The sequence below is a fragment of the Mus musculus genome, chromosome 3, assembly GCF_000001635.26.
Source record: "Mus musculus strain C57BL/6J chromosome 3, GRCm38.p6 C57BL/6J".
NCBI lineage: Eukaryota > Metazoa > Chordata > Mammalia > Rodentia > Muridae > Mus > Mus musculus.
This window is the reverse complement of record NC_000069.6, coordinates 31053322-31165781: the sequence shown is the minus strand read 5'-3', so window position 1 is coordinate 31165781 and position 112460 is coordinate 31053322. Positions and strand designations below refer to the sequence as shown.

The window sequence follows — 112460 nt, the reverse complement described above, 5'->3', positions numbered from 1 at the left end:
GGACCAGCTCTCCAGAGCACAGGCTCCCTGCTCCCTGCTGTTTAGGTAGACAGTATATACTGACCGCACCTTGTTTGAGGTATGCTTCGGGGACAGGGGAAAGGAGCACCATCTCCACATGAATAAAGATTTGCTACAACTGCTCCAGGCTAATGGAACTCTGACTACAGCAGATAAAATTAAACTGAATTCCTCTTAGGATTACAGAGACAGAACCTGCTGTTTACTGCTGGGCTAATCAGCCCAGTGGCCTCTAGCCTGCAGGTACTCGGATCTTGCAATATGGCTGATCCAACTGAGATGTGCTGGAAGTAAGAAACATACCAGAGCCCACAATTTGAATACCAAGAGAACATTGTGGGAAAGCTGATAGCTCTGTACATACTGAAATGAGAATTATTTGGAGGGACTACATTCAATAAAATACATTAAAATTCATTTCACTTGTTTATTTTAGTTTTGTTTTTATTGTGGCTATCAGAAGTTTTCAAGGTTCAGACATGGTTTGCATTGTGCTTGTAACTTGGCTCTCATGGCTGCACATTTACCCGTGACACAGGGGCAAGAAAGTCACATTAAGGAATCTAGAGGACAACTAGGCTACACTTTATGATTATACGCTATCGCCATGGTATAGTGAATAAAATATAACTTTTTAGCCAGTCAGAACAATCCAAAGTCATGTGTAGTCTCTCACTCTCTTGCTCTGTGGTGTGTGTGTGTGTGTGTGTGTGTGTGTGTGTGTGTGTGTGTGTGGTGTGTGAGCCTGTCTGTCTGCCCGTGTCTGTGTGTTTCTGTGTGTCTGTCTCCATATCTGTGAGTCTGTGTGTGTATCTCTGGGGGCAGGGCAGAGTGTGAACCAGAGGTTAAAGTGTGACATCTTTGCCAACTACTTTTTTTGTTGTTTGTTTGTTTGTTTGTTTGTTTGTTTGTTTTGTTTCATTCTGTTTTTGAGACTGGATCTCTCTATGTAGCCCTGGCTGTCCTAAAACTCACTTTACAGACCAAGCAGGACTCACAGAGATTCCCTCTGACTCTGTCTCCCAAGTTATGGGATTAAAGATGTGAACCCTCATGTGGGGTTCATTATCTTACTTTTGAAACAAGGTTTCTCATTGAATCTGGAGTTTTCCACCTGTCTAGACTCCCCAAAGATCCTCCAAACTACACATAACACACACACTTGTGTGTGTGTGTGTGTGTGTGTGTGTGTGTGTGTGTGTGTGTGCACGAGCACAGAAAGAGAGAGGATGTGTGCACTGGGATTACCAACTTTGGAGCTGGTGAAACTTGAACTCAGATCTGAGTGCTTAAGCACTAAGCACTTTCCCCACTGAGCCAGCTCATCAGCCCCTTACGGTTTGTTCTTTGCACAATGATCAGAAATTAATTTGTTGAGTTCTTTTTTAAAAAAATCAGACAAATACTCTGAATTCAACAGAAGACTAAAGAGCAGCTTTGGAGACAGTTTGTTATTTTATTGCACAGATTTTACCTGAACAAATGCACCGGACGGAGCTTGCAGTATCCAGAGTCTTAGACACTGACAGACCATTGGTGTTTACACCCATGAAGCCAAACTTAACAGTACAACTTATGTTAAACAATACTGCTTCATGGTCTCTAACAGAATGGAGACAGAAATAGAAGGGGAGAAAAGATTTTTAAATGTGTTAATTTGAAGCATATGCAACCATAGGATTAAAAACTATAGCATACAAACCTGGAAACCGTGGGCAGTCAGTTAAAGTTATAATCTTCGTACTATTATTTATTGCATATTAACGTCTGCTTGGTTCATTTCCTTCATATTGGTGAATTGAGAATTTTCAGGAAACCCGTGGTTATAAAAATGATCAATCTTGAAAAAGTACGTACAGAAAAATGTAAAATCGCAAACTAAAAAAAAAAAGACACCCAACCCCTCAACTTATAAAAGAGAAGCTTCCCGTGGAGGGAAAGCTCTGAGTTCCCCTCCCACCCGTGTTCCCAATCTATCCATTTCTATCTCTTATATATAAGTGACCTTGAAACTAAGCCGAAAGGGAGAAGAGAGCTGTCTCTATAAGGCTTCCACTGTCGTTGGTAACCCTTTGAAAAGCATCTTTTATTTCTTTCCCAATCCACACCCAAGTCAGCAATGTTCCCAAGACATTTGAATTTAAGAGAGAAACAAAATATTTTTTTAATCAACAACAATGGAATGCCCGAGGAAAGAGCAAACAGCCACAGCCCGCAACTCCAGGAGAAAACTATGTGGGCATTAACTGAGCTAGAGCTTTCTTTTAAGGCAGCCAAGAAGTGGTGGGTGGGTGGGTGGGGTGTTACGACTTCAAAATGCCGGGGCAGGATACTTTCTAGAACTTTGGCTTTAGTGCCTGGCAGGGAAGTGGGCTTCTCCCCACTGTGGCGAGCAAACCCAGGGCCCAGGCCCAGCATTTACAGCACCTCGGCGGGCAGTGGAGCAGCCCTCTTAGACATGGGCACTCTTGGCATGCGTTGGCGAGCTGGAACCAGAAGAGTAATAGAAACGGTTTTCTCCAAATGACTGTGCATCCCCGGAGCAGCAGACGATGACACAGCCACCCACCAGGCACATCACAGCACCGATCCAACCTGCGTACAGCGAGTAGCCAAAGCTCACGATGGTGATCTCGCGGTGGGCACATACAGGAAACCAGATGGTGGCGACAATGGCGCAGAGAGCTGGGGAGACAGGGAGAGAGGGTGACTGGACACACTTATCACACATCAAGTGCACAGGGCAGGCGGGTCTACTCATGACACATCCCTTCCAATCAGAAACGCCAAAACAGAACACAGCTCCTTTGGCAACCTCTGCTCTAAGAATGCACTGACAGCCTTGTGGCCAGTAGCTGCTTCTTGTTTTGTCCACAGATCGCAGAAACAAACACCCTTGTAAAGACTTAATATGATCGTTTATGCCCAAACCCATCTATTTCTTTTCACTTATACATCGTGTTACTTTTTGTTCCTGTTCCATTTGTGTGTGTTTTGTTGCTGTTGTTTTGTGGGTTTTCAGGTCAAGACATCATATAGCGCAGGCTAGCTATGCTGTGTAGCCAAGGATAACCTTAACCTTTATTCCCTGAGTTCTGGGATTTCAGGCATGAGGTGGCACAACCAGTTTATGAGGTACTAGGGATGGACCCCCGTGGCTTGCTAGGCGCACTCTAGTAACTGACCCTTATCTCCAGATCTCTACAGTTACAATTCTATTATTATACTTACCTAATCACTAGACATTATGCATATTAGATTTACACATCTATTCCCCATCCCACACTCAGTTCTCTGAAGGCAGAGGCCATGGCTTATTTATGTCTAGAAACTCAATGTTCAGCTCAGCACCATCCCTGGCTAAATGACTGAATGATCAATCAAGCTCTTCAAAACTAAGAAACAAGACGGCTTCCCTCTCAGCTTTCTATCCCTCATTCTTGAGGGACTCCATCCACATTACAAAGGCCTGGACCAGCTACTCCTTGTCTTGCCAGAGCAAGCCTTGCTAGGTGATGAGAGAACCAGGCAAGGGTCTGAGTTTGTGTGGTGCCGTTCATAATCACACAACACCAACACACAAATGAACAGTCCTTGAGGTAAAAATAGTTCATCTATTCATGGTTTTTAAGTTTTGACTATGTGAGTATGTGTATCAAAGAGCACACACGCCACAGAGTATGTGTGGAGGTCAGAGGACACTCTCAGGAGTTCACCACGTGACTTCCAAGGATTGAACTCAAATCATCTGTCTTAGAGACTGTCTTTACTTCCTCAGCTGCCTCACTTGTCCAGATTTCTTTTTTCAAGGAAAAAAAAAAACCAAACTTAAACTGGCTCTAAGTAGGATAGCAACAAGCTGCACAGGGCCATTCCCCTATGCCATGGGGCTCCTGAGATCGACAATCTGAACTTTTTAATTTTAATTATTCTCATTCAAATGGCCGAATGTGTCTAATGACTGTTTCATAGGATGACAAAACTCAAAGCAACCCCCACGGTTCCCTTTAGTATCCTCTGATTTCTCCCAGACACAGCAGGACGAGATTTTAGTAAAAACTTTTAACTTGAGATGGTTAGAATTGCTAGACCGGAAACTAATCAGAACAACAGGATTTCCAGCCAGTATGCTAAAAGCCACGGACAAATTCAAGACAGAACACCGCAGCAATTGCCACCTGGAGTGCCCTTGTCACTTTCAATGCGTCAAGCTGTTGAACTTACAGTATCTGCCCAAGAAGAAGAAATGCAATCTTCCTTTAACATCAACTGTAAACTAAGGGTCAAATCTTACCCACGTTGAAAGACTTGAAAGGTCTCATCCAATTGCTGTGTAGCCTTCAACAGTTTTTATTAACAATGGACTGAGTAAGCACCCCACCCCCACCCCAGTGAGCACCATGTAAATACAGAGTAAAAAGAGGGCATTCCAACCCCAGGCAGAGGGCAGGGGCAAGAGATCGGGATTGGAGGGGGGGTTGTTCTGAATTGACCAAATTGATTTTCTTTTTGTTTTGTTTTGGAACAAGGCCTTGTGTGTCCCAGGCTGGCCTGAAACTTATCTCATGAAGAGAAAAACTTTTCCTCTATAGGGACAGTTTACAGAGATTCTTTTCTAGAATGTTTCAGCACAAGAAAATTGCTATGGGTTTCCCATGACAAGAAGCAATACAGCAGAGACTCCTAACCCCCAAAAGTAGGCATTCACTCTGCTGTGGGCAAACCCAGCAATCAGCAAGAGCTTTTCAATGCCCAGGCACACTGAGAGGAACAGGGTAAGGACTGAGACAGTGGGATAGGGAGAGAAAGTCCTGTTCCCTGAGAGTTGATTTGGGCCAATGCAACCAGTCCATCCCACAAAAAGCTAACTGATTTCAAAACACTTCATGGTTCAAATTAAGTGTTACTCTTTGGAACTAGAATACACATGCATACTCATGAGTATGAGCACACACCCACGCAAGCACTTAAAACATCCCCCACCCTTGTGAAAACTAAGAACAGTCAGATTAGGTTTAGATTTTATACAGCAAGACCAAAAATGGTCTCCAGTCCCCTTGGCTTTCCTTTATTTCCTAAGCATACACAAAACAGCTAGGAAGCATCAGGCTCCGTGCTCTAAGAGCTCCAAGGGCTCCACTGATTCTGCATCTGTTAGCAATGCTGTTGGGTTTACTGTATACATAGTGTTGTAGTATACAAATTACTAGGAGAAGGGGAAATGCCTGTATAACTATAAAATGACTGCATAGGATTGGATGCATAAGTGAGTGGGCAAATAAAAGACGGATGGACGGATGGATGGATGGGACAGACAGATGAATGAGAGGTAGTCTCATTTTTGGCTCTACTTTCCCCCTCCCTACACCCCATTCATAAATTTTAATGTGACTGTAGCAGACTGAGAGTCACACACTCACAGTTTACCTAATTAAAATCTCTCCTCTCTCATAATCCATGCGAAACATGGAGAAGGAGCACCGGGAGCTCTTTCCTTCCTGGCAATGAGTGAACTCCGAATGGAATTCCTGTGGTACTCAAAGTCAAACCACATCAAAACAGCTGAGAAACGATAGGCCACCACAGACTATGAGAGGAACTAGAGGCCGATGCACCGTGACATCTGCCTGAACTCAGGAGGAAAAACGTTTCGACACAAACAAAGGAAGATATGCTCCATTTCGGCAGTGGTTTTCGGGGAGAGGGGGTGCTGATTGACTGTGAGGTTAGAAAATTCAGGTCAAATCACTGAAAAATATGGACCAGTGACCACTGAAAAATTGCAATCACTGTTGGCTTTCTCAAGGACTTCTTACAGATTTGTTTCTATTTGTGTACCTACCTACATCCCCCCCAAGCCCTGTCCCAAAAAAGCCGTTCGAAATGGCCCTGAGGGGGGGGGCGGGGGGAATAAACGGTTTTTTTTTTTTTTTAATATTTGTTTATTTATTATATGTAAGTACACTGTAGCTGTCCTCAGACACTCCAGAAGAGGGAGTCAGATCTTGTTAAGGATGGTTGTGAGCCACCATGTGGTTGCTGGGATTTGAACTCCTGACCTTCGGAAGAGCAGTCGGGTGCTCTTACCCACTGAGCCATCTCACCAGCCCGAATAAACGGTTTTTATAAGAAGTTACCAATAAGTTAAAGAAGGAAAGATGAGCAACCGAATATTCTACCTTCTTTATTTTATATCAGAATTTATTTTAAATTAAGTCTCTAAAACAAGACATTAATTTTTTGCTCTGAAACTTCTTACTCCTTCAGGAGATGTCATCCCTACCTGCACAGGAAGGAGCAGAATTCTGTAGTCTGTTTAGGGGATGAGACAGGGGACTAAAGGAGGGGGAGGAAGAAACAGAGAAGACACACACACACACACAAGTAAAACCCCTTCCTCATTAAAGATTTAAAAAGTTTGCCTCTAGTGTGGACAATTTTCAAATAATGCAATACAGTGTATTACTTAGTTGTCAGGATATTTCTTTGCCAAAAGTTAGTGATCTATTGTAACTATATGCAGAAATTAAGTAAATGAGATCCACACAACCTCTTAACTATAGACACTTATTAGGTATCAACTAAAAAAAAAAAAAAAAATAGCAAAAGAAAAATAATGTGGGCTGAGGAGTTTCGTGTTCAGTGGGTAAGAGCTTGCATTGCGCAAGCGTGAGGACCTCAGTGCAAATCCCCAACACCCACACAAAAGTCTGAGCAGAGCCACTGTGCCTGTAACCCTAGACCTGTAGGGAGAAGACGCTCAGTGGAGTCTTCTGGCTCCCGACTGCCGACCTAGACCTAGACCTAGCTCCAGGTTGAGTGAAATCTGTCTCAGGGGAATAAGGCAGAAAGAGCAAAACATCTGAGGTCCTTCTCCTCCTTGTACTCTGTCAGGCTCACAACACAGCTCGCGCGCGCGCGCACACGCACACGCACACACACACACACACACGCACACGCACACGCACACGCACACGCATTCACTCACACACAAAGAATAAAAGACATGGTGAAGTTAAATAAAAGGAATGCGCTGTGTCTGATTTTTTAGGTAACAAATGAGAGGAAAACAGAAGGAAAAAGCCAACAGATGAAGGAAATCCTCAGACACTGGGGTCTCTTCTTTCCTCATGTGTGCTTGTGTTTTCAAGCTGCATCCTATGCTAGGCACCAAAGCGACTTTTTAAAGCACCGTTAAATTACTTCAGTTTTTTGAGCCGGGCGTGGTGGTGCATGCCTTTAATCCCAGCACTTGGGAGGCAGAGGCAAGCAGATTTCTGAGTTTGAGTTCCAGGACAGCCAAGGCTACACAGAGAAACCCTGTCTCGAAAAACCAAAAAAAAAAAAAAAAAATTACTTGAGTTTGTCTGATTATATTCTCCTTGAGATGCGGAGATAGTCACCAGAAACATCTAAGGCCTTGGCGGTGGGGGGCGGGAAAATTGCTAGGGGATGATCACGCGGAGAAGCTAAGCAGAGCTGCGCTGCACTAGTTTGAGGGCTACGTACGTACGTACGTACTACGTAGTAGGGGAGGGGGTAAAAGACCGACTGATGCTTCTCGGTGAGTTGTGGGATCATATTTATTTGCTGTTCTTTTCCCATTTGAAGCTAGAAAAGCTTGGGTTTTTCTTTCCTCGCCTGTCGTTTTTCTAAAGCACTGACGTAAGAAAGCAGCCGTCCGGGGATATGCCCCTCTCACGAGGGTAATCGCCAGGAAAACCTAGCATTTATAACTCCCGTCAAGTCAATGGAATATTGGAGTGTGTTATTTTCCTGGCCAGCGTCCAACGCTGACATTGTTCCTGTTTTTACTCCGCGTATCATCAACTACTTTTCCCCATAGCAGTCTAAAACAAGCCTCGTGGTTATCTGGTGAATTAGTTTTATTCTTATTTATTGTCTGTGTATGCGTTGCTGGGGATTGAAGCTAGTTCCCTAGTCACGCTACATTATTATGTCTGTATCCAGATACTTATTAATATGTTTTCAAAAAACAATCCCAGAATTCAGAGCCAGGAAGAGTTCACACAGCAGTTAGGGTCTCTGCTTATGGGCAGGGTTGCCACCATACTTAAAGGCCACGCCCTCGTTCCATACACAGGATTCCCTTCCCTGTGGCAGATCTGTGACTATGACAAGCAGTTCATCTCACCTTTGCCCCTACCCTTATTTCTAGCACACTTCACCATCAACCCAAACGATGACAACCAAAACGACTTTTTCCACCATAAATAAAGCCACTGGCCCAGATGTTTAGAGGAAAGAAATTCCCTGGGGTGGTCAAGTCCTATTTCCTCCTGCCCACTCCCTGAGAGACATCTGGGTGAATGGCTTTCCACTGTGAAGCAAGGGGAAAATGAACTGAATCAGATCAAGGACTCAGGGTCCCTTCATGATGGGACAAGTGGACATCTTGTGTGGACACCCATATCCTGATTTCTGTGTTGGGAATACTTCCATTAAGCCAGGATGCAGGTGATACTGTGTTATCACGCCTCTCCTCTCCAGCTCTATGTGAAGACGTGACCCTCTCAGAACTCAAACATGACTAGGTTGGCCCTCTATTTCCTCTAGCCAACAACAACCATAATCATGGCAAGGGTGACCTACTATGTGCCAGATGCCATACTAAATATTTCCCATACTTCATTGCACTGTTCTTACTAGGCTGTGAAGGAAGCATGATTGTTAGAGACAGTACCTGCTCCCTGGACATACTTGAGAGCAGTGGGGTCCTGATTCAGTACAGTCTGTTTGGTTCCAACTGACAAGATGGGATGCTAGGGCCCAGCGCCTGGTGCCCTGGAAATTGACAGAGTGGGATCCACTCCGACCTCCCTTATCTGGGGCCATCTGCTGCTCCTTTTTTTTTTAATATTTTTTATTATTACGTATTTTCCTCAATTACATTTAGAATGCTATCCCAAAAGTCCCCCATACCCTTCCCCCCCCCCCACTTCCCTACCCACCCATTCCCATTTTTTTTTTTTTTTTTTTTTTTTGGCCCTGGCATTCCCCTGTACTGGGGCATATAAAGTTTGCGTGTCCAATGGGCCTCTCTTTCCAGTGATGGCCGACTAGGCCATCTTTTGATACATATGCAGCTAGAGTCAAGAGCTCTGGGGTACTGGTTAGTTCATAATGTTGCACCTACAGGGTTGCAGATCTCTTTAGCTCCTTCATCTGCTGCTCCTTGAACAATGCAGAATCAAGCTTCTACTCCCTCCCACTCAGACTTAAGAAGATGGGGCTGGCCAGCAAGCAAGCTTCCTTTTAAGCCTTCAGAAACACAGAGGTGTTCAGGACCAGGGAGAACTGATTCATGCTCAGTTTCCATATCGTGCCGTTTGCTCAGTAGCCATGTCTCAGCAGTGACCCCTGGGACTGACATGGCCTAGAGCCCAGAGAGTGGAGAGTGGAAGAAAGAAACCCAGAGCTGCACACAAAGGGAGCCTTCACACACTGGCTTCTCCCACCCATCCCTGATGGTGGCAAGCAAGGATCTTATGGCTGGGGGGGATGGGGGGGGAGTGAGAAGACCTGAAGGAAATCAGCAGGTGACACTCTTGAGACAACAGAACTCCAGAGCCAGCTCCACACAGTCAAAGCAGCAGGAAACCCAAAGGCAAGCGGAGACCTGCTGAGAAATAAATCTGCCTGCAGTCAAAATGTGAAGTGAGAACCGGACTGCAAATCCCGTTCTGGTGACAAGATGCCACTGTACAGCTTATTAGGGTCAGATTTCTTTTCTCCCACAGATTGGATGGAGACAGACAAACGGACTGACAGATGCACACCCTCTCTCCAGCCCCACCTCGTCTTCCTCAGCTATCAAGCCGTCTTCCTATACCAAGCCACCTTAAAAACACAAAGCAAAACTTGGGCTAAGATGGCTCGGTGGGTAAAGGTCTCACTGCCAAGGCGGCAGCCTGAGTTCATTCTCCAGGCAGAAAGTGAGAACCAGCTGTCCTCCATGTGTGTGCACACATACACATAACAGATGTTTAAAAAACACAAGCAAACAAGCAAATAGTAGCAAGACAAAGAAAATCAACCAGGTGTGATGGTGCATGCCTTTAATCCCAGCACTCGGGAAGCAAAGGCAGGTGAATCGCTGAGTTCAAGGCTAGCCTGGTCTACAGAGCAAGTTCCAGGACAGCCAGAGCTACATAGAGAAACCCTGTCTCAAAAAAGAAGAAGAAGAAGAAGAAGAAGAAGAAGAAGAAGAGGAGGAGGAGGAGGAGGAGGAGGAGGAGGAGGAGGAGGAGGAGGAGGAGGAGGAGGAGGAGGAGAGAGGAGAGGAGGGAGGGAGGGAGGGAGGGAGGGAGGGAGGGAGGGAGGGAGGGAGGGAGGGAGGGAGGGAGGGAGGAAGGTCTAGCTCTCTCCATGTTGCCATAGCTGCCCTCTACTTCTCTTCCCTTCTCTCTCTCTCTGCCTTTCTTCAATAAATGCCTTCAAACCAAAAAGAAAAAAAAAAGAAAGTTCTATTAATCTGGTTTCAAACCACACATTGCTTCCTCCACCATCCCCAAAATAAACAAAGCAAAGCAAGCCGCACACCTGCATCCCTGCAAGCATCTGTCCACTTCAGCTGTCCCTCTCCCTCCACGGCTTGTCTGCAGTCACTTTAACATATTGTCCCTCTTCTGGAGCTCTCATACGAAAGGTCAGAGGAATTTTTTTTAAAAAAACAAGGTCTTATATATCCCGGGTTAGCCTCATTAGCCAAGAAGATGAACTTCTGATCTTCCTGCCTTTCCTTTGCAAGGGCTGGGATTATACATGTGCTTTGTCTGGCTAGCATTTATTTTTGCAGTACAGGAGACCAGACCCACAGCAGGGAGTTAATTCAAGTCCCTGTGTACAAGTATGATCAGCAACACTGAATGAACACACACTTCCTCAGCCTTGATTGTTCTGCCCTACAACCCATGGCCTTCTCCTCACCTCTGACCCCTGGATTCCTGTGCTCTGGGACACACCTGCAGTGTGACTTAGGTGCCTTCCTCCCTGTTCACTGCATGGGAGCCTTTTTAAGGTGACCACAGACCATATCCCAGAGTGTCTATACACACCAAATCCAGCATTCCTTTTCCCCAGCAGGGACCCCATTGCCTACCACAGTGCCTGCAATACTTGATTAATGAACACTTACTGAACAAAGCCTTGATCCATCACCTACTGGTCTACCACCCTCCATACCTCTCCTTTATGTTCCTCTTTTCCTGTCCTCTCATTATATACCCATGAGGCTCTCATTTCCTCTTGCAATGAGAATCACCCACCTCGCCCCCCCCCCCCCCCGCAGAGCTCCCTAAAACTATCCTCCCTGACCTGGTCCCCAGGAACCTCCAGTTCAATTGACTTGCTATGAAGTCTAAATACAAGTCGTTCAAATCCGATTCTACTCTGAAGCCTGCTCAGAGAGCCACCCTGCAACCCTCTTCCTCCAGGGTCCCCCGGGTTGTCATTTTCTTATTAACCTATGGGCTCCTTTCACAGATGTAGATAGAGTCCCATCTAAACTTCCTCTGGAATATGATCTAAAGGGATACAAATGTGGCTTTCTGTCGCCAGTGGGTTCTCTTGAGTTCTTTGCACATTTCTCTTGAAGTAGCAACAGCAAGATCTGAGATTCTTCACATTCACTGGAGTTGGGATGCCAAGAAGAAAGCTTACCCAGCAGAATAAGGAGCACCCCAGCCAGCTGGGCTCGCCTGTACTTGGCCACTCCAGGCTCGTGGCCCATTCGGATGCAGGGGAGAACTGTCAACAGCAGCAAGATGGCGGGCAGGCCCAGAACGGAGGCAGCAATCATGAGGGCTCTACAAGCCTGCACGTAGCCTGGGAACAAGAGAGCAGAGAGGGTGAGTTAGACTGGGGGAGGGGGAGCGTGGTGGAGAGAGAGGTCCTCCTACTCCTGAGTCCCACCTCTCGGGAATTCAACACCACCTTCCTTCTTCTTCTTCTTGTCCCCTCTTGAGACTTCAAATTTGATAAATATTATCCAAGATCACCCCACACCTTCCACTTAGGGAGGGTGCTAGAAAGACAGAACCTGGATGAAGACACAGACACCAGGCCACGGTGGAGCAGCCATGCACTCGCTTGCATTACTGTAACACATTGTTGAAGATCATCTAGAAGTTCAACAAGGTCACCTGTGATGCTGGGTTGCTGACTCCAGTCTACCGTGGCCTGATTTGCCTGTGCAATGTTAGCAGGTCGGTTACCTACTGTATCTCACTCGCGTTATCTACAGAGTGATGATAATAATAATGACCCCACACGACTGCCTAACAGTTCTCCTGACAATTAAGCTCACAATTCAAAGGGTCCATAAAAAGATTTCTGTGCTAAGTACTGAAAAGATTGGTAGAGAATAGGACTAGCATTATTGCTCTGTACCAGTGTGATAGGTTGTTTTTTCAGGACAGAAACTTACCATAGTCAAGGCAATTCTCCTGCCTCAGCCTCTCCAGGGCTGGGATTATAAGCACAAGGCGCCACACTCAACCTAGTGTGGTATCACTACTTCAGCATACTACGTGACTTTATCCTCAGTTCACACTTGGTGTGAATATGCGAGCCCTGAACTACTACACTGTAAGCTCAGACTAAGACTTCACCTCTCTCCCTCCTCCCCAGAGGCTGCTGTCCTCCTGACTCCCATCCCCTCAGCTGACCAAGTTTCATTTCCTGCTTCATTCATTAATGGTGCTTGGGTGTGTTTCTCCACAGGTCTATCAATGCTTAAAAGGTGTATCTCTAACTCTGGAGATTCCAGTAGAGTAGATGCCTGTCTTGGTCTTCATGCCCCCACAGTAGACGGCATAACTATCAATGAAGGAAGTGAGTTGAAAGAGAAATGCAGAAATGTCAAAAATTCTAAGTGAGACCACATGAAGATGCAGATTATAATACGCACAACTTCCTGTAAAATGAAGATGAGCAGATACCAGGGAAATGTCACAGATTTAAATTCACTGTTTTACTCTTACATTATTTATTGTTTCTCATCGGAACACTCTCCTCGCTTAAAAAAAAAATAGAATGACCGCTGTCCATCTGTTTCATTTGCTCAGGCAGAGTTAGGGTTGTGGCCCGAGGAGGGCTGAGTTAAGGGCAAGGCCAAGAACTGACCCTAGCGCTTTCCCATATACCAGGGCCCCCATGTTGCATCCAGCCAACCTCCCTTGTGTGCCAACACGCAGCATCAACACTGCCCCTTAAGGTGTGTCACCTGGGCTCTCTTCCAACCACTTCCCATCTCATCTTAAGAATGAAATAACATATCAGATATCACAGACTTGTGGACCCCAGGAGCCTCAGCCCAGCCCTCCCTCGCAGCTGGGAGGAGAGCCAGGGCCCACACAAAGGCAGCAGTCAACACAGACTGATGCTCTGAAGTTTATGGCACAAGGCTGTCCACGTGCTACAGTACCAAGGCCACCTCTAGAAATCAGAAGATGGAGACAGAAGGGTGCCCCTCCCCCACACGATGGGTAAGGTCGGGAACACAGAACAAAAAGCTTCTCCACAAAAATATACTCCCTGCCCCCAGCGTGGCCTGTGTGTTCTGAAAACAAACCATTTGGCACCGAATGCTCAGGGAATTTCAGGGGAAGGAAACAAAAATGATTTTATGCATCAGTTAGAAATCTCTACAGCCATGCCCAGCTGTTAGTAGAAAAACGACATTTGTCCTTCCTAGACCACCTCCTACTTCAAAGCGGGACTTAATTCCTTGACTCACTGGCTCCCATAAGCAATCCTGAAAGATAACTGGTTAGCTTGGCTTAAATTCTTTAAAGAAAATTTACTAGGGTTTCTTGAGGTTAGCAATTTGTCTCAGATAACCCAGACTGTTGAGAGCTGGAGTCTAACCCAGGTCTACCAAAGCCAGTGTTAACTAAAGCTGAGTCCACACCAGGGTTCCCTAATGTTTGTTCTTCTGAATGTCCAAGTGGAAGGTGTGACATGCAGCGTGTGGTATACTATGTGGTAGAGGCAAGGTGTGGACCAGGAGAGAATGCAAAGAGAATTTAAAATATAACGTGGGAGGGGAGATATTGCTCAGACTGTAGAGAGCTCACCTAACATAAACAAAGCCCTGGCTTCGTTTCCTACTTCTGCATCCTGGGATAAAGCTGAGTCAGCAGTGAGTGAGCTGTGAGGAGGGAGGTGAGTTCCAAATGTCCTGTCTGTAAAAGAGAGGGCACCTAAGGCTCTAAAAGGGGGTACAGAGTCTCTGAAAACCCCAATGCGCTCTCGGGAGAAGGCACAAATTTAGCTCCTCTCGAGACCTTAGGGCCTGGCTATGCCCTTAAATATATACATGACCCAGACAAGGCCAGAGGGAGTTAGGCCACCTCACCTAGGTGACAGTGAAGCCAAAGGGGGTGACAGATTTCTAGCAGAAATCCACAAGTGGTGCTCACAACCACCCAAGTCATCCAACTGGCTACAGGTTTCAAAACTGTTTCCAAAAACTTTCCCATGACACCCAAAGATGCTCCCTCCCAAACTCCCTCACCCTGGGTTTCCAAGGCTGCCCGACATTCCCGACCCCACCACCACCACCACCACGACCACCCCACCCCACCCCACTCTGTGACCCTAGGCATTGAGTGTGTCTCCCTGGTGGAGTTTCCTCCCCGCAGGGTACTTGTTCTTCCCAATAGCTAGCAGCCTGCTGAGCAGAACTGGAGAAGGGTGTCACCCTGGCAGAGAGAGGGTGGGAAGCACAGTCACTGCAGGAATCCCAGGGGCAAACGGTAGGTAAAGATGGTGACAAGTCAGATAAGCAGGCCCTGAACTGAGAGAACCAACTGAGACTCACTAATCCGGGCAGTCCAGAGACTCCTCGAATGTGAACGGAACCTCATCCGGGTGACTCCGGAGTGCCATGCAGTCTAAGAAGCTCAGCTCAGCCTACACCTATTTGAAATTGCCCTTTGTTCTCTTCTCCTCGGGCCTATAGACAGCTCTAATCGGAAGCCCACTGGAGATGGCACAGTGGGGGTGGGGGGAGGACTGGAGTGTCTCTTTGGTCGATTAGCTTGGGTACCTGGGATGATGAAATCATGGGGAATTAACAATAGTGTATATGATTTCCCACCATGTGTATATGATTTGATTCATGAAATTCTCAAAGCCATTGATTGACCAGTGTTACCTTTATCATCTCATGTTCAGATAAAGAAACTGAGGCTGACAGGTGGCTCTTTAGGACTAATTCTCCTACAGGGTTGGATTGGAGATGTCAAAAATGTATCATCCAGAGGTCTCTGAGTCTCCAAACTTCTGAGAGCCCTGTCTAAAATCCCCAATTCTAGCCCAACCTGCCTCTGGAAGCTGCTTGCAAACTTGGAGTCCTTACCTGGAAGGATGAGGATGTCCACCAGGGGTTTGCAGTGGTAGAGACCAGTGGCCATGACGCAGTCAGCCCACAGGCCCTTGGAGCCCAGTTCGTCCATTTTTCGGCAGGTGGGGATGGTGTAGCTGCAGGTCACCACCCAGTCATTGGTGGACGTTGTGACGATGATGCCAATCCAACCCACGAAGCTCGTGACGAAACCCACCACCTGAAGGCAAGTGGCTACCATGGTGGCCGCAGCGACGTCCACGCAGCTCGACTCACACGGATTGTGCCCCCTGTGTCGTCCTGGACAGAGCCTTCCCTAGGCTTGCCCTCTTGGCCCTCGCGAGCCGCTGGCTCCGGGCTACTCGAGATGGGGAGAGAGCGGCTGCAAGCACTGCTGCGACAGCGTGCAGCGGGGACAGGTGCGCCTGGAGGGGACTGCAGCGCTGCTGGGCAGCGCGTCCCCGCCCCCTCTTTAAACTCCGGGGCCCGGGCTGGCAAGCGCCAATCCGCGACAGCCCCCGAGACGAGCCGGCCAATCGCAAGCCAGGCTTCGGTGCGGGTGTAGAAGGGAGCAGGGGCTGAGGAGGGGCAGCAGGCTGCCCCACGGCTGGTGACACACGGTCAGCGCTGGGAATTAAATTAATCCCATCCCGATAGGGACCCGCAGAGTGAAGGGGGCGCGTCCAGCTCCTGTTGGGTTTGTTAAGCGTAGTCTCACTCCTAGAGAAGTAGTCTCTCTCTCTCTCTCTCTATGTCTCCCTCCTAAACTTCTACCAACTCTCCGACCGCTCCCTCTTCTCTGCTGTGGACACTTCCAAGGGCACCTAGTACATTTTCCTATGCCCCTAAGGAACAGAGGGGACACATTCAGCACTCCGATGTTGCCATAAGAAAAGACCGGGGAGAGGGCTTAGATAGCTTAGTAAGTGAGGGCCCTTACTGCGCTGGCACACGAGAGAGCCTCAATCCCAATGCCCAGCACCCAGTACAAAGCCTGCCATGGTGCTTACTAAGTCCGTAACCCGGTGCTGTTAGACTGATACGGAAGGACCTCTGAGTTTGCTAGCTGCCATTCTAGAGCCAGGTTCAGTGCCATTCTGTGGCTCGAGGAAATAAGGTAGATGGGGATAGAGCAGGACACGGGACATCCTCCTAGTGCACACGTGTGTACACAGACACACACCCCACACACACCGCCACACATAAACACACACATACACACTTCGCAAGAAACAAATAACACAATAAAGATGGTGCCAGCAGAATTAACTCTGGTCACAATAATGGTGACGATTACTCACTGTTATTAATACTTGATAAGTGCATGTGTTCTTATACCACAGCTTACTGAATTGTCCACACTTTGCAGTGGGGACAACTGTCAATTCTACACAGAAGAAACAGCCCCCCAAAGGACAAGCTCCTGAAGTTCACACAGCTAGGAAGGAGACTCCGTGGGCCCCGCTCATTCCTGTCCCTGACCTTTCCTGAGAATCCATCCTGGTTATCACTTTCTGAATGTTCCTAAAGGGCTTGGTGTTCCATTTGTGATACATTAAAAGCCAGGCATTCTGCCCAGATCACTGTAAATAAGTTAGCTTCTGTTCTCCACCGAGAAAACCGATAGCCCAGATTGAGTGGGAAGCAGAAGCTATCAGCAAAGGCTACCAGGCAGCCCCCTTCTCTACACGCATTCAGATAAGGCTCATTCTGTGCCCTTGGGCGGAGGGAGGCACTGGGGATGAACCCACGGACTTGAGCAAGCCAGACAATGCTCTACCATTGAGCTACAGCTTCGGACTTGTGCAATTTTAAGTCAAGAAAAGGATTGCTTATCTTACTGTATGGCTTGATCTAGTCACCTGGGCCTCTTCCCCCTCTCCTCTTATTCTATTTAAAATGGTGGCAGATTTCAGCAAATGGACATTTTGCTCATCATCCTGTTGAGCTTGCTGCAGTTATCCCCATGATGGATGGGGTCATACATGCCACCAACTCTTCAAGCCAAGACTGCCCTTGATCAAGGAGACTAGTGGGATATCTATGTGGCTGGTGGGTTGGTCTTGGAGTGGGCTGTCTCTCAGTCTATGTGACTGGTGGGTTGGCCTTGCACTGGGCTGGCTCAGCCTATGTGACTGGTGGGTTGGTCTTGGAGTGAGAATGGCAAACACTTTATTACTGTTACTGTGGCCTATGGGGGATAACTCCTGCAATGTGTTTGACGCAGGCCTGGTGCTGTTGATTGACAAGTTAGTCGCTATTTGAGCTACCCAGACCAGCCTGCATAGTCCAAGGCCTGGCTCCACTACTACTGCCTACGGGATCAAAACATTTCACATTGCTTTTTAAAAGAATAAGTATGTTTGTATCCGACCCCTGAGAATTCCGTGTGTCTTTTACTACATTATTTACCTACTTTGTGTGCATATGTGTGCATGGCACACGCATAGAGGTCAGAGGACAGCTGCAGAAGTCAGTGTTCTTCCACCGAGTGGGTCCCAGGGACCACAGGCAGGACTTCAGGCTGATGGCAGTGCCTTTCCCTGTGAGCCTTCACGTCGGTTTTATGTAATGTTTCTCGGTTCCCTGTCATTTGTAAAGTGGGATGAACACGGAGCCTACCGTATAGTTCTTTTTATGGGTATCTGAGTCACTATACATACCGAGCTGAAAGCAATGTCTGCAACAAATCCTCAAGAAACCTGGACACTAGATTACGATGTGAAGCTCAGAATTCTTGTTCTTGCAGTCTCCTTTTGCTCTCGCAGGGTGAGGGCTTATGCAAACTATTTTATGGAAATATAGCTCCTCTTCGAAGGAACCATCAAGTCTACGGAGTATTTCATCATAAAGTCTACTCATCTGGATGTTGACGGATATTCCCTTTAATATCCAAAACTAGCTTTGTGCTAAGGACAATATAAACTATAAAACCCTGAGCTCCATCAATTCACTGCAAAACTAGCTATGAAACTTATATTCTTAGAACTCTTACATTCTTAGAGTTAATGTTCTCCACATGACAGCTCACTCAATCAGAGTTAAGTAATGGCTTGCCCACCCATGGGTCTCATGAATGCATGCACATGCATACACACACACACACACACACACACACACACACACACACACATTTGTAAAGTCAGATTTCAGAACTTTGGCACGAAGTAATAAAATGACTTAACTAAGCTGTCAAATTTTTTGTCTTGGAAGGAGACACCCAGGGAACACATTCCTTCTAGATCTGTTCCCTTGCCCATGTGACTCTCATGATCTCCACTTGGAAACAAGAAGAGTGAATTTCCCACCAGGGGTATTGTGAAGACAAAGGTAACATAAATCACATACAAATGGAAGGTGCATGTAAGAGACAAGACACTGAATAATTAAGTTATTGTTATCATCTTCTATGACAGACACACAAAATGACACCTGAGGGAGGCCAGCAGAGATACAATCTAGCTGAATAAGTTAGCCAGGAGCAAAAAGGTTATCCAGTTCAAAGGAGCCCAGGCAGCCACGGAAGTACAGAGCATGGGCCACAGAGGCTGAGGACACAGTCCCATGGCCAGGGGCTCTGGGTTCTGGGTAAAGCCCACCAGCTCTCTTGTGGTTTTGTTTTCTTTTTTCTGACTTTTTTTTTTGACATCGGGATTCTCCCACATTCCTTGCTGTGACAGCATCACAAGTGTCCCCAGTGATCATGATCTGACTTCCCACATAATGCAGTAAATGAGAAAGCCCCACACAATCTCAGGCCCCGCTCCAGTGTGACAATGAGTCCAACCACACCCAGACAGTGTCGCCAGTGGTTCCCAGTCAGTCCCAGGTCCTTTCCTTTTCTCTCAGAAACTCTGCCATGTCACCTCTCCACGTCCCCACAGTATGACGCAGAACTAGAAAGTTCTAGAGGAGAACTGAGTTTCTATCTTCTGGCCTTAAACCCAATATCATATTCCATATGAATTTGTTTTTATTCTTACTGTAAGATATTTGAAAAGATCGCTTCTCGGCCTTTTGGCTAAGATCAAGTGAAGATATTTGAAAAGAAAGGCTTAGGGGGGCAGTTAGTGTATTCACAGATATGTGAAGAAAGAAACATCTGTGTTAAATGTTATCCTACCATTTACACTTGAAATTAGCCAGCCAAACTAGAGGCCATTCAGTTCGGGCGGCTTGTGACTGACTCAATGCCAGAGATTTTGCTGGCATCTAACGGAGCACATGGAGAACGATGGGCGAATCAGTGTGCTCTTAGCGCCCTCTAGTGACTGTCATTGTATAGATAGAAACGCACTGAGACAGCCTGAGGCTGGATTGACCTCAACTTCCCACGAGCCAAACTGGTGACAGACTTAACTAAAATTTGCATTTTTCTGTAACACTTTTTTTTTCATTCGTTAAAAATATACATCTTTTTAGGAAACCAAATATATGAAAGCACAAGGTGTCTAGGAACCCACTTCTCTAAGACCACAAATCAAGTTCCTTCTGCATGGGGTAGGTATATACATGACGTGAGTGGGATCACATGACTGTGGGGGTGTGGCACATGTAGACGCCAGAGGACAGCATCGAGTGTTGCTCCTTGGCCACCATTCACCTTCTGGTTTTCTGTTTTCTTTTCTCACAGGCCTGCAAGTTCAACCAGTAAGCTAGCCTTGTTGGCCCGTTAGCTCCAGGGACTGTCTGTCTCTGCATCTGACCTCGTGGAGCTGGAGTTATGGGTGACTGTGAGCTGCCTGATATGGGTGCTGTACTTCTCTTTGGTGCTGTACTTCTCTTTTTTTTAAGATTTATTTATTATATGTAAGTACACTGTAGCTGTCTTCAGACATGCCAGAAGAGAGCATCAGATTTCGTTACGGATGGCTGTGAGCCACCATGTGGTTGCTGGGATTTGAACTTGGGACCTTTGGAAGAGCAGCCAGCGCTCTTAACCACTGAGCCATCTCACCAGCCCGCTATACTTCTCTTAACCATCGAGCCATTTCCTCAGTCCCAGGTCAGCCTTTTTTTTTTTTTTTTTTTTTAAACAGGTCTGGAGGATCAAACACAGGCCCTCTTGCGTGAAAGTATCTATTAGCCGGGCGTGGTGGCGCATGCCTTTAATCCCAGCACTTGGGAGGCAGAGGCAGGCGGATTTCTGAGTTCGAGGCCAGCCTGGTCTACAAAGTGAGTTTCAGGACAGCCAGGGCTATACAGAGAAACCCTATCTCCAAAAAACAAAAACAAAAAAAAAGAAAGAAAAGAAAAAAGAAAGTATCTATTAACTAAGGCAATTCCACAGGCCACTGAGTACCTTTAATAGGATCTATTTTTCTTTATATTTTTTTCTTTTGTTGGGTATTTTCTTTATTTACATTTCAAATGTTATCCCCTTTCCAGGTCTCCCTTCCGGAATCCCCATCCCCTCCCCCTGCCTCTCCACCCCCCACCCCCCACCCACCCACCTATTCCTGCCTTCCAGCCCTGGTATTCCACTATATTGGGGCATCGAACCTGCTCAAACCCAAGGGCTGCTTCTCCCACTTATATCCAACAAGGCCATCCTCTGCCACATATGCAGCAGGAGTCATGGGTCCCTCAACTCTTTGGTTGGTGGTCCAGTCCCTAAGAACTCTGGGGGGTCTGGCCGGTTGACACTGTTGCTCCCCCCATGGGGCTGCAAACTCCCGCAGCTCTTTAGTTCCTTCTCCAACTCCTCCATCGGGAACCCTATGCTCAGTCTAATGGTTGGCTGAGTCAACCTCTGTATTTGTCAGGCTCTGGCAGAGCCTCTCAGGAGACAGCTACATAAGGCTCCCTTCAGCGAGCACTGACCTACATCCGCAATAGTGTCCGGGTTTGGTGTCTGTATATGTGATGGATCCCCAGGTGGGGCAGTCTCTGGATGGCCTTTCCTTCTGTCTCTGCTCCACACTTTGTCTGCATATTTCCTGTGAGTATTTTGTTTCCCCTTCTAAGAAGCACTGAAGTGTCCACACTTTGGTTTTCCTTCTTCTTGAGCTTCATGTGGTCTGTGAATTGTATCTTGGGTATTTTGAACTTTTGGTCTAATATCCACTTATCAGTGAATGCATACCACGTGTGTTCTGTTGTGACTGGGTTACCTCACTCAGGATATTTTCAAGTTCCATCTGTTTGCCTAAGAATTTCATAAATTCATTGTTTTTAATAGTTGAATAGTACTCCATTGTGTAAATGTATCACATTTTCTGTATCCATTCCCCTGTTGAAGGACATCTGGGTTCTTTCCAGCTCCTGACTATTATAAATAAAGCTGCTATGAACATAGTGGAGCATGGGTTCTTATTACATGTTGGAACATCTTCTGGGTATATGCCCAGCAGTGGTATAGCTGGGTCTTCAGGTAGTACTATGTCCAATTTTCTGAGGAACTGCCAGACTGATTTCCAGAGTGGTTGTACAAGCTTGCAATCCCACCAACAATGGAGGAGTGTTCCTCTTTCTCCACATCCTCGCCAGCATCTGCTGTCACCTGAATTTTTGACCTTAGTCATTCTGACTGGAGTGAAGTGGAATCTCAGGGTTGTTTTGATTTGCATTTCCCTGATGACTAAGGACGTTGAACATTTCTTTAGGTGCTTCTCAGCCATTCAGTATCCCTCAGTTGAGAATCCTCTGTTTAGCTCTGTTTCCCATTTTTCACAGGGTTGTTTGATTCTCGGGAGTCTAACTTCTTGAGTTCTTTGTTTATATTGGATATTAGCCCTCTATGGGATGTAGGATTGGGAAAGATCTTTCCCCAATCTGTTGGTTGCTGTTTTGTCTTATTGACAATGTCCTTTGCCTTACAGAAGCTTTGCAATTTTATGAGGTCCCATTTGTCGATTCTTGATCTTAGCACCTAAGCCATTGGTGTTCTATTAAGGAAAATTCCCTCTGTGCCCATGTGCTCAAGGCTCTTCCCCACTTTCTTTTCAATTAGTTCCAGTGTATAATAGGATCTATTTTTAAACAACAAATTTCTCTGGTGGATTTAAAATATTTGATATTGCAAAAACTTCACATACACCCTCTTTTAGAATTATGGAAGTAAAAATTCATGATGTAAGCAAGTGTCTCAAAAAAAAAAAAAAAACTTAAAAAAGACTGCTGAGCTGTGATGGCGCACACCTTTAATCCCAGTACCTGGGAGGCAGAGGCAGGCAGATCTTTATGAATTCAAGGCCAGCCTAGTTTATAGAGTGAGTTCCAGGACAGCCAGGGCTACACAGGAAAACCCTGTCTCAATTCCCTACCCCACAAAAAGGACTTAAAATAAGTTAAATGGGGTCTGGAGAGATGGCTCTGTGGTTAAGAGCACTGAATGCTCTTCCAGAGGTCCTGAGTTCAATTCCCAGAAACCACATGGTGGCTCACAGCCATCTGTAATGGGATCTGATGCCCTCTTCTGGTGTGTGTGAAGTCAGCTACAGTGTGCTTATATACATAAAATAAATAAATCATATATATATATATATATGTATATATTATAAATCCTGAACTCATGGTGCATGTAACTTATTATATATATATAATTTATATATATATAAATAATATAATATATATATATAATATAATATAATAATATAATATATATATAATATATAATAATAATAATAATAATAATTATATATATATAATATATATTATATATTATATATATAATATTATAATATATATAATATATATATAATATAATTTATATATATATAAATAATATAATATATATATATAATATAATATAATAATATAATATATATATATAATATATAATAATAATAATAATAATATAATATATATAATATAATATAATATAATAATATATATATATTATATATATATATAATTTATATATATATAAATTATATATATATAATAAGTTACATGCCACCATGAGTTCAGGATTTTGTCTGGGGGGGGGGGGGGATTCCCCTGAAACCTGAGATGGTGGCACAGGCCACCTATGAGGACACTAAATAGTACATACTGATCAAATAGCACTAAAAATTAGAAAAAGAGAGAAAGACATTGCCAAAACTCCGATGTTCCAGGTCCCGTTAGGAAAGGAAGACACGGGGCTGGTGAGATGGCTCAGTGGGTAGGAGCACCCGACTGCTCTTCCGAAGGTCCTAAGTTCAAATCCCAGCAACCACATGGTGGCTCACAACCACCGTAATGAGATCTGATGCCCTCTTCTGGTGTGTCTGAAGACAGCTACAGTGTACTGATATATAATAAATAAATAAATCTTTAAAAAAAAAAAAAAGAAAAAAAAGGAAAGGAAGACACTGTGTGCAGACATGGGACAGAATCAGTGCTGCCTTAGGGAGTGGGTATATGGCAGACTCCAACCCTCTGTGGTCCCGGTCACTCACCTGCTGTCCTGAGACAGAGAGAGCTTTCCAACAGAAGACACATTGATACTGTTCACCATTTACTCAGAACCCTTTGCTTATTTGGGGATGACAATGGCTTCTTCTGTAAACCTATCGGCAGAGTGAGTTCCACATACTGCTCTATCTAGAACTTGACCTCTGCACCTGCAGCCTTGGACACCAGGTAGACCTGAGTATCAACTGGCACAAGCCCAGGAATGTGCGACTAGTCCTGGCAACACAGCAAGATTCAGTCTCAAAATAAGTAAACAAACAATTTTTATACCAGCTATTTAGCTACCAGAACATATTTAAAGCCTCATTTCTGGGCCTTCAGCTTCAGTGAAACCATTTCTTCAAACGCCTTCATTGTCATTTTTTTTAGGTTTTATCATGCACGAGCACAATGCATTTTTATCATACTTACCGCTCCTTCTGTCAATTCCTCCCATGTTCCCCCAATAGCTTCCTCCCAGATTCATGCCATCTTCTATACACGCCTGTATTCTCGTAAGTATAGGGCTAACTACTTGGGCATGGACCATTGACCAGGGGATTTGTCCCTAGAGAAACTGATAACAATAAAGTATGTGAGTCCTGGGTAGAAAAATGAGAAAACAATCCAAAAAGTCCCACCGTTAGGTCCCATAGCTAAAGGCAGTAAGAACAAGGATTGTCCTTAGCTCCACAGAACACTGGTACAATGGCCAGTTGGTCAAGTTTTAAACCTTTTACTGAAAACATATGTGTTATAGCGTGACCAAAGCATCACATGCTCCGGGGAGTTCACTCCGTGCGTGATTTAGAAAGAATACACTCTGAGAGCTGGCCCCAGCGTGAGAGCACTTACGGCTCTTGCAGGGCACCTGAGTTCTGTTCCCAGCATCATTATCAGGGAACTCACAACCTCCTGTAACCCAGCTCTGGGGAAGTTTAATGCTCCTGCCCACGTGTGCACACATCCATGGGCACACATAACTTAAAACAAAAACAAGTCTTTGGAAACAAGAAATTCTGTTATTAATACTACATAGCTGTTCTGTTTTTAAAGAATAGGAAGAGGGGCTTTTGATGGCTTTTTCTGTATCTTCTTTGCTTTGCTTTTTTCCAGGATTGAGTCTCCTTATGTAAGCCAGGCTGGCTTCTAACTGGCAATCCTCCTTTCTCAGACTCTCTATACTAGGACTCCAGGCATGGCCCATCATGTCTGTAACTTCTTCCTTCTGTTTCTTACGCAAACCATTATTCTACTTTAATAGGTTATCTTGAGTGCTTGGGCACCAAGAACCAAGGAGACATTACTGCAGGGTTATTAGAAACCTGTCATGAACACCACCTCCAAAACAAGACAATTAAGAAGTAGATGAGGGCTGGAGAGATGGCTCAGTGGTTAAGAGCACCGTCTGCTTTTCCAAAGGTCCTGAGTTCAAATCCCAGCAACCACATGGTGGTTCACAACCATCCGTGATGAGATCTGGTGCCCTCTTCTGGGGTGTCTGAAGACAGCTACAGTGTACTTACATATGATAAATAAATAAATCTTTTTTTAAAAAGGAGATGAATTAAAAAGAAGAAGTGGATACTAGGCCTGCAAGATGGTACAGCAGGTAAGGACACACACTGCCAAACCTGATGACCCGAGTTTGATCATGGGGCCCATAAAATAGAAGGAGAGAACCAACCCAAGAGAGCTGTTCCCTCATCACAACACATGGGGGTGTGCATGTATGTGCATGTGTGTCTGTGTGTGTATGTATGTGCATGTGTCTGCGTGAGTGTGTATGTATGTGCATGTGTGTTTGTGTGTTTGTGTTAGTGTATATGTATGTGTGTTAGTGTGTATGTATGTGTTAGTGTGTCTGTGTGCATGTTAGTGTGTATGTATGTGCATGTGTCTGTGTGTGTATGTGTGAGTGTGTATATATGTATATGTGTATCTGTGTGCATGTTAGTGTGTATGTATGTGCATGTGTCTGTGTGTGTATGTGTTAGTGTGTATGTATGTATATGTGTATCTGTGTGTATGTTAGTGTGTATGTATGTGCATGTGTGTCTGTGTGTATGTATGTGCATGTGTATCTGTGTGTGTTAGTATGTGTGTATGTATGTGCATGTGTGTTGTGTGTATGTTAGTGTGTATGTATGTGCATGTGTGTGTGTGTATGTGCATGTGTGTCTGTGTGTGTTAGTGTGTATGTATGTGCATGTGTGTCTGTGTGTGTCTGCATATGTGTGTATGTATGTGTATCTCTGTGTGTATGTGTGTGTGTGCGAACATGAAGTAGATAATATGTAAAACCATAGTGGGTGATCAATAAGTACTAGTTCAACAAAAGGTTAGTTGGTTGGTTCTAAATTTGTTACTAAAAATGGGCACTGTTTTTTTCCTTGTTCCCCACTTCCCTTTTCGCTACAGCCCCAAAATTGGGCACTTTTTTATGTGACACAACAGAAATTTAAAATATTTCATTACCCACTACAAAATCAGAGTTTGAAATGAAAGCACCTTATTGCTCCAACTACAAGAAAGGGTCTTCACTTTGATTTTTGGACACAGGATTTCTTTGTGTAGCCTTGACTGTCCCGGAACTCGATCCAGGCTAGCCACAAAATCAGAGATCCACCTCCCTCTGCTTTGCAAGTGCTTAAGTTAAAGGCATGCACCACCAAGCCTGGCTGAGAAAAAGACCTTTAAACAGCCAAGATAGCTCTCTGTGAAGATTTTACACGCCAAGCTTAATTCCACAGAAGAAAAATCCTTGCAAAACTTAAGTTGGCCACTAGAGGGCGCTCATAGACTCCCATTGCTACTAGTTAAAAACGACTTTAAAATAACTTAGGCAGCCAGGACAGCCAGGGCTACACAGAGAAACCCTGTCTCGAAAAAAAATAAAATAAAATAACTTAGGCAAAGAAGTGTTAACAAAATATTACCAGCTTCCCTGGCAAACTCTTCTCCAGAGTAGTTGGACAAGCTAGAGCCAAAAGATTTAAAATACACATATTTTTTGACCCAACTTCTGTAACATTATCTAAGAAATTTGTAAAAAAAAAAAAAAAAAAAAAAAAATCAGTTAATGGGTTTTGTGATTTACATCTCAATAAAGGGTCAATTAAGAACTAGATATGTTGAGAGGAGGGCATAGGGAGTTCTCGGAGGGGAAACCAGGAAAGGGGATAACATTTGAAATGTAAATAAAGAATATATCCAATAAAAAAACACTAGATATGTTGTAAAATATCCTCTTATTTTTATTTTAAGTGTATTTGTGTACGTCTTATGTTCATGTATGCACAGATGTGTGCAGGTGCCCAAGGAGGCCAGAAGAGGGCACCAGAGTTCCGGAACTAGAGCTACAGGAACTTGTAGCCTCCTGACCTGAATGCAAGGAACTGAACCCTGCTGCCTGAAACAGCAGCAGCCGCTCTTCCCCACTGAGCTATCTCAGCCCACACTATCATATTCAAAGTGCACACTACTAAAAATAATTTCAATACATCTGTACAATCGGGGACTTTTTAAAATCCATCGACACATATTCGGAGAATACATACTACAATTTAACAAATAGTTCCTTTGAGCAGTGAGATTAGGGTGTTTTGTTCTCTTGCTGCTACTGCCATTGTTGCTGCTGCTGCTGGGTTTTGTTGTTGTTGTCGTTGTTTGTTTGTTTGTTTTGTTTCGTTTCATTGGTTTTTCCAAACGGGGTTTCTCCGGGTAGCCCTGCCGGTCCAGTAACTCACTCTGTCAAATAGGCTGACCTTGAACTCAGAGACCTGCCTGCCTCTTTCTCCTTGGGAAGCAGACCGTTGGGATTAAAGGCATGCACCACCACTGCCAGGTTCTTTTGGGCTTCTTAGACATTTGCTAATAAGAAACATAAGGTGTCTTGATAAATAGGAAATTCTCTTAATATTTAAGTGTGAGATACTTTAATCATTTGTAAATGTCTGTGGACTGATGAGATGGCTCCATGGGCAAAGATACTCATCACCGTGCCTCATTCCTGGATGCATAATGGTAAAAGGAGAGAATTGATTCTCATAGAGTATCCCTTGGCTTCCACACACATGTTATCACACACACCATATACACATACACACTACACACACACTATCTGTACACACATATATACACACACATGGACTATACATACACACACATACATATCACTTACACACACCATATACACATACACACTATATATACACACACATAGACTACATACACACATGTACACACACACCATATACACATCACACACACATTCATACACACAATGTTCAATGTTTGTTAGCATGTAAGTCTAGGAGAGACTCATACCCTCAGATGTCATGCAGCCATCATTCCCCTCCCCAGCTAGGGATGGACCCTAGATGGTTAGACATAGAAGCAAGTTGTCTGCTGCTGGGCTATCTTCCCAGCCCAACAGTCACCCCTACTGCGTTACAGTCTTCCTCCATAATAGGGTAGACATGGTTCAAAACTGGAGGATGGGGCTGGAGACACGGCTCAGCAGTGAAGAACACTTGCTGCCCTTGCTGAGTTCAGATCCCAGCACCCAAGTCCAGCAGCTCACACCTGCCTATAACCCCAGCTACAGGAATCCCACACCATAGACACTGAAATGGAGTACACATACTCACACACAGAAACACGCAACTAAAAGTAAAATAGGACTTAAAAAAAAATACTGGGCTGGTGAGATGGCTCAGTGGGTAAGAGCACCCAACTGCTCTTCCAAAGGACCGGAGTTCAAATCCCAGCAACCACATGGTGGCTCACAACCATCTGTAATGGGATCTGACTCCCTCTTCTGGAGTGTCTGAAGACAGCTACAGTGTACTTACATATAATAAACAAACAAACAAACAAACAAACAAACTAAGGATATGCAGAACATAGTGGCACATACGTTTAATCCCAGAGCTCTGAAGACAGGGTGAATTTGAGACCAGCCAAAGCTATACAATAAGATCTTGTCTCAAAACAAAACAACAACGGTAAAAACAAAAACAAAAAACCTAAGGAAACAAGATTCCCAGAAGGCCTTCATGACACAACATTGCAAACAATTCAGTTGTGCAGACCCCTCTCCCAGCCAACACCCATCAGACCTCTTGGGTCACTCTGTACCAAGGCTGTCACCCAGCAGACCTCTTGGGTCACTCCACACCAAGGCTGTCATCCAGCTAAACTGTTGGGCCACTCCTCACCAAGGTTGCTGCCCAGCTGACCTCTTGGGTGTCACCCAGCCGACCTCTTGGGTCACACCTCACCAAGGCTGCCACCCAGCCGACCTCTTGGGTCACTCCTCACCAAGGCTGCCACCCAGCCGACCTCTTGGGTCACTCCTCACCAAGGCTGCCACCCAGCCGACCTCTTGGGTCACACCTCACCAAGGCTGTCACCTAGCCGACCTCTTGGGTCACACCTCACCAAGGCTGTCACCCAGCCGACCTCTTGGGTCACTCCACACCAAGGCTGTCACCCAGCCGACCTCTTGGGTCACTCCTCACCAAGGCTGTCACCCAGCCGACCTCTTGGGTCACTCCTCACCAAGGCTGTCACCCAGCTGACCTCTTGGGTCACACCTCACCAAGGCTGTCACCCAGCCGACCTCTTGGGTCACACCTCACCAAGGCTGTCACACAGCCGACCTCCTGGGTCACTCCTCACCAAGGCTGTAACCCAGCTGACCTCTTGGGTCACTCCACACCAAGGCTGCCACCCAGCTGACCTCTTGGATCACTCCTCACCAAGGCTGCCACCCAGCCGACCTCTTAGGTCACTCCTCACCAAGGCTGCCAAGCTTCTTCAGTGCTGCATTCTTAGCTCTCTGCCATGCAGGGAATGGATTTTCCCGTTAGTTCCGCCATTTAAGACCCAAGACTCTCCTACAAAATGGCCTTCCTGCTTCTTCCTAATGAGTTCTAAAGTGTTAACCATAGAGCCTTGTAAATTCTCCTACCAAAACATGTCGTCCAGGCTGGGGGATGGTTCAGTGGATGAAATTTTGCTGTCCAAGCATGAGAACCCGTGTTCAGATCTTAGCACCCATGCAAAAAGTTAACAGATTCTGGGGGATTGATAGCCAGCCAGTCTAGTCTAAACAGGTTCCATGAGAAACTACCTTATCTCAAACACAAGGGAGAGAGAGAGAGAGAGGCAGCCAGCATCTGCCTCTGGCCTCCATATATACAAGTATGAGCAAACACACCCCACAAACATACACTATGCATGTACTCATACACATATGCACATACACACACACATACAGAGTTTTAGTTCTTTGTTGGACAACATGAGATGTTTTCATTGAAAGTGTAATGCTGTATGTGGCCCACAAGCCCCTACCCTATCCTCACACAGCAACTTCTGTCTAGATCCATCCATCACTCACAGGTTCCTCTCCTTTCCCATCTTTGAGGTTGGGGGCGGGGTGTGAAGTGACCACGCGTATTGAATCTTACTGACTCTCCCATCTTTGAAAGCTCAGTTCCTCTTGATGGAGAAGCTTCCAGCCTCTCTGCTGAGACACCCCTGTGTGCTGCTGCCCTGTGTAGACCTGAGCTGTAGCTTCCAGCCTCTCTGCTGAGACACCCCTGTGTGCTGCTGCCCTGTGTAGACCTGAGCGGTTGAGCTCATCCACGGGGCTTTGTTCAGGTGTCTGGGAGTTCCCAAAAGACAGAGGCCTGTCTGACTCATTCCTGTCTCTAAGTCACGGTGTGGATGTCAGACCAAAGCAAAGCAATCGTTGTTGTCTGAATTAAATCCAGGCCTTTGCATGTCCCCAACAGAAATTTCCAGCTTTAATGTGTAAGCTTACCATGGTCTCTTTAAGGGGTTGGGGGAGACTTGAAGGTTCTTTCTCATAGCAAGAAACCTCTGTAATATCTGTCTCTTAACATTTGGTCCTGTGTGTCCCTTTCTCTCACCATTCCAGAGTTAGTGTCACCAGCAGCATAATAAAATGAGCACCTATCACTTGAGAGACAAGGTTACCAAGCAAGGCTTTGTTAAACAGGGCAGCCGAGGTCAAAATGGTGGAGTAGGAAGCTGTAGACACGTTTCCCCACAGGAACGAGGAAACAAACAAAAACGTGCCAAGGCCAGCACTTTCTGCGAAATGGGGAAAACTGTGCAGCAGCTGTGCAAACACGATTACGCAGCTGGGGTGGGAAACACCACCTTCAAAATGACAGGGAAGTCCTGAAGAATTTTCACATTGGGCCCATCCCTCTGCCCAGAATGGAAGCCAGAATCCAGTTCCCTCTTTCAAACCAGAGCAGGAACAGACCTTTGAAATGTATTGAGAATGGTTGTTTCGATCTTACACCTGATACTTAGACAGTAATTCTGTTCGTGGGCAGTGACTCCTCACCCAGGTTCACCAGTAAGCAAAAGTGTCTCCAGGCCTGGCATCTGTGACGTGTACTCCTCGCTGCTCTGGGACAGCCATCTGCTTGCCTCTTCGTAGGCATGTGAATCACTAAGGTGTGTCTGTCTGAAAGCCTGTTGCTTGCCCCGCCTCATCAGGGTGCAAGAGATAAGACGAACTGAGTCAGCATCTTTCACAGTGTGCTGTCCAGACCCCTAAACCTCCCAGTCACTGTCCTGAACTGCCACTCACCTGACATCTCAGGAATAGCCTCGCCTGTAGACAGATCACCTCATGGTGAGATCGCCTCCAACCCAAAGCCACCATCTTGTGGGAACTGACTTATCCCCTCAGGCAGTGAGGGTTTCTTCCTTCAAGGACCCTGTGAAACTGGAGCTGAGATACTGACCAAGCCGACCACACCTTGGCCAAGGCCATTTAGCTATGCAGGCCTCTTGCCCTAGACCCCACCCTTCCCTACGTGAACCTCACACTCACATCAACGTCCCAAGGACAGACTGGAGAAGTCACTGACCTCTTTATTTTGTATGTCCCAACACGGCAATAGCCATTAAATCTCCTTCCTGCAGTGGCTGGGGAGAGAGGGCTCAGTCAGTACAATGCTTGCTGCATGTACAAGACGTCCTGAATTCAGATCTCCAGGGCCCATGTAAAAGGCAGACTTGGGAGTTCCTGTCTGTAACCTCAACACTGAGGGCACGGAGACAGGAGGAACCCCGGGCTCAGCGGCTAGCCAACAGCCGACCTCAGTTAGCAGCTGGTTCATTATCTCCAAAAGTAAACAGTGATTGAGGAAGGAAGACACAAAACCTTGACCTGTGGCCTTCATGGACATAAGCACACACCCATAAACACACACACACTCACACACACACACACATACACTCACACACACATACTCTCACATACACACACTCACACACACACACACCTCCATTTTTTTGCTTTCAATCATTGATTTAATTGGTATGTTTGCCTAAGTGCTGGGGTTTTTGCTGTAACATGGCAATAATCCCTCTGGGGTGGATGTCTAAGGGATACCACACACAAAGGACACAAGGTAGACTATTTACTCATAGTTGTCTCAACAGAAATGATGGTGATGAAAACACTTAGTTAAGGGGCAGCCTGGTTGGAGGAGCATTTGCCTGGTGTACTCAAAGCCCTAGATTCAATCCAAGCACCACATAAACTGGGCATGGTGACACATGCCTACAATTACAGCACTCTGGAGGTAGAGGCAGGAGGATCAGGAGGAAGGGAGGGAGAGAGAGAGGAGGAGAGGGGAAGGAGTGGGAGGGGGAAGGAGGGAGAGAGGGAGGGAGGGAGGAGAGAGAGAGAGAGAGACTACTTAAGGACTATAGAGGTTGAAGCAAAATTCTTTTGGCAAACAGGACCTAGAAAGGAATTGTGTTCATAAAGGAGTTTGGAAAGCAATGCTTTCCAAATGTCCAATGCCCAGGCAAGACACATGCCCAGGAAAGACTTGAGAAAGCCTTGAACACTCGTCTTGGATTGATCCCAAAGCGAGAGCAACTACAAGTTGACCTTCAGGATCTTAGGAGTCTCCCTGAGAGCTGAAGGTGGGCTCGGGCACTCAGCTGCAAAGACTGGGGGCACACGCTGGGCATCTCTTAGTCTATTCTGGTTTTGTATTTCTTGTTCTTTTTTTTTTTTTTTTTTTTTGATTTTGGAGTTTTGTTTATTTGCTTCCTTCTTTGTAGATTTAGCTCCTGTTCTTCAATAAAACTCAAAGTGTTAGTTAAACATGGACAAGATGAATGGAAACTTCAGTGGCCCCTCCAATAAATAATCTTTATAAAAGCAGTCTAGGGGAAGTCTCAGAACAAACAAGCCAGTGTGGCTCTTACCAATTTAAAAAAAAAAAAAAAGTTTTTTTAGGCCAATTTGGTGAAAGAGAAGTACCTGGTTTTCAGAGTTACTAAATTATATTTTTTTACATACCTAGCTGAAAACAAAACTTATTATGAGATACAACGAAACAGAAACATTGCTCACTCAGAAGCCCAGCCCTCAGGAAGCAGGGGCAGGCATCTCTATGAGCTGCTCCGGGCCACCAGGGCTACCCAGTGAGACCGTCTCATCAGAAGAAATGGTCACCAAAAAGATGGACTGGGAACCTCTCTGGTGAAGCACAAGATGGACTGGGAACCTCTCTGGTGAAGCACAAGATGGACTGGGAACCTCTCTGGTGAAGCACAAGATGGACTGGGAACCTCTCTGGTGAAGCACAAGATGGACTGGGAACCTCTGTAGTGAAGCACAAGATGGACTGGGAACCTCTCTGGTGAAGCACAAGATGGACTGGGATCAACTGCTTCCAGATGAAGACAACGTTATCATTTACTTTTTCATTCCCGCGACCAAAGTATCTGACAGAAACAATTTAAGAGAAAGTTTTATTTGAGCTTAAAGTTCAAGGAAAGATAGTTTATCATGTGGAGAAGTAATGGCACGGGAGCCTGAGTTGACGGGGCACACTGTCTCTTGTGAGAGCCGATAAGTGGAGTTGCTTTATAAAGGCCACACAATGGTGATCCCTTTCTTCCATCAAAGATCCACGTCTTAAAGGTTCCACAACCTTCCAAAACAGAGCGACCAATGGTGGACCAAGTGCTAAAGCACACGAGTCTAGGGTACATCACACATTCAACGTACAATAAGGTTAAAGCGCCGACTTGAGCACACAGAAGAAACTAAACCTGTAGATGGGACCCTTGACATGATCAGAAACAAAGAGGAACAAAGAGATGCTTTTGAACACGAAGGAAGGAACATGGAAGAAGAGAAACAGGGAGGGAGGAGGGAACAACATGGAAACAGGCAGACATGGCGCTGGAGCAATAGCTAAGACCTCGTGTGTTGAGACAACCAGAAAGTAGTGAGAACAAGAGAGCGAGAGAGCGAGAAAGCCAGACAGCCAAAGAGAGAAAGAGAACCAGGGAGAGAGAAGGAGGGAGAGAGCGGAGAAGAGAAAGGAGGGGAGGGAGACGGGAAGAGAAGGAGAGAGCAAGAGAGCGAGGGGGAATGGAATGATGTGGGCCTTTAAACCTCAAAATCCACCCCCCAATGACTCACCTCCTCCCACAAGGCCACACCTTTTAATGCTTCCCAAACACTTATCTTATGGGGACCATTCTCATTCAAACCACCATACAGTACAGTAAAGTACCTGCGGTTTGAAGGAGAAAGAAGGGCGTTATGGAACTCCCTTGATGCTTGTCCTAAAATGGAGCTATCCTCTTGAATGCACTGTGGGATAGATGCTCCTTACACGTCTAGGGGAACGAAGGATTTGTATCCTTACAATAACCATGGAGAATTAAGCTTCCATTTCACACTCAAAGAAGGGATGGCTACTTGTATTAAGAAGATAGTCATAGAGTATGTCACTGGAATAAATAAAATCAGGATTGGAATATAGGTTTACATAATCCCCAAGTCCTGTATCAACCCCACGGCTTGCAGAACACTCACCCAATATTATTTTTATTTAAAGTAACTCTCCCATGAGGAAAAAAATATAAATATAAAATATTTTTGATTCTAAGGCAGTAAGTAATACAAGATATTTGCTCAGAAGAGATATTTCTTTAGTCCAGGCACTACACTTTCTGCAGTTTTTCCAATTGATCTTCACAATTACAGATGCACCTTGACCTACAATGAGACTATTTCATAATACATCATTGTAAACTAAAAAAAAATAAAAAATAAAGTCCATATACCAAATTGGCCAGAACTATAGCTCTGAAATACAATCCAGTGTAGAGAGAACGGGCTGTTTCTCTCTACTCTCCTGTTTCTGACTGAGTCGTTCAGCTCTGTGCTGCTGTCTTGTGATAATGGGATTTATTGGTTAGTGCTAGTTTAAAAAAAGGACCAAACCAGCCAGGCATGGTGGCACACGCCTTTAATCCCAGCACTCAGGAGGCAGAGGCAGGCAGATTTCTGAGTTCGTGGCCAGCCTGGTCTATGGAGTGAGTTCCAGGACAGCCAGGGCTATACAGAGAAACCCTGTCTCAAAAAAAAAAAAAAAAAAAAAAAAAAAGGACCAAGCCCCAAAATTCAAATTTTAAATTAAGGTACATTGTAAGTACTTTATAGGCCCTCACAACTTAGATTGAATTCAACCTTCTATTTTAAATAACTAGAAATGTAGGCGTGTGTGTGTGTGTGTGTGTGTGTGTGTGTGTGTGTGTGTGTGTGTAGAGAGAGAGAGTCTAGTCACAGAATAGAGAGAGTAAATCGAAAGGGAACCTGATTGCCCTGCTAAGTGAGAGAGTTGGTATCTGAGAGGGTCAAGGTAGCTACAATTCAAGGACAGAATCACAGCAGAGAAATCTTGTCAGAAAGACAATTTAAGTAATCCATAGCAGCAATTCTTTAAACATTTAGCTGGATGTTATACTTTAGAGAAAGTATCTGAATCCAGAAAATGAAACACTAGGAGGAAATGTCTAAAAGAATGTCCCACTAGGAGGAAATGTCTGAAAGAATGTCCCCAAGGTTCACACAGGGCAGGGAAGGAGATTCGTTTGCAGTAAGAGTTCAGAGAAGGGAGGTGGAGCTACTCTGACTGACCTCATACATGCCCAGCCCTGGGGTTCATGCTTGCTTCCCGAGTGTCCCCAACACTGCCTCTGTCACTACACCAGGTCCACACACGTTTAGGACATTGAACCTGCTGACCAGGAGTTCAAAAATGTCCTCAGCTATACAGCGAATTCAAGGCTGTCTAAGATCCTATCTCAAAACAACAAGATAATTTATATGACTTAAGGACAGAGTCAAAGACCAAGCATGTGAGTCACTTGTATTGAGGAGCGAACAGAGGGAAAGGGAACTTACTTGAAGAAATAATGGTGGGAAGATATAGATATTTAGGTACAAGTGACCAAATGTTTCAACCAAATAAGATGACTGTGTCACACATAGACGAGAAGCAAGCGACATAATTGAGTTCTGACTCAGCACAGGCTGGGGCGCTAACTTTTCTGGCCAAGCTGGAGAGGGACAATTATATTCAAAGCCCACAGGGGGAGCAAAGCTGTCCCCTAGAAATGAAGGAGGAAAGAAAACCTGCCCAAGCAGAAACCGGATCGATGGCCTTTATCAGCACCAGACTTGACTAGAAAACGCTAGCTAACAAGCATTCTTCAGATGGAAAGAGGAGGGCGTTTTATACACATGAGGATATAAAACTTACTCGAGAAATTAAGGACACTACCAAATCCAGCATACTCAAGTACTGCCATGGTGGCAGCAAATAAATCACTCCTACACTGTTGATACAAAGCACAAAAGTATTGGAAATAAAAAAGCTGCCATGACTTGTTGAGAGATAAGCAATGGGAAAAGTGCCAAGTCTTTTATCAAAAAATAAAATGTACGATAGTCCAAAGCTTAATCAAAAATTAGTTTTTAAGAGTTTGACAAAGATACACTATGTGGGTGGGTTAAACTGCACTCAACAGTCATAGGCTATTATACAAAAAACCCAGAGCCAGGAGTGAGCCACTTCCCTATAAGTTGTTGGGTAGGGAGACCTAGAGGCTCCCAAAATAATAATGCCTGTGATTGTCACTGCTATTGGTTGCCTGCTAGAACTGGATAATAAGACCTTATTGTTAAAGACACCACATCCTATCATTTCTAGACACAGAGAGAAATCAAGCTAGAACTAATCTAGAAACTTCCTCTCTACTGGCTAGTGTTCATGGTGCCAGGATATGCTATACAGATTGCTGGAAGACAACTGTCATCTAAGTCTTATTTGACTGTGGACCCTGTGTGCAACAATTCTGATCAATTATAAAGATGATCCCACCGTTGCATAAGTGGCAAGATTGGCATGGAGGTAACCAATCTCTTTGTTATTGGAGTTTTTGCCCACTGCACAAATGGGAAATTCACATCTGGTACTGTAAGCCAAACAAGACCCAGTGGCTGGGGAGGGAATGTGCCTTAGTGGGGAAGCTACCGATGTTTCGCTAATCGAACGTGGTGTAGCTGTCAAATTGCCTTTGAAATAGTTATGTTTATGCTCATAGATTATTAATGGTGTTTTTTGGGTCTTGGTTAGAGAAACTTTTGGGTTTTTGTTTGTGTATTTGTTTTCAAAATGGTGATTCATAAGTGTTCCAAGTGTTGATAGTAACTGTTGAACTCCCAGTCATAATGGGATATCCATATTAGTTATTACCCCCTCCAAGACTCAATGAGAATGATGAGAGACTAAATAGAAAGAAAGGGGGTGGAGGGAGGGAGGAAAGAAGAAAGGAAGAAAGGGTTGGAGAGGGGTATGGAATTCCAACTTCCAGGTATGACTTAGCTTGGCAATCTTGGATTTATAGCAGCTCTACTTGCTTACACAAGGCTCACAGGTTCGTTTGTTTTTTAAGATCTATTTTTGTGAGTATGAATGTTTGGCCTGCATAGCTGCACGTGTACCACAGGAGTTCCTGGTGCCTGAGGATGTGAAAAAGAGAGTGTCAAATCCCCTAGAGCTGGAGTCATGAATGGTCGTGAAGCACCATGTCAGCTCTGGGACTTGAACGCAGCTCTTCTACAAGAGCAACAAGCGCTCTTAACCACTGAGTCATCTCTTCAGGTCCAGGATTTACACACAGTTCATGGTTGATAGGGGAGAAAGATTTTCTTCACTGCTGTAGCCACTGTTGAAGCGTCCAGGCTGCTGTAAACCATCACCCTTACCCATGCAACCATCCCTAGTGAAACTCACTGGGACACACACACACATGTGAAAGTATTAGGACATACACACATGAAAGTATCACTAAGGCCAGGCCATTCTGAGTTACACAGTGAGATCCTGTCTCCAAAAAAGAAAAAAAGTTACACTTCAAAAGAATTATCTAATTACAAAGAAATACACCAAGAAGGGGACACAGGGTCTGTAAAAGAACCAGAAAACAAGCCAACAGCAGTGCTAAGGCCTCCCTACCAACACAGCCTGGATGTAAATTAGTTCAGTTCTCCAGTGAAGGCACACAGGGACGGGGACGAGGATGGGGACCGGGGGGGACGGGGACGGGGGGAGCTGACTCTGATTAAGAATGGTGCGGCTCTTTGTATAAACAAGATGTCCACGTGTATGAGTACTTTTCCTGTGTATTCAGTGCTTGGGAATGTCAGAAACCGGGGAACCAGAGTTACACATGGTTGTGAGATGCTATGTAGGTACTGGGAATTGAACCCTGGTCCTCTGCAAGGACAGCAAGGGCTCTGGAGAGATGCACCGAGTCACCTCTCCAGCCCCCATGAGTACTTGCTGCTCTCACAGTAGACCAGAGCTCACTCCACTGCCAGCACACACATTGGGTGGCTAAAACTCCTTGTACTTCTAGTTCAGTCTGGAAGCTCCAGCTCCTTGGGCCTCCTCTGGTGCCTGTACTCTTGAACAAAACATACTGACAGCTCTCTAACAGGCCCAAGCATGGCAAACAAGGTGCCCGCAGATCTTTCCCACCTCTCTTCCCTCTCCCTCGATAAACCATTAGATTACATTCCTGAAGCCAGCCACCAAGGTCTATTCCCTTATTTGGCTGCTTCCTTGTGCCTGACTAAAACTCCAAGGTCCAACTATCAAACCGCCAAGGTCCAGCAATCACAATTCATTATTTGGCTACACTGGCTAACCTGTCCAATCATGATTTACCCACTCATCCTAGCACAGAATCCTCCCCCCCCCCACCCCCACCCCTTAAAACCCACTCCTGCAGACACATTTGCTGTCTGTCTGATACAGAGGCAGCACCCACATACACACCTGCTTGTCCCTCTAGGGTAATAAATCTTTGTGCTGAGAATTTGGTGTCTGGGGCCAACCCTGAGGCCCCTTCATCTCTCTCTCTCTCTCACTCATACACACACACACACACACACACACACACTTTTAAAATAAGATGAATTTTCGTTTCTTGAAGAGATAGGGCATCTCAATGGATGGTGCTAACTCGTTTTGCCTTTAAAGACACAGAAGGAAACACTTAGAGATGACTAAGGGAGCTGCTCAGTAGTGGCTAGAGCAGTGTATAGCATGGCGCCCTGGCTCAGTGCATAAGCCATGCACAGAGAGACACTACACGAGGGAGGAAGGAAACAGGGGAGGGAAAAGCCAAGTCCCCAGCCAAAGAAAGCTAAGTTACAGAACAATCTTTTCTCACCACAATAGTGTGAGATTATAAAACAATAAAAAGAGAAAGTTGAAATTCTTCCCAGTTTGTAGGAATCAAATAATAGCTCCTAAAATGAAAACTAAACACACAGAATGAATGGAAGCCCAATGAATCAAGGAAGGAAAAGTAAAATAATTTTCATTTGAGACAAATGAATACAGAAACACTATGCCAAGACTCCTTGTGTGCAGCTCAAGTGATGCTAAGAGGGGAAGTTTAGGGTAATAAATGCCGAAGATTCCGAAGGGCAGCAAGCTGGCTCAGCAGGTAGGAGCCCTTGTAAAGTCAGATAGCCTGTGTTTCCTCCTCAGAAGGAGAAGGAACTCCACAAGTTTGTCCTCTGCACGCCGCCAATTACCAGACATGCACATACACACTAAGACATAGTTCCAATCTTATTATGTCTCATATCTACAGAAAGATGACGAAGAGAAGCCTAAAGACTGGAGGAAGAACAGAATAAGAGTTAAACAAGACACCAGAAAAACAACACAAAAAGTTTGAATACCTTCAAAAGAAATTTTTCCTTTTTTCAAGGGGGGAAAAAAAAATCAGCAAAACGTAATTTGACTGAGAAAAAAAAAATAGAGGAGTCAAAATGGAAAATGAATTTGTTCTAACCAACACAACAGAAATACACAGGACCATAAGACTATGAGTAATAATTACATGGTAATAAATTGAATAACCAAGAGAAAATGTGTATATTATTGGGCACATTTAATCCACCAAGATGACCAAAGACTAAATAGAAAAATTTAAACCAGAAGACTGAATCATTAAAGTCTGTCATCAAAAATGATCAAGGATCGATCTCTCTCTCTCTCTCTCTCTCTCTCTCTCTCAATCAACTCAGCAAAGTGCCAGGCTACAAAATAAACATGTAAAACTCAGTTGCATTCCTATGCCTTAAAAACAAAAGAATGCTAAATGTAAATTAATTTATTCTGTGCGTCGATAAGAATTATTTAAGGATAAATTTAACCAAGAAAGAGAATTATTTGTGGACTGAAAAACTACAAAAAATCCTGGGTGAAATTAAAGACCTAAATGGAGAGACATCCCAAGGACATACTCCCTAAAATTCCATTTTGTTACAATGGCAATAAACCCAAAGCATTCCATATATTTAGTGCAATCTTATCAAAATTACAATCAATATGAAAATGGAACAATCCCAACAGATTGGTATCTGTTATTTTATCAAAGTGGTAAGAACAAGAAAAATCTGGGCCCCAGCATGGTGACACACATGGTCCAGCACTGGAGAGGGAGGGGGAGGCAGATCTCTGCGTTCCAGGCCAGCCAGGCCACACAATGAGGCCCTGTTTTTAAAAAGAAATTTAGAAGACCCACAAGTCCTCATTTTAATTACTGCATGTCAGCACAGTGCTGAGTAAGAACAGATATAAAAGAGCCCAGAAATATGTTTAAGTGATTTTTTTTTCAAATAAGGGTACAAAGATGGGAAAAACAGAGGTTGGGTTTTGTGGTTTATTGTTTTCAATAAGAGGGCTAGGAAAACTGGAAGCCAATATTGAAAGAAGAGGAGAGAGAGGAAACTGTATCACATCAGATACAAAAATGAGATCTGATCAAGGACTAACATCAGTGGCACTAAACTTGGCAACAATTAGGTCACCAAAACCACAAGTAACAAACACCAGACAACATGCACTGGACTAGTGAAATTTAAACTTGCTCATCAAAAGGCTAACCTGAGACATAGGATGACCCTGGAGACAAACTTCTGGACACTTCCAAGAGGGTATTTCCAGAGAGGTTTAACTGAAGAGGAAGGTCACCGAGCAAAGGCAGCACTGGCCCAAGAGCTGAGACCTCAATAGGAATAAAAAAGAGCAAGCAGGCTGAGTACCAGGATTCATCTCCCCACTTCCTGACAGCAGCTAAGATGTGAGCAGCTGCCGCAGGCTCGCCACAACCCCGCTTTCTTCACTCTGACGGACTGTATCCCCTCAAACTGTGAGCCGAAAGAAGCCACGCCTTCCTTAAGTTTCTTGTCTGCTATATCGTCATAGGAACAAGCAAAGTAAGACTACAGTGAAAAAAAGACAAACCAGAATGATGGAAATATGGGCAAATCATATTCTGAAAAAGAATTAAGATAAAAGAATAACAGATGCTCAACATGCAAGAGGTTCGATGTTCAGCACAATAAAGAAACCTAGACTCATACAACTCAGCAGGACACAACAGAAGTCAGTGTTCTTTTCTTTAAACAAAGGGCTTGAGGTCTCCAAACACACAAATGGTAAATAAGCACACAAAAGAAGGTTCAACATCATTGGTCACAATACAAATGAAGCACAAGGAAAGCATACTTCATATAGATAACTATTATTGATAAAATGAAAAGTGCTACACTCTCACGAGAACGTAGAGATACTGTCTTTCTAGTGGACATATAAGGTACATCTCTATGGACATTTAGAGGCTCCTCGAATAGTTATGAAATTAATAATTGAAATATGAACTAAAAATTTCCATAGAGACTTGTCAATCAGTAGTACTGTATTCACAAGAACATATATAAAGCAGAAACAAGCCAACAGCCATCGGCTGACAAAGGGATAAATTAGACTATGGAATAAACCTATAAAGAGGATTAGTCAGTGGTAAAGGATGCTTGTGACACGGATAGATCCTGAAAGCATACCAATTGGAGGAAGCCAGACAAAGGACAAATATTGTCACTCCATGTAAGTACCTAGAAGAATGAAGTTAGAAACAAAGCAGAATTCACAGCTCAGGAACACTAACAGTCTGGAAATAATTACAACTGCAAACACTGAATGTGCACAACAGCACTGAATTAGTCTTAAAATGCCCAGGATGTATGTATAATTATGTCACAGAAAGTAAATTGTGCAGAGTATTAAAACCACATTCTCAGTGACTCTCAGACCCCCAGTGACAGTTGTTTCTCAGTATTTGTGCCCTTATGAAAACCTCTCAATTGAATATTGAGCTGGACTCGGTGACCCGTTCTTTCTTGTTTGTTGTTCTTTGAGACAGGGTTTTCCTGTGCAGAGCCCTGGCTGTCCTAGAACTCACTCTGTAAACAAGGATGGCCTAGAAACACCTGGTTCTGCCTCCTGAGTGCTGGGGTCATAGGCATGTGTCACCATACCCAACTAGCAACTCATTCCTAGCACACAAAGCAAGTGAGTGAGTGACTTAGAATCTTGGTCTAGTGAAACAGTAGCGATGCTTTCTTCTGGGTGACTTGTTTGGGTAAGTCGGATTTCACATTGCCACATCATCAACAGATAAAACACATCCACACTTGGAGATTGTCAACACCCACGTGAGCTCACCACAGCAGGCCCTCTGGTCTAGGCCATCTCTAATGACATCACCTGAACCAAACCCCCAGCCAAGCTGATCCTGTCTCAACCCTCAGATACTCACTGTTTACCCTAAGGTTTGTCCAAGTAGCGGGACAACCACAAAATTCTGGTAAAAGTTTGTAATTTTTAATAAATATTTCTTGTAATATGTGCGTAATAAAGTACAGAGAAACTGGGGCTAGAGGGAGAGTTGAGCAGTTAAGTGCACGTGCCTGCTATTGCAGAAGGCGCTGGTTCAGTTCCGGGCACCCACATGGCACCTCACAACCATCTCTTCCATCCTCTGTAGGCACCAGCCATTCACATGGTAAACATACACACATGCAGGCATTCGCACACATAGAAACAGACCTGCTAAATAAATGAAAGGAAAATGTCCATCGTAGGGGAACAGGAAAGTTAGCAGTTGATATCAAGATGACTTGAACCAAACTTCATTGGCATTAAAAGTTTTTATTGGGAATATCATCCAATCTATACAAGTTATGTACAAGGCATGAAAATGGCAAACATCTCAAAATACAATTGAGGTATAAGCCAAGAGCACAGTATGTCATGTTTCAATAAATATAATCCAAAATTTGTAAACTAAGTAACCAGATAGATGAGTCTTTTTTTTTTAGTAAAACCATATAAAATATTTATTTCACGTGAGGTAGAGGACAGTTTTGTGTGTCATGTAATGCAACCAACCACAGCAATTTTAATCATAAAACTATATGCATTGGCAAAATTATCAATTATGCTCAATGTAGCTAATTTGTTTCAGTAGTTGCAGAAGGGACCATTCACTTACTGCCTTCACAGGTTAGAAACTGAGGAATAATTGAACTATTACACTGCCTTAAAATTACCAAGGTAAGTCCTTCCAGCAGAGAAACTAATGGTGACTACATTTATCCCAAACTCTAACAACTCAAAAGATGTCCTAGGTTTAGCAATTATTTTAATGGGGTTTTCATGAGAATTACTTTAAATGTGCTGTGCTTTCTTTATTCTCAAGTGAGGTATCTTATATTGAAGAAAAAAATCTTATAAATTTCTTTTATACTAAACTAACTTTAAACACTATTTTGTTTTCTGGGCTTAATTTTAAAATGTTTTATAGTTGATCACTTTCTAATTCCAAAACTGTAGCACTATATAAGACATTTAATCCTATTTCTAAACAAGCTTCAAATTGTATTATATATTTTAAAAGCCATTTAAGTGGGAAGATTAAAAAAGACTGTCCTTTTAAACAAGATACAATACAAAATGTCCATATATGTTTTTTCTTCCAATAGTGGAAATGCTTAAGTATTTTACACTAGAAAAAAAAAAAAAAAAAAAAAAGGTAAGCTCTGTTTACATATCTCAGTTCCACAAGTAAATACATAATGCAGCAGTTCATGTCACACACTGCTGATTGCTTCCATGGAACCATTAACAAGTAGATCCAAGTTCAGGAGCACATGTACATAGCATGAACACAATTTACCATCAGTTTGTAACGTCCTGCCCTAAAGAGTAAATGCATAACAAACAAAAACACACATCCTTCCCTCCTCACTCAGAGCACGGCATGTGGGGCAGGCCTTCCAGAGGGGATGCAGACCCCCAGGACCAGCTTTGCAGCTCCTGCTAGGGAAATACCTCGGGCACAGTTCCTATTACTTGTGCTTCCTTTTCATTTTGCTTTTCTGCAGACAGGAACCAGAGACACACAGACTGGGCGCTTCACGGACTCTGAAGGATGTGGAGAGCCTGCAAACACCTCAGTTACTGGTTCACTGACTTCGGTCTGCACATAAACTTCACTATGTACAAATCAGGTTTTTCATTACTCCTTCCCACCCCTGTACAAAAGATTTTACATATAAACAGGTTATATATTAAATATGTTATAAAATTAGCTCAAGAAGCATAAAACATCCTTATCTTCAAAAAACACAAGAGATTCAAGCTAAAGACTATACTTCAAAACTGTTAAAGCCCGAGCCAAACCTAAGTTGGTAGAATCTTTCGGTGCTCAGTCTCAGCTGTGATTGGCAGGTGGTTTGTTTAAACTCCTCCTTGATGGCACAGGAGCTTCCACACTTAAGTACTTGGTGCAAAGCCCTCAGTCTGGACCACAGAGAGAGACCACCCATAGCAACGTCAGTCTTTGCTCAGTATGAAAGCTAACGCTGTGTTTCTTCCACTCCTAAACATAGTTTCTCAGAATAAATGGTCTCATTCCTCCCTAAACAGAGTATGGACTCTGAAGGAAAATCTGCTTGCCTAGTGAACTTGGCATAGCACACGAGACCTCACACCAAAGCCAACCTTACGAGAGCAACCAGCACACAGAATGAGCATGCACGAAGTAAGCTTCATCTGGATATTTTAGCAGAGGTCACTTGTGGGGTATTACAGAATGTCAAAGGTGGTTTTCAAGCTATATGATGCAATGTAAATTAAAGTTACTTTCAACAGCAGTAGATATGCTATTTACAGTTGATTAAAAATTGTAAGGAAGTTTAGACAGAAAACGATGGCACATCATTTCATCTTCTGGAAAGTGAAGACTACCGCTCAACAATGTCACGAGGCAAGTTTCAAGACTAGAAGAATCACACTTATAAGCAGCACCCAAGCAGAACACTTCTGAGTCTGTCAGAAAAATAAATGGTGCGAGTCCTTGAGTGTGCCTCCCACGCAGCCAAGCTGGGGTACAATGGACTGACTACTAAGCTAAGGCGGCTTTACAGGTGCCCGTGGCTTCCTCCCTCCAGATCTAAATACAATGACATACATGGTCCCTGTGCCACCTATCGTGCTTCTCCCAAGGTTACAGAAGTCACCACACTAAATTATAGAGCAGAGTAGAATAAATCCACAGTAAGGTCACAATATATTTAGAAAACAAACTCCCGTTTGGAAAGTAGAAAAGTATCTTTTAAACAAGTATTATGAAACAAAGTATGACCATAAGCAGGTATGATAACCCAGGGCTCCGATGTCTTACCGCATGGAGGACAGTGACAGCCAAACTCCAAGTTGTTCCTAAGCACAGATCTCAAGTGCATGTAGCGCTATGAGACAGCCCGGGGCACACGCAACAGAAGATAATGCCAGGGCTGCTTTCAGAAACATCCCTAAAACCTGCACAGGGCCGGTGGTGGCAGAGCTCAGGCCTGTCGACCCAGTACTGTGGGCAGAGGCAAGAGGATCCCTGCAAAGTGGTGGCCAAACAGAACAAAACCAAAAAATTACAAAGTTCCCCGAAAATTTTCCCTAGCAAATTTCAAGCCAAGCATCTGCTAATGTGAAATTCGGTGATAAAAACATCAGACTTTATGTGCAAAAAACAAAAACAAAGAAAAGTGCAAAGGCTGCCCTTCCCCAAATCACGGAATTCATTTGTCATCTAAAATTCCTGCTAGTAGCAGATACTTCAATTGTGGACTGTTAACCTACCACATATTCTTAGCTGACTGTAAATTCCTGATTTTAAGATTAAAGAGTCATAATGGTCCATTCGTGCAAGTTTTAAGATAACATTTAAACATACAAAAGTCCAAAATAATCTTCAAGATATTTAGTATTTTATAATTTAAAAGAAAAAAATCCATTATATAAATTTCATAAGACCTTTGTAAGACTACATATAAAACTGTACAAGAAGATTATGAGTTACATAGGAACCAACGTACATCAGTGGAATCCATTTTCCTCGTGAGCATGAATGAGTACTTCCACACCACTGTTAACAGGAAAAGTTCAGAAATCATTTTAATTTTCTGAAGTCTCACACACACAATCTAGAGATAGTCACTCTTAAACAGAAAGACAAATTACAACTGCTTCTTGTGTGCAGCATCAGGGCACAGCAAAGGCTGCCCCTCCCCTCCACACACACACACTGTTTGTTAGGGAGGTGGTACTATCATTCCATCAATCAAATTCCTCTAGGAGGAAACAGAAGAAACCCACTCTACAACCTGAACAAATTAACAACCGGCTTCCCAAGAGTCTGTAATGAGAAGGATACAAAATAGCTTTGTATCATAAACATTACCTCTGTATCTAAGCTGAGCCTGAAATATTGCATACCATGGACACAGGTACTCTCCACCACAGACTGCAGCTTTGGAAAGTATGCAACTGTTAGAAATACAGGTAGACTGACCACAGGCTCAAATTACACAGGTTATTATTACCAAGCCCACTGGAAAAGTACAAAGAAGCATACATTTTCATTCATTTGGAAATGGAAAATTTTGTATTAATATATAATCTTCACTTTTGCTGCCATACAAATGAACAGAATGCCTAGCTACCTTCATGCAAATAAGATGTTAGAATTCAATTTTCAAAGCAAGCGACAAACACAAAGCCCTGTCAACCACACACAGGTGTGTCTTCTTCAGCTCTTAGTCCTTGGAGGGCTTGGACGACTTGCCAATCTGCAGCTTCAGCTCCTTTATCATCATCTCCAGCTTCTGTCTCGCCTCCCGCTCCTGTCTGAGTTCATCTTGGAGTTCCTGCCTGTCGGCCTCAGCATGGTCTAGTCTTTGCCTCAGTTCTGCCAGCTGTGTGATTTAGAAGACTATGTTAGCTTTCCATCACTGAGTTTTTCCCATTTAATCATCCTACCATGGTTAGGAAACAAACTGCCATTTGCTTTTTACAAAACAAACCATTTTCCTGCATATCTTGGAATACCTAGTACTTGTGACAACTGACAGGACAGTGGACTGGAGGACTGGGAGCATCAAGAGGAAGGAGCAATGTAGCTCACGCTCACAAAGGCTCCTGGCGTCACTCTGACTCTCCACAGCCGCCATGTCCACAAGCTCACCTTCCCGGACTTGTAACGACAGTAACACAGCCTTACTTTCTATGCTTGGCTCCACTTCCAAACACAGTAGGCAATAGTTTATGGTTGCTAATTCGAAACAAAAGCTCATCTTACTCTATCAAAAGAATGAAAAACTAGATTCTAGTTACTTGTTTATCCATTTATATGGTACCAGAGATGGAGTGCAGGGCCCTTGCGTGTTAAGCATAAGCTTTACCAATCAGCTTCATTCCCTAGCCCAAAACAAAATACAAAATCTTATGCAGACGACTAGACATTAGTAATCTAGATAACTAAATTACAGAATATCAATTACATAATAAAAGTTATTTATTCACATCTAATCCCAGCACACAGGAGGCAGTCAGATCTCTGATTTTGACTCTACAGAGATACCCTCTCCACACCCCCCCCCCCACAATGAAAACAGAATAAAGGGGCAAGAGGGAGGGAAAGAGAAAAAGAACACATTACCTTAATGAATAAAAGCTGTGCCTGCAACAATCTCCCATCCTGAAACCTAGCCTGACTTGACAAAAGCAAGCCCTTGACAGTAAGGCCCAGCCCGCGCTACGGGCTGCCACTCACCTGAGCCGCATACTCGGCCTCCCTGTCCTTCTCCAAGGTTGAGTCACAGGTGCATTTCTGCTGCATCACCTGCTCCAGCTTTTTCTCTAAGTCTCTCTGTTCAATATAGAATTCCTCCATCCTCTGAGCATGCTCACTCTGTAACGACTCAAGCTCTTTCTGTAGATTCTGCTGCTCTTCAGTGAGCTCCTTCATCGCCTTTGAACTGCTCAGCATCTCCACCTCCTGTAACATAAAGGAATAGTCCTTTAGGAAAAACTAAGTCACAAGGCAGCTGAACTTCAGCTGTGCTATCATGTCTATAGAGAAGCGACTGTCATGAAGAACTGCTCCTCAGCACGAAACAGAGCAGCTCTGAGTCCATCTGCAGTGTCTAGTCTGGCTCTCTCTTAACCATGACTACTTCTAGCCGGGCAGTGGTGGTGCACACCTGTACTCCCAGTACTCAGCAGGCAAAGGCAGGTGGACCTGAGTCCCAGGACAGCCAGAGCCACACAGAGAAACCCTGTCTCATGGAAACCACAGAGAGAACTATGGCTACTGCTTAGGACAGCTTACCATCTGCAGCTGCTGCTTCCTCTGCAGAATGGAGTTCAGCTTCTCCTGCTGTCTTACATAGGTTCTCATCACGTCTTCCATGATCTTCCCCTTGTCGTCTTCACCATCTCTGACCAGAAGTGGAGAGGAATCTTCTGAATCACGCTTGCTTGTGCCTCTCACTAAGCTGCACACAGCAGACTCAGATTTCTTTCTACTTGTAGAATTATTTGAGATTGATGAATCTTTAGAAAAAAATAGGGGGGAAAGTATTAATACCACTGGTAAAAAGGTCACTGGAACAATCCATAAGTATAATTTTTAAAAAATTCTATGTATAACTCAATCAAAAGCAATCAAATACTTAGGGAAGAAAATTAACAAATAAATGTAGTGCCAGGTGACAACTACAAAAGAAACTAACATATGAAGACAGGAAATGATACTCCATGCTCATGGACAAAGGACTTAATCTACTCAATGTCTCCACATCAAATCCCCAGCTCTTATTTCTGCAGAAAGTAACTAGCTCATTCTAAGAATCACATTGAAATTTGAGAAATTCTAAATACCTAAAACAAACTAGAAAAAGAGTAATAAAGTTGGAAAGACTCACAAAGCCCCAACTTCAAATCTTCCTACAAGCTACAGAAACCGCAATGTGGGGCTGGCTGATCGTGTTTGCCATGTCAGTGTGGAGACCTGAGTTTGAATCCCAGAACACTTGTAAAACTATGTGCAGTAGCACACATTGTAATTCCAGCCTTCCTAAGGCAAAAATAACTGTAGATATAGTTGAATCCCTGAAGCTCAAAAGACAAATGACCAAAAGACTGTGTCTCAAGGCAGGAGGCGAAGAGCAGCACTCAAAGTTGTCCTCTGATCTACACATGCACCCCACACAAATGTATGCATCTATATGTACACAAACACACATCGCACATACAGGCAAAACTGTGGTCCCGACATAAGACTAGGCATTTAAATAAGCAAAAGAGAGCCCAGAGCCCAAATCCCACTTCCACAGACATATGCTAAAAGTAGAACGATTCACAATTCTACATGGCCTGACCAAGGATAACATGCAAACTTATAAAGCCTTACCTATTTTTAGAGCAAAGTATATGGATATGTATGTATGAAAACATAATTACGAAGCCTATTGCTGTGTATGCTAACGTAAAAAGTTGACAAAAAAATTCGGAATCCAAGCTAGGAGTGGTAGGTCACATACACCTGTGACCTTAACACACAGGGGCCGATCTAGGTCAAACTCAAGACCAGCCTGGGCTACCAACAAGGATCTGGTCTCAAAAACCTTCAATGCTCTTTTTATGGCGCCAAGACAATTCAATCAGGAACAATCTTTTCAAAAATAAACAGCAACACTAACACACAAAGAAAAAAAGCAAAACTCCTATTAATATAAATGTTAATTCAAAATGACCTAAATATAAGATCAAAGAATTAACTGTAAAAGCTAAAACCATTAAGTATAAATCTCTCTGGCCTTGGACTAGACAATGCATTAGTAGGTAACACACTGAGGTAAGAAAGCAAATTAAACAGACAAACTGAACTGCATACAAACTGCGACCTCACTAACAGGAGGAGAAAGGGAACTGAGCCTGGCAAGTCCTATGTCTAATGAGGATCAATCATAAAGAGAGCTCTGGAACTCACCCAACCTAAAAACAAGCACGGGTTGTGAGTTAGGCTTTTTCTTCAAATAAAATATCCAATGCCCAGAAAATCATGTATGATTTTTATAAACGTTCATCAGTCATAAGTCCAAATTACTCGAGACACTGTATCATAACCACTGCAATGACTGTACTCAGAATAGACAGGTCCAAGTGTTGACAGATGTGCAGACATGGAAACCTCTGTGGACTGCTGAGAAATTCACAACCGTGTACCTACTATGGAACAGCCTAACAGTCTCTCGAAAGATTAGCAGTTATACAGCCCAACACATTCTAACACTAAATATAGACTAACAAGAACTGGAAATGTATGTCCACTCTAAAACTTGCATACAAGCTGGCAGTATTCTTCATAATAACTGCACAGGGAATACAATGCAAAACATCTACTGCCTGAAGAGGGGCTACACAAAACACACATAGCCACAGAAAACTTTAAGTTCTTTTCTTAAAAGAAATTGTTCCTGCCAGAAACACAGTAGAGAAAACCATCCTAGTAAAAGAAGTCAGCCCTCAAAGCCACACATTGTCCTTCTTGTTATCTACACTGTCCAGAATAGGCATATCCATAAAGACCACATACAGTCACAGAGCTAAAGGGGAAGAAGGGCTGACTGCTGGAGGGTGGCAGGAATCAGTACAGGAGCCAGGACAATGCTCTGGGACTAAAGAGCTGTGACGCTGTTCACGACATGGCGGTTACACTAAAGACAATCACATTGTACACAAATGTACCTCAGTCAAGTTTTTTTGGTTTTGTTTCTGTTAGTTGTGTTTTGCCTGTGTGGTGTATATTGCATATCACGTGTACACACATGTGGTACCAGCAGTGGTCAGAAGAAATTGGGTCCCTTGAAACTAGAGTTTCAGGTAAGTTGTGAGCCACCGTGTGGGTGCTAGGAACCAAACCCAGGTCCTCACCAAGTGCCCTTAACCACTGAGCCATCAAGCCAATCCCTTACATTTCTTTTTTATCATTAAAAAAATTAATTAGAAGTCAAACAGAATGCAAATGTTATAATAATATATGAATCATTACTATCATAGTTCAATTCAGAGGAAACTGAGTCACAGCAATAACAACTCAAATACAGGAAGCTGTCACACTGTATGAAGACAGGAGACAGCAGGACTACAGGATGGAGACCCGTGGGGATGCTAAATTACTTCCACTGCACTGCACTGAGCAAGGCCAATGGCCCAGGGTCTATCTTCATGCACACCTCTCCTATGGTCTACAGTATTTGAGAAAGCATAGGAAACATGCAAGTTTTCTCCGAGGTACCAGCCAGCACCAGCACCAATGTCATCTGCCCGTCCCAACCTTGCTTTACTGTCTTGAACCACGAGTCCAATGTTAAATACAATTAACATCAGGTAAGTGGCATGCATCTCCGTTCACAGGAAAAAAAAACAAAACAAGAAGGAAAACGAGAAACAGCAAAGCTATGGGATTCTACCAAGGAGGCAGTGAGACATCACTGCACTGAAGCTGTTCCCCGCCCTCTCATGGCCCTCCATAGGCTGACAGCATTCTAGAAAGCTCAACCGAGGTGCAGAGAAACCACCCAGAGTTTTCAAAGTTAGAACCGTTTTAAAGTAAAAGCTGTGGTTCTATAGGGGAAATTGCCTTAAATATAAAATGCTTTAAAAATACTGAATAAATGGGTTTCTTAACTAGCTGATTTTAAAAATATAACTTCTGAATACTTACCTAAACAACTGTATAATTCTCTACTGGTTTTTAAATCCATTTTCTCCTGCTCCTCAAGTGAGACGTCTGGGTAAGACACTGTTTTTTGATGCTGACTACTCTCATGAGGCTTTTCTGACTGTTTGGAGGTGGACTTACTTGTCTCTGCCTTGGTGGCCTCTTTAGACTGGGACGCAGCAGATGTGAGCGACACATTCGGTGCAACCACTTTGTCACACATGTACAGGTAGTAGCTGGGGCAGAAAGGAAAAACAAACACACATTACGTCATACTGAAATTTGAATTGAGACTTGACGTCGTTCTGACCTCAGTTCTCAGCTACTAGAATAACCAATGTAAACATACAAAGAATACAGGCCACGGAAAAGATTTCTTAGAAAACAAAGTTCATACTTAAGGACAGTAAAACTGAGGGATTTTTGATAGTTTGAGAGTAATTTCAAACACTAAAAAAAAAAAAATTAGAAAGCAAAAGTGAGTCTCTTCCCCTTTCCCACAAACCACCTGACAATTCAAAGCATGAAACACCCAGGTATGATACCTCACATTTATAAGCCAAGACTTAGGACTGCCACGAATTCAAAGTTAGCCTGGGCAACAGAGGAAGCTCCAGGCCTGCTTCCCTGGGCTATATATAGTAAGACCCTTTCTCAAAGCTCAACTAACTACAGGCATGAAGCTCTGGAGTCTCTGCAGCTCGGCTGGTGAGGTCTCAGGGACCATATCTACCTCAGAGAGAGAACAGGTTCTGGGAATAGTGCCCTTGCATCAAAACTCATAGAATGATCTCCTAAAAGTATTAATAAAGTAGCAATAGTATTAAAGCTAAAAAGGACAACTACTGATTTTTCTCAAAGTTCGTGTAACTTTGAGCTTATTGGGTTATCTGTAAGTCTCACATAACAAACTTGAACTATTGAACACAGTTTGATCTATAAATCTAGGTAACCTTCCAAGAAAGGAGGCAGCCCCTTATCTAGCACTGCCACCCCTTTTACAGCTCATTCTCTTTTTCTTTTTCTAATTCGTCCCCACTCCCCCTCTATTTTCCTTTAAAGGGGGTGGGGGGCGCAGACCTCCCAGGGTATCCACTGAACGTGGTATAACAAGCTACAATAAGACCAGCCTCACATCCAGGCTGGACAAGACGACCCAGCAGAAGGAAAAGGGTCCCAAGTGCAGGCAGAAGAGGCCGATGTCCCACGTTCTCTTTGTAGGATACCTATGTTACTACTCTTTATTTCTGGGTCTGAACACTTGGTATTCTAATTAAAAATTAAACAATCTTTCATGGACTTAATAGTGCCCAAAAGGCTTATTAAGAAACTGTATGATGGTGATTGTGTGCTGTGTGAATTTTACGGTTCAGACTGACAACTAGGATTTTTATTGAAATATACGCTCTTGATTGTGAAGGATGTAATTACTATAAAATCTCCAAGTTTCACAACCGATTGTTTTTAAAATTACTATGCAGGGGTAAACATCTTTAATCTCAGCACTCAGAAGGGAGAGACTGGTAGAACTCTGAGTTTGAGACCAACCTGAGCTACATAAGGAGGCCAGTCAGGGTTAACAAACAAACAAACAAACAAACAAACAAAAAGCAAAGTAACACTTTCAACTCTTGAAGAGTCAATTTACCTCTTAAAGGTAAATAAAATAAACTATTCAATTTCTACTTCAAGATAGAAGTTTTATATACACACACAAAAGGTGCATTCAATCCCAATGTTCTTGCCTAAAACAATTCTGAATCATCAAAGGTAATTAGTTAACAAGGAAAACCTAAAGGGAGGTGACTTAAGTCTTAATTCCCAGAATTGCATCCGTTAATAAACAGATAAACAAGCCAACTGAGAAACAAAGAAGCAAACCACCACTGGACAAGCAAACAAATGAAGAAGGCTCACTCACCTGGGGTGTAAAAATGAATGTGTCTGGGGAACATGGTCACCTTCCTGTTTTATAACAGGATACCATGATGGCAATTCCATTCCCGATGGTGTATCTGTCTGTAGGAGTACATAGAAAGGTACATTATTGAGAGGAAAAGATGGTTTCTCTTTGTTGAATATGGTTCAAGGGACAGAACCCAGGGAGTAAATCCAGGGCCTTGTCCGTGTTAGGCAAACACTCTAACCACTGGGCTTCACAGCCAGCTCTCCTTTGGCTAATCTTCTGTCTACTTGATAGGGCTGCAGAACAAGCAGTCACATTTCTAAGGCTCAGCTTCTACTAAGAGCGCTCCCACAGTGCTATGTCTCACTCTGAAACTTAAAGACTGCTACTTCTGGTCACAACTCACAATACGCACATTCAAATGGCATGGCTTACCAGAAACCATTTCATACTTAGGAAACCAATTTCAAATAAGGTAACACAACCCTGAAAATACACAGCATGGAGGACCTCTTTCTCTTGGTGCCCCAATCAACCTCCCTCTACCCCACAGCCACAGCACTTACTAAACTTTTGACTAGATACCATTCTATAGCAGTAAGTACTCTGGCCAATTAAGTGGGAAACTACTGGGCTTGCTAGTAAGAATTAGCAAACCATATTCCTCATAGATATTAAAAGCTGGTTTTTAAGTACCTATAAATAAAGGAACAGGGGAATAATAACTGGTGATTTCGTAAGTATTACTGGCTAAGAATTTTACACTCTGATTAACTCTAATAATGCCCTTCCACTAAGCAGGGGTCACTCTCTGCTCACATCTTAGAACAACACTGAAAGAATGAATTGCCATGGTTCCAGCAGCTTCCTTGTCCTGGCCTGGTTTATAACTTGTCCTCCTCACATACTTCCACGGTCACTCCACTTACGTGAGGGAGCGAGGTTCCCTGACAGAAAAGTGGAGGAGCTGAAGGTACCAGATGAAGGCAGACAGCAGAGACGCGCTATCCATAGGTCCCAGTGGGTTAAAGGACAATCACCTAACGAGACACCTGGCCACCTAGCTAGGCTCCGAGCTCTCGGCTCTGAGAGGCTCCAATCTCACCGGCAGTCAGGAGGTGGGCGGAGGCCAGCAAGCTCAATGAAACCCACAACTGTGGGTACAGCCCAGTGCAAAGACTTGCCTGGCATAACCCAGGCCCTGAATTCAGTCTCCAGCACAAGTCCCTCATATAGGGATGGGCACCAAACACTAACAATTAGGGAAGCTGGCTTACATGTCCCAGTATTTTAGGTCAAGAAAGAACACAAAGGGAAGGATGACACGCAGTTCTTATTAAAAGTAAGATCCACTCCGAATGGCCCAGGGGAGGAGACATGCTGCTAGTGAGAGAACCCAGTGTGAGTGAAGAAACCTTGGAGAAGCAGCCCAGTGCCTGCAACCAACCAACCAACAAGCAGACAAAAAGACAAGGAACAACTCCTAGAGTCAGCTTTATACAACTTCACAATCTAAATGTGACTTTATTGCCAGGAAAAGGTTTTAAAAAAGACAACTGAAAAGCAATGTTGGGTGAGGTGGCTCATCCGTTAGACACGTAAGACACTTGCCAGTGAGCCGGACACCCAGAGTTCAATCTCTGGAACCCATACAGTGGAAGGAGAACTGACTCCTGTAAGTTATCCTCTGACCTCAACATATATGTTGTGGCACATATATGTTCCCCCCCCCATAAATAAATGTAATTTTTAATATTTAGAAAAGTAGAAAAAATAAAATATGGTAATTTGTATTGCTGTGTGTATGTCTGTGTTTGTGTGTGTGAGAGAGAGAGAGAGAGAGAGAGAGAGAGAGAAAGAGAGAGAAAGAGAGAGAAAGAGAGAGAAAGAGAGAGAGAAAGAATATGCAAGTGAGACCGCACCAGCAGTAACAGTGCATAGTGCATGCATTTGATCCTAGCTCACAGGAGGCAAAAGTAGGGGGATCTCTCTGAACTCAAGGCCAGCCTGATCTACAGAGTGAGTTCCAGGAAAGCCAGGGCTACACAGAGAAACTGTCACAAAACAAAATAAAACAAAACAGAATGGGTTATTCATGGAAGACTTCTACAGGAGTAGGTCATTTTTCTGGAAAAAAAAATTCCACAAACTGATAAAATACTCGTTAAGATTCAAGTGAATACCACAACTCTGATGTATTATTCAGAATCTGGCCAAACTCAACCACTTACAAAGTAAAGCAATCAGCTGTTCACAGGTTCTCAGCCTAAAAAGAACTGACTTCTAGCAATACATACTAAATGGCAAGTGTTCATAGACCACTAATAACTTGGGAGAAAGAGGAATCACAGAGTAGAACCATATAAACTGCTATAGCAATAGACAATCTGAGGGTGTCAGCATAGACCGGAGCAAGTCATTCACTACATTTCAATTGTGTATGACTAACCCAGAACTTTGAGTTACTATGGTAACTGGTGCTTAAGTCTTGAGTCTAGATGACATCATCAAGCTATATTCTGAATACTATCTAGATATAAACGTATTTGAAACATTTAAACTCGCTTTAAATATTTACAATTTCAGGAATCTGAAGGGTGGCTCTTGTGGAGGATGCAGGGTCAGTCCCCAGCACCCACATGGAGGCTCATAACCATCTGCAACTCCAGGTCTAGGGGATCAAACATCTTTTGATCTCCAAGGGTACCAACCACATAAGTAGTATGTAGACATACATACAAGCAAGCAAAACACAGAAAAATATAAAAATTTTAAAGACACACATGGCGTATTTTTTTTTCAAAAACCTGACTTCTTTAAAATTGTGATGATGCTCAAGGGTAGCTTAACCCCATTTGATAAGAGGACATGTTGAGAAAAATAATCCAGGGAAATCTAAGATTATCTTGAACTAAGTGAAACATTTTGGTTAAACTCACTTAAAAAACAAAACTCTTTAATTGGTCTTATATCTTAAACAAGTCTAGATATAGTGCCCAATAAATCATTTCAAACTTTAAAGTTAATAATCACTACACTGAACCACGCATTAAAAAGGCTTTCCTAGTATTCCCACTAGAATCTGAAATCTTCAGAATCGCTTGCAAGAATTTTTCAAAACTTTGACTTGGAATATGACTTTAATCATTAATTTCATTTCAAAAGTCTACTTTGACTTTTGTGGTCATTGTATTCATAATACAAGCACAATGTGTCCTTTTTTAAAAAACTTGAGGCAGTGTCTTGTTGTATAAAGCAGGCTGACCTTGAACTCAGAAATCTACCTGCCTTTGCCTCCCAAGTGCTAAGACTAAAGGCTTGAGCCACCATGCTTAGTTATGCGTTTATTTCAGCAATTTCTCTACATTTGAAACACCATCTAAAGTAGCTGCATTTATTTATTTTTAAGCATTCATCTTCCTCAGTTTCTATTCTTTGTTTCTTATTCTTACATCTGTCAACTAAAAGAGTCACAGAGCACAGGTTCTAGTTTGCTGTCTGTTGTTGCAATAAATACCATGACCAAAGCGACGGACGTGGGGAAAAGGGCTCTGTGGCCCACAGGTCCAGCTAACAGCCCATCAGCACGGGGAGTCAGGGCAGGAACTTGAGGCAAACTGAAGCAGACACCCATGGAGTAAGGTTGCTCAGGTAGCTTTCTTATATATAGCCCAAGATACCTATGGCTGATAATGCCTACACTGGGGTCAGCCCTTCTACATCAATAAGCCACCAAATAATGCCAATCTGATCAACCCAACTGAGGTTTCCTCAGGCAACTGTGGACTGTGCCAAGCAGACAACTGAAGCTAGCTGGAACACTCCCTGTAACAATGACCTAATACTGTCCCTAGCCAATGTCCGTATTCCCTAGTCAACACCAGTAAGTGGCTATCCCGCCTCTCAACAGTAACTTGAGGTCAAGAGCATGTTTATTTTGTATTCTCAGTAGCTAGCACTGTGCCTACCATGCAGTACTTGCTGGGTGATTTTGAATGCCCAGGAGTGGCAATGGTTCCACGGCAGAGCCTTTCTTTGCCCAGCATATGTGAAGCTGCGGGCTCAGTCATCAGCTCCAGCGAAGAGAACAGGAAAGGACAAAAGAGGCAGGGGAGGCTGGTACACGGTTACTGGCTACCAAGAAACTCAAGACACTCTCATATTTGGATCTTTCTCCTCCATGAAGCACAAGGGAAGCTGAACCTGTTTGGCTGCACTATTGATGCAAATCCTGCAGAATGCACAGTGCCAACCGTGAAAGAGAACTGCAAGCTCATTTTGCCTAAAATGCTGTGGTAAACTATAAAACACACTCCTAACAAATTATCCTAAGTGCATGTTAAAAACAATTAAGCACATATTACAAAATGAAACATTAACAGTCATGCCAGATTTTCTCTTCTAAGCCTGCATTTGTGTCAACATACAAATTGGGTTTTTAGAAAAAGAATATAATTAAATGGTACAGCAGTAATGGCCCTGATCAAAAATACAAATGAGATACCAGAAACCGGAGCATCTCCTGCCTTTGTCTTACACTCAGTGTGGGACAATCTATGCCTTTGTGAACTCAAACATTAAAACATGCCTTTTCTCACTTGGCAAGTGGAGAAGAACATCACTCAATAATTAAAGGCAGAGGCTCACTACTTAAGTGCTCTAACTGCTGGGCTGCCCCGCCGTCATCTACGTCAGAATTAACAGACGGCGCCCTTTCACACCTGTGAGCAAATTTCAAATACATTATTTCAATCCAAAGGTTCCTTTTCTACTAAACATCAAATTAACATCCATGGAAACAAAATTTAAAGGTTCCCAAAATGTACAGTAAATTTATTTTTAATAAATAACCCTTAGGAAACAATGTTCAAGTTTTCGTTCATGTCCACATCTTAACTCGGGCACCTCGAGCACACAGCCCTTACATAACCAGATGGCCTAGGAAGCATCTATTGGTTTGGGTGACACATCCTATTCAGTTTCACAATGACAGAGTTTAGGGAACTTGACTTCATTTTTTAAAAAGAAGTTTTGGTAACACTTTAAAAACAAAAGCACGTCCACCCGCTCCAAGCTATTTGTACTCAAATACTCCAAACTGCATGGACGTTCTGTGTGTGTGTATGTTTGTGTGTGTGTCTGTGTGTGTGTGTGTGTCTGTGTGTCTGTGTGTGTCTGTGTGTGTGTCTGTGTGTGTGTCTGTGTTTCGAGACAGGGTTTCTTTTTTTTTTTTTTGGTTTTTCAAGACAGGGTTTCTCTGTATAGCCCTGGCTGTCCTGGAACTCACTTTGTAGACCAGGCTGGCCTCGAACTCAGAAATCCGCCTGGCTCTGCCTCCCAAGTGCTGGAATTAAAAGTGTGCACCACCACGCCCAGCTTTTGCATTGATGTTCTTATGAGTGCCAAAATTACACTCAAGAATAAACTTGGTTTTTAAGTGGTATACTTATTTTTAATTATAATAATATTATGCTCTTTAATTTGTAGTGACAAATGCTTATTATATAAAAAAAAAACTGATACGTCTTAACATGCTGGTGAATCTTCCAAATTCCCATTAAAATTAAAATTAAGACATTTTAAGTTTTTAAAATGTTTTTACATTTAGAGTGAGTATATGTGTTCATATGAGTTGAATGTACGTGTGTGGCTGAAAGAACGTGTGCACGCCTTTAATCCCAGCACTCGGGAGGCCTGGCCAGCACTCGGGAGGCAGAGGCAGGCGGATTTCTGAGTTCAAGGCCAGCCTGGTCTACAAAGTGAGTTCCAGGACAGCCAGGGCTATAAAGAGAAACCCTGTCTCGGAAAAAACAAAACAAACAAAACAAAAAAAACAAAACAAAAACCAAACAAACAAACAAAAAACATGTGTATGTGCGTGAAACAGTTCTCTTCTTCCGCCAGACCCCTGAGGACTGATCTCAGGTCATCAGAATTGATGGGAACGCCCTTACCCACTGTCTTCTACCTCACTGACCCCTCCAGAAAACCTTGTAAAAGCAGAATTTTTAAAAATGCTAAAAATAGGGGGTAGAAAGGGCTCTGTAGATAAGAGACTGTCATCTCTTGCAGAGGAACCAGGTTTGATTCCCAAACCCACATGGTAACCTGGAAATATCGAAAACTCCACTTTTAGTAGCTATGACAGCCTCTGCTATGATTTCTTTGCAGGCACCAGGAATACAAGTGATGCAGACATAATTCAGACAAACAGCCACACACATCAAACAACAGTAAAAGTGCTACAAATAATAGTCATTTTTAAATTGTGTTCAAAGGCAGCTGAATGCCAGTTGGTAAGTCTAACAGTCTTAATGGAATGCTTATATGAGAACTAAAATATAATGTACATTATTATGTAATAGGCTCAACATAAATCAAAAACCTTACCAAGGACACTATTAGATAACATAGACAGTATTGCTTAAGAAATACCCCCTTTAGTATGAAATGATGCCCCTGGCTCTGAGTCTCTTTAGCATATGTAACACTAAGACAGTCAAGTGGTCAATAAATGACTGCAGAAATACACAAAGCACCTCCTACCCAATAGCTGCCAACAACTTTCACGAAAAGAAACCCAACCCCTCAGATGGTATCTGGTTTCCTCAGCGTGGCCAGCATATTGTGAATGAGTATGTCAACAACTGAAGTGAAATAGTGTTATGAGGGAGCAAACAGCTACTTAAGAGCTTTTCAGATTTAGGTTTAGGCCGCACTTACTGAGAACTAACTAACCTAATGCAAGACTGAGGCACAATGACCTAAGCTGCTCCCAGGGATCACGGCGTGACCTCCGTGCCGGCTGCTCACACTGAAAGACATACCACAGAGGGTCCAGGTGGAAAGCAAAGGCTACACTTCTTATAATAAATATCTATCTTAAACTTCATGTGAAGAACTGATAAAAGTCTTGTTGAGGAATTAAAGAAATGAGGAAGAAAAAAAAAATTTTTTTTTTGTTTTTTCGAGACAGGGTTTCTCTGTGTAGCCCTGGCTGTCCTGAAACTCACTTTGTAGACCAGGCTGGCCTCGAACTCAGAAATCCGCCTGCCTCTGCCTCTGCCTCCCAAGTGCTGGGATTAAAGGCGTGTGCCACCACTGCCCGGCTAGAAAATAAAATGTTATACTATGAACTTTACGTAAGAAACTGCAACCATCAGTGTGCTGCTTTTCCCTCCAAGTGCTTAGGATCAAAGCCCAGAGCCTTGGACACAACAGTCAAGCATCCAGTCATGGGGCCACATCCTCAGACAATTAAGCAGAGCTCTAGTTTGCTTTCAGTCACAGTGACAAAACACTGACCAAAAAACAACTTGGGGAGGAAAGAAAGAGTTTATATTTACATGACTTTTACTTCCTAGTCACTGTCCATCATGGAAGCGAAATCAGGACAGCAACTCAGGCAGGAGCTGAAGCAGAAACCACGGAAGAAAGCTGTGGTGTGCTTAGCTTGGTTGCTTCTACAAACCAGGAACATTTGCCCAGGGGGTGGCCCTCCCACATCAATTGGCAATAAAGAAAATGCCCCAAGACTTGCCACAGGCCAATGTGACTTCGGTAATCCCCCCAATTCAGACTCCTTTAGATAACCCTGCTAGCTGAAGTCAAGTAGAAAAAGTAGCTATCTTAATGCCATAAACATATTTTCCCTGAAATACCTGTCAACTATTTAACATGTTACGTAACATGTATAAATCTAAGGCTTTCTGTATGTACAGATGTGTACCAGAAGGGCAAAGAGGTAATGGGTAATGGGTCCTATGGAACTGGCTGTAAATCACATCTGCAAGTAACCAAGCCTGGGTCCTTTGAAAGAGCAGTAAATGTTCTTAACCATGGAGGCAGCTCTCCAGATCTCGTGCGTGCGTGCGTGCGTGCGTGCGTGTGTGTGTGTGTGTGTGTGTGTGTGTGTGTGTACATGCAATGCATTGAGATGCATATGCATATATATGTATGTACACATATATCACGTATATACATGTATGTACACATGTATATACATACACACTTTTTGTTTCTTCAGATTTCAGAGGTGGCGCCTTTTTCCAAGCTTCAACTTTTAACTTTGCTAACTCTATATGTGGGACAGTTTTCTTTTGAGCAGCATGGAACTGCTATTTTTAGCCAATCTGGTAAATCTGGCCATTAACTGGGGGGTGTTCAGACCATTTGCACTTGCTGTTGTTATTAATACCACTGCATGCCATCTACCCTATTATTATTAGGACTCCATGTGTCTCCTGTTCTTTTGAAATTAAAAAATTAAATATAAGGCTTTATTTTTCTACCTTATTTGGAAACACATGCATCTTAAAAATATGGTGTGATCTGAGCTTTCAAAAAATGTTCACTATCAATACAAAAAGAAAATCAGCTTTCTGTATTAATACTCTCAATTTTCTATTTTATTCTATTTTTGTGTTGGCTTTATTTAAATGCTAGCGACCTACGAAAATGATTTCATGCTCCTTCTGACCCTTCTCAGCGTGGTAATGAAGAGAGTTAAAGATGCCAAGCCGCTGACTGCGTGTGATGGCTGGACTGGTACTGTCCGTGGAAAGTGGCAAAGGGCTTACTTCTCTCATGAAGCCCCACAGGAGACAAAAAGGACAGATGAAAAGTAACTCAAGATAAAAAGGATCAATATCTAACTTTTTACTGTGTCTTCTTAAAAAACAACAACAACAAAAAAAACCACTAGCAATTCCATTTTAGATTAAGAAAATTAATGTCCTATATTAATTAAGACATACTATTCCAAAAGCATTCTAAAACTTTACAATAAAACCAGGCAACTTCTACTACTAAAAAACCCTCTAAAGACTCAAGTACCATAACTCCCTATTAAGACCCACTGTGAAAGAAAACGGTATAGCAAAAGAACTCTGGCCCAATCCAAACAAGCCTGCACTAGGCTCCATCATCTGAAACCTCACGGTGGTGTCACCACCTCACCTCAAGGAAACCAGTCAGCCTACCTGTTTGGGTTGTTGCAGTCTAATAATTTTAAAATGGTTCTTATTACAAACCTCTCTCCTACATAAGTGGTGGAGGAATTCCCATGTACACATTAATATTTCAGTAACCATTCAATACCATCTGTCATCTCTACATAAAAGACTTCCAATTTCCAAACGCTTTCACATCTATCCTCTCATTTGACGAATTATACTAAGCTGTATATATAAACTATATACATAAAAGGTTAAGCCACTATTTAAGATCAGAAAACAAAAAACCTGCTGGGCTGTGTGGCACACCTTTAATTCTAGCACTTGGGAGACAGAGGCAGGTGGATCTCTGAGGCCAGCCTGGTCTACAGAATGAGTTCCGGAACACCCAGTAATACACAGAATCCTTGAATGCGTTGTGCCTAACAAGGGGAAGGCCTTGGATTTGACCTCAGAACTTAAAAAAAAAAATTAATAAATACCATATATTAAAAGGTATTTGCTTACAGCATTAGGATTATAACAAGAAGCCTGTGTCCTACAAATATAGCACCCTGCCAGAGAAGATAAATATGTGTCCCATTGTTCCAGTGATCACTGCAGAAACAAAACTGCAAAACTAAAGGGAGTGAAATGGTTAACTTCTTTGAGGGAGGAGAAGCATGAACTGAATCTCAACAGAGGGATAACACTAGCTAAGCTAAGTTCTCCACCAACTTAGAGAAAGCATCTCCAAGGTGTTTATCGTAGGGACGTCTGCATCACAGATCACTAAAAAACAATGCAGCCCCTTAAACGTATAAAGTAAACCTACTGTACTAAGAGTAGAGAAATCTAAGTGTTAGAAATCTTAATTCTAATAAGTTTTAAGAGCATACACCACCCTTCTTTAAGGATCTTCATATGAATGAGTGTTTATTTGGATATATTTACGTGCCTCTTGCCTTCAGAGGCCAGAGGAGGACTTTAGATCCCCCTAGAACTAGAGTTACAGATGGGTGTGAGCTGCCATGTGGGTGCTGAGAACCAAAGCTGAGTCCTTGGCAGGATCAACCAGTGCTGAGCCATCTCTCCCTCCCAGCATACACCATTCTCACCTCAGTGAATTAGAAATTGTCAGGCCTGTGTTAACAATGAAGAACCGCCGACAATTCTGTTATCAGCTAAGTATAAATGACCTTCTCTACTATGCTTGAAAATAATCTTAAGCATCAACCTTGAGGCTTGTCTGCCAATAATGTACTTGCTTAGCCTTGTTCTAGAAGCAGAATTTCAGTTGCTCCGATTCTTATCTGGCTGAATATCTACTGATAAGGTGAAAATCTGCATATTGAGCATCCTAAAACACAACAGCCATTTTCTAAATAAAATTCACACTAATTTTTTTTTTAAATCTATCATTAAAGGGTCTGGAAATACCCATTGTATTGTGCAACCCAAGAATATCTAAAATTATGTCTTTTTTCTTCTTGAGATAAGATCCCATGTGGCCCTCAATCTCTCTATGAAGCCAAGGATGACCCTTCTACTTCCATTTCTCAAATACAGGACTCCAGGTACACACCAACACCCATGGTCTACACAGTGCGGAGATGAAACCCAGGGCTCTGTGAAGGCTAGGCAGGCTCTCTACCAACTGAGTCCCGTAGAGACCCATTAGGAATTTTTTGATGACCTAAGAAAGGCTCCAAAACATTGTGGTTTCTACCAAGAAAGAGCTGAGCTCTTCACTAAGAACACTTAGCATTACCTCACGTATTCCCAGAATCTAAACATAGCTAACTATGCAAATTAAATATGTTAGCTACCCAAAGAAACAGCTTGTTGGTCATTACTGATACAATTTCTGTTCTTTAAAATAAGTTGCCACAGTGACTTGGTGAGATGGCTCAGCTGGTAAGAGCTGGCTGCCCTTCAAGAGGACCTGAGTTCAATTCCCAACACCCACACTCACAACTGTCTGTAAGTCTAGTTCCAAAGGATCAAGTACCCTCATAGACCCACATGCAGGGAAAACACCAATGCGTATAAAATATGGATATGTTATTTTTAAATACAGTAAGTAAAAAGTTGCTACATTTACAATAAATGCCTACATTTTCAGATTTCTTTTTATTTGAATCCAAAATGAGTATTTTAACTACATAACCCATATCAAATTACACTGGTCACTCTTAAGTATAATCTCCTTCATTTAGAAGGTTAAAGTAATCAGCACAGCCTTTGGGGTAAACAAAAGTTTGATTTGATTCTTTTACAATGAGTTTCCTCATCAATTTGGTTTGCCTGGCAACCAACAAGTAAAATTCTGACTCTCTGAATGCCCTAAAAAATATCTTCTCCAACCCAAGACTGCTTTCCCTTGTAAGTACTTCAGTTTCGTGCAATCAATAAAGAATTTAAGAGCCATTATGTTAAACTAATCACTAATACTATTCCGCTGTTTCAGGGAAGATTTCTACCCTTAAAGTCAGAAGACTACCTTCAACTCACTCTACCAGCTGCCAGTTAGACAGCAGACACGCCTAACAGGAGGAAATCGTCTACGTCACTTCCCTCACAGATCCTTGAAAACTACCTATGTTTAGAGGAAATTTAAAAATGTACAGTAACTTCACTTTTAAAGCTGCTTGCATATGTGTTAAATACCCAGTTTTCTTCTGAAGGTTTGACTGGAAAGTTTCCTGAACTCCCCTGACTTCCTTCAACTTACATAAAGTTGGAAACAACACAGCACAAGACCTCCAGCAAACTCTGAGGAAAACAAAAGAAAGAAGGGGTCTCGCATACCTTCCCCAAATCAAATAAAAAGTGTTATCTGTATTACATCCCAAGAGACGGAGAGTTTCAATTCCCTCTCTATAAATTTTTCGTTTCAAACCAAACTGGGCCATATTTCTCAGATGGGTTTCCACCCAAGCACAGAACAGGTGATTCTAAGAATGCTGTCAAGAGTAATGAAGACCAGAGCAAGAAGCCCCAGCAAATAACATAGCCACTGTCAAACACGTATGGAGAGTGACTCTAATAAGCTGAAGCAGACAGAGGTATACACATCTCTGAATAAGACTCCAGCACTGCACAAACAGAGCTAAAGGCAAGTTTTCCACTTTGAAATAATGGCATCAAGTCAATCCTGCTTTAAAACCAGTTCACATTGCACCTGAAGAACTTAGTAGCCACCGTCGAGGAATGTCAGTGATAACTTTTAGGAAAGCAGCAAGCAGCAAGCTATCCTAAGGAAAAGTCTAGTTCTCTCCATGTTGCGCTTCAACCGAAAACTACTGGCTCAGAAGACACTAGAGTTCCCTCAAAAGCTTAAGTGCAGAACACCCAATATTAAATTATAATTTAAACCTACCTAAAACTTCTATAAACAACCCTGAGTTACTTAATAAAGTTTCTCCCATTAAACGGAAAGTGGTAGTTCAAAGGCAAGAAAAACTAATAATGGAAAACTTTAAGTTCTTAAAATGTAGCCCAGCTTCTGTTCTAAAAATTAATTACACAAAATTTACATGAAAAACAGCTCTAGAGTAACGATCAATACATTTTAAGCAGTGCTAGGTATATTACATATTAATTTCAAATCAAGTAGAAAAGTATATAAGATAACCATATTAAGGTTTAATACTTCAAACCTTTGTCTTTCATCAGACATTCAAACTCTTCATTAGAATCAAGACATTATCTTAGCCTACCAGACAGTACTGTGGAAGGGGTAATACTTTTAAGATTTCTTTGCAGATAGCTTTTCATAGCAGTATTTCACTAAATTGAAATAACCTTTATTCTACCTCTACATCACAAATGTTCAAAAGCATTCCTTTCTTTTATATTATAAACAAGATCTTGGTTACTAATACCAAATTACTCAGACAAATGTCTTAATTGGATATGAACACTGATTAATCCTCAATCCAAGCACAAAAACATCAAAAACCAGTGGTATTTCTTCAAAAAGCAATTTTGAGCCTGTCACCAGACAGGTTTGCAAATGGAGATTGCAAATGGAGATAACGCCACACCAAAGTGTGAACCATCTTGAGTCCCAGGCAACAGACTGAGTCAAGAAGCAGGATGTGTGAAAGAGATTGGCCAAAAGAATTCCCAATGCCTGCAGTTTTAGAAGTATCATTTTTGACTGGAGGCTCATTCTCTTATCTGTAAAATGGGAATAATCCTACTTTTCTCTCAGATGAAAAACTACAGGAAACATGGCTAAACACAAACATGGCACTGATGGGTCTTTGTTGTTACATGAACAAGCCGAAGCACTAGCTTCACAATACAAAGCTATAGACACACAGAATTAGAATACCATTAGTATTCAAAATCAACACTTAAAAAAAAAAGGAACTTGCCTTTGATTGGATTCTCTTTCCATTTCTCATGCTAAACTTCTCCTTCATTTCTTCTAAAATTATCTTCAGTTTCTTTTCTTCGGGTGTCCCTAGGTATTTTTGGTTCACATGAAGGTAACAGTGCCACTTGGCTGACTCAAAGCCCCAATGGCAAGTTCTCTTGTCAGGGGATCTGTGCGAATGCATGACGAACGTCTGGGGAGCAAACATTCCACAGCACTCCAGGCACTGGATACAGGGAGCGTCGGGCTGAACATAAAACTGAGGCGCAAAGAGACCCTGACATTTGCCCAAGCATTCATGTTCCACTTCAAAGGCACTGCCAGTTTCCTTCAACTGGGCCAGAGAGCTTTTAGCAGGAAGTATGCTACCATTTTGAGGAAAAGTTCGTGGCCGCAGTAAAGCATTACAGAGTCTTTGTGCATCGGTCAACGTGATCAGCCCACAGGATGGAGCATTAAATGGGAGTATCCCTAAGACCTTTAAGATATGAAGCTGGTCTGAAGTACACCTTGAACAATAGATGTACAGCTCATCACATACTGTGTTTATCTGCTGGAGTGAAAATTCTCGGAGGACAGAGTTTAAGACTTGGGGCAAACAGAGTCTCTTTTCTCCTCCAACTTGAAAACAAGAAATAGACTCCCCTTCCAAAAGAGTCTGAGTGAGCTCTGTGGAGCTATCAGAAGGAATGAGAAGAGGGCCGGGAAGAACCTGAGGAGAGGGAAGAGGCAGGAATACAGTCGGTGACATGCTCTCCTGGGAATATCGAGCAGAAAATGCTGCTGGTCCACCCAAAGAGCTCTGACTGCTTAAGTGGAATTGTGCCAGCGTGTGTTTCAGACTGGGGTTTAAATTTAAAGTTTCAGGTAGAGAAACACGGTTTCGCTTGGCGTGCTCGCCATCCGGCTCCACGGATGCATCTCCATAGTCATCTAAGTGCTCCTTCTTCACCTTGGTCAGGGTTTTCCCATTGGCATGAATGTCGGTCATCATTTTTTTCACAGGAGGACTGCCATCATCCTCCATGCCGTTCAGCTTTTTATTTGAACCCTGAACTAAGGAGAACTTAGACTGGAGGTTTTCCATGGCCACACTGGTGCTTTAAACGATTAAGTCTGCAACTGGCATGTTGTTCTCAGTTCCTAATCTGAAGAGAAAAGGGGAATGTATACAAATACTTATGACTCACTTAGAAATGTTTACTTTCCAAAGATGAATTTTCTTACTCAATAGATTGTACAACTCTGTTTTGGTTTAGCTGTACTTTAAGATATAATTGAAAATGCTACAAAACTTCTCAGTTTTGTTTGCTTCTAATAACAAATAAGAATATAATCGTAAGCACACTTCTGAGAAAATCACTTCAGGTATTTATATTAAAATAAAGCTCAATTCAAGAAGTCCAAAGTTCGGTGTAATGGTTGAGTTTGGTTGGTTTTGTTTTTTAAGCAAAGCATGTGGGAAGTTTATACCATGACTGTATCCTGAAACTACACCCAAACATGAGTTACAATGACGCAATGGGTTTAATTTTTGCCAAGAACACCAAAAAAGAAGAGGCAGGTATCGTCCCTGAAAATGGTGATCTGCTGCTCAGTACTGATAAACTGAAGACTCCACCTGAACTTTTATAATTAAAAATATACATATACTAAATGAAAAAGCTGTCCAGTTTTATCTTCAGGGATTACAGCTCATTCTTCTTTTAATTGATCTGGAAGAGAAAGGGGTGGGGAGTTACATTTGAATTAGCTCCAGAGGCCAAAGGGTCTGTTTAAAACCAGTTTCTTAATCTTCAACTCAGTTCATTTTACCAAAGGTAACACTTGGGTGGTTTCTTCCAACCTAACACCAGTTATCTAAAAGAAACTTCATCTAAATAGGAAGCAGTCCAGACGGTGGGTAACAGAAGCATTAAATAATGCCTCTCCAAACAAGGACGAGTACACAAATTTAGAATACGAATAACCAAACCTCAGTACCAGAGGCTTTCTCAACTATGCATGCCATTTAAATTTTAAAAAACAATCCTTTCTCGTTAGAAAAAAAAAAAAAAAAAACCTGTAGTTTCTGGTCTCCCCACCCCCCAAGATACATGTTAATATACCTACCATATGCAACTAAACTTCAAGTACATTCATACATACTATCTTTTTGGAATGAAGAAGAAAAAAAAACTTTCCCTTTAAAAGGTTAGCGAATTTGCCTAATGGAAGCCAAAAGCTGTAAGACTCCACGCCTGGAAATCTCCATCCATGAGCAAGACTAATCCGGGACAAAAAGCACAAGGCAGACAGACCTCACAAAGAATGCAAATGGAGGCAGAGTGGCGAAAAAGAGTATTCATCCACTTCCCTCCCTGGAGAAAACCCAGTAAAAGCCGACAAATAAAAAGCTTTGCTTCTAAACTCCCAGCAATTTATGTTAACACAAACCCAGAGAATTATGGACGAAAGCCACCTAGCCACCGTACTGTGACTTTCGCCACTACAGGGACACCTCAGCCAAGGCGAGCCAAGGAAAAGGGCAGAAGGCATGACCTAGACCAGGGGCGCCCCCACAGCCCTGCGCACACGCAGAGACACCCACTCATCATCAACCCAAAGGACAGGGAAGCAGGGGACTCCCGGCGTCTGGTGAGGTGAGAGGGGGCAGAGGAAGTAGGAGTCCTCCCAACCCCCACCTCTGTGACTGGGATCACCCTAAGTGCCCTCCCCACATCGCCCCACTGCGGGGGCCGCCGGTGGAAATACCCCACGCCCCCGGCCCGCGGGAAGTTCTCTAGGGTTACCTAGGCGCCCCAGGGCTGCGCCTCCCCCCACTTGACCCACCCTGAGCCGTGGCACCCACAGGGGCGCGGGCAGGTTAGGCGCCAAGCCCGGAAGCCCGCGTCGCCGGACGCTTAGAGCTGGGGCCAGCCCGGGGCATCCCCGCCGAGCGCAGACGGCCGGGGGATGGCGGCGATGACCAGGGTCCAGGTCTCCTGGGTCCCGGCGGCTCGGGTCAAGTGCACCGCCATCCCCTCCCAGCTGACCCGTCCCAGAATCCGCGAGGCCTGTACACCCGTGGGACCCCCGCCGCGCGCCCTGTGCCCGCGACCCCGCCCGGGACCCCCACGCATCCCGGACGCCCCACTCAGGCCCTCCGCGCCCGGGCAGACCCCCGGGCTCTGTGCCCTCCCCATCACCCCCGCCGCCGCCGCCTCAGCGCCCCCAGAGGCCGCACGCCCCTCGCGTCCCCTCGCGACCTGCGGCCGCACCTGTGCCCGCCGTCGCCGTCGCCGTCGCTCGCCAGCCGCCTTCGCTGTGCCGGCGCCGCTCCGAACCCCACACACATCGCTACACACAGCCTCTGACGTCACCCGGCCCGCGGCCCGCCCACGTCACTGCGGAGACACGGCTTCCCGCAGACGCCGCCGCCGTCTCCGGCCGCCCGGGGGACAGCGAGGGCGGCGGGCGGGGGAGGGGAGGGAACGAAGCCAGCGGCGCCGCGCGGCCCCGCGCCAGCCAGCCCCTCGGGCGCGCGCGCCGTCTGGCCTATTGTGGCTCCCGGCGGGCTGCACACTGCAGGCTGCGCGCGCGTCCCCAGCCCCGACCGGGGCGCGCGCCTGGCGCCTCGGCCGCGCACGCGCGTGCTCCCGCTCCCCCGCCCCCCTCGCGCGTACCCCGCGCTGCTGGCCCGGCGCGCCGTCTGGGCGGCTGGCGCACGGCGCTGTCTGCGGTGCCCGGCTCAGACAGGATGTTCCCTCGGCCCCACCCCCGCCGCCCTCCTTCCTTCCTCGAGTCGCTCAGCCGGCTGTCTGGGGCCGCCCTCGCCACGCCCGCCGCCGTGTGGCGACGGGCCAGACCTGGGGGCGCCCTGGCCGCCGGGCCGCCGCGCTGCGAGGCGGGGGGGGTGAGAAGGGGGAGAGGGGGCAGGGCGCGGCGGGCTGCACTGTGCGCGACCCCGGCAGCTGGCCGCGCCCGAGGTCAGGCTCGGCCAGCAGCCCCCCTCAACCCCCGCGGCCGCAGCTGGCCGCCCGGCCCCGCCCCGGAGGTGGCCTGCGGGTGGCTCCCCGCCGCGACCCCCGGGCTGAGCCCGCCGCGCAGACGCCCCCGCGCTGCCACCGCCCCCCCCCCCGCAGCGCCACCACCTGCCCCCGTGCTCCCCGCTCCCAGTGTTGCCACCCTCCCCCCGCCCAGTGCCGACGTCGCGGGGCCTCTCGCCCCCGTGGGGCCTCCCGCCGCGGCCGCCCTGCCAGCTGCCGGTGAGCAGCCCCGCCTGGCCGCTCTGGGGTGGCCTGACCCGGCCGCCATCGCCCCAGAGTCCGCGGTTTGCGCACCGCGGGGACAGATCTTGCTGCCCCAGCTGCTCTTAGCCTCCATAAGTGACCCATTCTGATTCACTAAGCACTTTGGTTGGTGTTTTCGGGTGTGTTTTTTTCTTTCTTTCTTTCTTTTTAATTTTTCCAGAGACGGTAAGAGGTGGAGGAAGATAACCACTTTCGGCTGCCACCTCGAACCGCCGGCGGGGGTGGGTGAGGGGACTTCCTAGCCAACGTATCCAGGATAGCTCGAATATTCAACTCTGTGAAGCTAGCCCGTCATATTTCGAAACACCAAGAAATCCCCTTTTCTCCACCCCACCGCAGGATCAGGAACTGAAATAGCGCAGCGAGTAGCACTGCGCAGACTTAGGGAACTCGAGCTTCGGCGACGGTGGCGCACCCCACCCCCACCCCACCTTTTTTTTTTCTTTTTTTTTTTTTTTTTCCTTTTCTCGCCGGGTTTATTTTACCGCTTCGGGGTTACTCATGTTTGGGTCTACATTTGCAGTTGTCCAATTGGGAATACTTTTGTGCTTGAGGATTTTTCGTCCTTTTTTTTTTAACCCCCACAATAGGTCTAACAAATGTCACCTCTCATCACCGCCTCCGCCCCAGCTCCTGTCGGCCCCCATCTCCGTGCTCCCAGGTCATGCCCCTCTCCCACCTCCTACTCGACGCTTCTTGACTGCCTGTGTGAACATGAATAATTCCGCAGCACTTCCCATCTGTTATTGCCATAGAGACAGAAGCTCAGCAAAGATAATGATGTTCTGTGCAGAGCCAGTGGGGGAAGAGCAGCATCTGCGAGTCTGGGGGAATAGATGGTCTAACCGCCAGAATGTTCATAAGCCCGACTGGAAAGCTGAGGCGCAACGCCAGGATAGTCCTGAGACTGAGCACCTGGCCTCCTTGCACCTGGCTCTGGATCTAACCAGAAAAAAACAAATTTAGAAACCAAGATAACTGAGGTGTGTGTGTCTTAAGCGAGTCTGAAACTGCAATTAATGCTAAGTATTTAGTAGTCATCTTTCCAGCCATAAAAGTAATTACTTGCTAGCATGGTCAAAGGCTTGAGAAACAAAATTAATTGGATAATAGTCTTTTTAGAAAAATCAAATACATTATCTTCCTGTTCTTTTGTCCTCTCGAGGAATCTGTTTTTGAGAAAAGGGTGGTTTTATGTATATCAATTGAGACACTAGTCACAGCCCTGTGGCTAGAGTCAATCAAAACCAAGCTTTGGGGACATTTTCACCATTGTTCTTCAATTACAAAATAAAATTCACTTTGCCCTTGAATTCCCTAGGTCTTGGCCTAAAGGTAAAGGTTGGATACAAGTAGAAATAAGCAGAGTCAATGTGCCTAGCTCTGCTGCGAATGGGTAGGCTTTTTCTGGACCACACTTTTAAAAGATTATTTTAGGGTTTTCAGAATTATCAATAAAATGTATAACATAAAATTAAGGCTTTGGATGTAGGTAGCCTGGTTGGTAAAGTGCTTGCCTGGCCTACATCAAGCCTTGGGTTAAACCCCCAGAACTGCATAAACAAGTAATCCTTGTTTTCAGGAAGTAGAGGCAAGAGGATCCGAAGTCATCCTCTTCTACATAGTAAGAGGCTAACCTGGACTACAAGAGATACCATCTCAAGGAAAAAAAAATTAAAGACACTGAAAGCAAATGACAATAGCCCTTTGTTCCAGAAACAGATCTAAACAGACACAGAAAATCTAGAGCTTAGAAAGTAATCATGGCGGTTGCAGAAATAGTTCACCTGTAAAGAAAGCTCCTTCGATACAATCATGGGGTCCTGCATTTAGCTTCCCCAAGACCTACATAAAACCCAGACATAGTGGTGCCCACTGTAACCCCAGCTCTGAGGAGGGCCGGAAAAAGGTAGATCCCCGGGGCTCACTGGCCATCCAGCCTAACTGGATCCGTAAGCTCCAGGCTCCATAGGTGATCCTGTCTCAAAAAGTAAGGTGGAAGGCTGAAGAGATGGTTCATGTGAGCCATCTTGTTCTAACAGGGATCGAAAGTTTAATTTTTAGCACCCACACAGTGGCTCACAGCGGTCTGTGACTCCAGTACCAGGGCGTCTGACCTCCTGGAACACCTAACATAAACGTGACACCCATACGTACATACATACATGCAGGCAAAACTGTTCTAAAATAAAATAAGGTGGAAAACTACCCAAGGACAATGTCTTCATCACTGTTCTAGTGCAGTGAAGAGACCGCATGACCAAGGCAACTCTTAAAGCCTTTAGTTGGGCTGGCTTACTGTCTCAGGAGCTTAGTCCAATATCATCACAGCAGGAAGCACGATGGCAGGCATGGTAATGAGGAAAGAGTTGAGAGCTACATCCTGATCTGCAGGCAGAGAGAGAAATACTGGGCTTCACGCAGGCTTTTGAAACATCAGAGCCCACTCCCAGTGACACCCTTCCTCAAACAAGGCAACAAGTCCTCCAGCAAGGCCACACCTTCACTGCCAGCTGGAGCGGAGCAAGACCTGTGTGAGCATGCCAGTGTTCTAAGAATTCCAGATGGTGGAGTGGGACCGGTGTCTGGTCCTCTCCTGTTACATAGTAAAGACTGGGACAAGATACCTAAATATCCCTTCATTAGTAGGTGTAGCTGTCTGGTAATGGTAGAATCCAAGAATCTACAAATGTGAAAGCAAACTCTGTTAGAGTCACAAGGGTGAGATTGGGAAGGCAGAGGCGTAAACCTGAGGCTTACAGCCGGAGAAGAGATACCCAAGTGGACAGATAACAGGAAGGGACAGGGTGTTGAGCAAGTGTTGGCAGTCTGGCTGGCTCCCTCCACTTCCAACAAGAAGCATCAACCTAGTCCAGAAAAGAGGCCATCAGCTAGACAAGGAGATGAGATGAAGGAACACGTGGAAACTACAGCCACATCTTGGTAACTATGATAAGTGTTAACTATCCATAGACCGTAGTGGTGTAAGGCCGGTGATAAACTGCAATCCAGTCACGTAGAGGAGAAAGAGGACTGTCCAATAAGCAGCTAGCAGACACCATCAAGGTCTAGTACTGGCAACACCTGCAGTGACAGACTAGTAATTAGTCAGAACTAACAACAACAGCTAACAAAGCAAGGCAGAGATGGGCAGAAGAGGACTTCAAATTGTGACATGCCCCTAATTGAACGTATAGACTGAAGAATATGTGATCATCTCCCAGGCTAAGTCGGGAGCTCAGCGTGTATTATGCTCAGAGGATTAGCCAATCTGAATAGGAATTTTTCTTTGTCTAGTCTCTGCCATGAGTTTTAAATTCAAAAAAAAGAAGAGAAAGGCCCTTAGGTGAACATCTTAACATGTCCCCTCTAGAGCTCATCTGACTAACCTTGCTGTGTCCCCTCTGGAGTTGCTCTTGCTACCAGAGCTCTGCTTGACTTCTGACATCTTTTTTCTTTAAGCTTTTCCCTATAATAAAAGGTACTTTTTAAACTCACTCTCAATCTCTGAATTTCATCCTTTGACTTCGAGAGTCAAGACCTCTAGCCCCTGACTCCAAGGAAGTTTTGTCTGACCCTGAGCAGAGAACTCTAAGCCCTGAGTAACGCACACCTTAGAGAGTCTCGGGTCAACTCAAGGACAGCTCTTCTCCCTGCTTCACTATGACTTGTTTAGCAGTGTGGGGCAAGGCTTTCCTTTGTCTTCATTAACTGATCTCTTATCACTTTTCTGGGCCTTTTAAATGAGATCCTGCATGCTGAGATTTATCAATGCTATAGACGAGGATCTTTGCCCAAAGGGGCGCACACTGAAACTTGCAGAATCTGGTGTCCAATAACAAACGTTTGGATCAGGGACACACATGGGTATTAATAGAAATAGTACTAAATAAGAGTACTCCCCCAAATGGAAGTGAGTCAGAGAAGAAGCAAAGGTCCTTTTAGGTCATTTACATAGCCCCTCCTCCTCCGGATCCCAAGGGCTCTTGAGTACCCTGAGACATGTAACTAGAGGTCTGTGGTTTCCAGCAGTCTGTCAGTCTATCATAACTCTCGATGACTCCCCCGGCCCCCACTCTCCCACCACTTTGACAACGACCTCTAATATAATATTAGTTACCAGGAATGGGAAGGTGAGAAAGGGTAGGGACAAGTGTGATTTAGATTATTTTATTTTTATAGTGGTGGGGGAAGAGAAGTAAATGTTAACAACAGTAAACAGTAATGAAGGTATATTTTTCCGGTGTGTGTGTGTGTGTGTGTGTGTGTGTGTGTGTGTGTGTGTGTGTGTGTGTTTGGTTTTTCAAGACAGGGTTTCTCTGTGTGGCCCTGGCTGTCCTGGAACTCACTCTGTAGACCAGGCTGGTCTGGAACTCAGAAATCTGCCTGCCTCTACCTCCCAAGTGCTGGGATTAAAGGCACCTCTGCCCGGTGAAGGTATATTTTTAAATATATCTTCTGCTCTGTTGAGGTTTGGCGCGTTGCTATGTATTGTAATGCTAAATTCTGTACCCAGAAGGTCTAGGCCTACGTGTGAATTCTCACGTTTACCAACTTTTGTTATGCAAACCTTGTTCCTTGACTGAAAGCTATTGATGAAATAAAATTGGTTACTGGAGGGATTAGAGGCAGGTGGGTTTTGAGTTCCCTGGTTGTGGGTGGAGAAGAGAGAGGAGTGGGAAGAGGAGAGAGGTGGACCAGGGGCACAGGGACAGGGGAAACAGCAAGCCCCTGGGTACACCCGTGGCAAGGCAGCCAGGCCAGCAGGTGGAAGAGTAGACTACAGGTGACCCACCAGTAATTGTCAAAGCCAAAAAAAATAACCATAGTCTGTGTCTCATTTATTTTTAAGCTAGTTGGGGACAAGTTTAAATTGGTCCTACTACAGAAGTCAGCTGTAGCCTTGAATCCTCTTCCTCTTTTCTTGCTCCCCAAGGACAGTAGAACCCATATGAAAGACTTGTTAGCAGCTGGGCAAACCTGGGAGGTCCTCCACCATGGCCTCTTCCATCTTGTTTTCCTGTAGCTTTTCCTTGATGGCTTCCTTAGAGGGGGAGGAGGGGAGGACGGGGGAGGGGGAGGGGGGGTGTGCTTTGCCTCCCTGCAGCCCTCCCTTCCTGTCCTTTTCTTTGCAGGATCTTCTCTCCCATATTTGTGCAATGCTGCAGTCCTCTGCAGCAAGAATTCCCTCCCGTCCTTGCCCAGGCTTTCTTCCCTGCATGGCCTCTCCCTCCTACCTGCCAAGTCAGTACTGGATTAACAAGCTCCCAGTTCTTACTTTCACGCCTTAAAAACAAGCAAGCGATTGAAAAGCTAGCCTCCTCCCCTGGATAGTGCCACGGCGTGCTTTTTATTTTTTCCCAGGTTTTAACTAAACCTTATAAAACTGGAATGGGAAGAGGAGAAAACAAAGAAGGGACAGCCAAAAAGTGAAAAGTCTTATTAGATGTTACTTTCCAATTAAGAAAAATATTGTTTTATGCATATAAGTTTTTACCTGCATGTGTACCTGTGCATCATACGCAAGCCTGGTACCTGGAGAAGCCGGAAGAGTGTATACGTACCCTGGAACTGGAGTTACAAATGGTTACAAGCAGCTTTGTTGGTGCTAGGAATCAAACCCCAGCCCTCTAGAAAGAGCAGCCAGTTCTCTTGACTACGGAGCCATTTCTCCAGCCTCCAACTTCCCAGTTTTTAAATGAAGGGGAAAAAAGTCTAAAACCAGGGTCACAGTCACGTTAAACTTATGTCAATTATAGGAGTGGCAAAAGCGATTAAGAAACTTGGCAAGGTGTGCGTGCCTGTGTGCAGGCACATATGTGTGTGCCCGTGTATAGAAGCCTGAGGTCAACCTCAGCTGTTCTGCATCAGATGCCAGTCACCTTGTTTATTGAGACAGGGTTGTCTGTTGGCCTAGAGCACACATCACTACACCAGTGTTTGTCATTGTTGTTGTTGTTGTTTGATGGGCTCTGTAGATACACTCATGTCTTTGTGTTTGTAAGGAAAGCACTTCACCGACCTACATGTCTCTCCAGCCCCATAAATCAAACATGCATCCTTGATTTGTGCTATCTGAAAAACAGGGGGACCATTCTGGGCCCTATGCTAGTGCCACATGATAACATGCCACCTGCAGGTTCCGCACATTCATTTACTCCTCACACCAAGAGAAGGTTGAGGGAGAGGTGAGGTCCTCTGCTGGGCCCCATCAGTCCTAGGTGGCAAAACAGGAGTTAGAGCCATATGCTAATGACCAACAACAGGGCTGTTTCTGTTTCTCATCCCTGCCCTCTTGGTGAGCATTCAACTAGGGGATAAGGTATTAGGCAAAAAAGGCAAATCCTGAAACTCCCGGGTTGGGTTCAGGTTTCCTCGCCCTCTGAAAGATGCACCCTTATTATGTACAGTGCACTTCTTCTTTGAGTTCCTTTTTGCCTTTTTTTTTTTCTTCCTGTATAGATGCTCACTGGGGTGTGCAGATCCTGGGTGTGAGTGCTTGTTTTAAGAGCTAGGTTAATCTAGCGTGATATTTTATTCACAATTTTTTTTGCAATAAAGTAATTTTCATTAAAAACTTAAAATGAAAGACAGTATCTCGCTGTGGTGCCCCAGCTGGAAGGTGACTTGTTATGTAGATTAGGGTGGCCTTGCAATAATCCTCCTGTCTCTGACACCCTGAGAACTGGAATTACAAGTGTGAGCCACTTGTAATGCTTATTTTATAAAATGTTTTGTGGTTGCTGTTGTTTTTTTATTCTGCATCTTTGCATTTCATTACATTACAACTTAAAGACCGTACATTGAAAAAATGATAATTATTAAGATTTATATAGTGTTTACTTTTGCTAGCTCTATCTTAACCACTTTACATTTAGTGTAAATCTAATTGCCATGACAATCCTATGAAGTAATAGCTATGATAATCCCTTTTACAGATCAGGAAAGTGGCACAGAGTTGTACTCAAGATTGCACAGGTTGGTAAATTTTTACCCTTGAAATATAAAAAAGTTTACCCTTCTTTGCTTTGCTTTTTTCCTTTTCTTTTTTTCTTTCTTTCTTTCTTTCTTTCTTTCTTTCTTTCTTTCTTTTTGTTTTTTTGGTTTTTTGTTTTGTTTGTTTGTTTGGGTTTTTTGTTGTTGTTGTTTCGTTTTCAAAACAAGGTTTCTCTGTATAGCCCTGGCTGTCCTGGAACTCACTGTGTAGACCAGGCTGGCCTCCAACTCAGCAATCCACCTGCCTCTGCCTCCCAAGTGCTGGGATTAAAGGCGTGCGCCACCACTGCCCAGCTATCCTTGCTTTTCAAATATGAATTATAGGCAAAATAAACTTGGTTATATTTTCAAAAATGATACAGGGCAGGTGAGATTACTCAGGGGATAAAGGCACATGCCCTGTCTACCCATTGACCTGAGTTCAATCCCTGGAACCCATGTGAAGTTCAAAAAGGGGCAAGCTCCACGAGGCTGTCCTCTCGATCTTTTCATGTGTGCATGGTACACACACACACACACACACACACACACACACACACACACACACACCGTAATTCTATTCTCCTGGCATCACATGCTTAACCTCCCCAGAAGACATGACGGTTTCGTTGCCATATAGATTAAGCAGAAATGTTTTTATTAGAAGGAAGGAAGTGTTCTTGGTAATAACTTTGATTATTTGGCTCTAACCCCTGCCCCCCCCACCCCCCAATCAATAGGCCATTTCATCCCCACTTGTTCAGTGAGGAAACTGATGCTCTCTGTTCCTCAAGTGAGTTCTTCCATTTAGTCAGTTGTCTACATCAGACTAATTAGTCACCTGGCAGCAGAGTCCTGCTGTAATGGAACATGGGTAGGGAAGCTTCCATCAAAGGAGGCTATGGAGACAGACTATACAACCTGAGAAGGGGGACTCAGAGAAGGACCAGGTCACCAAGGATCGGAGTGAGAATGGTGGTTGCCTCTCATGGGCTTCTCTACCCCCAGTGCCCCTTGCTTTGTTTCGATATGATTTTTCCTTTGTTTTTCGAGACAGGGTTTCTCTGTGTAACAGCCCTGGCTGTCCTGTAGCTCCCTTTGTAGGCCAGGCTGGCCTCGAACACTCCACCTGCCTCTGCCTCTCAAGGGCTGGGATTAAAGGCTTGTGCTACCGTGCCCAGCTCCCATTTATTCGCCTGTCCCTTTCCCACCACCCTCTTTAGCCACATAGCCATTTAAAAAAACAAAAACAAAACCAAAAAACCCACAGAGCTTCATACAGCTAAAGTTAGCCTTGTTCTCAGTCACAGGGAATCGGAGGAAGACTGCACACATAAGCCACCCTAGGCCAGGGGGTACCTTGCTAGAAGCGTTTGGAATGAACACTGAGAAATACAGCCTCAGCCTGGCTGGTGTGTTGACAAGAGCTTTGGGTGGTCCTGTTTACTGCTATGAGGTAGAAAGTCGTCAGCTAAGTTGCCACGTGTGGCCAAATGAGGCAGATTTGGGGGGAAACAGGTAAAACTCAGTGTTCACGGAGAGTAAATATATTGTATATCCAGGGGCCATGCTGATTTCATGCCTTTGGGTGCTCCTGCTCCCCCAGACCAAATCCAAGTGACTTTCTGCTCTCTGCAGTCTGCGGAGTCCTAAGAGGCTGGGATCTGAGAAGGACCTGGAAGGCAGCAGTAATGACACTACAAAGGAATTCTTCTATTTGCTCCTTCCCCCCATGGGCACTTGAGTCAAATGCAGGGGGTTCAACCAGCAAGCCTACCTTGGTGCTACTCCCAACAGCGCTCTTTGCTTGTGGTCACAGAAGAAACCTATCAGCATTAGCAAGAAAGAGAGCTGTGTTGCCCAAACAGAGCCACTTACATTGAAATGAATGAAAGTAAAAACCAAATCTCTTCATCGCATACTTCAAGTAGGCAAGTGGCTCTGCTGAACAACACAGAGGACACACCGTTATGTCAGGAAGTTCTCCTGAATGATGTTGGTTTTGAGATGCCTACACTGAAAAAGAAAGCATGAGGGTTGCCCAGAGAGCTTGCAGTTAAAAGCACTCACCACCCTTGTAGAGGACTGACTGAGTTTGCTTTCCAGTACCCATACTGGGTGACAGTACCCATACTGGGTGACAGTACCCATACTGGGTGACAGTACCCATACTGGGTGACTCACAATTGCCTGCAACTCCAACTCTGATGGCCTCTCCTGGCCTCCACAGTCACCTGCACGCATATACACACAAAAACACAGATATGCACACAAAATTTTAAAAGTAGAGCCTCTTAAAAATAAACCCATGAATATCCTGAAATACTTTACATTCTTGGCCAAGGGCAGAAGAAATGGAATGCTGTGTTCTATTTGGTCTCCTTTTGGTTTTCTTTGAAAAGTGTTTCAGAAATGCTATGGGGTGACTGTGCACTTAACTGACCCAGTACCACTAACTATGTTCCTAACTCTTACTCCACGTAGTAGCTTAGAAAAATGAATATTGTAATGTCCTCCAACACCCCTGGTTGTGTTTTCACCCATCGTGAAGTATTAAGAACATTACAATGTTTACGGGGCCTTTGGGGGTGTGTGTGTTAGTGATTAGGCTTTTGTAAGTCACTAGGGATGGGGGTTCCTGTGTGTGAATCTTGATGGCTTTGAAAGAAGAGAGGGAAAAGCCAGGGGATACAAATGCCTGTCCTCTTGTCTGTTCCCATGTAGTTTTCTGAGTTGCCTAGGAACTCTGCCGTTGTCTTAGTTAGTCACTCTCTCCTGGACCCTGCAAAACTCCCTTTAAAGAAAAAAGATGATTTTCTTCTCTGAGTGAAATTTTACTCAGTGGCCTTAACAAATTCACAAGATGAGTAAATTGCTCAGAAGGCTTAAGTCAGTCAGCAAGATCGGGAATGTTAGCTCACTTTTGGAAATTTACGAATCAGGCCCAATCTGCTCAGAAAGCAAGTTATGTATTTAACTTCCCTTTTCTTACTTCTTGACCACAGAGCAGCCTTCCAATTGTAGTGGGGCTTCCCAAACCACGTGTATGCGGGGAGACTCCACATTAATGACATGTAGTCTCTTCTCTAACGCTAACTGTGCTGTGAGGCTTGCGTGCTCATGGCGCTACGAGTTTGGTTAATGTGAACCTGGCCACAGACCAGATCCAATCTTGTTTGTTGACAGAATCCGGGGTCAGAACCTAACAGGCAGTGAGCCAGGGCCCAATTAACTCATAGAGTGCCGGTTTTGTCAGCCTTGGCAGATGGCCAAATATCTCCACACCAGTTCCTCCACCTGTCTCTCAGGGACATACCCTCAAATCGGTGCTTCCTAATGTGGCAGAGGGGGAAACTGGAGATTCTAGATGTATTCTGGAAGAGTTTAAGAGGGCAGGGCTAGAAACAGAAAACTGCCAGATCCATGGGCCAATTAAAATGGGTGGCACAGCTGCCATGCCCCTTATGCCAGCTACTCAGAAGGCTAAGGCGGGTGTGGGGGGGTTGAGAGGGTGGGGGTGGGGGGGTGTTGCTGAGTCCAGAAATTTGTGGACAGCTGGGATAGCATAGGTAGGAGAAGTAGGCGAGAAAGAAGAGGAGGAGGAGAAAGAAGAAAGGAAGGAAGAAAGGAAGGAAGGAAGGAGACAGAGAGGAGAGAAAGAGTGAGCAACATTGCATTACAGCCAATGTTTAAATGTGTGTGTCTACTACACATGTGTGCATATGTAGGAGCTCGAGGACAGTCTCAGGAGCCATCGAATTTCTCACCTCGAATTTCTGAGACAGATTTCTCAGTGGCTTTGAACTCCCCAAGTAGTCAGTGAGCCTTGCAGCCCACTCTGCTTTTCTTTTTTTTTTTTTTTTTTTTTGGTTTTTCGAGACAGGGTTTCTCTGTATAGCCCTGGCTGTCCTGGAACTCACTTTGTAGACCAGGGTGGCCTCGAACTCAGAAATCCACCTGCCTCTGCCTCCCGAGTGCTGGGATTAAAGGCGTGCGCCACCACGCCCGGCTCACCCTGCTTTTCTTAACCTGGGGTCTGGAGGTAGTCCTTGTGCTTGCAAGGCAGGTGTCTTACTGACTGAGCAAACTCGCAGCCCCGGTTTAAATATTTTGAGACAGAGTCTCACAATGTTGCCTGGGCAGCCCACAAACTCCTGAACTCAACTCTTAGAGACCTCAGCTTCCTGTGTAGCAGAGAGCACAGGTGTGCACTGCCACACCCAGCTAAAACCCCATGGTTTAAATTAGAATTTAATCTGGATAAGGAAAACAAAAAACAAAAAAAAAAAAATCAAAACTACCGTGTTTCCAAAACATTTCTCAAAATGAGATTTTCCAAGGACCCCCATCAGAATCTTCGGGCGCCAGAAATTCCAGATTAGAGTCTCCAGGGTCAGGGTGGAGGAATCTGCAAATTCTGTTAGCTTCAGATACTTTCCTGTCCTCTAAGCTTGAGAGACTCAGCACCAAGGGAAGGAGCATATAATAAGGAATATAATAAAAATATAAACTATGCAATGAGGAAAAAGCAGAGAACATTCTCCACCTGAAGTCTGACGGAGGAGGCTGGGACACAGGACCACTCTCAGACAGGCCAGCTGGGCTGACAGAAGGGAAGTACAGAGGCAGACTCAGCTGAGGGTAGGGTTGGTCTCTGCATCCCTGCTTCTGTCTGAAGTTACGTTGCCTCAGTAGCATCTGCTGCACTTGCTCACAGAACTGGACAGTTAAGTAAGAAGAGGCCCTGAAGAGCCATTCTCCCCGCTGCCCTGCAGTCTCACCTTCCTCAAAACAGTCAAGCTGCCTTAACCTTTCCTTGGAATAGAAACATTCTAGAGATATGAATATTTCCCCAAATATTATTCTTTCTCTACAAGTCCATAGCAAAACAAAGAACAGGCCAGGGGGCTGGTGCACGCCTTTAATCCCAGCACTCGGGAGGCTGATACATATGGATCTTTGCGTTCGAAGCCAGCCTGGTCTACAGAGTGAGATCCAGGAGAGCCAGGTCTACACAGAGAGACTCAGTCTCAAAACATCAAACAAACAAACAAAACCAACCTAGATTGTAAGGTTCAACTATTACAAATGCAAGTTGATTACCAAAGTGAAACTGTTGGTCTGTGGTGTAGTTAGAGTATTTGCCTAGCGTGTGTGACACCCCGGGTTGGATTCCCGGTGTAGAAAGGAGGGCATAGGGAGAGGAGGAGGAAGGGAAAGATAAAACTTCATTTTCTACATGTTTTCTCACTTGGAAAAAAAAAAGGAACATCATATTTATGGTATTTGGTAGGTGGAATATGAATAGAAAATCAAGAAAAATACAGGGGCTGGGCAGACAAGACAGAGAGTCAGTGAAGCTTTCTACACACAAGGAGCTGAATTCCGGTCCAGCCCCCTCTAAACAGTCAGATGTAGCCACTCTGCAGACCCAGTGCTGTGGCATGGGGACAGGAGGATCCATGAGCTTGTCCGCCACCTCCAGGTTCAGTGAGAGACCCTGTCTCAGTAGACTGGAGAGTAATGGAGCAGTGTCCTCTTCTGATTTCTGCATCTGCACGCATGTGTGTAAACACCCCCCCACACACACACACAAATTAATTAATTAAGAAAAATATAATGGTTAAAAATCTGACAGGTCGGGTATCATAATTAGCATGTTTCCATAGTCTTTGTTCGGTGGTTGCTCTTTTAGAATTCATCCTAACAAAGTCATTGGGTGAGGAGAAATACCGGTGTTGTTTCCCTGAGCCCGGCACCCTTACAACTCCTCCTCTAGAGGAAACCAGCCTGGCTGCAGTCCCTTGCAGAGGAAAGAATGGGCATTGAAAAGACCAGGGAAAGGGACCTGAACCCTAGGCTGGCCAGCAACCAGGACTTAGTCTGACCCAGAAAGCCTGGCCAAAGGGTTCAGTCAGCCAACTAGACTTGCTCCTTATGACCTAATTACTGGAGTTGGGTTTTTCTCTCTCCCTCTCCCCGCTTTCTCTTTCTTTCTCTCTCTCCTTTTTTCTCTATGTGGGTGTATGTTCTTTTGAGTCTGTACTTTTGTGGGTACACGCGGGAGCGGACACACATGGAGGCCAGAGGTCAACCTCAATATGGTTCTTTCTTCAGGAACTGTCCACCAGCTCTCTCACTGGACCCTGATTACCCAAGCAGCCTGGGCTGGCTGCCCAGGGAGCTCAAAGGGACCCACCTGTCTCCAGCTCTCCAGTGGGGAGGATACAAGTCCTAACCTTTCTCTATGGGGGCTGGAGGTTGAACTCAGTCTCATGCTCGCTCAGCAAGCACTTTACCCACGGAGCCATCTCCCTCGTGTGGCACCTAAATAACTTGTGTGCTTATTACTGTACAAGTAAAATGGTTACTTGTAAATATATATGTCTAGTGTATGTGTAAAACTGACTGAGTCTTACTAACAGCTCTGTCATTTTATCTGTCAGTCTTTCCATCCTGTATCAGCAATGGTGGGTGCTCACTGATGGACAGAATGGGAATTATGCATGAGAAGTGAGGTCTTTTTTTTTTTTAACTGCTCTTTTTTTTTAAGATTGATTGATTGATTATATGTAAGTATACTGTAGCTATCTTCAGACACTCCCGAAGAGGGAGTCAGATCTCCTTACAGATGGTTGTGAGCCACCATATGGTTGCTGCGATTTGAACTAAGGACCTTCAGAAGATCAGTCGGTGCTCTTACACGCTGAGCCATCTCACCAGCCCAGAAGCCCAGTTTCTAATGAGTAGGCTTCTTTACACAGGTGATAGAGATTTTAAAGAAACCACATGGGCTCATTAAAACTTAATAAGAATGTGAAATTAGTATCCTGAAGATTCCTCCATCCACTTTATTGATTTTTAAAATAAATCAGTGTGTCAAGTAAAACTCTAGATGTTTTCCTCATTAGTTTTGGTCACCCTCGCTTGGAGGGACAAGGGACAGGCATTCGGTATTCAATATTTAAATCTCTAACATGTTCAAAATTAGGATAAACACTGCATTGCCATAATTTTAAGAATGTGGAGAAGCCGGGTGGTGGTGGCGCACGCCTTTAATCCCAGCACTTGGGAGGCAGAGGCAGGTGGATTTCTGAGTTCAAGACCAGCCTGGTCTACAGAGTGAGTTCCAGGACAGCCAGAGATACACAAAGAAACCCTGTCTCGAAAAACAAAACAAAACAAAACAAAACAAAACAAAACAAAAAGAATGTGGAGAACTTGCTAATAGGTGTTAACATTTACTTAGCTGTGAACAGTTGTCTGCACTGAGGAACAATCATTACCTCCAAACCCCTTCCCCTGGCCACACACACACACACACACACACACACACACACACACACACACACGAACGCACACGCACGAACGCACACACCCAGGACCATCTATGAATGTACACAGCCGAGATCACACCCAGCCAAAGTAAATAGTAAAGAAGTGGCCAGTTCCCAAACGGACCTCTGTGACCTCACCAGCAGTGCCACACCTGCTGTGTCCCCTGAGACCTTTTTCCTAACATGAAGTTCCTCTGCTGTCACCTCTCCAAGTTTGCTGTCTTGCTTCCAGAAAATGCCAGCCAGAACAACCACTGCACTCAGTGTCCAGATACCAAGCTATCAGAAACATGCAGCTACAGCTGAGCAGCTGCGACCATCTCCGTCCTTTCAGGATCGGTGGGTGCCTCTGTGTGTGTGTGTGTGTCTGTGTGTGTGTGTGTCTCTGTGTGTGTGTGTGTGTCTGTGTGTGTGTCTGTGTGTGTGTGTCTGTGTGTCTGTATGTGTGTCTGTGTGTGTGTCTGTGTGTGTGTCTCTGTGTGTGTGTGTCTGTGTCTGTGTGTGTGTCTCTGTGTGTGTGTCTGTGTGTGTGTCTGTGTGTGTGTCTGTGTGTGTGTGTCTGTGTGTGTGTCTGTGTCTGTGTGTGTGTCTGTGTGTGTGTCTCTGTGTGTGTGTCTGTGTGTGTGTCTGTGTGTGTGTCTGTGTGTCTGTGTGTGTGTCTGTGTGTCTGTGTGTGTGTGTCTGTGTGTGTGTGTCTGTCTGTCTGTCTGTCTGTGTCTGTGTATGTGTGTGTCTGTGTCTGTCTGTCTATGTGTGTGTCTGTGTGTTTCTGTGTGTGTGTCAGTGTGTGTGTGTGTGTGTCTGTGTGTGTGTGTGTCTGTGTGTGTGTGTGTCTGTCTGTGTGTGTCTGTCTATGTGTGTGTCTGTGTGTGTGTCTCTATGTGTGTGTCTGTGTGTGTCTGTGTGTGTGTGTGTGTGTGTGTGTGTGTGTGTGTATGTGTGACTGGATCCAGTGGGGAGCTGAAATCAATATCAAATATCTTCCTCAATCACTTCTCCAAGGTTTGCTTGCTTGCTTGCTTGCTTTTCAGACAGTCTTACTACCAGAACTTGCTGATAGAACTCTCTCTGTAGACCAGGCTAGTCTCCAGTGCATGGAGATCACCATGCCTCTGCCTCCTTGTAGGATAAAAGGTCCAAACCCACTTCCAGGCTGGAAAACCTACCAAAACCCACCAATCCCTGAGCACAGAAACTCACCAATCCGTGAGCCTCCAAACCCACCAGTCCCTGGATGTGGCTTGAAGTCTTACCATCCTCGAAATCTCTACCCTAGAAAACTCCTCTCCCAAGAAACTCACTCATATATGAGTCCATCTCTGCCTCAGCTCCTAACCTGAGGCAGCCACTCTCTCTGTCTTTACAAATAAATCTCTGGTGTGAGGTTTGCTGTGAGGTGTGACTGTGGTATCCCTTGGCTCAACTGCCAGGAAACCTCTCCCCTCAGAGCTACAACACTGGTATGGGGGGAAACTGTCCCTCAGAGCTGCAACTCTGCGGAGCACTGCGGAGTGCTGCTGGGGTTGGAGGTGTGTGCCACCATTCGGACTCCACCTCACTTTTGAAGCAGAGTTGCTCACTGAATCAGGAGCTCACTGATCAGCTTGATTGATTGGCTGACAAGTCCAGGAATCCTCCTGCCTCTGTCTCTCTAGTGTTGGGATTGCAGGCACTCCCCTTGGTGACCAGCTTTTTTTACATGAGTTCTGGGGATCTGATTTTTAGAGCCGCACACTTTTGTGGCAAGAACTTTCCCCCACTGGACCATCTCCCCAGCCCTTGCTTTTGAAATCTTATGACACACATATTTGATTCATCAAGAACGTCCTGAAGAAAGGCCAGCTACCCCTCCGGGCAGAGAATAGTTTCCTGGTTGGAGTCTTTTCTCAGAACATTCCAGAGGTTCTCATTTAAAACAGAGAGAGTTCCCTGCTGGAAGAGAATCTGAGTCTTTGTAGTCTCTGTCTGCGGAGGGGGCTTTCTAAGGGACACCTGCCCATAACTCTGCAGTGAGGGCTGTGGGAACGTTTCCTTTGCTTTTCAGTTACTTTGTATCTGTCCTACACCTTACTCAAAGGGTTGAGACTAGGCATGCCTCTACAGAGTTCTGCAGCTGTATGGTTCCCTTCCAGGACCATCTCCCACCAACAGTTAAGTGTCCACTTAACCCAGGGAAGGTTGTATTTCCTACAAATAAAATTTCTGTTGCTCACTTTATCCACAAAGAGTAAAGAGGGAAAGGATAAAGAGGGGGAGGGGTAGGAAGGGAGGGAGGGAGAGGAAAGTCCAAGGTAGAAGAAAGGGAGGCTGGAAATGCTGGTTAATGTGTTATTTGTTGGACCCTCTCGAATGTAAATGAAGGACAATGTCCACCTTGTAAACGCTAAGATGATTTTCAAGGCAGGGGTATCTCTCGAGGATGTCAAAGGAAGTCCTGTGGCATAAGGGTCTCAGAAGCAAACAAACAAAAAGTGTCTTACTATTTCCGCTCATGATCTCCATATAATGTAATGAGATAATCTGGTCAAAGTCACTTCAGGGTGGGGGAATCATAAAGAGACTTGTAACTGGAACCAGAAAGTCTGCAGGCTTGGAGTGGCCTAGTACAACCTTCTGTTCTTCATTTATATGTGGTATCTTTGGACTGGAATTCTGTCTGTGCCCCTAAATTTAAATTTCGAAGAGGCTCTGATTGGACCGGAATGTAATTTGCTATGTCAGGTCATTGTTATGGCAGAGGCTGGTAGGCTGTGGGTCACCTCTTGCCTAACCCATTGGAATAATAGGGTGTAGACATGGAAAATGGGGTAGTCTCTGGCTCAGGACGTGGTTCAGCAATGGTGCATTTGCTTAACTTGTGCAAAGCCCTGGCTTTGACCCTCAGCACGACAAGGAATCATTTTTAATTTGTTTTAAGGAATTTCTCCTGAGGGAACACAGGTGAGCAAGGCACTGAACACATGCAGTTACTGTGAAGGAATTAAAAAGAATTCCCCAAGTTTAAACCTCCAGGCTCCCTTGCGAGGCTAGAGTCTGTTCTCAGCCCATCTAAGTCTCGGCCTGATCACCTTGAGTATCTGAAGACCCTGCTTAAGAAGGAGGAAAAGGTGTGTAAATAATTTAAGTTATTTTTATGTAATTCTTCAGGTGCTATGGTATAAAAATTTGCCAGAGCAAAGACTACATCTTCTCCATAACCATGCCCTCCATAGGCTTGGCCTGGTTCCTTTACTCTCAATAATGTATTTGGCCTTGATAATGCAAAATTGAATGCAGTCATCCTCTCTGCAAGTCCAACACATAGATAATACTTCCTATCCGGTAAAACAGCAAAACTCCTAATGTGTTTGTGCTGGTTCCAGCCCACATCCTGCTATTGGTGAAAGACTCTCAGGAACAGTTTCTGGTTCTGCTTGTCCCTTTTTTAAAACAGACAAACAAAACAAAACACCTGATGTGTGACAAGTAGAGATGACTTGCTGGAATCAGTTCGTTCCTTCCACCTCATAGGTCTGAGATTCAATGTGGGTTGTCAGGCTTAACCAGTGAGCACCCTTACCTGTGGAGCCATCTTGCAGGCCCAGTCTTAAATGAAACAAAAACCAACCACTCATAGGCACGAAGAAGTAAGGTTCCAGCCTCTTTCCTTGCCCTTCGCTCCCGTTCAGAAGTCAGGAAGGCCTTCTGTGACCCAGAAATCTAGATGCGTTGCCCTTTGCCTGTGTCTCAGAGATGCCCTTTGGAGCCAATCAATGTGGCTGGAGGCCATTCGTCCCGACTAAGAAGCCTGCTCACCACCAGGAGAAATTTCCTGTGCTGGCTGACAACCTTAGTGTACAGATTCTTATCACTAAATCAACACAGCCAGGCTCCCCAAGGGACGGCTTTTTTCCTGGTAGAGCATTTCCTACCAGTTCTTACTCTGTCACGTTGATAAGTGTGCTGATTTTTTTTTTATGCCACCTTGACTAGGCACTGGCGCGTTCTAGCGACTGTCAAAGATGGATGTGTGCAACATCTGTTCTGCCAAAAAATATGGATTTCATTCAAGTATAGCTTTATGTCTAAGTAGGGATGGAGAATCTGGCTAGAAGACATAGCCTGGGGCTGTGTTATCTCCAGCTTATCTGTACCTGTCTCTCTCTGTCCCTCTCTTTCCTTTTCTTCCTTTTCTTCTCCATTCCTCCCCCTCTTTCTTCCACTAAACCTGAATGCTTTTGCCGGGAAATTGTTCTTTGATTTACCCTGGCCCCACCGATCCCTGTCATTGGCCCAGTCAGACATGTTCATACCCAGCAATTAGCACCAACCGTAATTGCCAACCATTCTGGATTTTCTTGGCTCTGCAGGCCTAAGGCTGAGCCTCTATCTCTGCAGGCAACAGGACAAACTCTCTGACAAGTCAGAGAGGCCTGGGTACTCAAGACAGCTTTCCAGTTTTGTTAGGTAAAGAGCCCACCCTGTAGACAACACTTGGTAGAACCAGAGTGCCAGGCCACACTAGCTTCTCTGTACTCTGTGATATCTCGCATGAAGAACTCTCCATAAACACAAGCACAATGCCAGTGATACTTACAGTGGCTGACAGGGACTCAGGGACAGCTCCATGGTTCTTCTCAGAGTTCAGCGTTTGAGCTGTCTCTTGAAGACTTGCTTACTTGTTTGTGTGGTTCATGTGTTTGTGTGTTTGAATCAAGCACACACACATACTGCCTACTCACACATCCCTTAAGGTCTTTATCTATCTACCCACCTTCTTTTCCTTACATTTCCTTTACTGAAGGAGTTGCCACTGTCCTGTAGAAGGCCCTGTACTCTGAGCCTATGGGCTCATCCTTATGATATCATCTAGCTCTATAGGCTGCATCCTTATGGTATCAGGAACCATTGCATCCAGCTCAGCTGGCCAGGTGCTTGCCTAAGACCCATGAGCTCTGGGCTCCATCCTCGGCATGGCAGAGACTGGACTTGGTGGTACATGCTAATAAGCCCAGCAATTGGAGCATGGTGGCAGTAGGGTCAGACGTGGAAGGTCATCCTCGGATACATGCTTTAGGTGCCAGCCTTCGATCTCTAAGATGCTGTTTTCCAAAAAGGTTAGAAATGTTGTCCAATCCCCTGTGATTTGAAGAGCAAGAACATTCAACTTGAGTGTGTTTACTTTCTCATAGTTACAAAAGACACACAGTGGCTCCTGTCTCTCTGTTTTGGGCTATTGAGATTGATCAGTATGCTCAGGCGTGGTCAGGCTGAGTCCATTAGAGAATTCCATTAGAGCCAGGTGGTGGCGGCACAGGCCTTATCCCAAGAGGCAAAGGCAGGCAGATCTCTGAGTTTGAAGACAGCCTGGTCTACATAACAAGTTCCAGGAGAGCCAAGGATACACAGAGAAACCCTGTTAAAAATATAATTAATAATAATAATAATAATAATAATAATAATAATAATAATAAATAACCCCCTGTTGATTTTTAACTGCAGATTCAGTAGCCACTGATGAACATAACCTGGATCCAGCCAATATTTCCCCAGGGTGGCAACATCATCTGTCCCTCTTCATTGATTAGCTCATCTGTCCCTCTTCATTGATTCATTGATTAGCTAGAATTTACTTTTTCCATGTATGCTTCTCTATCATCTATTGGTTACCATAAAATTTAATTAGTCTTCCTATTCCAGGAAAGGAAGAAAGTTTCACTATTTCTTTTTTGTTACTGGGTTTCCAAAGTCTCCAAAGATGACCAAAGCATTTTTATTTATTTATTTATTTTATTGGTTTTTCGAGACAGGGTTTCTCTGTATGGCCCTGGCTGTCCTGGAACTCACTTTGTAGACCAGGCTGGCCTCAAACTCAGAAATCCGCCTGCCTCTGCCTCCCGAGTGCTGGGATTAAAGGCTTGTGCCACCACGCCTGGCGACCAAAGCATTTTTTAATTTGGGTTTTTGTTGTTGTTGATGTGGATTTTCTTTGCTTGTTTTGAGCTTTTTGTGTGTGTGTGCTTTTGTTTTTGTGTGTGTAACTGTGTGTGTGTGTGTGTGTGTGTGTGTATCTATGGTGTTTGTGTGTCTGTATGTATCTGTGTGTGTGTGTGTGTGTGTGTGTGTGTTTGTATAACGACTTAGTAGGAATAAGTTCTGCCCTTCTATCATGTGTGTTCTGGGGACTAACTTCAGACCACTGGGCTTTCTTGCTTACCCATAAAACTACCTAAGAGGCCCCAGTTCAGCCTAGGACTCCAGCCCATGGGGTGATACCTTTCCTCCTTAGCTAAACTCTTCTTGAAACATCCTCCTACGAGCCCAGAAGTTTGTCTCCCAGGGATTCTAAGTCCTGTCAAGTTGACAGTCAGTACTAACCATCACATCCACTCTCAAATCCTAGCATCTCCCAGCATGTCTCATCAGACACGTCTCCCAACTTTGTTTCTGTTTTGCTGGATTTAGTAGTTCATGCTAGTGCTCCTAGCTACTTCCAGTCTGCCTGGTTTATATAATGGGACCCAGTGCACAGAGGGGGAGGGAGCTGGAGAGAGAAGGATTGAGGATGAGGAAGGGAAAGAAGGGAGGAAGAAAGTCCTGTCACCCTGGGGACCCCATTTGGACCTGAAAACTCAGGCATGCTTTCAGCCTCAGGTTCCTGTCACTTTGTCCTCAGCCCCTCCCTCATCTTCTCATCATCCATCCATCTCCATCCAGGTCGCCATCTTGACCCTGGAGAGACTCAGAACAAACCTCTCTGAAATTTCAAAGACCCAGAGCTCACATCTTTTGACTACAAGAAAATGGAGAAAAGAAAAAAGGCATGAAAGGTACTGTGAGCCTACCCTTGTCCTTGTCCCGCATGGCCACTTCTCCGTCTTCTGCAGCACTGTGTTTGCAGAGGTCAACGCGGCTTGCCTGTGCAGTCCTTACTCAACGGCCACAGCAAAGTGCTGCGGAGTTACAACGGTACAGTCTGGCTTCTGTTGTACTTGACTAATCTATACGCTGTTACACTTACTTTTTTTAAACATGTATTTACTTATTGGGGAGCGTGTCACACACACGAATGGTGGTCAGATGACAACTTGCAGTCAGTCTCTCCTTTCAATATGTGGGTCATCCAATTGGTGCTGGAGCTTGGCGCTTGGAAGCTTGGGCTCTTGGGTGCTTGGCATCGAGCATCTTAGCCTGCTCACCAGTCCCTTACAGTTGTTACTGTAGTGCTTCTCTCCAGTTACAATCACCAAGTCACAAAACAGAGTGTGACAAATAGGGTCTGGGCCTCCTCAAGAGTCATTCTAAGGGAGCAATCTGCAAGGAGGTCTACATACATCCCAGGGGAACACATGACGATTCTGGGGAGGGTAGGAAGCGATGAGACTTAGTCCTACATTTCCTTCCCTTCATGCTTGTTTTCTCTCAGATTTTCTAACGTGCGTAAAATATATTTCCAAACATAAAATCATATATCTGTGAGTGTGTCTTCAGACTTGTTGAAGATCAGAAATATTTGAGGGCAATACTTGTCAATAAACACACAAGCTGTCAACTGAGCTGCAATATGTAACTTTAAACCTTCCATAGACCCACGTGCATGGCGCTCTGCATGCTAAGCAAGCAGCTACAACTCCAGTCGTAACTTGTAAAATTTAAATTGCACGAAGAGTGGTGTATTTAAATCCTTTTAGTTTGTTTACTCTTGTTCCGACGCGGGTGCGTTCGCTTGCGTGTACCTGCGCATGCGTGTGGTGCGTGCTGAGGCTGGAAGAGGAGCTCAGATGTCATCCCCATGGAGACTTCCACCTTGGGCTTCGAGATAGGATCAGTGTTTGTCTGGAGCCTATTAGGCTAAACTGGCTGGCTAGCCCCAGGGATCTGCCTACCTCTGTCTCCCCAGTGCTGGGTTTACAAATATAGGTGACAATGCCCTGGGGATTGAACCGAGTCCTTGCGCTTGCATGGAAGCACTTCACTAAGGAAACTATTCCCCATCACCCTATTTTATTTCCTTTTAACAACTGGGCCTTGATTCCTCGTAAAAACCAACATTAGACAAGCATGGCCAGTACTTTATTTCTTTGCTAACAACAACAAAAACCCTAAAAGTTGATGAACTTGAAGTATGAAAATATGAATATTACATCTGTTGATGCTTACTGGGTAGCCACCGGCTAAGTGCTGCATCTCCCTAGTGACCTCTGTTGCCTCCTCTAAAAGCCACAGGACTCAGTTCACTGACTACTGTGTCTCTGCTGCTCCCTGTTAAGAACACTTTTAAATAAAGGGCCAAAGAAGTCCGTGTAGTCAGAACCAGGAGGTCACTGTATCCTCATCTATGTTCTGTCCTCCTTGGAGAAGAGTCAATCAATCAATCGATTGATCGATAAAGATTATCCCTGGACTCTTCACCTTCTCCTAAGTCCCACCTGTGCCCTGCCTGGTTTCCCAGCACGGCACTTTCCTACTAGGTCTTCTCGGAGTGAATTCATGTCTGTAGTCGATTAATTAAACCCTGTATTGATTTTTGCATCCTCTGGGACACCTCTAAAAGAGTTATATCCTTGAAGCCTCAAATATGAGTTAGTAGAACATTTCCCCCTTGCAAATGTGATACCTGGAGTCATCCCGGTCCTCTGAGTTATCTCCAAGCAGGCAACAACACCCACCCACACATACACACACCTTGACATAAAACAGGACGCCATGACTTTCCCCAAAGACCTCCACACAAGAAGAGAGAAGAATGCCCTGCAGCCTTGGGCCTCACTGCTTTAATCACACAACCTTTGTGCCCCCTGGCTGTCTTGCTTATAGATTTTCATTTTTGCAACTTGCTAATTACCTCGAAGCAGTGTCGTTGCTCTAAATTACTTCATGTTTAAAAGGTACCTCGTAGATCTTAGCACTGTGTCTGGCCCTAATTGCGGACACTTTCTCTGTCCTTTCTCTGCCTGCACCAGTTTCTCACAAATCCTGAGAGATCAGAGTTAGAGAAAAGCTTTGATGTTCCCCCACTGGGCTAGACTGCTGACACACGTCCTTGAGGATGTAGAGTGGAGTTCTTGACGTTTTCTAACCCGGATGGCAAGGCGTAAAAAAGGGTCATCGTAGCCGGGTGTGGTGGCTCATGCCTTTGATCCCAGCACTTGGGAGCCAGAGGCAGAGGCAGAGGCAGAGGCAGAGGCAGAGGCAGAGGCAGAGGCAGAGGCAGAGGCAGAGGCAGAGGCAGAGGCAGAGGCAGAGGCAGAGGCAGAGGCAGAGGCAGAGGCAGAGGCAGAGGCAGAGGCAGAGGCAGAGGCAGAGGCAGAGGCAGAGGCAGAGGCAGAGGCAGAGGCAGAGGCAGAGGCAGAGGCAGAGGCAGAGGCAGAGGCAGAGGCAGAGGCAGAGGCAGAGGCAGAGGCAGAGGCAGAGGCAGAGGCAGAGGCAGAGGCAGAGGCAGAGGCAGAGGCAGAGGCAGAGGCAGAGGCAGAGGCAGAGGCAGAGGCAGAGGCAGAGGCAGAGGCAGAGGCAGAGGCAGAGGCAGAGGCAGAGGCAGAGGCAGAGGCAGAGGCAGAGGCAGAGGCAGAGGCAGAGGCAGAGGCAGAGGCAGAGGCAGAGGCAGAGGCAGAGGCAGAGGCAGAGGCAGAGGCAGAGGCAGAGGCAGAGGCAGAGGCAGAGGCAGAGGCAGAGGCAGAGGCAGAGGCAGAGGCAGAGGCAGAGGCAGAGGCAGAGGCAGAGGCAGAGGCAGAGGCAGAGGCAGAGGCAGGCAGATCTCTGAGTTCAAGGCCAGCCTGGTCTACAGAGTGAGTTCCAGGACAGCCAGGGCTACACAGAGAAACCCTGTCTTGTAAAACCAAAAAAAAAAAAAAGGGGGGGGGTCATCCCCTGTGAGGGTGCTGCTGCATCTAAGGCTGGTCCTTACCCTTCTCCAAACACAGCAAACAACGTCTAGCTGATCTTCTGTTGTCGTTTGTGTTTTTGCATGGTAGGTGGATGGGTAGTGGGTACAGGGCAGCTACATCTCCAATGTGTCTGAGAAGTGAAAAAAAAAAAAAAGCTTCGTTTTTAAAGTATAGCCTGTTTAATTACATGTTGAATAATGCTTCACCAAGAAACATTTTAAATCCCAATCTCATTTGCTTTTGCCAGCGTGCTCACCAAAATTGGGTTTATTAAATTTTCCAATGTGTAAAGAATTGGGTTATGCATCCTTAATAAGGGATCTGATTTTGGTAGCCTATCTTTACAAATTTACACATTAAGCCTGGTTTTTTAAGAATGCTTTTTGTTCTTTCTTATTTCCTAATAAAATTTCTAAACTAGGTTGATATCTAAAAAATAAGAAAACTGATTGAAATGAAGCAAAAAACACGCAGATTTCTCTTTCCTTTCCTTTCCTTTCCTTCCCTTTTCTTTTCTTTTCCTTTCTTTTCTTTTCTTTTTTTTCGAGACAGGGTTTCTCTGTGTAGCCCTGGCTGTACTGGAACTCACTCTGTAGACCAGGCTGGCCTCGAACTCAGAAATTCGCCTGCCTCTGTCTCTCAAGTGCTGGGATTAAAGGCGTGTGCCACCATGCCCAGCCATGCAGATTTTTAAAATTTTACTTACCAACTATGATCTATGAAAAATGTAAATTTGGTGTATATTTATTTTTTAAAAATAAAAATGCTAAGGGGCTGGAGAGATGGCTCAGTGGGTAAGAGCACCCGACTGCTCTTCTGAAGGTCCGAAGTTCAAATCCCAGCAACCACCTGGTGGCTCACAACCATCTGTAACATGATCTGACTCCCTCTTCTGGAGTGTCTGAAGACAGCTACAGTGTACTTACATATAATAAATAAATAAATACATCTAAAAAAAAGATTTATTTAAAAAAATAAAAATAAAAAAATAAAAATGTTAAGTATTAGCCCAAAAAGCCATTTGATATTCTGCCAACTTCACAAAATGGCCCTTACCTGCAAAAAAACTCTACAGTGTGATGTCAGTGTTCCTTTGACTAAGCCATATCTCATTCTAAGACTGTAAGGCAAAGTGTACTTCATCTTTTGACTGCTCTTCAGTTTAAGAAAATCCTCGTTTTATTTTGGTAATCAAGATTCCGGACTGTTCCAGCAGGATCCTCAGTCAGTGTAGATTTACATAATTCATCTTCGGTTGCTTTTCTATAATGAGTGCGGCTGTCTCCAGGGAGCCACCGACTTGTGGGCAGGTAGCTATGGGTACAGCATGCAAGCTCGTCTCAAACCTTTCCTTTTAAACCATTCTTTCAGTTTTTCCTCTCATTTCAACTGAGTCGGGTCCTGTGAAGAAGGATTGTTTTTCTTTCCTAACAGATTTCTTTTTTCAAATTTTGACTCTTTTTACCAACTTAGGATTTCTTCTCCAGGTCCTGTTTTTCAGATGACATAAAAATAAGGCTTTGAAGAATTTCTTTGTCAGACCAAGGGTTAGGATGTATTTATGACATGTCTCCTTAAAGCTTCCATGTGTTAAGCCAGACAGGTTCTCGTTTTGTGTTTCAGTGAAGAGCCGAAGGATGTGACCAAGTGGGCATGCTTGCCTAAGGTGTCTGAGGCTCTGGGTTCCAGCCCCAGGACCAAACAGGGCATGGTAACATATACCTATACTCCCAGAACTTTGGAAGTGGAGGCAGGAAGATCAAAAGTTCAAGGTTATCTTCAGACCAAGGAATTTAAGGCCAACCTGGATTATGTGAGACCTTATCTCAGAATATCATCAACAACAAAGTGTGGTTATGATGCTGTTAAAAATGCAGCAAAGTTCTAAGTACAGTGACAAGGGCTTGGGGTGTGGCTCAGCTACTGAGAACTTGCCTAGCACATGGAAGGTTCTGGGCTCCACACCCAGCCTGAGGGATCTTCAGAGTAGTGTGGGAAGCCACATGTGCTGTTGCAGAGTGGCACTGACTACTGCTGACCACCACGCATAAGTTTGGACAAACAACCAATGTGTACATATGCAGTAAAGTTTTTTGCAAAGACACTGCCTGGCCCGAGCATGATAATGAGGCTTTGGGAGTATAACCAATCAGATGTGAGACATGCAAATGAGGTATGATAATGAGGCTCTGTGAGGTACAGAGAGAGAGAGAGTAGTAGCCAATCAGATGAGGAACATGCAAATGAGGCTTAGTGCATAACCAATCCAGGTGTGAGACACGCCTCTCCTAGGCCTATATAAGCAGCACCAGTTTAGACTCAGGGTCTCTTCGCCTCTGCAATCAGGCTCTCCCAATAAACCTGTGCAGAAGGATCCTGTTGCAGCGTCGTTACTGCTGGTCAGTCCGGCGCGTGCAAAAGAGTAGGATATTAAATATCTAGCTTTCTCTCTTTCTTCTATACCTAGTACATAAATTTGGTATCATATTTAAAAGAAAAACACAAGGCAGGCTTGATGGTGCAAGTCTTGGATCCCAGCGCAGAGGAGGTAGATGCAGAAAGATATCTGTGAATTCAAGAACAGCCTGCTTACATACTAAGATACAGAACAGCCCAAGGTGCATAGTGAGACCCTATTTCAAAATAAATAAATCAACTAAATGAAAGGAAAAAGAGAGAGAGAGAAAACAAAATGTTTTTGTACTCTTAATACACAGCTAATACAGTACTCGACACAGCTGAGTCTCCTCTGGGCACAAACAAGTGTGGTCCTTGCCAGTAAGTAACACGCCTGTGGGCATCAGTAAGTCTTCACCAGGAAGTCACCAGGAAGTAACCAGCCCGTGCTTCATACACTTCCTTGCCACCCTACACTTTATTTCCATCCTAGAGTTTCTACCAGGGATAGTATCAGCTCACACAGGATCAGCCTAGTAAGTTTGTTCCCATTTTCAGACACCAGTAGCAAACTCCAGGCTGCGGACCAGGCTTCTGATAGGCCCCCTATAAACTGGGTGTTCTCATTGCTTTACTAGGGTCAATCATACATTATCATTCAAAACTCAGGCTAGCACATGTGCTTCCTCATGTATCAGTAGGGGCCTTATAGGTGCCAGGGATGTAGCTCCATTGCTAGAATGCTTGCTTAGTGCACACAAAGCACTGTGTCATCCCCATCACTGCCTAACAGTGCAAAGTGGTACCTGGCTTAGTGGTACAGTAATCTCGGGACTCCAGAGGTAGAGGCAGGAGGATAAATGAAGTTCGAAGTTTTTTATGGCTACATACAAGTTTGAAGCAAGTCTGGGATATTTGAAACCATGTCTCGACTCAATAAATACATAGATAAATAAATAAATAAAAAGAATGGGTATTACAAGGAATACAGAACATGGCAGAGGAACATGGGGAGGTGGGTGGTCTGGGGCATGTTGCTGATAACCTCCTATGCATCTTCACTTGCCCGGCTCCTTAGATGGTCTGATGGTCTTAGACTGGATTTTCTTGGAGGCTCCATTTTCTTAAGCAGGATTGATTTGCTCTGAGCCATTGGTGATCAACCCAAGGGCGAGGCTGAAGTTTCAGCCCCTGAACGTGCTGAAGTAGTCTGAGCCACGGCAGATCAGAGAAGGGGTAGTTCACAATGAACAGAAACTGGTTCCTCGTAGTTCCCAAGGTCCAGACTTCCAAGATCCAAGGTGGTCTGGGTGGGGCTGTTCTTGTTCAATGATACTGTAGTGGAAGGGCGAAGAGAGGTCAGTAAGGAAGGCCAAGAGAGGACTAGAGGGCCAAGTTTGACCTGTGTAAGGAGCTGGATGCAGTCATCAGATGAACCTCTTTCCTCTATAATGTCAAGAATTCAGTCCCTATTGCACTGGGACACGTACAAACCAGAGCATACATCTTGGTCTTTGTGCCAGCCATTCCCAAGTCTATGTCCTTTCCTTGGCATCTGTTACCTTTCACAACTTAAATGACCGACAAAAGCCATGTGTTGAAAACTCGGGAGGTACTGGAGCCTATAAGAGGTAGGGCCTGATGGAAGGAAGGACTGTAGGAGAGTGCCCTTGAGGAGGCTATTGGGACCTTGTCCCCAACCTCTCCTTTCCCAGTCACCAGGAGGGGAACAGCACTCCTTCACATACTCACTACCATGATATTTTGCCTTGCCACAGGTCTAAAGGCACAAGGGCTTTCTGCATGGGGAGTGAGACCTATGAAACTATAAGCCTGATACATCTTTATTCCTTTTAAATTGATTATTTATGGTACTTTGTCATCAAGAGGGCTTGGGAAGACAATTCAGTGGTTAAAGTGCCTGCCAAGCAACTGGGAGAGCTGGAGTTTGTATCCCCAGATTCTGAAAGGATCCCAGGTGGCTTGGAGACCTGCCTGTGATTCTAGCTTCAGGAGGCAGAGATGAGAGATCTCCAGAGCAAGGTGGCCAGCAAGACTAAGCTGCATCTTGAAGCTCTGGGTTTGATTAAGAGGCCCTGCCTCAAAGAATAAGGTAGGAGGATGTGATGGTTTGTATATGCTCAGCCCAGGGAGTGGCACTATTAGAGGTGTAGCCCTGTTGGAGTAGGTATGTCACTGTGAACGTGGGCTATTATACCCTCATCCTAGCTGCCTGGAAGCCAGTATTCTGCTAGCAGCCTTCAGATGAAGATGTAGAACTCTCAGCTCCTCCTGCACCATGCCTGCTTGGATGCTGCCATGCTCCTGCCATGATAACAATGGGACTGAACCTCTGAACCTGAGGGCCAGCCCCAATTAAATGTTGTCCTTTATAAAACTTACCTTGGTCATGATGTCTGTTCACAGCGGAAAAACCTTAATTAAAACACAGAATAATCAAAACTGATTCTGGGCCTAGAGAGATGGCTCAGTGGTTAAGAGTACCCTCTGCTCTTGCTGAGTTCAATTCCCAGCAACCACATGGTGGCTCATCTCATGGTCATTCATAATGGGATCCGATACCTTCTTCTGGTGTGTCTGAAGACAGCTACAGTGTACTCATATACATAAAATAAATCTTAAAAACAAACAAACAAAAAAAACTGATTCCAGACACCAACCTTAGGCCTCCATTTGCATGCACACATATGTCACCGTTTAAGCATACACACACACACACACACACACACAAACACACACACACACACACACACACACACACGAGAAAAGAAGGCTTGAGGGATGTAACTCAATGGTGAAGAGCTTGCCCAGCTTATACAGGCCCTGCGTTCAATCCTTAGCATCCTAAAACTAATTAAAGTCCAATCAAATGCCAGGCAGAAAGGTGAGGTGGCGATGAGAGGAACAGGAGATGATGTTGTAGGATGCTCTAAAGAGGCACGTCCTGAGTACAGACAGAAGAACAAGGGCTCAGAATGAGCGCTGCAGTCAAAAGACAGACATGTGAGCCAAGAATCAAGGAAGCTGACGGTGGCTGAAGAGGAGACCTGGGGATGGCTGGCGGATCCTGGAAAATCCGGAGGAGACTATAGTCCAGAGTATAGGGCTGTGCTCACCAGGGCAAGCAAGAGAGGAATTGAAGAAGGAAGCCAGACTGGGGCAGAGCAGAGAATAACAAGAGAATAACAAGGAGTCTGTTCTCCTCTTCCACTCTGTAGGTCCAGGACCAACTAAAGGCGGTAGGAGAGGTAGCCACCTCTTACTCGTTAAGTCATCTTGCTGGGCCTTGTGACTTTGGAACACTCAGAAGATTGTTTACCTTGTAGCTGGGGTTAGATGCAGCAGTCAGCTCCATTCTCCGCCTTCTGTGCCCCTGATAGAGGTTCCGGACACTCTTTAGTACATATGTGTGTTTTGTCACTTATGAGGAAATAAAACAGGAAAACGAGCCGGGTGTGGTGGCGCACGCCTTTACTCCCAACACTCAGGAGGCAGAGGCAGGCAGATTTCTGAGTTCGAGGCCAGCCTGGTCTACAAAGTGAGTTCCAGGACAGCCAGGACTATACAGAGAAACCCTGTCTTGAAAAACCAACAAAACAAAACAAAACAAAACAAAAACCCAAACAAACAAAAAGACAGGAAAACGGGAAGGGACAATCAGAAGTGACCTCCTGGTTTTGGTTTGGTTTGGTTTTTTGAGTCAGAATTTCTCTGTATAGCCCTGGCCATTCTGGAATTTGCTCTGTATATCAAGCTGGCCTCGAACTCAGAGATCTGCCTGCCTATGCCTTCTGAGTGCTGGGATTAATGGTGTGTGTCATCACTGCCTGGCATATTCTCCCTGTGTAACAAAGGAGGCAACAAGTCCTTTATGTCCGAAAGCCCAAGAATCATGCAAGTGTGAATTTAAATTGTAAATACAGCCATGGTACAAGCTAGCATAGGATGTCAGTCCCAATGATGCAAGGTGGGTTTTAAAGGAATTTATGAATGACAAAATTTTTTATTTATTTATTTATTTATTTATTTTGGTTTTTCGAGACAGGGTTTCTCTTTATAGCCCTGGCTGTCCAGGAACTCACTTTGTAGACCAGGCTGGCCTCGAACTCAGAAATCTGCCTGCCTCTGCCTCCCGAGTGCTGGGATTAAAGGCGTGCGCCACCACGCCCGGCTAAAATTTTTTTTTTTTTAAAAATCACAAATAAAACTAAGGCAATTCCATGAGTCCCCTCTCCCTTTCAGCCTGACAGTTTACCCTACCTGTTCTGGCAGCAGAGACGTGGGTTGTGGGAGACTGGACATGTTTGTAATGCCACAACTCCAGGAGACTGGGGTAGCGCAATCACAGGCTCAGTACTGGGCAGGGTGCTAGGGAGACCCTGAGAAGAGAGAAGAGGTGGGTAGGGAGAGAACAATAAGGGTAGGCCATGGGCAGAGGCATTCCTGTGGAGGGAGTGGGTTCTGGACCGGATGCTGAGACCCTTTTTTTCTTTTTTTTAAAGATTTATTTATTTTATGTATGAGTGCTCTGTCTACATGTATGTCTGTATGCCAAAAGAGGGCATCGGATTCCCATTACAGATGGTTGTGAGCCACCATGTGGTTGCTGGGATTTGAACTCAGGACCTCTGAAAGAGCAGTCAGTACTTTTAACCACTGAGCCATTTTTCCAGCCCCCACTGAGACCCTTTAATACTGTTCCTCATGTTGTGGCCCTCCAATCATAAAATATATTTTGTTGCTACTTCATAACTGTAATTTTGCTACTGTTATGAGTCATAATGTAAACACTGTTTGTTTGTTTGTTTTTTTGATGGCCTTAGGTGACCCCTGTGAAAGGGTCGTTCTGTTTCCCAAAGGGAGACTGCTGGTCTAGGCTATCTTAGACAGCATCCCTGTGAGAACCCTAAGTCCTGGATTAACACTGCTGTTCATTTTGCTTCTAGAAACAAGGATGCTGAACCAAGGCGCAAAGCTTCCTTTTCCAATGGCATGACCCCAGCCCAGGGGAATTCTCTTCTGGCCTGGAAGAATGACAGTCCTCCTTCCCTTTCTCCCTTGGCAAGGTACCTCCAGTGGGCTGATGGTAGAGACAAAGGCTCTGCTTTTGAGAGTAACTGTTGGAGGAAACGGATGTTGGATGTCTCCTGGGTCAACATCTCCTCTCTGACACCGGGTGGTGGCGGCGGTGGCAGCAGCGGTGGTGCACGCCTTAAATCCCAGCACTCAAAAGGCAGAGGCAGGTGGATTTCTGAGTTCGAGGCCAGCCTGGTCTACAAAGTGAGTTCCAGGACAGCCAGGGCATGTCCTATACAGAGAAACTCTGTCTCGAAAACAAAACAAAACAAAAAAGAAAACAAACAAACAAAACAACAACAACAACAAAAGAAATGAAGTCTGAGGGCTAAGGCCAAAGAGCAGGAGGCATGGTTTACCTCCAGAAGTCATCTCAAGAAGTCATAGGAGGGTGGAGGCTGGAGAGCTATCTCTGTGGTTAAGAGCACTGCCTGACCTTCTAAAGGACCTAGGTTCACTCCTAGCCTCCACATGGCAGCCCACCCTTGTTTGTAGCCCCAGTTCCAGGAGGGTCCGACACCCTCTTCTGCCCTCTACAGGCACTGCACACAACCTGTGCACAGAAAGCCATGCACCACGCAGGCTAAGTGCCCATACACATAAAGTAAAACGAGAATTAAAAATTAAAAAATTAAAGATGTATTCTCAGAAGAAGCCACACTGGCCGGAGGCCGGAGCAGCGGGAGGGAGGAGGATTTATGTGCAAATCCCAGAAGCCAGTGTTCCCAAGATGTTCTACCCACATCGGGTTCAGTGGCCTTGTGGCCTTTTGAGAACCGAATCTATGGCTGACGGAGGAAACACCTGCCGCTGAGGGGTTCTGGTTAGTACACCAAAGGCAATCTCGATCCTGAAATAGCTCTGCTCCAAGATTCATATTATAAAAGAAAACAGAAACTAACAGCCCCTAACGTCACAGCACAAGACAAAACAGGAAGCTAGGAAGGAGTGAGAATCCGGCTGCAGGAGGCTCCTTTCCCTTGCTTTCCACTTTACCTGTGTCACTAGGGCTTGGCCGGGACATGTGTTTGCCTCAGTGCCGCGGAATACCACAGAAACCCACAATGACTCACTTTCCGGGCAGAGGCAGGTCTAGCCTAGGTCAGCACTTAATGTGTGGGTGAAGGCCTTTCCTTTGTGCAGCTTCCCCCCAAGCATTATCAAATTATCCAAGCCATCTGGGTGGTCTGTCAAGACCGCAGCTTCTGCAGCTTCCGCTCAGCTGGAGCAGCGAAGGGTTCTCTGCCGAGCTCTGTTCATGATGAAAGCAGGAGACGTGGGGTCTCTTCCCCTGGGCTGTCCAATATGTATTCCGCGGGAATGTGACACAGGAGGCCCAAACTACTTCAAGATCAGGCGTGGGACAACACAGGCAAGACTGAGGCCACGCAGCTCCAAGAGAAGGGCCTGGGCTTGAAGCAGACCCACGGGAACGGGCATCAAGTACACAGGGTGGGTTTAAGACTGTGGTCTGGGGCTGGAGAGATGGCTCAGCGGTTAAGAGCACTGACTACTCTCCCAGAGGTCCCGAGTTCAATTCCCAGCAACCGCATGATGACTCATAGCCATCTGTAATGGGATCTGATGCCCTCTTCTGGTGTGTCTGAAGACAGCTATAGCACACTCATGTATAAATAAATCTTTAAGACTGTGGACCAATTGTGTGTTGCACTCTTGATGAGAAAGACAAAATGCTCCGCAGCAAGTTTCAAACTCTCTTTTTAGAGTTAATTGGGCATCACTAGAGCCACACTGACCCCTGAAGTCAGTTACAGCTTTCTGATTCTCCACAAGGGGAAATAACAGGATATGGCAATGTCTGAGTTGCTAGGCCAGCTGAGAAGTTGCTACCCAGCGAAGACTCAGTAGTCCTGGGGTGAAGGATGCTTCTCAGGATCTTTACGACAAAATGAGAAGTGTGCAAACCACTTAAGAAGTCATACAGCACCCCAAATACTCTCAGAAGGGAAGCAGGATCGGGTCTGGTTAGTACTTGGATGGAAGGGAAAAGTTTTACAAAATGGAATGAAATGCAAGGTACGGTGTTGGAACTGACAAGGGCAGTGTAGTTCTATACGGAAAGCAAACCTCCTGATAAGGGGTAGAGATTTCCTCCTGAAGAGCATTTTAAATGGCGCTCTGATTTAAAATATTCATTTTTAATATATCTCAGCATCCTAGTCATTAGTGTAGCTCCCAGGGTTCATACTCCCTGGGATGCTCCCTGACTCCAGTGGCCGTGACTGGGAGAGCTTCCAGGGCAGTACCAACTTGATGTTTTCATGTCCTGCAACCAAAGTGTAATGTCTTCGGGAATCGGGTCTCGCCTTTACTGTGGAGTTCTGGTAGGCAACCAACACCAGTTGCAAGAGCTTGTATTATGGGTGTGTGTGTGTGTGTGTGTGTGTGTGTGTGTGTGTGTATGTGTATGTGTGTGTCTTCGGATGAACGTTAACCAACAACTCAGAGAGGCACCTCCACCCCTGGCACTAAGCTTTTCATTTGGAAGCCAACTGTGACTTTTGGGAGTAGCATCATCCAGGTAGGGTGACTCCAATTCAGCTTTTCTTGTGTAATGACATCCCTAGCCGTCCTTCCCATTCCCTGTCCACCCGTCGCCACTCCTATGTGAATCTCGGTGTCTTCAGATCTGTGTCAACTTAGTGTAGTTGTAGATTGCAGGGTACTGGAAAGGGACCGCTGGTGGGGAGGGAGAGGAAAGATCATTAGGGCGGGGAACAGGTGACAGGAAGGGGAACAGAGGACAAATGGCAAGGAAGGTTTAGGTGGAGGTGGGATATACATTCTTCTTATGATATTGGCTTACACACGACCATCTTTTCTGTGCCTGGCTCACACTGGCTTTGAACAGTTTAGAATGTTTACAGACGTATAACATATGCAGTTCCCAGGTCAGCAATAATCATCTATTATAATATTTCTACTTGGGTGGCCCTGGCGTGAGGCACAATGTCCTTTGGGAAAGTCTTGTCTCTTTAGTAGCTCTGAAAATCAAATACAAGCAAAAATTCCAGGCCCTGTTAGTAAAATACAAGTGCTACTCTCATTTTTTTAAAGGTTTATTTATTTATTTTTATGTATATGAATATTTATGTAGCTGTACAGATGGTTGTGAGCCTTAATGTGGTTGCTGGGAATTGAATTTAGTTCCTCTGCTTGCTCTGGTCGGCCATGCTCGCTCAATCCCTGCTTGTTCTGGCTCAAGAATTTACTTATTATAAATAAGTATATTGTAACTGTCCTCAGACACACCAGAAGAGGGTGTCAGATCTCATTACGGATGGTTGTGAGCCACCATGTGGTTGCTGGGATTTGAACTCAGGACCATTGGAAGAGCAATCAGTGCTCTTAACTGCTGAGCCATCTCTCCAGCCCGCTACTCTCATTTTTAAAGGACAAAACTTTTTATGCTTTCGAGAATCCTCTGTAAGGGGACACGGCTCGTATTTTCCACTGACTCTTCACACAAAGTGCTGATCACAAAGTGGTGTCAACAACACAGCAAATCTTCAGCTTTGCTGATGAGAAGCAGCACGTTTTGCAGTCAGTTACTCTGGGCAATGGAGTAAATCACCAGTTTGAATTGAGAAGCAGCAGAAATAATCATCAGCAGGGTTAGGAAGACAAATATCCTTTCTTGGCAGCTGGTTTAAACCATTTACCTCCACCCTCCACACCATCATCTCACATTTACCAACTAAGTTTTTTTTTTTTCGAGACAGGGCTTCTCTGTGTAGCCCTGGCTGTCCTGGAACTCACTTTGTAGACCAGGCTAGCCTCGAACTCAGAACTCTACCTGCCTCTGCCTCCTGAGTGCTGGGATTAAAGGCGTGTGCCACCACTGCCCGGCACTTACCTACTATTAACACAACCACTAGCGCGGTAGCCCAGTTGGCAAGTCACCGGGTAGGCAAGCCTGGCTGCCAAAGTTCTAGCCCTAAACACACAGTGAAGCAGAGAACCACCTCCTGCAGGCTGTTCTGACTGCTGCATGCACACCTCGGCATGCTCAAGCCCACACCTACGCACACACGCCTTAACGATTAAACATTTAAAACCCCAGCCAATGCTTCTAAAATCATGTGGGATTTTTTTTGGTAAGTTTTATATATATATAATGAGTGTGACTGTTTTATATATGTCCACCCCATGAATGGCAGGTACATAGGTGAGACAAGGGCGTCAGACCTCTTAGAACTGGGATTGCAAATGGTCATGAGCCACCATGTGGGTGCTGGGAACTGAACCCAGGTCCTCTGTAAGAGCGATGAGTGCTTTTAATCAGTGTCAGCTTAAGCCATATTGTTTTCATATGGTTGTTTAGTTGGTTATTTTTCTATCAGTCCCAGGGATTCAAATTAGGGCCTCACTATAGCCCCTGCTAAATCATGTTTATGAATGACAATCTGAGTGTCTGAATTTATAGGTTAAATCAATAAAGGACACCACTTTAATGTCCTGTAACGTTTGATATAACTAAGTTCCTGTGCACATTAATAACCGAGTCAACTTTAATTTTATTTGTATTTATTTATTTATATTGATTTGAGACAGGACCTCGTTTAACCAGACTGAGATTAGAGGTACCTGCTGTGGCTGCCTCTGCCCACCTTAGTTTCATTATCAACTAGAAATATTCTTCTTCATAGGAGAAACATGGCATACTTAAACCCTCACATATATTTCCTCACAAAGGAGGTTCTCACTCATAGTCCATAAAGATAACATAGAGTTACAGTACCTACAGAGGGAAAGAATCCTACTTAAGTCAAACTCCAAAATAACTTAGATTTCATTCTGAAGATCAATTTGTATAGTATATTGAGTCGATTAAAATCGAGACACAGATGAACACCGATAAAATCCTGAACTTCTTGGTCACTGGCTACTTGCGGGTGAGTTCAGACCGCTTCTGCAGGGTAACTCTGACCATCATTAGGCAAGAGACTGACCCCTAGTGGTGAGACATAGCATCATCATTCAGCCAACCAGGGCCAAAGTTGTCTGTCCCACTTCCGATCTCCTACAAGCCCAAACCACACTGCTAGGGAGAGACCATTTTAACCCAGGAAATACCTCCTACATAAACGCATGCGTATGCTTTAAAAAAAAATTCTAAATCAACTTTTCTGCAACACATTTGTTCATAGTATCAAACAAAAAATTCCTTAAAATTGCACTTTTCCAACTCCCGTAGAACTTATGTTGCCTCCTCTCAGACTTGCAGGGCCACAGTGGAGCGCCGATTTACACCTCCCCCTCCCCGCCCTCCCCCACACCAGAACCCCGCTGCTGCTGAGAAAAAACAGTTTTCACTCCTCCCTCCCTACACAGCAAAACATGGAACCTGCTAGAGCCGGAGGGATCTTCCACATTCCGCTCCGTGCCGCCGTGCCAGCAACTCTCACCGTAAATGTATCAAATGTATCTGTTTTCCACCTCGGCTGAAAAGCTTGCTTGCTTGTTTGTTTGTTTGTTTGTAGTGGGCAACAGTTAATGTGAACTCAAATTTCACCGTGCTAAGAATAAACGATAGGTGGGGGCTGGAGAGATGGCTCAGCGGTTAAGAGCGCTGACTGCTCTTCGGAAGGTCATGAGTTCAATTCCGGACATGGTGGCTCACAACCATCCATCCGTAACGAGATCTGACGCCCTCTTCTGGAGTGTCTGAAGACAGCTACGGTGTACTTACATATAATAAATAAATCTTAAAAAAAAAAAAAAAAGGTGTATTCAGCCATAAAACTTGGACATCTATGTCAATACTCTATCCCAAGGAGTAAAATGCTCTGTCGAACTTGACCTGGCTACTGTACTCATGCACCCGGTTGCTGTGGCTGCCTGCCGGTAAGACTTGCACAAAAATGAAACCAAATTCCAAAATGAATTGGGGCGCGCGTGCGCGCGGGGGGGGGGGGTTGCCTCAAGGTCCCACTCCTAGGGAAGGACCTACCGGCAGCTGGTGGTTGCTGAGGGAAGGGGGGTCATTTTTTAGCGTAGCTGCTGGTAGTTTGCTCTGTGGTCCTGTGGATGGCTCCAGAGCCCTGTGCACAGGGGCAGCTCTGATTGGCTATGAGTTATGAAGGGGAGGAAGACAAGTAGGGATCTAGCTGCAGCGAGGAGGGGGTCCAGTTAGAGCTGAGATGGAATATGGAGGGTGGATGAACAAAATACATTGTACAAACGCATGGAATTCTCAAATAAAAACAGTATATTTCGGGGGCTGGTGAGATGGCTCAGTGGGTAAGAGCACCCGACAGCTCTTCCGAAGGTCAGGAGTTCAAATCCCAGCAACCACATGGTGGCTTACAACCATCGGATCACAAGATCTGACTCCCTCTTCTGGAGTGTCTGAAGACAGCTACAGTGTACTTACATATAATAAATATTTAAAAAAAAAAAAAAACCAGTATATTCTAAAACCTCCCAATCAATGCACGAACTAAACTTTTAAGCTTAAAATAAGGAAAGTTTAGAAAAACATCAAGGTTGACACAAAAACATAAGGGTTGCTTCTCAGCCGTGTATGTGTGAAGCGATGGGCCCAATCTTCAACAATATGAGCAAAAATCAAACCATACAGTAAAACTGAGTCAGACCATTCACAAATACAGCTCCTGCGGTACACGGGAACATCTGTGTTAGGGAAAACCTTAGTGATAAGAAAAGAAAAAAAAAAAAAAAGGTTGCTTACATTTTCTCCAGGGGCTACTTGGGCAAGCTCTAGGCCAATGAGAAACCCTAGCTTAACAACAAAAATAACAAAAGAAAAAGATGGACCCGAGGATCACTTGAGACTGTCTGAGGCCTGTGTACCACAAGCACACCCAAAATTCCAAAGTTACGTTTTTGCAATATATATTTTATTCTTAAGTATTAATATAAAGTCAGAGAACTACTCACAAAGTTCTTACGAAAAATTTCAAACTTTTATTCATGAGGAGACAATGATGCTTGGCACTTGTGTGGTGGTCAAAGGACAACTTCCAGGAGTGGCTTCCCGACTTCCACCATGTGGATCCCAGGGGTTCCACTTTCGTTGTGAGGACTGTTGACAAGGGCCCGCACTACTGAACCATCTCACCCCTAAGTAACTCCAAGACAAGGCCTTCTATCATAAGTTGATCTGGAATTCTGAATACAGCCAAGGAGACTCTTGAACTCCTGATCCTCTGGTCTCCCAGGTTAGCACTTGGGATTTCGTGTTTGCCACCGTGCCCAGCTTGCGATAAGTTTTAGATTCTAGTACTAAAAACCCAGCGCCTTCCTTTTTTATTTTAAACTACTTTAGAGAACACTCTGCAGATAAAACACGCCATATGCTGAAATTAGCCAGACCCACACCATGCCACTCAAATGAACTTCTATATTTAGAACAGCCATTTGGAACAGAAACAGTGGTGCTTTAAGCTGGATTTTGTTCACTATCGAGTATATTTGTATTTGCCAAAAAAATGAAAAAAAAAAAAAAACATGGCAAGATTAAGAACTAGAAAAGCAGCCGGGTGGTGGTGGTGGCGCATGCCTTTAATCCCAGCACTTGGGAGGCAGAGGCAGGCAGATTTCTGAGTTCGAGGCCAGCGTGGTCTACAGAGTAAGTTCCAGGACAGCCAGGGCTACACAGAGAAACCCTGTCTCGAAAAACCAAAAAAAAAAAAAAAAAAAAAAAAAAGAACTAAAAAAGCAAGAAAATTTTAACCCTTCTCGTTCTCTTTCCACATGCTAGTCTCTGCCCAAAGATGCATTGTTAACATGTATACATGGCACAATGGCTAGATTCTGCCTAAAGGAGAAGATGCAGTTCTTTTCTGAGATTATGACTTCATTGTTTACCCACTCTCCTAAACATTTTGCGATTGCATGTTTCTTTAGAGCTGAATCAAACTCACTCCAAGTTTTCATTATCACCTGTTGGTGGACAAAGAAGTTGATGGAATCATTTGCTACATCGACTAAAGCAGCAGTAAACATGGGGTGCAAACCGTACGGTAGGGTGTGGTGTTCTCTGGGCGTATGCCCAGAATTGAAAGAGTGGGGTCATGTGCTAATTCTATTCTTGATTATTTGAGCAGTCTCAAAACTGATCTCCGTAATGGCTAGATTGCTTTTCACCAACAGTGAATAAAGGTTCCTTTTTCTAAAGGTCCCCTCCAGCATTTGTTGTCAGACTTATAACAGCCACGCTGACTAGCATCAGGTGGTAACTCAAGGTACGTTGTCTTCATTTGCATTTCCCCGAGAGCTAGGGACATGGAACTCCTCTTCAAATGCTTACGGCCACTTGTTTCTTTTCCCAAAGACTACCTGGCCAGCTCATTTGCCCATCTGTTAACGAGCAGCTTTATTATCTTTTCACCGGGAAAAGCGAAACCATGGCAGCCACATCCTGACCTTTCTGTGCATATTCAAAACACAGGAGAGCTTTGTGCAACGTACTCAGTCTAAAATGTCCGCCACAGATCATCTCGAAATAAAAACTCATCGGCTTCATTAAGTCACATGATAGCAACATGGCCCCCCCTGTGCATTTACTGCATCTCCTTGGCCATCTCCTGCAAGTTTGTGGGTTGCCTGTCCTGGGTGTAAATGGCAGAGGTTCAGTGTTGTCACCCTTATTTAGCATGATACACAGTCCACTGCAGTAGGTGTGTGGCTGACTACTGGGACTAAAGGTCTCACAGTCTTTGCTTCCTTTCTTTGCTAGAGTAAATCTAGGATAGACACCAGCTCTACGACATGTCTCACGGCTTGGTGGTGTTCAGAAACAAGCTGTCAGTGCTTCAAGGGCTGGAGATGGGCTTTACCTTTTTGGGGGAAGGAAGCTGGCTGTCCCAGTGACTCAATGATTTAGATACAAAATCCCCCTAAAACTCCAAGATCCTTTTCCTGCCTGGAAACCTCACCAATGCTGTCTGGAACTGTTCTGAGCAAGAGTGCAATCAGGGTAAGTACAGGGAAGCACTGAGGATGCAATGCCCAGGGGAGAAGGGGGAGGTGTGGAGAAGATTGTGTGTGTGTGTGCGCATGTGTGTGCATGTGCGTGAGTGCTGCGTGTGTGTGCGCACGCGCTATTAATATCGGCTATTACCCAGAGAGGAAGCACCAGCCTTTTGG

The 112460-nt window shown here is 44.6% G+C and overlaps 2 protein-coding genes and 2 long non-coding RNA genes across 11 annotated transcripts; 1 reads left to right on the top strand and 3 right to left on the bottom strand.

Annotated features, from left to right (window-relative positions):
• Positions 1 to 1455: 1455 nt before the first annotated feature.
• On the bottom strand, positions 1456 to 15862 carry Cldn11 (claudin 11). The gene is made up of 3 exons (NM_008770.3): positions 15407 to 15862; positions 11704 to 11868; positions 1456 to 2706 (listed from the first exon to the last, which is right to left on the bottom strand). Exons 1-3 carry the CDS (start codon positions 15630 to 15632, stop codon positions 2474 to 2476), a joined length of 624 nt encoding a protein of 207 aa, NP_032796.1. The 5' UTR covers positions 15633 to 15862; the 3' UTR covers positions 1456 to 2473.
• Positions 15863 to 42858: 26996 nt separating this feature from the next.
• On the bottom strand, positions 42859 to 70724 carry Skil (SKI-like). Of its 4 annotated transcripts, NM_001271772.1 has the most exons (9): positions 70625 to 70724; positions 68592 to 69079; positions 68317 to 68512; positions 67363 to 68076; positions 54060 to 54157; positions 52280 to 52374; positions 48743 to 48966; positions 48185 to 48409; positions 42859 to 47327 (listed from the first exon to the last, which is right to left on the bottom strand). In NM_001271772.1, the coding sequence occupies exons 3-9, from the start codon at positions 68449 to 68451 to the stop codon at positions 47169 to 47171; spliced, it is 1650 nt and encodes a 549-aa protein (NP_001258701.1). In that variant the 5' UTR covers positions 68452 to 68512; positions 68592 to 69079; positions 70625 to 70724; the 3' UTR covers positions 42859 to 47168. The 4 variants fall into 4 exon arrangements, with proteins under 4 accessions (NP_001258701.1, NP_035516.2, NP_001034179.1 ...); NM_011386.3 differs by having other exon boundaries at positions 52142 to 52374; positions 67363 to 69079; NM_001039090.2 differs by having other exon boundaries at positions 67363 to 69079.
• Positions 70725 to 85839: 15115 nt separating this feature from the next.
• On the top strand, positions 85840 to 103523 carry Gm33694. Of its 3 annotated transcripts, none has more exons than XR_389647.4 (3): positions 85840 to 86307; positions 92665 to 92916; positions 103196 to 103523. It is a non-coding gene; the product is annotated as a predicted gene, 33694 (long non-coding RNA). The 3 variants fall into 3 exon arrangements; XR_389648.4 differs by having other exon boundaries at positions 85848 to 86307; positions 92665 to 92777; XR_880734.3 differs by lacking the exon at positions 103196 to 103523 and having other exon boundaries at positions 85851 to 86307; positions 92665 to 94632.
• Gm33641 lies at positions 99090 to 106269 on the bottom strand. Of its 3 annotated transcripts, none has more exons than XR_389646.4 (4): positions 104322 to 106269; positions 102510 to 102628; positions 101569 to 101669; positions 99090 to 99563 (listed from the first exon to the last, which is right to left on the bottom strand). It is a non-coding gene; the product is annotated as a predicted gene, 33641 (long non-coding RNA). The 3 variants fall into 3 exon arrangements; XR_880738.3 differs by having other exon boundaries at positions 101569 to 101622; XR_880736.2 differs by lacking the exon at positions 104322 to 106269 and adding an exon at positions 103320 to 103523.
• Positions 106270 to 112460: the final 6191 nt, after the last annotated feature.

Bases quoted from the DNA above. Each gene is read 5' to 3' on its own strand.
- Skil (NM_011386.3), bottom strand. From the start codon at position 68,451: ATGGAAAACCTCCAGTCTAAGTTCTCCTTAGTTCAGGGTTCAAATAAA. The intron at 54,158-67,362 runs GCAAGTTCCTTT...GTACTCCTACAG, and splicing joins GAAAGAGAATCCAATCAAAG to ACAGATACACCATCGGGAAT. The intron at 48,410-48,742 runs GTAAGCTGTCCT...TTTATGTTACAG, and splicing joins GGAAGCAGCAGCTGCAGATG to GAGGTGGAGATGCTGAGCAG.
- Cldn11 (NM_008770.3), bottom strand. From the start codon at position 15,632: ATGGTAGCCACTTGCCTTCAGGTGGTGGGTTTCGTCACGAGCTTCGTG. The intron at 11,869-15,406 runs GTAAGGACTCCA...TCTTGTTCCCAG, and splicing joins GGACATCCTCATCCTTCCAG to GCTACGTGCAGGCTTGTAGA. The intron at 2,707-11,703 runs GTAAGCTTTCTT...CTGTCTCCCCAG, and splicing joins GGTGCTCCTTATTCTGCTGG to CTCTCTGCGCCATTGTCGCC.